Source organism: Mus musculus, chromosome 5 (assembly GCF_000001635.26).
Source record: "Mus musculus strain C57BL/6J chromosome 5, GRCm38.p6 C57BL/6J".
Lineage (NCBI taxonomy): Eukaryota > Metazoa > Chordata > Mammalia > Rodentia > Muridae > Mus > Mus musculus.
Window position 1 is genome coordinate 85,324,791 of NC_000071.6, and position 144,179 is coordinate 85,468,969.

Below are 144,179 nucleotides of genomic sequence, written 5' to 3' on the forward strand. Positions count from 1 at the left end.
GCCCTGCATGTGAAACATCTTACTATCTGTCTACAAATAAAGCACTAATGAAAGAGATTATCATAAAGGTACAAGAAACCATCAGAACATCAAATATATTTGACCAGAAAATAAATTCCTCCAGTCACATAATAATCAAAACTCCAAATGCACACAACAAAGAAAGAATATTAAAATTAGTAAGGGAAAATGGCCAAGTAGCATATAAAGGCAGACCTACCAGAATTATACCAGACTTCTCAACAAAGACTCTAAAATCTAGAAGATCTTAGATAGATGTCATGCAAACTCTAAGAGTACACAAGTTCCAGCTGAGGCTAATATACCAAGCAAAACTCTCAATAACCATAGGTGGAATAAAACCAAGATATTCCATGACAAAGTTAAACATTATCTTTCCATTAATACAGCACTACAGAGAATAGTAGAAGGAAAACTACAACATAAGGAAGCTACACCCAGGGGAAACCAAGAAATTAATCATCTAACAACAAACCCAAAAGAAGAGAACCCCAAAAACAATACTACCTCTAACAACAAAATAACAGGAACCAACAATCCCTAGTCTTTTAATAGCTCTCAACATCAATGGACTTAATTCTGATAGGTCTGCCTTTATATGCTACTTGGCCATTTCCCTTACTAATTTTAATATTCTTTCTTCGTTGTATGTATTTAGAGATTTGATTATAATGTGACTGGAGGAATTTATTCCACATACCTCAAAATTTTTAACCCAGAATTGTTCCTTTCTAAAGGAAACAGAAGCACAAAAAAATGGAGCAGAGTCTGAAGGACAGGCCATTCAGAGTCTGCCCCACCCTGGGATCAACCCCATCCACAGGCACCAAACTTGAAACTATTGTTGATGCCAAGATGTGCTTGCATACAGGAGCCTGGTATGGCTGCCTTCTGAGAGGCTCTGCCAGCATCTAAGACAGAAGCAGATACTCACAGCTAATCATCAAACTGAGCCAAGGGATCCCAATGTAAGAGTTAGGTGAAGGAATGACAGAGCTGACAGGGATTGCAACCCCATAGAAGAACCTAAATATCAAATATCAACTAACCTAAACACGTAGAGCTCCCAGGGTCTAAACCACTAACCAAAGAGTATACATGGGCAGTTCCATGGTTCCTGCTATGTATGTAGCAGAGGATTGCCTCACCTGGCATCAGTGGGAGGGGAGGCTTTTGGTCCTATGGAGGCTTGTTGCCCCAGAATGGGAGGAAGCTAGGAGGGTGAGGCAGGAATGAGTAGGTGGTTGGGGGAGTACCCTCTTAAAGGCAAAAAGGTGAGGGAAATATGATGGGGGATTGTGGAAGGGAGAAAAGGAAGGGGGCAACATTATACAAACAATAACAATGACATTTGAAATGCCAACATTTGTAATTGAGGAAAATATGTAATAAAAATATTAAAAAAAAAAACAAATGCCAACAAATGTGAGAAGGAAATCAAAATGCTGCTGGCTTTCCTCAAATTCAAGAGACTAATAAGGTTAAATGTATCCACACTTCCAATGTTGACTAAAAATAGTTAAAAATGTTTTGCTGTCTCTATTCTTGAACATGCCTGTATATGAAGAAGACTTCTATACTATCAAGGGACTTGTATTAATAAACATCAGCCTTGTAAAAATTGCATTCACATGACCATCTGCCGTCATACTACTGGCTTTCTCTTTCAGTTTCTTAAGCGTTCTCAGAAGAGATGATTCACAGTTTTCCAAAAGAAATAGACCTTAGATTCAAAAAAAGGAATGGGAATATGTCTAATCAAAGAAGCTGAAAGCTTTGGGCAATTTTGACAATTAATTGTTTTTTAATACTATCATTTGAAAATTTTAGGAACAATGGAAATTCTGTACAATAGGCTACATTCTCAGATAAGCTTAAATATTTATTTTCTTTTTTTTTTTTTTTGACGGGAGCAAATGTAAACTTTATTTTTTATATTTTTTTATGTTATATATTTGTTCACAGTAAAGAAAAAGTAACTAAGACAGATAGAAAAATAAAATTTTTCTGTGACAGCAGACTGGATATTTGTGTATATACATATAAATTGACACACTCAAAACACCAACTTAATCTAATAATACCCACTATAAATACAGAATATAAGTGATGATATATACTCAAGAGTCATGAATTATGTTACAATCCTGTGGCTGTTCTCATCAAATCCTTAACATTTTATAAAACTTGGTGAAGAGAAGAAAACTTTAAGGACTCCATCATACAAGTTTTAGAGTTATTCTAACCAGTTCATAATAGAGAATGGATATAATTACAATTTGTTTGGTTTTTTTTTTTTCTTTCCATTTTTTATTAGGTATTTAGCTCATTTACATTTCCAATGCTATACCAAAAGTCCCCCATACCCTCCCACCCCCACTCCCCTACCCGCCCACTCCCCCTTTTTGGCCCTGGCGTTCCCCTGTTCTGGGGCATATAAAGTTTGTGTGTCCAATGGGCCTCTCTTTCCAGTGATGGCCGACTAGGCCATCTTTTGATACATATGCAGCTAGAGTCAAGAGCTCCGGGGTACTGGTTAGTTCATAATGTTGATCCACCTATAGGGTTGCAGATCCCTTTAGCTCCTTGGGTACTTTCTCTACCTCCTCCATTGGGAGCCCTGTGATCCATCCATTAGCTGACTGTGGGCATCCACTTCTGTGTTTGCTAGGCCCCGGCATAGTCTCACAAGAGACAGCTACATCTGGGTCCTTTTGATAAAATCTTGCTAGTGTATGCAATGGTGTCAGCGTTTGGATGCTGGTTATGGGGTGGATCCCTGGATAAGGCAGTCTCTACATGGTCCATCCTTTCATCTCAGCTCCAAACTTTGTCTCTGTAACTCCTTCCAAGGGTGTTTTGTTCCCACTTCTAAGGAGGGGCATAGTGTCCACACTTCAGTCTTCATTTTTCTTGAGTTTCATGAGTTTAGGAAATTGTATCTTATATCTTGGGTATCCTAGGTTTTGGGCTAATATCCACTTATCAGTGAGCACATATTGTGTGAGTTCCTTTGTGAATGTGTTACCTCACTCAGGATGATGCCCTCCAGGTCCATCCATTTGGCTAGGAATTTCATAAATTCATTCTTTTTAATAGCTGAGTAGTACTCCATTGTGTAGATGTACCACATTTTCTGTATCCATTCCTCTGTTGAGGGGCATCTGGGTTCTTTCCAGCTTCTGGCTATTATAAATAAGGCTGCTATGAACATAGTGGAGCATGTGTCCTTCTTACCAGTTGGGGCATCTTCTGGATATATGCCCAGGAGAGGTATTGCTGGATCCTCCGGTAGTACTATGTCCAATTTTCTGAGGAACCGCCAGACGGATTTCCAGAGTGGTTGTACAAGCCTGCAATCCCACCAACAATGGAGGAGTGTTCCTCTTTCTCCACATCCTCGCCAGCATCTGCTGTCACCTGAATTTTTGATCTTAGACATTCTGACTGGTATGAGGTGGAATCTCAGGGTTGTTTTGATTTGCATTTCCCTGATGATTAAGGATGTTGAACATTTTTTCAGGTGCTTCTCTGCCATTCGGTATTCCTCAGGTGAGAATTCTTTGTTCAGTTCTGAGCCCCATTTTTTAATGGGGTTGTTTGATTTTCTGAAGTCCACCTTCTTGAGTTCTTTTTATATGTTGGATATTAGTCCCCTATCTGATTTAGGATAGGTAAAGATCCTTTCCCAATCTGTTGGTGGTCTCTTTGTCTTATTGACGGTGTCTTTTGCCTTGCAGAAACTTTGGAGTTTCATTAGGTCCCATTTGTCAATTCTCGATCTTACAGCACAAGCCATTGCTGTTCTGTTCAGGAATTTTTCCCCTGTGCCCATATCTTCAAGGCTTTTCCCCACTTTCTCCTCTATAAGTTTCAGTGTCTCTGGTTTTATGTGAAGTTCTTTGATCCATTTAGATTTGACCTTAGTACTAGGAGATAAGTATGGATCGATTCGCATTCTTCTACATGATAACAACCAGTTGTGCCAGCACCATTTGTTGAAAATGCTGTCTTTCTTCCACTGGATGGTTTTAGCTCACTTGTCGAAGATCAAGTGACCATAGGTGTGTGGGTTCATTTCTGGGTCTTCAATTCTATTCCATTGGTCTACTTGTCTGTCTCTATACCAGTACCATGCAGTTTTTACCACAATTGCTCTGTAGTAAAGCTTTAGGTCAGGCATGGTGATTCCACCAGAGGTTCTTTTATCCTTGAGAAGAGTTTTTGCTATCCTAGGTTTTTTGTTAAAATATTTATTTTCTAAAGTGAGTTTTACAATCACCATGTAATGTATTAGAAATGCTCAAAAGTAAAAATCATTATTTTTCGTCTAATTTTTGTTTGTTTGTTTTGTTTTTTGTTTTTTGTTTTTTTTAACTCCTGGGATGGTGGCATTCTAACAAGGGAAGACATTTAACACGTGGAAAATATCAAAGTTTAGTATATGACATATTTATATCATTGCCCAAGGGAATTGGGGTAAAAATCTATTCACTAGGCTTCAATTATCCCACAAATTAAAGGGGTAACTTATACAGAAAGATTGAAATTCTTCTGTTCATATGCTTCTAACACCTCTAGAATTTTTTCACATTATTTACAGGATTTTAAAGTAGCTTTTGACTCCTGTCATAAGAAATGACCCCAAAGTTAGTAGATAAAGGTTATATAAGATTACTATCTTAAATTTCATAAGACACCTGCTATGGGATTTGCTGGTATAAAACAAGTTTGTCAACAAGGTGAGTTCATTCATGAAAACTCTCTGAGAACTTCTACTTAATTGTGTTCCCAGGCTGCTGACAGTTCAGTTCTCATTTTCTTTGTTCACTATCATCTATGAGCCATTTGTAGAGTCTGGGGTATGTTTGTTCTTGGCGGGCTCTTTTCTGCATCATCAAAGCTGGAGTGAGGTATTGAAGGTCCTGTTTTGTCTTCCATTTCCACACTTCTCAATAGCTATCTGCTTATCTCTTTTATTTTGAAATTTTTCCTTTTTATTACATTTTATTCATCATGGTAGGGTTGTGCATGCTGTAAAAGGCATGTAGAAGTCAGGAAAGAACTGCAGAAATCAGTACTCTCACTATACTAAGAGGATGCCACACACAAACTTGAGAGAATGTTCCTTTATCCAGGAGGCCATTTCACTTAACTGTCTTTCACTCTTAACAGACATGGAATTACTTCTAGCCAAGCAAATATAGGACAACCCATCCATTACAAAAATCCTCAACTTTAATTGTATTTATAACTCACGATGACAAAGATTGAGCTATTGGACAATATGATGCCAATAAAAATATTTTACCAAATGTTTTTTTTTTGTTGATTAGGTATTTTCTTCATTTACATTTCCAATGCTACAGCATAAGTCCCCCAAACCCTCCCCCCCCCAAATCCTCTCCACCCCCCCCCCCCCCCCACTTCTTGGCCCTGGCATTCCCCTGTACTGAGGCATATAAAGTTTGCAAGACCAATGGGCCTCTCTTTCCACTGATGGCCAACTAGGTCATCTTCTGATACATATGCAGCTAGAGACATGAGCTCCAGGGGATATTGGTTAGTTCATATTGTTGTTCCACCTATAGGGTTGCAGACTGCTTTAGCTCCTTGGGTACTTTCTCTAGCTCCTCCATTGGGGGCCCTGTGATCCATCCAATAGCTGACTGTGGGCATCCACTTATGTGTTTGCTAGGCCCTGGCATAGCCTCGCAAGAGACAGGTATATGAGGGTCCTTTCAGCAAAATCTAGCTAGTGTTTGCAATGGTGTCAGCGTTTGGGGTCTGATTATGGGATGGATTCCCGGGTATGGCAGTCTCTAGATGGTCCATCCTTCCGTCACAGCTCCAAACTTTGTCTCTGTAACTCCTTCCATGGGTGTTTTGTTCCCAATTCTAAGAAGAAGCAAAGTGTCTATACTTTCATCTTCATTCTTCTTGAGTTTCATGTGTTTTGCAAATTGTATCTTGTATCTTGGGTATTCTAAGTTTCTGGGCTAATATCCACTTATCAGTGAGTACATATCATGTGAGTTCTTTTTATGATTGGGTTACCTCACTCAGGATGATGCCCTCCAGGTCCATCCATTTGCCTAAGAATTTCATAAATTCATTCTTTTTAATAGCTGAGTAGTACTCCATTGTGTAAACGTACCACATTATCTGTATTCATTTCTCTCTTGAGGGACATCTGGGTTCTTTCCATCTTCTGGCTATTACAAATAAGGCTGCTATGAACATAGTTGAGCATGTGTCCTTCTTACCTGTTGGAACATCTTCTGCATATATGTCCAGGAGAGGTATTGTGGGATTCTCCAGTAGTATTATGTCCAATTTTCTGAGGAACCACCAGACTGATTTCCAGAGTAGTTGTACAAGCTTGCAATTCCACCACCAATGGAGGAGTGTTCCTCTTTCTCCACAACCTCACCAGCATCTGCTGTCACCTAATTTTTAATCTTAGCCATTCTGGCTGGTGTGATGTGGAATCTCAGGGTTGTTTTGATTTGCATTTCCCTGATGATTAAGGATGCTGAACATTTTTTCAGGTGCTTCTCAGCCATTCTGCATTCCTCAGGTGAGAATTCTTTGTTTAGCTCTGAGCCCCATTTTTAATGGGGTTATTTGATTTTCTGGAGTCCACCTTCTTGAGTTTTTTATATATATATATTGGATATTAGTCCCCTATCTGATTCAGGATAGGTGAAGATACTTTCCCATTCTGTTCGTGGCCTTTTTGTCTTATTGACAGTGTCTTTTGCCTTACAGAAACTTTGCAATTTTATGAGGTCCCATTTGTGGATTCTCAATCTTACAGCACAAGCCATTGCTGTTCTATTCAGGGATTTTTTTTCCCCTGTGCCCATATCTTTGAGGCTTTTCCCCACTTTCTCCTCTATAAGTTTCAGTGTCTCTGCTTTTATGTGGAGTTTCTTGATCCACTTATATTTGACCTTAGTACAAGGAGATAGGGATGGATCAATTCACATTCTTCTACATGTTAACTGCCAGTTGTGCCAGCACAATTTGTTGGAAATGCTCTCTTTTTTCCACTGGATGGTTTTAGCTCCCTTGTCAAAGATCAACTGACCATAGGTGTGTGGGTTCATCTCTGGGTCTTCAATTCTGTTCCATTGGTCTACTTGTCTGTCGCTATACCAGTACCATGCAGTTTTGATCACAATTGCTCTGTAGTACAGCTTTAGGTCAGGCATGGTGATTCCACCAGAGGTTCTTTTATCCTTGAGAAGAGTTTTTGCTATCCTAGGTTTTTTGTTATTCCAGATGAATCTGTCGATTGCCCTTTCTAATTCGTTGAAGAATTGAGTTGGAATTTTGATGGGGATTGCATTGAATCTGTAGATTGCTTTTGGCAAGATAGCCATTTTTACTATATTGATCCTGCCAATCCATGAGCATGGGAGATCTTTCCATGTTCTGAGATCTTCTTTAATTTCTTTCTTCAGAGACTTGAAGTTTTTATCATACAGATCTTTCACTTTCTTAGTTAGAGTCACCCCAAGGTATTTTATATTATTTGTGACTATTGAGAAGGGTGTTGTTTCCCTAATTTCTCTCTTAGCCTGTTTATCCTTTGTGTAGAGAAAGGCCACTGACTTGTTTGAGTTAATTTTATATCCAGCTACTTCACTGAATTTTTTTAATCAGGTTTTGAGTTCTCTGGTGGAATTTTTAGGGTCACTTATAGATTCTATCATATCATCTGCAAAAATTGATATTTTGACTTCTTCCTTTCCAATTTATATCCCCTTAATATCCCTTTATTGTCGAATTGCTCTGGCTAGGACTTCAAGTACAATGTTGAATAGGTAGGGAGAAAGTGGACAGCCTTGTCTAGTCCCTGATTTTAGTGGGATTGCTTCCAGCTTCTCACCATTTACTTTGATGTTGGCAACTGGTTTGCAAATGTTTATTTTAAACTTTAATCTGAGGATCTAAATCAGTTGAGAAAAAAATTTAATAAACAGTTAATAATTTTGTTTTGATAGATAATATATTTTTACTTATTTTGAGCTTTGGGTAAAATTATTAGTATTTCCTGATATATTGAATTTTGATAAAATATTAATGAAGCAAGAATGTTATATGATATTTAATGAATTTTATATTTTCCAATAGTTAAATAAATGTCTATCAAGCATTTTACTTATATAGATAATGTTTGTCTTCATTTATATTTTATGTGCATATATTTTCATTCCACTGGCCTAATTTTATGTATTAAATGAAGCATAGTATTTAAAATCTTAAGCATAATATAATTCTACTTGTAATCTAATTTTATATTGACTAGGTTATATTAAATAAACTATATCAACCCTATGGTAGCATATTTTAGTTGAATGAAAATGTCCACTTCTGCCAGCATGCTGAGCTAATGGCAATTATTGAAATTCTAAATTTAATTGCTGAATACAGCAAAGAGGGTCAAAGTTGCTATGTATTGTCATTAGCCTCAAAGGCTCCTGAGTGTCATAATCCATAAACATACTTGGGACGCATCACACATATTCTTCAGGTTCTATTTGTCTATAATTGTTTCCATGTCAGGTCTTCAATGAAAATTTAGTTACAGGTGCAATGGAGAAATAAACATATTAACAGAAATTATTTCCCTTGCAAAGATTCTTTTAATGAACACAGAAGAAAAAGATCATAAGCTTAACAAATGAGAAAAATTGATTTCACCTGAATGTATTGTTGATATTGAATTTAATGCCTAGGGGCCAGCTCTAAATCTTGCACTGTGCCTAGACTGCTCAGATTTATGCTCTGGGTGTGTGTGGTGCTTGCTCTTACCTTTCTTCTATTATTTTTCCACATGGGCTACTTTATTGATAAATCAAAAGAAAAGGAATCAAATAGCTAAAGCAGGAAAGCAATAAAATGCAAACTCCAGGGTGGTAGGCAATCTAATTAATTTTTCATTTGGTTCTTATGTATTAGCAATGAATCAATTTGAGATTATGTTTACAGAGTTATAAAAGGAGAGGAGTCCAGACCCTCAATTTGTTGTCTATGCTGTCCAAATTAGTCAGTTAAATGATCCCCAAGGATATCATAAAGTATATGAATAGGTATCTGTAGGAACCTTTATGTTTAATTACAGACCAAGTCATCAACACTTCATGCACACATTAACTCAGAGGGAAGTGAGAATGTGTGGGATCAAGCAAATGATTTCCTAATTTAGTCCTTTTTCCTTTCCTTTTCATTGACATATTTTACCTAACATGTCCTTAGAGAACTATTTTAGCAATAGAGGATTTTGATCACAAAAATGACTACCCTTTAATGGAAGAAATTCTTACTCAAATGAAAGGTGATATTAAGATTAATGATCTTTATCCTATAAGAATTCTCAATTATAGGTATATAATGAATCACTCCAGAAAATAGAATTGCCTGAAATAAACAGAAAGCATATTATAGTTCAAAAAATTGAAAAGCATAGTAAACAAATGGTATTTTTTGAAATAGAATTCTCAATATATTAAAGAAAAGCATTATATTGTGTGTAGATAGAAGTTCCGTGGCATACCATCATCACAAGGTTTAAGGTGGGTGCATTGATTCACAAGAAACTAAAGTTCTGGGAGCTTTAAGAAAGTAAGAAGAGTATATAGCAACCTTTAGAATCATCTTTAAATTTTATCTCTTTGTCTTCAGCGTTCTTACAGGTTATCTGACTTAGCTGTGTTTACAAAGCTCACCACTTACCTAACTTTTTATACCCTTTCTAACAACTGAACCTAATTCCAGCTGTGATTAAACCAGAATCAACTATTATATCATATAACCACATATAGTGCTGTTAAAGTTATTTCAGAATCTTTAAAAGTGCATTCTTTTCATCTGTGCCTACAATTGTATAACTTTCCTAAAACGTAAGAAAAGGAGTCTTAGAAGAAGGTCTCAGATGCTCCCACATCCCAGCCTACTTTGAGTTATGAAAATGTGGTGCTCACTTGCCCATGAGCTCCCATCCTCCCTTCCTCACTCTGGCCTCACTCAGTCACTGATTCCCCTTTCCTATCCCAATTGACCATTCTAATCAATTTCACATTTTCTATTATCTTTACTATTATCACAATATTATAAAGAAGGGGAGAACTTCAGAGCTTTGAATTTTGATCATTTAAATTCCAACTCTTGGTCTATGAGGCACTGAGAAAGCTAAAACAAGCAAGTTGTGTGTGTGTGTGTGTGTGTGTGTGTGTGTGTGTGTGTGTGTGTGTGTGTGTGTTATTCAGGCTAACTAAAACATAATTTACACATTTTAAAATTCACTCTTTCTTAGGATAAAGTCCGATAATCTGGACAAACATACCGAGTTACTGAAATGACACTATGACCACAATAATATATAGTTTTCTTAAATTTTCCTGAATGAGGCCTTGACTATCACTATCCTAGGCAAAGATCCTTTACCTCCTAGTATTGGAAATTCTTCATGTAATTTCTATTCTTCCTCCTTTGCCTTTTTCAGAATAAGCTTTCAGTGGAAAAACCCATTATCCTTTGTTTGTTATATCTTTGTCTTACTATGACTATTTTGAGATTTAAGTCATATTTCTCATCATATTTAATCAATAGTTTATAATTTCAATTTTCAGAAAGATTCTATTGTATATCAACCCACTTATATTCAATAGATGATGGATATTAGTGGTGCTTTAAAATGTTAACTTGTTTCTAAAGTTATTATAGTGTGCATTTTCCCATCAGAATATTCAGGAATCTTCAACAAACACCAAAGATAGCAAGTAAAATTTGAAAATCAAGCCTATTTTGCTTGTTCCCACATAATGGTAAGCTACACACCATTCTGGTCAATTTCACATTTTTTAACTACTATTATAATAATATAAACAAGGGGAGAATGTCAGAGCTTTCAATTTTGAATATTTAAATTATAGCTGTTGATCTATGAAGCATTGAGAAAGCTGAAATAAACAAATAAACTCTCTAAGCCTGTCTCCTCAAATGTAAAACATGAGTCATGGTGCCTCTTTCTACACTTGGTTAGTGCACTATGGCCCAAACAAGAGGAGAAGCAAAACATCATTAGTTGTAAAAACTAGAGTCGTTGTATGTGGGAATCAGCCTATCCATCATTATACATAAGCCATTCTCAGAAAAGAGGAATCTGTCAATAAGTAAAAATGTCACCACCGATGAAGGTGTCCCTAGCATTTTAGGTATTACTAGATAATGATACAAAATATATACAGCCAAGCCAAAAATAATAGCAGTGTTGGAGAAATTATTAAATACCTCAGTAGACAAATGGACATTTTGTGCAATTGGGAAAATTTTGGTATAACTTTAATATTCACCAAAATGATGCTGTATGCCTAATTTGTATATTCAAAAGAATATTGTTTATCATCAAAAATAAATTAATGAGAATTGAATAATCTACAGGAAAATATTAAAAATTCATTACTGTGCTTGGAGATATATATATGCCTGGCAAGCCCAGTAGCCATGAGGTCTGCCCTGTCCCCTCTGCACTCCATCTCCTGACCCATACCTCTAAGCATAATCCTAGAGGTCTGTACCCATCAGGGACAACCAGATGAGACCCTTACCCTAATTCACTGCATGTCTGCTCCTTTGGGCAAGCCCAGCAGTGGCAAGCTCCATTCTGCCCCCTCTGTAATCAATTTCCTGGGCTATAAGTTGGCCTACATCCCTGGAGGCCTGCTGCCACCCTGGAAAAAGGAATGACATCCCTAAGCACCAAACCTTTTCAGGCTGGGTACACTAGCAAACCCAACAGCCTTGTGGTCTGCCCTCCATTATTGACTCTTCAGTGTCTGTGAGGACCTATGAGCCCTGTTTAGTTAATTCTGTGGGCCATGTTCTCCAGTTGTCCTCAGCCTCTCTGGCTTTTACTATCCTTCCTCTTCCTCTTCTGGGGTGTTCCCTGAGTTCTACCTAATGTTTGGCAGTAGGTCTCTGCATCTGTTCTCATCACCTGCTGGAGGAAGCCTCTCTGATGGTGATTCAGGTAGACACTGTTCTATAAGTATAGAAGAATATCATTAAGAATATTTCATATTACTATTATTATTACTATTTAGTAGTAGTAGTAGTAGTGGTAGTAGTGAATTTTCTTTCCTTTTGGGCCCATGATTGGTTGTACCATAGGACTCTGTGCCAACCAGCTTCCTACACCAATGACTAGTCTAACTTGAGACCCTTGCCAAGAGAGGGAACCCATGCCTAATATTGCCTGTATCGCCTAGAACCAGAGGGTGGATGCAATTTCTTCATCTATGAGACAAAATTCACAAAGTTAGTTCCCACTTCTTTTCACTTTAGAAGAGCCAATGTGGGAGTGAGAGCTAAAGAGATACATTTGCCTGCCTCTACCCAGATTCAGAAGACAGTGGCTCCTAGTCACAAATGTGCACTAAAATGACTTGGAAATTAAAAGTACATAGATGTCTGGGGACTAATGCAAGTGAGTCTAACTTAAATACCCTGTAGTAAGAAGCAGTCATTAAGTGTCCTTTAGAACTTATGAAGGCCAGGAGACATGGCTCAGTAGAAAAAAAAAAATCACTTCCTTCTGAAGCCTGAGCTTGATTACTGGATCCCAGAGTAGGAGAGAACTAAGTCTTCTGTCTTCTCAGCTCCATGTATGCGCCATGGGACATGCGCACCAATACACACGCATGCAGTTTACATGTACACACTTTAGTAATAAGTACAAATTTTATAGAAAAAAATCTTCTGAAGGTTTAATTAATCTATGGTTTGGACTGAGACATATTGTATTAAAACTTGAGAAGTATACACACTTGGGTTGAATATAATATGAAGAAATATATTTTTGCCCTGTGGATGTAAGAGCTATATGTTTAGAGAACAAAGTAAAAGAATTCTCAAACAAAATTGGCTATATGGCAATGGCTTATGTAAAGTGATGGTAAAACAGGAGTTAGGGACTGCCACCTTCACATTGGCAGTACTGAACAAACTCATTGTACTGAAGTACATGATAAACATATGTGTACATACATCAATACACGTATATACATACATATATGTTAATATATAACATATTTACATATATTACATGTATGCATTTATATTATACATATAAATATATGTATATATGTAGTAAATTCGAACGACAACTCATGAAACACTAAGAAGCAGCAGGAATATCCAACTTCAACACATCAAGGATGAGTTGGCAGTTTTTCAGATGCAAATGCATCTGTGTTTCCTAGCAACCACTGCCTTTACCACAATGAGAGAGATTTAAAGCCGTCACGTTTTATTTCTACTTGAGTAACATGAGCTTTGGTTTATGGCTCTTTTTCCTCCAGCCCCGTAATTAAATGACTAAATCCCATCCACTGCATTATCTACAGAACATGATTGGAGAAAGATTACCCATTAGAGAGAGGGGGTATTGCTATTATAGCTTTTGAGGCCTATAACCACCCACTCTCTTAGGAAGCCTATTATGGTTGAGCATTCGTGCTATTGGTATTGCAACTCAATTCACATATATCACAGTGTAAACTCCATTTACTGTCAATCCATATTTCTCAGTCTCTTCTAATAACTTATTCATTTGTGTGTTTCACTTCATCGGAAGTTATGTTTTGAAATCTCCATCACTGTGGATGCCTATAGAGCTGTTCCGTATAGCACAATAGACTGTTTCACACTTCCAAGAAAGTCCACACATTTGCTGCTGCACCTTAGCTTTCAGCCAGTGGTTCATCAGTCCTCTTCACAATGATTCATGACATTCAGATATTCACTCTCAGTTCAAATGAGCAGCAATAACATAAGCAATCACTTCCCAGTAGACACAGACTAGTAAAGAACAATCATACATCAGGGTAAATGGTCTATGTGATCAGATGACTTACATATTTACTTATTTTAATTAAAAACAATTATGCTAATAGTTTGGGTTCATGCATTTAAGTTCTTCTCTTGAAAAAAACAAAGAGCTGACCAAGCATACCAGGTAAGCATACATAATAGGCAATGGCGATGTGGTCATCAAATATATGTAGTTGACAGAATAGCTTTAAGTGTCCAGTGAGCTTTCATTTTCTTTCCTTCCATCATGCTTGCCTAAGTATAAGATTTCCCCCTTTTCCATGTTTAAATTCATTTCCTTGACAACAAGCATTGCAAAGCCCTCAATGATTTCTCTGTGCCAAATGAATTTCTGTCACAAGGCTCAGATGAAATCTGTCTACTCCTGGTGACCAAATTGATCCAGCTGCAGCACAAGATGAAACAGATCATTCATCTAAGTTTGGCTATGCCAAAGGTTGTTCCCTTCTCCACAGCACAGTCACTGAAAAGTGGGCAACTGACTTTATCTCACAGCCTGAGCTTAAAGGGGGTGAGTGTTTTCATTACCTGTGGACATCAATGGCTTTGGGACACAATTAATCACGGTGGAAAGGCTTCATTATTTTAATGAAGGTTTTCTCTTTCCTTTAGCTAGCATAAAAAAAAAAAGTCCAGGGCAAAGAAATTTTTCTCATTATTTCTGAATATAGGGAGTGAGGGAAATAAATGGAAATATATATATATATATATATAACCCTGCAAAACGGAGCCTGCTGTGCTTTCTGTGACTACTCTCTTGGATCAGCAAAGAAGCCGGAGACACAGACACTCTGTGCAAGGAAGCAGGAAGGCAACATGGCTGCCAAGATTTCATACTGGTCTTCAAACATTATTATTATTATTTTTAATCCTGAATGTCTTAAGAAAAACATTTTTTTGATTTCTGTCAAGAAAAATGGAAAAAATCTAGGTATTATTGCCAAAAAATATATTTAAAAAAAATGACCTTAGTGCTTGGAAAAAAGATCGGATCTCTGCATTCTACTAAGTTGATAATACCTAGTATATTTTGCAAGTATGAAAAAGAAGATAAACATTGAGGGTGTACACAGCCTTCATGTGAGAATTTATTTTTACTTAAACAGTGATCCTCAATCTGTTGTGTACATCCCAATAACTAACACCATGGATTGCTGGGCCCACCCACTGAAATATCTTTAAAAAATCCGTGACAAAATAAAAACCACCATGGAGAATGAATAAAGAAGTAACTCAATTTAAAAGATGATTAGAAAGGCTCACATTTATTCAGTATATATTATAGCATAGAGCATTAACTTATAGCTTACGCCAAATTAATTTAAGTCTTTACGTAGCACTGCAAAAAATGAAATATTGTTTAATATTATATAAATAGAAATAAAAAGAAATGTGTCCAATGCTACTGGACAGAATAAATTTTAAGGATGGTGAGAATAATTCCCAATCCCATGACTTTTCGATACACTCTTCTATGAGGCCTTCTCAATGTGGGTATGAGACCAATTCAACCTTGTGCTTTCCTGTCTGTGGTTCTTGCATGTTCAAAAATAAAATTCTATCTTTTCATTATCTACATATTGTCAGTAAAGAACTACTTTTCTCTAGGTGAGAATCCTAAGCTTCTAAGAAAGTTCTTTCAAGGCAAAAGGTACAAATGTGTAAGTACAAGAATACTAAAGGTGTGACTGGTGGATTTCTTAGTGGATGAGAGCACCCACATCTTACCATTCCTCCAAAGCACCCAGATTCAATTTCCAACACTCACAAGGCTGCCCATAGCCCTATATAACCTCAGTGATAGGCTACTCCATACCTTTAGTGGCTATTCCTGGTTGTAAACTTGACTATAACTGGAATGAACTACAATCCAGAATTGGAAAGCTTGCCTGAGACCCTTATCTTGAGTCTAGGAGATGAAATTTTTGACCTAGATCTTGGCATGGAGATCTTGAGACATAGTGGCTATGAATCCCAGGACACTAAGGCAAGGAGATGTCTGAGTTCAAAGTCATCTGGGACAAAGCAAGTCCCAGATACAGGCTTGGTGTAACACACCTTTAATCTGGGCAACACCTTATGCTGGAGGCCTACATAAGGACTTTGGAAAAAGGAAGATTCTCTAGTCTTCGCCTGTTTGCCTTGTGGGACTGAGCAGCTGCTAGATCCTTGGACTTTCATTCACATATGCTGCTGACCATTTTTGACTCCTTTACTATATAGAGATTACCCATAAGAATCCCAACTAATGCAACACCTTTCCTGGCCTGCCAGAGTGCCAGATATGCATATGGTGCACAAATACATGTGCCATCAAAATAATAATACTCATAAAATAAAAATAAATCTAAAAAGAACAGTCTTAAAGCTTTTATTAACAGACCACCAGTCCTCCAGGGCCTCTCTCTCTCTCTCTCTCTCTCTCACTCTCTCTCTTCCTTAACCATATCATTATGAGCTTTCCTAGTAATGGAGTCAAATAGACACATAGGCAGAACTTGCTATCCTTGGAGGACCACAAACAAAATACTGTTTCAAGAGCATTATTTTGATAAGAAATGTTTCCGTCAGAAGATGAATAGAGTTGATAAGCTCAGAGTCCCTAAAGAGTTTCTCAAAGTTGCACTTTCAAAAAATTAATAACACAAAGGAGAGTGCTTTAGGAAATGAAGAGTACAGTAACTACATTCTGTTTTATTAGAGAAAGATAGGCTTCCTTCCCAGGGTAACAAGATTTTTCACAGCTATCTGCCTTCCAGAATGATTAGATCTATTTAAACCCATCATGGTCACAGTGTGTCTGTTGATTCCATGCATGTCATGGGACTCTGGGGGAAAACAGCCCTGTGCACTAGAAAGGCATTATCCTGGCAGCTGGAGGATGCCTAACTCCAGACTACTTCTGTGTTACTTTGCTGTTCTGACAATGCCACGAGGGATGCTGAGTTTGAAGAACCTCCAGAGAGTAATAATGCAGGCGTTAATCGTTAGCATCTCCCAGAATTCTTGTAGTTCTCATCTCCTCCAGATTTTCAGGCTGCTGTTTGTGTAATTGAAGAAAACGACATAGCCAAAGGGAGGCAATTTATCTTGTGAACCTCTCCATGGCACCGCAACCTAACTGGGTTGAATAACAAAAATCCAGGCAAAAAAATAATAATTGATCATCAGAGGCCAGTGTGTGTGGTTTCTCCTATTTTAAAACCATTAACTTGTAGGTAGAAAAATAAAATAATTTTAAGATGCATTAAAAAGTATAGAATTTAAAACAAACACAAAGAAACGTCTTCTCACCAGAAATAGCAATCTCAGGAAAGAGATGGGGAGGAAAATAGGCATTTATTATTCAATCCCAATAAATCTTGAGACATGACAGCCTGAGCTGTACTGTCTGACTGATACTCAGTGGCTTCGCAATTCCAAGTTGAAAAGAGGTTTAGAAATCATTAGTCTAAAGCAACCAGTTATATTCATGACATAGACTATAGTACAAGTATCAGGACATTTTCTCAGTATTTATTCTTTTAATTCTGTTATATATTTCAAAATAAACTTGCACTAAAGTTCAGGAATAAGAACACATGCAACTGCCAAACAGTAGAACCACTACAAAATTATAAACTGGTATCCTAGAAAACACTATAGTTTCTCTCTCTCTCTCTCTCTCTCTCTCTGTGTGTGTGTGTGTGTGTGTGTGTATTTGTGTGTGTATCTATGTATCACTATCTCTATATCTCTATATCTCTATCTCTTTGCCTCTGTCTCTCTCATCTATATTAATATGTTTTTCTGGGTTATGTATGTTTCTTTTGGTGGGTGGTGTATGTGTGTGGGTAAGTGTTTCTATGGTCTGAGAGGTTTTAAATTTTTCAGTTTAGCTGGTGGCTAAGATCATTATCAAATGCACAGGAACAAGAAAGAAGAGGGGAAATGGTAGATAATTATCTATATATGCCAACAGTTTCTATAAAACCAAACTTTGGCCTTATCAAATCAGAATCTTCGTATTAAAATGAACATACAAATTATCTGAGCCTTTATTCCTTTGTTAGCATTCTAAAGAGTCTAAGAATCTTGTCAGGTCCATCAACATATTTTAACAACTTATAGAAACAGATTTAAAGAAAATATTACAGAAAGTCAAGCAATGAAGAATTAAAAGCAACTGAGGTCTGAAATAATGTGAATGCAATAGAAAACCCCATAGTCCTCTTAAAAGATTGCTCAAACATTTTTCCTCTTGTCTGTGTAGTCCTAGCCATCCTGGATCTAACTCCATAGACTAGGCTAGCCATAACTCAGAGAACTACCTTCCCTTGTCTCCCAAATCCTAAGGTTAAAGGCCTATCCCTAATTCCAATATTTTTTTATATCTTTCACCACTGCTCAATCATTATTCCAAGCTAGGCCTTTTAGTATAGACTGCTGGCTACTTGTCAACTCTAGGCCCAGCTGCTTTGGGATTGTAGGCAGTCTTTGCTGTACTTCTCCATACACCACTCCTTAGGAACTCTCTTTGCTGTTCTTTCATACCACCTTCCTTCTCAGTGGTTGCATTAGGTATTCTAACAGGAGAAGGGGACTACATCAATGTGACTTAATAACCATGCTGACTGAACAAGCAGAAAGGAAACTAAACAAACTGGGCTCTCAATATACTGAACTAATTTTAAATGTTGCCAAAACCACAAAGGAGATAACTGGGATCCTACAACAGTAAGGATGCTCCCAACAAACGCTGTTTCACCTCTGAGTAGCCCCACCACCTGCCAACAACAATGCAGTGAGAACCAAGTTTCTGATGCATAAACTATGAAGGGGCATACAAATCAAAAACAAGCATAGCACAAAACTACTGAGGAATTCTCATGCTGCTCTTCATAGCAGGTTACTTATCATGAAATGACAAGAAAATAAAGAATTAAAATTGGACAGAAAGTAAAATATAAATTTAATTTCAAGAATCCAAATTAAAGTGAAATAGTGCATAAAATAATGATCCTGTATTCAGGCCAATTTTTGGCTGCAAGCATTCGCCTTTGTATTTGTCAGGCTCTGGGAGATATTCTGGAGCAAAACATAGAAAAGTAATGTATTCAACACATTTGAAAAATGAGTAATGAGTGAAAATTAAGACAAAATTCCCTTGAACTCTGAAGGACCACCCCTAGACTTCTGCATCTGCATGGAAACTACTTGGTTTCCACTTTTCACATTTTCTCCAGCAGTATTTTATTTCTATGAAAAAATACCTTGCTATCTACTTTTTAACAACACCTTCAGCTATTGGAACTATCCTTTGAATGTAACACACACACACATGTGCACACACACATACGTAAGCACCATACACACTCACATGGGGGATTAATATCCAACATATATAAAGAACTCAAGAAGTTGGACTCCAGTAAACCAAATAACCATATTAAAAATGGGGTTCAGAGCTAAACATAGAATTCTCAACTGAGGAATACCGAATGGCTGAGAAGCACCTGAAAAAATGTTCAACATCCTTAATCATCAGGGAAATGCAAATCAAAACAACCCTGAGATTCCACCTCACAGCAATCAGAATGGCTAAGATCAAAATCTCAGGTGACAGCAGATGCTGGTGAGGATGTGGAGAAAGAGGAACACTCCTCCATTGCTGGTGAGATTGCAAGTTGGTCCTACCACTCTGGAAATCAGTTTGGCAGTTCCTCAGAAAATTGGACATAGTACTACTGGAAGATCCAACAGTACCACTCCTGGGCATATACCCAGAAGATGTTCTAACTGGTAATAAGAACACATGCTCTACTATGTTCGTAGCAGCCTTATTTATAATAGCCAGAAGCTCGAAAGAACCCACATGTCCCTCAACAGAGGAATGGATACAGAAAATGTGGTACATTTTCACAATGGAGTACTACTCAGCTATTAAAAAGAATGAATTTATGAAATTCATACTCACACACACCACATACACTTCACACACATCATACCCCCACTCCACATACACCCCCACACACAAATACCACACACACTCATCCATACACACCACACACATACACACAAAGGCACACACACATATACCACACATACTCATACATACATACACACACAAACCCTATATATATATACACACGAACACCACACACACATTTATGCTAACACACAAACACAAACACACACACACACACCCCACAAGGTATACATATACACATATAGGCACAAATAGGCACACACACACACACACACACACACACACCATCTGCTGTTGTCATTGACAAAACTAAAGCCTTATTCCTTTGTACTGATAACACATAGTTCCCTGAGACTCTAATCCTCCACTTCTTTGGTCATAATGTTGTACGTACTGTCCAGCTGCATCTAGTGTGGCTCTTTCTATCCAAAGAGGATGGGATTATCTACTCTGAAAAGATTCTGTGGGAATAATCATTCTGGCCATATTCACTCTCTGAAGTGTAAGCACTCAATTTGTATCTGTATCACCTACCTGTCTCTCTTACAAGAGCCCCACATACATGCTTGCCCTTAACTGAATTCCATATATGCCTTTTCTGCAAAAGAATATGTTGTTTAAATTTTACCTTAAAAACCTGAATTCCCTCAGTGTGGTTGAATTCAGAGGCACTAAAGAAAGTGATATAATACCTACAAATTGATAAATCTCTGCAATAATTTAGGTTGTTAGCCAAGATTAACTTTCATATATTGCAAGGTCCCAGAGGATATAGAGAAAGGTGTGTGGGGGGGAACTAAAGGTCAAATGTATAGGTAAATGTTGGTGTCTCAGTTTCTCAGCATCTAATTTGTAAATGGATTAACTAAAGATTAGATTTTTAAAACAAAACTATGAGGAAGATTTGTTTCATGAAACTTCACCCTTATGCTTTTCATGAGAGAATTCCAAACCAAATAGAAACATGTTAATTATTACATACATACATAATGTTATATAAATAAATGTTAATACACAAATTTATATGCATCTTTACACTGAACTCCAATACTAAAAATGTTGAAATAGGCACCATAGCATTAGAAAGAATGGCAGACATGGAAGGCAACGTTCACTACATCCTAGTTATTTCCTTCTTTACAGATTTTATCAGACATATTTATGAAATTCTGAACGAATTTTCAGAGTTTCACTCCTGAAATGATTTTCCTTAGCACATTAAGAATCTCTTTTTATTGTTGATGTTGCTCATGAGGAGAAATGCTAAAACACAAAACTGGAGAAATTCAAAAGTGAAGTGATAGGCAATCTTCAAAAGGGTGTTTTCCCTTCAGACTCTTTCCACTTGATAGCATTAGAAAGCTCTCACATTGTGTGATAACAGTTCCCTCTGACACCTTGCAACACAGGCAAACCACCCTTTTGGGCTTCAACAACATATGAATGGGGATCAGTGCCATTCACTGCTGCTGTTCCTGGAGAGTCACGGGGCACATCTTCGCACGCGCAGATTTTTTTCTTCTTCTCATTCAGCTCCATCCAGCACAGCATGTCTGTCTTAGCTGTGCTCCAGGCAATGGATTGTTCTCAGCATATGTCTCACACAGTTGCTCTTGCTGTTCCAAAACACAGTGATTTGAGTGTTTGTTTCCTTACTCTTCATTCCTAGGACTGCCACGGAATTAGCACTCGTTTAATCTTCCACTCTAGAATTCTGTGAAGATAAGGCAGCATTCATACAACTCACAGACTTTTCTAATCCATCTGTCATCCTTCAGGAAACTGCTAATGACATCTTTCCTCCTTCTGTAGATGTTCTGTGCAGTGTTTTCAGCTCCAGGTGATCTATTAGGCAAATGTATGTCTTTTATGTCTGAATATCAAAGTGTTAGTTTTAAATGAGAATGGCTATGCAAGCCATCCCGATAATGCAGTTTTCCATGTCATAGGCACTGGTCCACCAAACTCAAATTAAGTGTAGGCTTTGACACTGGATTGTGCATGTTAAAGACTCACTTTATTGCAAACATTTCCCCTGCAAGAATCAACTAGTTTTTCTTTATTTAGTGGAATACTGCGATCCTTAGTAGGCTGTGGGATGCTTAAAACATGTTAGGTGCACATATGTTGCCATAACTGCCAGATGATGGCTGTTGCACAGGACACCATGTGTAGGAGTAGGGTGGGAGGGAGGCAGACAAGGACTGATGCAGAGCTGACAGACCTGAGGGGAGCAGATGGTGGTGGAATACTCACAAAGCTTTAAAATACACAGCATTTCTCGTTCCAAGTAATTACACGGGGACTTCTTCAATGCCAGAGTTTTGAAAGCTAATTGCCTTGAGTAGCTGTGACCATGACTGTGTTTGTCCAAAAGGGAATCTGGAAGGGGTGGTACCGAAAGCAAAGTGACATGAGTGTTCTGACTCTACTAACTCATTTATTCAACACTCATTAATTATATAATTTCATAGTTCATAGGTTTCAGAAGAGGCATGCAAGAGTATGTCAGCTGCCCTTTGGTGTTAAATGGTAGGAAAAAAATATAAAAGGTCAGAGGTTAGAAATGATTATGCTTAGTACCATCAAATGGAAAAAAGTCAAACTAGATATTATTTTTACAAAAAAAGCATTAATATCTATAGTTTAGTTTATACAAAGAGAAGGGAATTGAGTGAGGGTTTCTGATGAGTAAGTGTCCAAAATAAATAAATAAATAAATAAATAAATAAATAAATATGTCCATCTCTGTAGGACTCTGTCCATTACTTCACACCCTGTGAACCTGCTTTGGAATGTGTATATAAATATATGTAGGAGTGCATGTATATGTATATATGTGTTAATATGTGTGTATATATATATATATATATATATATATATATATATGTGTGTGTGTGTGTGTGTGTGTGTGTGTGTGTGTGTGTGTGTGTGTGTGTGTGTGAGTGTGTATTTAGGTATGTTCATGTGTGCATTATATGTATATGTATGTATATATGTATATATGTAGGCATTTATATGTGCACATGTATGTGTTTGCATATATGTGTGTATGTGTGTGTGTGTATTTGTATAGAAGATAGATTGATAGATAGATAGACAACAAACAGGCAGATAGACAGACAGACAGATAGATACTTGTGAGGGACCTGTGTGTGTGTGTGTGTGTGTGTGTGTGTGTGTGTGTGTGGTGTAAGTTTGTATGCCCATGAGGGCAAAGGTTAAGAAATTATATTACAGAGTTGTTAAGGCTGCCAATTCCACTCACAGGCTCAGGAACCAGGTTGTTTTTGAAGTTAAAATCACCTGAAAACACACCAAATTCCAACCATTTCAAGTGACCTCAGATTATTTTTGTTGTTTGGTTTGTTTGTTTCTCTTAAGATTTCTGTAACTTATTGGCTGAAGAAAGTCAAAATAAAGGAAAAAAAAAACCACAACATACAAATATTAGATAAGAAAGCAATGCTAGCCAATGCAATAGCATCATCAGGAAAGACCAGTGTCAGCCAATCCCAACAAAGACCAGCAAGGCAAACCAGTTCCAAAGCATCATCCACTGTCTGTTGGGTTACACTCCTTCCAAACATCACAAGTTCTCTCGAGCACGTGCTCCAACAAAGCATCACATGCCCTTCCAGCCACCAGCTTCCAGATCAACCTCATGTCCATTCTCAGCAAAACATCCATTCACATATCTGCCTCAGCAAAACATCGTCTCACATTTCTGCTTCTGCAAAACATTCTCTTATAAGACAGTTTTCAGGAAAAAAAAACCACACACACACACACACTCACACGCACGCACACATGACACAACTGGGTCTCCAACAAAATCGGAAATTTCCACTTCAATTAAATATGCAAACAACAATTTATTTTATGCTTTAGTGTTTGAAGGTAGCCTCTACTTGATTTCTAATTTGGCCTGACTATGCTTTCCACACCCGTACATGACAATGTTGATATTGGATGGAATGAGTTAAAATGATTAAGAAACTTCTTGCCAGGAGGTGAAAATGGAATTTAACCACTAGATACTGAGTTCCAGATGCATACCTCAATCTGTTATATGATATAGAAATCAAAGAATACTTCACAGACGTTTTTTATTAGATATTTTCTTTATTTACATTTCAAATGTTATCCACTTTCCTGGTTTCCCCTCTGAAAACACCCTCCCCCTTATCCCCTCCCTGTTCCCCCTGCTCACCAACCCACCCACTCCTGCTTCCTGGCCCTGGAATTCCCCTAAACTGGGGCATAGAGCCTTCACAAGACCAAGGGCCTCTACTCCCATTGATGACAGACTAGGCCATTTTCGGCTACATAGGCAGCTGGAGCCATGAATCCCACCATGTGTACTCTTTGGTTGGTAATTTAGTCCCTGGAAGCTGTGAGGGTACTGGTTAGTTCATATTGTTGTTCCTCGTATGGGGCTGCAAGGTCCTTCAACTCCTTGGGTCCTTTTGCTAACTCCTTCATTGGGGGCCCTGTGCTTAGTTCAATAGATGACTGTGAGCATCCACTTCTGTATTTGTCAGGCACTGGCAGAGCCTCTCGGGAGACAGCTATATGAGGCTCACAGACTTTCTTGAAGATCATATATAATTGACATGGCAGTGAAGGACAATAGCATAGTGTTAGGCATATGGAAGCCACTGGATTCTTACACACAGTTCTTATCACTATCAAAGAGCTGCACAGCCCTAGATCCTGCAACAAAAGTTGTTTGTTCTGGATGATGGGGCTTCTCAGATGCAAGAGTGACCAACTGAGCACAGTGCCATGTGTTTGTCATGAGACACTATTTCTGCTTAGTACAGCAATACACATGCATGAGGCCTCTCTATTGTCTCCACACAAAATGCTAGCAAAATAAGAATAGCAATTGTGAATCAATGTAACTGAGACAGTGCTGGTCAGTTAGAACAACTCTCATGGGAGTCATGCACAGTGCAGTGGCTTTGGCCAATTCTGCAGCTAGGATGCCAGCATCAAGTCCAGGGTCTTAGTAAATCTAAATTATGTGATGTCTTCCTTATAACTTGTCACTTGGTCTATTAATTCTAAGAATGGAAATTTACTACTAGAGCAAAATAGTTCACCACTGAAACCGATGCTTGGTAGCATAGGAAACTCATATTGCACATCATTTTTCTGACAAACTATTTTATAAAATGTGATCACATATCCCACACTAAAAACTGGAAGGCAAATAGCCTGTCTCCACCTAGCATATAGAGAAACTGAGATATATAAAACTTAATTAAGTTGTATTTAGCTTTATAAATCATTAGAATCTCAAAATGAAATCAAAATGATATTCATATTACTTGTCTGTTCAATGAACAAAAATTCATGATTTATATTTAAGAAAGAATCATAAATCAACCTAAATTTTCTTCATAATCTCTAGGTAATATAACTCTAGTATTTGAAAATAAAAAAATCACCTTAGATTAAAACATCAATAAAAGTGTCTTCAGAGGAATCATATGAAATATTAAATCCAAAAGAAGTTTGTTTATTCTGACAGGCTCAGAGAAAAAATATCAATGTCTCTTGTCTGAACAATAACCTGTAAAAATCAAGATGTCAGATACAAATGACTATAGGTGGCTTTGTCTGCTATGCTGTTCCTGCAAAATGCTGATGGCAACTAGAAAGTACATTTTGGGAATGTGAGATAAGGATTCATCATTCTAATTTTTCCTCCAACTTCTTTTTAAAGTTAATTTGTATATCTCTATGTATATGGGTTTGGGTATCATGATCATAGTCTTGTGCATTTTAGAACAGTAGTCTACAATTAATTCACATCCTCAACCCTAGTTACCCTTCATAATCCTAAAAAATAAAGAAGACAAAGTCCTTGTGTCTATGAGCACTGACATGCCCATAGTATTCAGACACTAGAATTTTTAAATTATTAATTTTTAAGTACTATAAATAAGTGGAAGTGGCTCTTTTTCACCATCCCTCTTATGCCATGGATGGATGGCATTCCTGCAGCAACAAGGCCAGGGTATGGTAAATGCTTGTGCACTGAAATGCAAATTCTCCCTCTGTTGTGAAGAGTTTTAATTTTTAAGACAAATTTGATCAGACATATAATAAACTCCCTTCCAGTGGGTAGGCAATTATTCAAATTTCAAATAGCATTCTAAATGGGAAAAGATCCATTTGTTATTACAGGCAGTTTTAACGCTGGTAAGTAACCTGCATTATGACTTTAGCCTCTCAGAAGTAACAAGGACCACAGAGCAAATATACTTTAGAATATTTCGTGAAACTTCTCAATATAGTTTCCTGTAAGACACCTATAAGAATAAAAAGTGTGTATTTTGATCTCATACAATTGAATCATGGTGGAATTTATTCAAATACAATCATTAGTGAAGTTATCAATTACTACTTTAATACTTGGAACATTGAGTATTACATTAATAGAATGAGTTTGACCTCACAGAGTTTATTACATATGCACAGATACCTGTCATAGACCCATCATGTATCCTCAAGGGTTTCTTAGAGCATCTCACACCCAACCATGATGAACTAGGGGAAAACCAACCTGCATCATTAGTAGTGGAAAAATCGGTGGGCCCACAAGGCTCTAATCGATAGTTCGGATTCCATCCTCGTGCACTGATTAAGCTCAGTGAGTAACAGAAGAAGACAAAAAGGGTTGGAGATGATAACAGGACTTCTAAGGAGACTGGGATGCTTGACAAGGATAGACGAGGGTGGGAAGAGTAACCAAGGTACTGTATACATGTGTCAATTTAGCAAAGAATAAGTCAAGTAAAAGCTATAAACAGTTAAATAGCACTAACACCATTAGGAAACTACATACAATTAATTGTAAACCACAGGTTGAGACAATAAGTGTTAGAAGTTCATAAGAGAGTGACCCTTCCTCTCCCAGAGGCTAATTGTCAATAGTTCTCTAATGAGGGATAGAATTTCGTGTCAAACCTTCCTCTTAATGCTGAGATTTTGTCTGGCAGTGCTTACCAAGGTCTCAGAAAAACTGTCCTGATTTGCAGAGTTCCTATGTGCAGCAGCTTTCCAGCTGTGTGCAGGAGGTACCTTATAGTCTTCCACCACCTCTGGCTATTACACTGCTTCTGACCTCCCGCAATGAAATCTGAACCCTTTCATGCTAGACATGGGAGCCACATCCACAGCTTACACAATTTTAATCCCTCTCCCTCTCCTCTTCCCTCTCCCTTTGTGTGTTTGTGGTATAATGTGTGAATGGTGCAATGTGTGTTTAGAAGTGGTGGTGTAATATTTGTGTGATGTATAAGCACAGTTGTTAGGTAAGGACAAACATGCTGTTGTATGCAATAGCTACAGCATGAATTTGGTTTCCTTCCTTTACCATTCTCTGCCTTCCTGATTGGAGAAAAAGTCTTCCACTAACCTGGAAGATTCTCACTGGAAATAACTCAGCTCTGCCTTCTCCCTCACCCATGCTAGGATTACAAACACTGATAAACACATACATGTATGTAATGAATTTCAACCATCTTCACTACCCAGTAGTCTCCAACATCCCCCCTTTTTCTACTGCTGAAACCCATTGTCTTCTAAATAACTGCTAGTATTTTACTATATTTTGTATGTGTGTGTCACCTACTGAATTTAAACAGACATACATGAGTATGGGTGGGAAGTTATCTTCTCAATCAGGGACAAGTTCCCAGTAGCTCAAAAAAGCACTTTATTTTCTAATGTTAGTAAAGAGAGTAATACCTTCCTTAGCCACTGTCAATATTCTCTCAATAAGGAAGGAAGCTTCATGGAACCTCCCCATTGCATGATAAAATTATGACAGACCAAATGTTTTTCAAGTCTTACATGGGTAACCACAGCTGCATTGAGTTCAGGACTTGAACAGCTATGTCATGTCCACTAGGCTTTCTGCCCCCTAACCCTATCTTCCAGCTTTTAATTCTTTCAATGACCTCTTTTAAGATTTTTCCAGAATAGATGAGGGGGTCAGGCCAAATTGCCTGACGTTTTATGTGGCTTGTAGGAGTATGAACTCAGATCTTAACGATTGTCGAACAAGCATTCATACTAACTGAACCATGTTCATAGTCCAACCTGCTTAACTTTCAAAGTAGTGAAATGGCATCCTCTGAACAACAGTGTGGTACTCAACTTTTTCACAAGTCAGGAATGAGGAAGAGAACTGTAAAAGCTGATGGAATTCAACCTGTGAAGCAAAGAGAAAAATGTCAATGGATATTAAAACACCTATTAGTTTTTATCATGTCTATAAAGTGAAAACAGACAGCATGAATTAGAAAATTAAAGCCAAAGTGCCCTTAATCTTAGAAGCAATTTTCGGATAAATTATCTTACATTGATTTAAAATTTAGTTTTCAAGCTCATCATTCCAATAAATGATCCCCAGAGATAAAAATTGGAGTATCATATTTTATAAGACACATAATTTCCCTATTAAAAATTGTCTGATGTTTTGGCATAGAATTGGAAATCTTATTATAGTACAGAGGTTTCTGAGCTATGCAAGTCATTAAACGTAACAAACAATCACCTTTTATCCCACAGAAGTACCTTATCTTTTAACTTCTTTTGTCTTGCTGAATTTAACCCATATCTACCATCTACACTCTAGACACTATTAATTCAAGGACCTCTCTGAGCTACTTAATCTGATGGTTTTGCTGAATTTACAAAGTGTAAGTGTTTTAGGTTTTCCTCTACGTTTGTATGGTATTGAAGTAAAGACATTAAAGTTTTCTTCAATCAGACATGACATACTTTAGGCATAAACTAAAAAGTGAAGGGTCATTTCAGATATGTTCAGATATCAATTACAATTTGCTCATAAATCAATATACTCTGGATTTTATTAATCATATCTATTTGTACAAAATCTAAAGTCCAGATGCCCCCGATGTTCCATTAGACTGAGTATTCTGCTCTCAGTGTATTCATCTTCACAGACATTGGACTTAATAATGAAGGATTAACCCATTTGTGAACACTATATTTTCTATTTTGCTAAATAAGAAAAACCAAGGCTTCTATTTTGAACCAAATATGTTTGTTTTTCTTTTTTAGATCCACAGAGTTTGAACACATTGCTTGTAGACATTCACGTTGCCCCTTAATAATCAGAAGAAACCTGGCCCCATGACAGAATTTCAATACTCTTCTCTGTTTTATGTCATCTCTTCTTATTTTATAAAACATGTAATGGAGAGAGCTTCCCTTTGCAAGTGCTAGCAGACAGAAATTCTACTAACACGTTTAAACTGTGTGATGAGGAATGAAATATGCTACTGTGATCCTTTGAAATTTCACCTAATCTTCTCATACCAGGATGTAAGGAGATTGCTAGGCTAAGAATTTGTTAGAATAAAAAGAATGATTATCAATAACACTTCTAAGGAATTAGATAAAAATATTTTTTATAAAAAGGAACTTACTTTTTATAAAATAATAATAGCTCACCAACTCTAATTCCAGTTGAAAATTGCTTTCCCCTAAAAGTTACCATTGTTCCAGACTTTCCCCTTCCTTCCTTCCTTCCTTCCTTCCTTCCTTCCTTCCTTCCTTCCTTCCTTCCTACCTTCAATCCTCCCTCCCTCCCTCCCTCCCTCCGTCCCTCCGTCCCTCCCCCCTCTCTCTTTCTTTCTTTCTTTCTTTCTTTCTTTCTTTCTTTCTTTCTTTCTTTCTTTCTTTCTTTCTTTCTTCTTTCTTTCTTCCTCTCTCTCTCTCTCTCTCTCTCTCTCTCTCTCTCTTTCTTTCTTTCTTTCTTTCTTTCTTTGTTCTATTTATGTACACTAAGGACTTAAAAAGGCCTTCACACATTTTAAGCACATGATATACCACCAGCTATATTATTTACTCCTAATTATATTCTAAAATAGATGACTCAGCTGATTATCTCCACATTTAGATTTCTTTCATACACATTTGTACTTGAAGATGTTTCTATAAAAGTAGGTTTCCAGAGTCAGTTGTTCCTCCTGTGCTCCCCTCCTTAACCCTCCCTTCCTTTTTTTCCCAATTTAATCCACCAGCTCCAGTCTCTCCATAACTGTCTATTCTATTTGACCTTCCTTGGGAGATCCTCACCTCCTACTAGTCCCTTACCATATACCTAGCCATTGTGCTAGTTAAATTGTTTCATGCCTATTTGTTTTCTTAGAAGGAGAGGAAAAACTTTAACTTTAACATTTTATTGGTGTTAGGTGGGTAGAGAGGTGGGATATAGCTGGATGGAGCTTGGAGAGAAAAAATGGTGATCAGAATATATTGTATGAAATTTTTAATAAGAAGCAAAACTGAAATGTATATATTAAAAGGTATTTTAAAATGTATTAATCCCCCAATAAAAAGACATAGACTAACAGACTGGCTACACAAACAGGACCCAACATTCTGCTGCTTACAGGAAACCCATCTCAGGGAAAAAGACAGACACCACCTCAGAGTGAAAGGCTGGAAATCAATTTTCCAAGCAAATGGTCTGAAGAAACAAGCTGGAGTAGCCATTCTAATATCGGATAAAATCGACTTCCAACCCAAAGTTATCAAAAAAGACAAGGAGGGACACTTCATACTCATCAAAGGTAAAATCCTCCAAGAGGAAATCTCAATTCTGAATATCTACGCTCCAAATGCAAGGGCAGCCACATTCATGAAAGACACTTTAGTAAAGCTCAAAGCACACATTGCACCTCACACAATACTAGTGGGAGTCTTCAACACAACACTTTCATCAATGGACAGATCGTGGAAACAGAAATTAAACAGGGACACAGTGAAACTAACAGAAGTTATGAAACAAATGGAACTGACAGATATCTACAGAACATTTCATCCTAAAACAAAAGGATATACCTTCTTCTCAGCACCTCATGGGACCTTCTCCAAAATTGACCATATAATTGGTCACAAAACAGGCCTCAACAGATACAAAAATATTGAAATTGTCCCATGTATCCTATCAGACCACCATGGCCTAAGACTGATCTTCAATAACAACATAAATAATGGAAAGCCAACATTCACATGGAAACTGAACAACACTCTTCTCAATGATACCTTGGTCAAGGAAGGAATATAGAAAGAAATTAAAGACTTTTTGGAGTTTAATGAAAATGAAGCCACAACGTACCCAAACCTATGGGACACAATGAAAGCATTTCTAAGAGGGAAACATACAGCTCTGAGTGCCTCCAAGAAGAAAAGGGAGAGAGCACATAGTAGCAGCTTGACAACACATCTAAAAGCTCTAGAAAAAAAGGAAGCAATTTCACCCAAGAGGAGTAGATGGCAGGAAATAATCAAACTCAAGGGTGAAATCAACCAAGTGGAAACAAGAAGAACTATTCAAAGAATTAACCAAACGAGGAGTTGGTTCTTTGAGAAAATCAACAAGATAGATAAACCCTTAGCTAGACTCACTAGAGGGCACAGGGACAAAATCCTAATTAACAAAATCATAAATGAAAAGGGAGACATAACAACAGATCCTGAAGAAATCCAAAACACCATCAGATCCTTCTACAAAAGGCTATACTCAACAAAACTGGAAAACCTGGACGAAATAGACAAATTTCTGGACAGATACCAGGTACCAAAGTTGAATCAGGATCAAGTTGAACATTTAAACAGTCCCATATCCCCTAAAGAAATAGAAGCAGTTATTAATAGTCTCCCAGCCATAAAAAGCCCAGGACCAGACAGGTTTAGTGCAGAGTTCTATCAGACCTTCAAAGAAGATCTAATTCCAGATCTGCACAAACTATTTCACAAAATAGAAGTAGAAGGTACTCTACCCAACTCATTTTATGAAGCCACTATTACTCCGACACCTAAACCACAGAAAGATCCAACAAAGATAGAGAACTTCAGACCAATTTCTCTTATGAATATCGATGCAAAAATCCTCAATAAAATTCTCGCTAACCGAATCCAAGAACACATTAAAGCAATCATCCATCCTGACCAAGTAGGTTTTATTCCAGGGATGCAGGGATGGTTTAATATATGAAAATCCATCAATTTAATCCATTATATAAACAAACTCAAAGACAAAAACCACGTGATCATCTCATTAGATGCAGAAAAAGCATTTGACAAGGTCCAACACCCATTCATGATAAAAGTCTTGGAAAGATCAGGAATTCAAGGCCCATACCGAAACATGATAAAAGCAATCTACAGCAAACCAGTAGCCAACATCAAAGTAAATGGAGAGAAGCTGGAAGCAATCCCACTAAAATCAGGGACTAGACAAGGCTGCCCACTTTCTCCCTACCTTTTCAACATAGTACTTGAATTATTAGCCAGAGCAATTCGACAACAAAAGGAGATCAAGGGGATATAAATTGGAAAAAATGAAGTCAAAATATCACTTTTTGCAGATGATATGATAGTATATATAAGTGACCCTAAAAATTCCACCAGAGAACTCCTAAACCTGATAAACAGCTTCAGTGAAGTAGCTGGATATAAAATAAACTCAAACAAGTCAATGGCCTTTCTCTACACAAAGAATAAACAGGCTGAGAAAGAAATTAGGGAAACAACACCCTTCTCAATAGTCACAGATAATATAAAATATCTCGGCATGACTCTAACTAAGGAAGTGAAAGATCTGTATGATAAAAACTTCAAGTCTCTGAAGAAAGAAATTAAAGAAGATCTCAGAAGATGGAAAGATCTCCCATGGCATGGATTGGCAGGATCAACATTGTAAAAATGGCTATCTTGCCAAAAGCAATCTACAGATTCAATGCAATCCCCATCAAAATTCCAACTCAATTCTTCAATGAATTAGAAGGAGCAATTTGCAAATTCATCTGGAATAACAAAAAACCTAGGATAGCAAAAACTCTTCCAAAGGATAAAAGAACCTCTGATGGAATCACCATGCCTGACCTAAAGCTTTACTACAGAGCAATTGTGATAAAAACGGCATGGTACTGGTATAGAGACAGACAAGTAGACCAATGGAATAGAATTGAAGACTCAGAAGTGAACCCACACACCTATGGTCACTTGGTCTTCGACAAGGGAGCTAAAACCATCCAGTTGAAGAAAGACAGCTTTTCAACAATTGGTGCTGGCACAACTGGTTGTTATCATGTAGAAGAATGAGAATCAATCCATACTTATCTCCTTGTACTAAGGTCAAATCTAAGTGGATCAAGGAACTTCACATAAAACCAGAGACACTGAAACTTATAGAGGAGAAAGTGGGGAAAAGCCTTGAAGATATGGGCACAGGGGAAAAATTCCTGAACAGAACAGCAATGGCTTGTGCTGTAAGATCGAGAATTGACAAATGGGACCTAATGAAACTCCAAAGTTTCTGCAAGGCAAAAGACACCGTGAATAAGACAAAAAGACCACCAACAGATTGGGAAAGGATCTTTACCTATCCTAAATCAGATAGGGGACTAACATCCAACATATATAAAGAACTCAAGAAGGTGGACTTCAGAAAATCAAATAACCCCATTAAAAAATGGGGCTCAGAACTGAACAAAGAATTCTCACCTGAGGAATACTGAATGGCAGAGAAACACCTGAAAAAATGTACAACATCCTTAATCATCAGGGAAATGCAAATCAAAACAACCCTGAGATTCCACCTCACACCAGTCAGAATGGCTAAGATCAAAAATTCAGGTGACAGCAGATGCTGGCGTGGATGTGGAGAAAGAGGAACACTCCTCCATTGTTGGTGGGAGTGCAGGCTTGTACAACCACTCTGGAAATCAGTCTGGCGGTTCCTCAGAAAATTGGACATAGTACTACCGGAGGATCCAGCAATACCTCTCCTGGGCATATATCCAGAAGATGCCCCAACTGGTAAGAAGGACACATGCTCCACTATGTTCATAGCAGCCTTATTCATAATAGCCAGAAGCTGGAAAGAACCTAGATGCCCCTCAACAGAGGAATGGATACAGAAAATGTGGTACATCTACACAATGGAGTACTACTCAGCTATTAAAAAGAATGAATTTATGAAATTCCTAGCCAAATGGATGGACCTGGAGGGCATCATCCTGAGTGAGGTAACACATTCACAAAGAAACTCACACAATATGTACTCACTGATAAGTGGATATTAGCCCCAAACCTAGGATACCCAAGATATAAGATATAATTTGCTAAACACATGAAACTCAAGAAGAATGAAGACTGAAGTGGGGACACTATGCCCCTCCTTAGATTTGGGAACAAAACAACCATGGAAGGAGTTACAGAGACAAAGTTTGGAGCTGAGATGAAAGGATGGACCATGTAGAGACTGCCATATCCAGGGATCCACCCCATAATCAGCATCCAAACGCTGACACCATTGCATACACTAGCAAGATTTTATTGAAAGGACCCAGATGCAGCTGTCTCTTGTGAGACTATGCCGGGGCCTATCAAACACAGAAGTGGATGCTCACAGTCAGCTAATTGATGGATCACAGGGCTCCCAATGGAGGAGCTAGAGAAAGTAACCAAGGAGCTAAAGGGATCTGCAACCCTATAGGTGGAACAACATTATGAACTAACCAGTACCCCGGAGCTCTTGACTCTAGCTGCATATGTATCAAAAGATGGCCTAGTCGGCCATCACTGGAAAGAGAGGCCCTTTGGACAAGCAAACTTTATATGCCCCAGTACAGGGGAATGCCAGGGCCAAAAAAGGGGGAGTGGGTCAGTAGGGGAGTGGGGGTGGGTGGGTATGGGGGACTTTTGGTATAGCATTGGAAATGTAAATGATCTAAATACCTAATAAAAAATGGAAAGAAAAAAAGACTTCATTTGCAAAACACATGAAACTCAAGAAGAACAAAGACCAAAGTGTGGATACTTTGCCCCTTCTTAGAATTGGAAAAAAACACCCATGGAAGGAATTACAAAGTTTGGAGCTGAGACGAAAGGATAGACCATCTAGAGACTGCCTTACCTGGGAATCCATCCCATAATCAGCCTCCAAACGCTGACACCATTGCATACACTAGCAAGATTTTGCTGAAAGGACCCTGATATAGCTGTCTCTTGTGAGACTATGCCAGGGCCTAGCAAATACAGAAGTAAATGCTCACAGTCAACTATTGGATGGATCACAGGGCCCCCAAGTGGAGGAGCTAGAGAAAATACCCAAGGAGCTGGGGGTATCTGCAACTCTATAGGTGGAACAATAATATGAACTAACCAGTACCCCCCAGAGCTCGTGTCTCTAGCTGCATATGTATCAGAAGATGGCCTAGCTGGCCATCAGTAGAAAGAGAGGCCCATTGGTTGTGTAAACTTTATATGCCTCAGTACAGGGGAATGCCAGGGCCAAGAAGTGGGAGTGGGTGGGTGGGGGAGTAGGTGGGTGAGGGTGTGGGGGACTTTTGGGATAGCATTGGAAATGTAAATGAAATAAATACCTAATTTTAAAAAAAGAAAAAAAAAATAAAATGTATTAATCATCTTGCAGTAGTACTCCTGGATCAATACTTTTATCTGCAAAAAAAAATATGTACCATAAATAAATAAAAGATTGTAAAATAAGGATAAAACCACAATAAAGACCTTTTTATTTTTAATTACCAAAATCCTTGTAAATTGTTAATTGTGGAAAATAAGACCAAATTATTTCTAATAAACCCACTCTACTTGAATTTATAAAAGTTTAAAATTCACATAATCTCAAACCCATACATTTCTTAAAATTAATCCTACGTTCATGTCACAATAAATGATCTTTGTAAGGAGTAAAAAAAAAAAAACAATACAAAAGAAAAAGCACTAGCTTGCAGTGAGTGTGAGTAATGAAGTCCCAGAAAGCAATATCAAACAGCAATTATGACTGTGAATTGAGATGCTGTATTATTCACTCTATGCAACCACACATAAATTTCAACTGCTCCTTGTAAGTGGGTGGCTCCATAGTGAGATCACATAAATGCAGTTATTTGAGCAGTGTATCACCAATATTAAGAAGTGTTATTTAACACACAGCAGAATGCTATCAATTGCACATGTTAACACTCTCTTGAATTAGAATATTAATCTGTGCACTAATGGGGCAATGATTTTATAAGAAAAGAAAAGCATTGTGATGAACTCCACTGGTCCTAAGCCCATGTTTAATTTGAATTTCCACAGAGAGCATAATAGTCACTGCCATTAAAATTGTGTGCATACTATTGACAAAGTAGTATGCAAACACAAAAGACAAAGAGAAAATGCTAAACAATGTTTGAAAAACGGAGAGAGAGAGAGAAAGAGAAAGAAAGAGAGAAAGAGCGCTCATATTTTAAAAATTAATCTGTGGGCTTTTCTATATAATTTTGAGAAAAAAGAATTTAACTTAAATCCTTCAGGTTACATGCACCCAGAATATTTATGAATGGAACTCAAACAAAGTTATAACGTTACTTAAAATATTGTCAAAATGTTTGGTAAGTTGTTTTTCTTTTTCTTTCTTTTTATTTATTTATTTTTCTAACGGGACCTCAGAGAGAATGGAGTGAGGTTATGTGCATGCTAACTGGCACAGTAACCTATTCTATAATGTAGACATACTCCAAAATAGCATGTTGTATATGATAGTAAGTAAATATGTACAATCTATCAATTGAAAAGAGATGTAGGATAAATATGTCAGTGAACCAGTACCCATCATCAATAGCTTAGTCCATTCTCTACCTCCTGATCTGCTGCAAAGACAGGATTAGTTTTGATTTGTTAGTCAGAATTACAGCAGCAGTCCATTCTACCTTCTCTTCCACAGTGTTCCCTGAACCCTGAGACATTCCATTTAGCAATGTGTATTCCAAGCCTCCTGGCTCCATACCTGGTTATGGGTCTCTGCATTGGCTCCAATCTGCTGCAGGAGGAAGCTTCTTTGGTGATGGTTAAATAAAGCCATCATGTATGAGTATAACAGAATATAATTGAGTCATTTTCACTACTTTTAAGACAATTGTTATTTTCCCTATTTCCCTATTTCTCTTGGCTCTCTCGTTTCTGGTTCTTAATCATTCAAGCAATGTCAGATGTGGGCTCCATCTCATGGAGTGGGCCTTAAGTCAATTTGGTTGATTATGTCAGTCAGCTTTGTGCCGCAATTGCATATTTTGCAGCCAAAACAAAATTGAAGATCGAAAGGATTTTGGCTGGGTTGATGTTTAAGTTTCTCTTTTGATACTCTGTAGAGTACTGTCAATACAGAAGACAATCTAACGTAGGGGTATATGGTCTATATAAGGAAGCAATTCTATCTCTTCATGTTTGATGAGCTGTCTGGGTTCTATCTTCAGCATGGTGCCTTGTTACCTATCAGTCTGAGGAGAACAAAATACTTTCTTGGAAACAGCTGAGTTGTTTGGGGATTTCCATGAGACCCCTTTGACCAACAACTCAATATAATGTAACCCAGTTCCAGCACTGGAAGCTTCATTTGGTTGTAATGGGTGGACAGCTGTGAATTAGTCTCCACCATTATTTTGGAGACTTTATTAGGATTACCTTTGAGTGTTTTAGGGAGTTTCCACTACACTAAGTTTCCATGCCTCCCCTCAAATGCTCCTCAATTCTTGTTGTCTCTCCCCACATTCCCTTATCTACCTCATCACCACACTCTATCTGATCCTGGTCTATCTATTCCTACACAGCCCCTCCAATGCCCCCACTCCACCCATTAAATCTATTCTATTTAAATACATGTGTCCTCCATAGACCATTTCTGTACACCTAAAGTCTTGAGGTGTATGGATTGTTACTTGGTTATCATATACTTAATGACTAATATTGACATATAGGCAAATATATACCACATTCATTTTTTCTGGCTCTGGGTTACTTCACTGAAAATGAAGCCCATCACATAATGCATACCAAATATTTTGGCAAAGAGACTAATTCCACTACAAATTATTATGAATGATTCTATTACAATTTGTGTGAAGCATTATAGCATACCTATAAATAATCTCATGTGCTATACCAATCCAGTCATTTTGGATTAGGAGAATTTGTTCCATGGTTGTGATGAGAATTTAGTACTTCATGCTTCCTAGACAGGCGCTCTACAGTGAGCAAATTCCTAAACAAGATTTAATAGTATTTTTCAATGAAAAAGATGAAAATAAATTATAAATCATGATGGTATTGTTAGTCATTTCAACTTACTTTAAAATATTACAGCATCAGTATGCATAGCACATGCACAGGTCATGACCAGACAGGCTTGCAGCACTGGGAGGTGAAGTGGACAAAGGCTGCATCCTTAACCAAGAATCTATCTCCAAATGATAACTACAAGCAAATGAAATACCTGTTTTCTGCAACATAGTCTCACTGAGTTAATAACCTCACTGAGAACCACTCTCAAGGCCATGCCTCATGTTCAGCATTAGACGGCTAATACAAAACTCAGCGGCATTTTCAAGGTTCTCAAGGTTTTTTTATGTTTGTTAATTTGTTTGGTTTTGTTTTTAAATAAAATGCTTTGTTAGACCGTTGTTTAAAAAAATTGTCCTATAAACTCTTTGTGTAGATATTATGATTTCCTGTTTTCTGGCTTTCTGAGATTTCAAATGTGTATGCTATTGTGTCTCTTTGTGTTTCCTGAGATTTTTTTCATAGGTTGTATTCTTCTGCTGGTTTGTTTGTTATATCTTATTGTAGTTTTAGTTTATGTTCTTTGTATTCTACTGAGAGAGAAACAGGGAAGTGGGTTATGTTGGTAGGGGGAAGGGGAGTATTGCAAGGAGTTGGGGGGGGGATGAAACAGTAGCCAGAGCATATAAGAAGAAATCTATTTTCATTTGAAAATCATAGAATTAATAACCTTCCCCTGTTTGATCAGAGTCTTCATTTTCTAATGAGGGTTTTGATCTTTTTTCTAATTTACAAGTTTATTACCTCTGACCTCAATGGAAACATCTAAAATTTGAGAACATCAAAAATGGAAAGTAGAAAGCAATGATAAAAACCATATCAGCTTAAATTTAAAGTGTGATCATAGGGATTATTCCATCTTTTAATTAAACTGAGGTTCAGACTAATTTTAATGACAAAACCAAAGTGTATCATATAATCACAGACCCTTCTTTACCAAACATATTAATGAGTAACAAAACCTCTTTTAAAAAGTGTGGGAGTGGGGGGGGGAGTAGGGGAGTGGGGGGTATGGGGGACTTTTGGGATAGCATTGCAAATGTAAATGAAGAAAATACCTAATTTTAAAAAAATAAAATAAAATAAAAATTGTTACAGTAAAAAAAAAAAAAAAGTGTTAAAAAGGAGACTAGGGCTTTCCCGAAATCTTCTGCCTGAAAGAGTAGCTTAGGTGGCTTCCCCCTCAATTTGGCTCAATGAAAATCCTTCAGGAATCATTTTTACAAACTAAAGATTCTGTGTTATAATAAAAAATGAGTCAACAATAATCAAGCCTCTGGGTTTGTGCCCCAGTACAGACAAGGGGGAAAATGAAAATAATAAAATCAAGTAGCCTTGAGTTTCCTAATATAAGATATGATGACAAAATTTTTATTTACTTTAACAGAATAATTACATGGGTATTGGTAAATAATATAGCACTTTCTCTGTTGTGCCTGGATATCCATTTTCCGGTTGGTTACTTTATATATTTAAGTTGTGCCAATATATTATAAAACTGGAAATCTTAACTTTCTTACTAACTCTAGGCCATGATAGAAACACCAAGCTTCCATTTTTAAATTTTCTGCAAATGCATTTACATTTGCCTAACTACAAGTCACACCATTGTTCAAGTGATTTTACTTTCATAAGGTAAATGTGAAATGAAATTGACAAAGCATGTTACATATGCCTGCTTCTGGAGAAATTTCACTCTGTTTTTATGTTTGACCACTGACAACTTTTAAGCTATACTCTTCAGTGCTTTCTGATTTACCTGGCATCTCCAGGAACTTCCCAAAGGTTGAGACTCATTTCTTGGCTTAGCACAATAGGACAAACTCAGCAATTTTTACTCATGAAACACCATCAAAATCTCAAACTAATCTCTAATCTTCTCTCTCTCTCTCTCTCTCTCACTCTCTTTATCTCTCACTCTCTCTGTGTGTATCTCTGTCTCTCTGTCTGTCTCTCTCTTACTCTCTGTCGCTGTCTTACTTTGTGTCTCTCTGTCTCTTTCTGTCTCTATCTTCTCCATTTCATTCTCTCTCTCTCAGTTTATTTCTCATTCTATATATGTGTGTATCTGTATAGGGGTCATGAGTGCAGATATCCTATGGAGGTAAGAAACAAGTCTTCAGTTTCTTTAGAACTAGAGTTGCAGGTAGTTGTGAAGCATTGCATGTAGATACAGGAATCTGAAGTCAGCTCCTCTGGGAAGACTGTCACATACATAAAACATGACTTTGTGAGCAATGTCATAAGTCTTCAGAGCCCCTAATACAGTGAATCTTAACTTCCCTAATGTTGCAAGCCTTTAATACACTTCTTCATGCTATGGTAGCCCCCAACCATAGAAGTAATTTCATTGCTTCTTCATAGAATGTAATTTTGCTAGTTATGAATCTTAAATATCTGACATGCAGGATATATAATGTGGAACACCAGTGAAAGGATCAGTTGACACATAAGGGGGTCAAGACCCACATGTTGAGAAACTCTGCTCTGATATACATGTGGTATTTATTTCAATATGCAAAGAAAATTTAGAATGAAAGTTTTATGCTGAAAATAGAAGTAATGGCCACAGAAGATTCACCCTGTCTATTAATGAAACTATACATTTAAAAAATATTCTATTTGACTCTAACATTTTTATGCTTTATTGTACTGTGCAGTCATCTAAATATTGCTTAACATGGTGCAGTGTAGCAGGGACACTTTACATCTATGTCTCATGTCCTATTTTGGGAAAGAAAGAGGACATATTTACCCTCTTGACTGTAATTATTATAACTGTCAAGCTCATGAATATGTTTTATTCTGTTATGAATATTTTCTCCAGGATGAGGAGATGGGTTAGTTGGTAAATTACTTGATGCACATGTAGGAGGAACCAGTTTGGAATTCCACCTACCAATTAATGCAAGCAAGTAATGGCAGTCTACAGGTATTCTCACTGAAGGTAGAGAATACTGGGGAAAATGGGTACCTAGACTAGTCCTATTACCAAGCGTTGACTTTTTTTATTGCACATTTGAACACAGCAGTAGTGTGTCATTGAATCTATACAGGTCTTGCACTTGCTGCTATAGTCTCTGTGGGTTTGTTGTGTATTAACCCAGTTGTGTATGGAGAAGATAATCCCATTGGCATTGCCCACCAATATTTCTTCTCATGGGTTTTCACCTCTTCTCATGCATAGAGCCCTGAGACTTGGGGAGAAGAATATGTTGACAACATCCCATTAATTCTTGAATGTTTCAGACTCCCTCATTCTCTCTCTGCATATTGTACCTGTGTTAATGACCATCCTCGGCTACAAGCTTCTTACTGAGGCTAGAGCAAAATACTGAGCAAAGAGTGACACAACATGCCATCATATATCTTTTTCTTACTATGTTCATTTAGCAGAATAATAGTAGTATCTTTGTCCATAGAGCCCATGAACTATCTAGTGAGGCAGTCCAGATCCAGAAAGACAAACACTGCACATTTTCCCTTATTGCAGGTGGTAACCCCTTAACTTTAGATATGTATTTCACTTAGGATATCCAAACATTAGGTCTCATTGTATTCTCTACTAAAAGAAGCATATTTTCTCAAATTTCATATTTATTTTTGTAAAAAATATGTGAAGGAAATTAAAGGTGAATTTAGGTGCTAGCACATAGAAAACTTTCCATTAACTATTAATTCAAAATTAGATGTCTAATAGGAGGTGCTTAATTGAAGGTCTGCTCTGAAACTTTAATCAAAACAAATCAAAATAAAAGAAAACAAAAACACTTTTATTTAATTTACCAATTAAATATGTCAAATTTGTGACTCAGAGAATATAATACATTTGAAATGATTTATTTTGATGACAATAAGTACTTAATTTTTTATTAATGAAGATTCAAGAAAAAATTAAACAAAAATAACTGAATAAATATCATTGCCAATAAAAAGAATTTCAACTCTGGAGCAATGGAAAACAATTAGAATTTGTATCTTTAGGATTCTAGAGGATCTATGAAAATCATTAAAAGCTTAAGTTAAGCTTGAAATAAATGAAAACTTTAATGATAAATTTTAAATTATATTTGCAGAAATAATGTAAGTTACCAACATGACATAGAAATATGCATATTGTAATCTGAAAAATGGCAATTGAGGTCTAAGCTTTTACAAACACATTCTATGAAGAAAAGCTAAGATTATCCCCAGACATTTTGATACTATCTTCCTATCCAACAGATAAAGTGGATCTACTGGGTGAGTGATTATCTTTCCCTTCTTTTGTTATTGATTTAAGTTTTTTTTTTTTCTCTCCCAAACACAGCCAACAACAAATAGTTTGGAAACAGTGATATAGGCAGAGCTTATAACACAGTAGCAGAAAACTGGCTTTCTATGCATGAAAATATCATGTGTTTTTTCTTCATTTATAATAAATTCAAACTCAAATATATCCTTGCAGTACTCACCATGTGTAAGATATATCACCATGGGTAAGAAGAGTTCAATCTTAAATTTCACACTAGTATTTCTATAAGGCTTCTCAAAATTAAAATACATTTTCAATGTGCAGCAAATAGCTTGTTATTCCAAAAACAGATCTATTGATTTATCCCAGTAAAACATTGAATGTGTCTCTTTGACGTTTGCTGTCCCCTAGTTTACATCTTCAATCTATAGAATGATTTACTTTTCTGATATCATCAGCAACTCATATATATCCTGCTCTCTTTCTATTGCCATATGAATAAAAGTCATTTATCACTGTGCCTTGGAATGCAGGTATTGTCTTTTCATCCTATATCCATGGTACCCACAACAGTGTCAGCTGCCAAGCAGCTATACTGAAAAATACTCTCCTCTGAAATCTTTACAATGTTTTGCAGATAGAAATAAAATGAATTCCAAAATAATTAAGGATTTACCCTGGCACAATTCCAACTGGAATGACCAAGACCACACCAGATTTTCCCATAGGTCCTTATAATTTTCCATCCTATTTCTAGCACCCATCTTCCAGAAATGATATTTACTTTGAGAAGAGTTTCAATTAACTGTGCCTTCTTCTGCACATTTCTTATGGTATTATACCAGGAAACTGTTTTGTACTGTACTTAAATATGCTTACAATATACTGTCCAGTGTCAGGCCCTGAATCAACACCAGCTAATTAAGGTGCATTGAACATGATTTCCTTCTTGCCTCAAGTGGATTGTAACTCTCTTGATCCTGGCTGTCACAGAGACATTCACAAACACCTAGACATTTTAGTCTATTGTCTTGGTTACTTCAGAACTTGATATTAAAAATCTATTGCTTGAAAACATCGCATGTTTGAATCATAGAACATGGAGAAATCACGGTGGTCTCAGATGGAAATTTCATCCCTTATGGATAACTTTCACAATGTTAGAAAGTTATATCCAAGCTACCAGGAGAAGAGAGTAATCATTAATGTTACATGGATGTGTATTCTACAAGCTACATGACATGTGGACTTTTGTAATAGTAGTAGTACTACTGTTGTAGGAGTAACCAAACTCCTGACTGGATCTAAGACTCACTCCATGATGTAGAAGCTATACATAGCACTATTAACCAGAACAAGTGCCTGTTGCTAGGTAGTTCCTAGTGCCTAGGATACAATCTAATATTATTATTTTGTTAAATGGACATAGAATTAAGCCAAAATCATTTACTACATCTATAGATCAGTGCATCTCTCAACCTCTTCAGAGACGCTTGTTGAAATAGATAGAACTAACAGAGACACTCTCAAGTTGCTAATGTGCTGAGAATAATGAAGCCTCAAGTAGTCAGTACTAAATGGGACATGTCTTAGTTAGGGTTTCCATTGCCATAAAGAAACAGCATTCCCAAGGAAACATTTATAAAGGATAACATTTAATTGGGGCTAGATTACAGATTCTGAGGTTTAGTCCATTATTGTCATAGTGGTAATTGTGCCAGCATCCATGCAGACATGGCACTGGAGGGGCTGAGAGTTCTACAGCTTGTTCCTAAGGAAAACAGAAGACTCAGTTCAGGCAAGGATGAGGGTCTCAAGCCCAGCCCAAAAGTGACACACTCCCTCCAACAAAACCATACCTCCTAATAGTGCCACTCCTTGGGTCAGATATATCCAAACTACCATATTCCATTCCCTGGACTCTATAATCTTGTTCAAACACATGGGGTTTTGTGGAACATACCTAGCTATAGCATAATGCAAAATCCCATAGTCTACAACAGTATTCATAATGTTAAAGGTCTAAAGTTCAAAGTCTCTTTTGATATTCATGCAATCTCTAATCTGTAATCCCTTAAGAAATCAAAATCACAAAGCAGATTACATATATTCAACATCATGCAGAGTATACATCACCATTCCAAAACATCATGGTGAGGAAATACTAGAGCAAAGCAAGTTAGAAAACCAGCCAGGAGAATTCCAAATTCTGTCTCCATATCTGATGTCAAAGCACTCTTCAGACTCCTTTTATTCTTGTTGACTGCTGTTGGCAGATCTGGCATTCAGCAGCAACAAACATTGTTCTCTTGAACTGGTTCCACTTCCAGTTATCAGCATTCCCGAGGAGGTACACCATAGCTCCAGCATCTTTAACATCTTGAGGTGTCTAAGGTAATTTCAATTTGCAGTTTCTTATTCAAATGACAAGAATCTACACATGATCTTCTGGGATCCTCCAAAGTGCTTGAATCACATCTCCAACACTACCATCTTTAGCATTCCAGGGTCTGGTTGACTCCATTCCACTTCTGATGATGTTCCTGGTGGTCATTCCATGGTATTGGCATCTTTAACCTTCTGGTGTTTCTCATTGCAACTAGGCTCCTCCAAAAGCCTCTAATACAACTGCTTTATAGTGCTAAGCCTCAACTTCTATGCATGACCCCTTATACCTTGGTAGTCAGCTTCAATAGATACTACACCTTCACCAATGTCTTTCCCTTACTTCTCACAATGCCAAGCTTCAGCTGTCCTCCATGACACCTTCATGACCTGAAAACCAGTGTTCACCAGGGTAATTCTTACACATTACCATATCCACCTGCAGCACTCGATAAAACTGGCTATCTCTGGAACACAGCTTCTTTGTGGTTTCAGAAAACACTTCACAGAAAATTTCACTGCAATTAAGGTGATCTCTTCTTAATCACTGCTAATTTCTTAGCTCCAGTTAACCAGCATCAAATGTCCTGGTAGTTGCTTCTGTTCTTGTCTCTCAAGCCAGAAATACATTGCCAAAGCTACCAAGTTCTGCTGTTTGCTGAAGCTGAAAGATGGTACCCTTGTTCTATTCCATGATTACCTACTTTACATTTTCCAAGCTCCTTCACTGACTAGGTTTGGCTGTCTTGGAACTTGCTCTGTATATTGGCCTTGAACTCAGAGATCTGCATGGCTCTATTTCTTTAATCCTGGATTAATGTATGTACTACCACACTTAGATTTAAGTTTTTCTTTACTTGGAACTTGCTCTCTCCTAGGCTGGCCTTGAACTTAGAGATCTGCTTGCCTTCATCTCCTGTGATTAGATGTGTGTGCCTCCATGTCTGGATCAGAGATTTTCATGGCCACTATTCCTCAAGACACAATCAGAATTCTGTATCTTCCAGCCTCAACATCTGGATCACGAGTGGGCCCTCTATTTCAGGATTGTATTTCATTCCAGATTAAAAGTCCAAATGTAAAAAAAAAAAAATTCAGGCAATACCACCTAACACGACATAACTACTCCTTGCTCAACTGCAAACACAAATAATAAGCTTAGCTAGGTGGGACCTTGTCCTGAGATCATCACTCTCTGAATCTGTTTTTCACTTTGAACACAGGATTCAGCTCCATTTCATTTCCTGGTGACCCTTTATTACTTGAACTATTGAAACATATGAAAACTATACTTTGTATTTTTCTTTCACAGCTTGTTCCTTTTCATTATAACCCTCTCATAAGAGTGAATTTTAATATACACATAAAATCTCAGGCTACTCTGAGATTTCTTTTGTCAAACCAATTAATCTAAATCTCTTCAATTTAGCTTCAGACAGACTCTTCAGAGAATCACAAAAACCGGCCACATTCTTCACCAAAATATCACAAAACAATCTCTAGGCCACATACTAACGTTTTTCTCCATTGAAAATTCTTGTGCCATGTTCACATAGTTCAAATCATTCTTAGCACCAATATCTTAAATATTCCTAATAGAATGGCCCTTTAATCCACACATAAAGAAATCCACTCCTTTGCAAATCCCAAGTCCCAAAATCCACATTTCTCCAAACAAAAATCATCCAGAGTGAGGTAATCCAACCACAAATGGACACACATGGTATGCATTCACTGATAAGTGGATATTAGCCCAGAAGCTTGGATTACCCAAGATACAATTCATGAACCACATAAAACTCAAGAAGAAGGAAGATCAAAGTGTGGATACTTCAATCCTTCTTAGAAGAGGGAACAAAATACCCATGGAAGGAGTTACAGAGGCAAAGTGTGGAGCAGAGACTGAAAGAATGACCATTCAAAGACTGTCCTACCTGGGGATTCATCCCATAAACAATCACCAAACCCAGACACTCTTTTGGATGCAAACAAGTGCTTGCTGACAGGAGCCTGATATAGCTGTCTCCTGAGAGGCTTTGCCAGTTCCTGACAAATACAGAGGTGGATACTTGCAGTTTACCATTGGACTGAGCACAGGGTGCCCAATGAAGAAGCTAGAGAAAGTACCCAAGGAGCTGAAGGTGTTTGCAACCCCATAGGAGAAACAAAAATATGAACTAACCAGTACTCCCCAGAGCTCCCAGGGACTAAACTGCTAACCAAAGAGAACACATGTTGGCACTCATGGGTCTAGGTGCATATGTAACAGAGGATAGCCTAGTCTGTCATCAATGGGAGGAGAGATCCTTGGTCCTGTGAAGGCTGTATGCCCCAGGATAGGGGAACACCAGGGCCTGAAAGCAGGAGTGTGTGGGTTGGTGAGCAGGGAGAGGGAGGATGGAACAAGGGGAGGAGGTTTTCAGAGGGGAAACCAGGAAAGGGTAAATAAAGAAAATATCTAATTAAAAAAAAAGAATAGTAAAAAAAAAAAAGTAGAAAAGAAAAAACAAAAACAAAAAAACCAAAAAAACAATAAATGGTCAATAGCCCACTCCTGGTAGTAATTTCTGTCTTAGGGTTTTGCTGTAAATAGACACCATGACCAAGGCGACTCTTCTGATGGACAACATTTAATTATTGGTTCTGAGATTTAGTGTATTCTCATCAAGTAAGAAAGCATGGTAGCATCCAGGCAAGCATAGTGCTGGGGAAGCTGTGAGTTCTACATCTTCATCTAAAGTAAGCCAGGAGCAGACTATTTTCAGACAGCTAGGAAGATCTCAAAGCCCATCCCAACAGTGAAATACTTCCATCAACAAGGCCAAATCTCCTAATAGAGCCTCTTCTTGGGCCAATCACATTCAAACCATCACATTAAATATATTAAACCCTTTATTCAAAGATTCAGGGGATGTACTCAAGCATTGTAATAGCTAACAGGGAAGGATTATTTCAAGAAAACAATGTTTTATTTTTTTTAACACAACAAGACAACTGTACTTATATACTCACAGTCATTGTGACAGCATCTACAAGACCTGTGAAAGTTCATTCTTAGAAGAATGAGGATGTTCAAGAATTCTGATCACTATTTGGGAAACGATTGGCATCTGATAACTTTTGGGAGAGAGAGAGTCAGTATCATTTAATTGTGTGACACTTTCAGGTGGCCCATGCTATATGGGAGGCTCCACTCTGTCTGATAATACTTAGGCAGTAGAAATTGGTCTCATTGGATTTTAAAATGAAAAGGGAAACTCCAAGTTAGATGGGTAGGAAGTGAGGATAAAGAGGGTGGATCTGGGAAACTTTTGGAGACAAGTAAATAGATGATCAAAATATAGTGTATGAAAATGTCTAAGACTAAATATTTTATGTGTGGTTTTAACCTAGGTCTATAGAGTATCTAGTCTCTGGTTCTTGGACACCTAAACACTGTCAGGTAAGGGTTGCATCTTGTAGAGTGGACTTTAAGTCAAGTTGGATGTTGGATTACTACTCCTATAGTTTGGTCTATACCAGGTCTTCCAAACAAATATCATAGCTTTCAGTTTAGTATTTTTATTATACACCAAAGTGAATGAACAAATATCCATTCTGATGCTTGTGCCTTCTGTTAGTTCTTTTTTCCTGATGTTTTTCCTGGTCAACTTTGGTGTGATGGTTTTTATTTTAACTTATTATATCTTGTTTTGTTATATTCTGTCATTATCTCTTAGAAGCCTATTCTTTTCTAATGAATGACAGGGGTGGATCTTGATGGGAGGAAAAAGGGGGAGGAAAAGGGAAGAGTAGTGGGATGGGACCTGTATTTGAAATATATCACATGGGAAAAGAATCCATTTCTGATAAAATGGAAAAAGTAAAACAAGTATTTTCAAAGTAAAAAAAAAAAAAAGGCTTAAATACATGAAGTTTTAAGACATCTTTGACATTCACTATCCACTGTTACTTGCATGTCTTGATTGAGAACTAATTAAATGAAGACAGTAGGAGCATGTCCTTCAGCTTTCTTGCCTAAGTTTCATCTATAACCCACTCCTTCTCCCAGGCTTCCCTGTTGGGTATAAAGTGAATAATTTGAACTCCACAGGTTAGCGTTACCTTATAGTCTACCAGCACATCCCCTGAAACCTGGAAACAAAATTAATCTTTCTGTCCTTAAATCATCTGTTTAGATATTGTAGTTAGCATAATGAAAAACAACTGTTTATAACATCTATGTTTTAAACGAATCAGTGCAACTAAAAGCAAATGCAACTGTTCCATTTCCATAGTGTTTGGTTCCAGGAACGCCAAAGAATGCCACAATCTACATATCTTCAAGAGTCTTATAATAATATTGTAGTATTTACATAGAACCTACATATACTCAAATATTTTAAATCATCCCTATACTATTTAATCAAAACTAGTATAATATAAAGGCTACAAAAATAGATATCATGCTATATTATTCAGAGATTTTAAATGAATGTATATGTCAGCAGTACAGTTATAATTTTCTGTGCACATTTCTAATCCACAGTGGTTTGATCCTGCAAAAGCAGAACCATGAATATAGACATTGCTTATATATAGCCAATAAATCCTGAGAGATAGAAATATATAAATAACCATTAACTATGGTCAACTCATTCTCTCATTGCTATTGAAATAAAAAAAAAAACCCAAAGATATTACTCAACTCCACTAATTAATAAACAAAACAAAATACTAGTTGTCTTGTAACCAACAAATTTACAAATATATTAATCATTGATGCCAAAATTCTTCAATCAAACGGTTTAAACCATATGTTGCTGTTTATCCTTATAAACATATTGTCATAACAGAAGGAAATTTTCTTCTGTGCTTCCTCTCTGTATGTAGGTTTTTTTGATACCAGGGATTATTACTCAAATGCATGATGTTAAAGTGGCATATTAGATTCCCTAAATGAACGACTTATAATTTACTTAATTAATGACCTAATTATAGACATAGCATTTGAATCCATTGTTATTGGGCATTCTACTGAGTATTTTCTTTGCCTGGCAGACAAAATAAGAGATTGTGATATTTCTAAGTCTTTCATCTACTTTCTTGAAAAGATATCCATGCTTGACTGGTTTAAATGGGAATAGCCCCCACAGACTCATGTGTTTAAATTCTAGGCCCATAGGGGATGATATTAAGAGGCATAGCTTTGTTGGAGTAGGTATAACCTTATTGTAGAAAGTGAGTTACTGTACAGGCAGGCTTTGAGATCCAATACAGTCAAACTAAGCCTAGGAAGGCAATCTCCTGCTACCTGAGAACCAGGATGTAGAACACTTTAAGCTTCTTATATAGTGCCATGTGTGCCTGCATGCAATCATGCTTCTTATCATGATGATAATGGACTAAGACTCTAAATCAACAAGGCAGCCCCAATGAAATGTTTTCCTATATAAGAGTTGCTGTAGTTATAGTGTCTTTTCAAAGAAATTAAACCCTAAGACAACATTTTATTCATTTAGTTGATTTTATTATTTCTTTTGACTTATGTCCTTCCTCCTATGCTTTCAGTTCACTACATTTATTTTGCATTACTTCACTGTTGTAGAACTGGGAGACCATGGATGAAGTATAGAGGAACCAGAATGCCCTTGATGAGGATGAAGAAAAGTGGTGTTTTCAAAGCATGCTCAAACAGAAGCTCTCCATTTTTTTTATTAATATATCCAGATCATAGTCCCTCTCTCAGCCCCCACTCTCACAGTCATTTTCTCCAGCACAATTCAACTTCTCCTCTGAGAAGAGGGAGCCACCATCACCCCAGTTATTACCCCAACATGGCACATCTAGTCACTACAGGTGCATCCTCTCCTACTGAGAACAAAGTAGCTCAGTAATGGGAACAGGATCAAGAGGAAGGCCACACATTTAGGGATTGCCTCTATTCAGGTTGTTGGGGGACCCCACCAAGTTACACATATGCTACATATATATGGGAGCCTAGATCCAGCTGGGTGGTTCAGTCTCTGGGGGACCCCATGGGTTCAGGTTAGTTGATTCTGTTTGTCTTCATGTGGCATTTATATCTACTTTGATTTATATCTACTTTGGGTCCCTTAACTTCCTTGAACTCTCTTTTTTTACTAAAAAATTTTTAAAAAAAAGAAAAAGAAAAAGAAAAAGAAAAAAAGATATTTTCTTCTTTACTTACATTTCAAATGTTATCCCATTTTCTGGTTTTCCCTCCAAAAACCCCATGTCCCCTTCTCACTCCCCCTCCTCACCAACCTACCCACTCCTGCTTCCTGGCCCTGGCATTCCCCTACATTGAGGCATTGAGCCTTAGAAGGATCAAGGGTTTCTCCTCCCATTGATGACCAACAAGGCCATCCTCTGGTACATATGCAGCTGGAGCCATGAGTCCCACCATGTGTTCTTTTTGGTTAGCAGTTTAGGCCCTGGGAGCTTGGGGGTACTGGTTGGTTCATATTGTTGTTCCTCCTATGAGATTAAAAACCCCTTCAGCTCCTTGAGTCCTTTCTCTTGCTCCTTCATTGGGGACCCTGTGGTCAGTCCAATGGTTGGCTGAGAGCGTCCACCTCTGTATTTGGAAGACACAGGTAGAGCCGCTCAGGAGACAGCTATATCAAACTCCTGTCAGCAAGTTCTTGTTGGCATCCACAGTAGTGTCTGGTTTTGGTGACTGTTTATGGGCAGAATCTCCAGGTGGGGCGCACTATGGAGGGCCTTTTCATCAGTCTCTGCTCCACACTTTGTCTCTCTAACTCCTTCCATGGGTATTTTGTTCCCCCTTCTAAGAAGGTTCAAAGTATCCACACTTTGGCCTTCCTTCTTGAGCTTCATGTGGTCTGTGAATTGTATCTTGGGTATTCAAAGCTTCAGGGATAATATCCACTTAACAGTCAATGCATACCATGTGTTCTCTTTTGTGATTGGGTTACCTCATTCATGATGATAATTTCTAGTTCCATCCATTTGCCTAAGAATTTCATGAATTCATTTTTTAAGAGCTGAATAATACTCTATTTTGTAAATGTACCACATTTTCTGTATTCAATCTTCTATTGAGGGGCATATGGGTTCTTTCCATCTTCTTGATATTATTAATAAGGCTTCTATGTACATAGTGGAGCATGTGCCCTTATTACATGTTGTAGCATTTTCTGGATATATACCCAGGAGTAGTATTGCTGGGTTCTAACGTAGTATTATGTACAGTTTTCTTTTTTAAGATTTATTTATTGATTATATGTAAATACACTGTAGCTGTCTTCAGACACTCCCAAAGAGGGAGTCAGACCTCATTACGAATGGTTGTGAGCCACCATGTGGTTGCTGGGAATTGAACTCCGGACCTTTGGGAAAGCAGTCAGGTGCTCTAACCTACTGAGCCATCTCACCAGCCCTATGTCCAGTTTTCTAAGGAACTGCCAAACACTCTGATTTCCAGAGTGGTTGTACTGGCTTGCAATACCACCAACAATGGTAGAGTGTTCCTCTTTTTCCACATCCCAGCCAGCATTTGCTATACCTGAATTTTTAATCTTAGCCATTCTGGCTAGTGTGAGGTAGAATCTAGAATTGCTCTGTAGTACAGCTCGATGTCAGGGATAGTGATTCCACCAGAAGTTATTTTATTGTTGAGAATACTATTCACTATCCTAGGTTATTTGTTATTCCAGGTGAATTTGCAAATTGCTCTTCCTAACTATATGAAGAATTGAGTTGGAATTTTGATGGGGATTACATTGAATCTGTATACTGCTTTTGGCAAGATGTTCATTTTTACTATATTAATCCTGCCAATCCATGAGCATGGGAGATCTTTCCATCTTCTGAGATCTTCTTTTGTTTTTTTTTCAGAGACTTGAAATTCTTGTCACACAGTTCTTTTACTTACTTAGAAAGTCACACCAAGGTTCCTGGATCCCTCAGAGACTAGACTGCACAGGTGAGAGTGTGGACTACAGAAGCTCCATAGCTTCTGGGTCAAGTGGAAGCGACACAGCTTCTGGGGCAGACCCCTTTTCAGGCTCCAAACATCCGGGCACCTTCTCTGACAGAGGAGAGGTATCTGCCGGGCCTTGGGGGGCTTTGCCGGGGCACCTGGGGGAGCCATCTCTGGTCCTGAATCTCTCAGAGACTAGTCTGCACAGGTGAGAGTGTGGACTACAGAAGCTCCACAGCTTCTGGGTCAGGAGGAAGCTCCACAGCTTCTGGGGCAGGCCTCATTTGGGGCTCCAGACATCTGGGCAACTTCCTTACCAGAGGAGAGGTATCAGCCCTGCCCAGGAGGGCTTTGCCAGAGCACCTGGGGTAGCCATCTAGGTTCCTGGATCCCTCAAGGACTAGTCTGCACAGGTGAGAGTGTGGACTACAGAAGCTACACAGCTTTTGGGACAGGCAGAAGCAACACAGCTTCTGGGGAAGACCTCTTTTCGGGCTCCAGACATCCGGGCACCTTCCCTGACAGAGGAGAGGTGTCTGCCCAGCCTTGGGGGCCTTTGCCGGAGCACCTGGGGGAGACATCTCTGGTCCTGACTCTCTCAGAATCTAGTCTGCACAGGTGAGTGTGGACTACAGAAGCTCCACATATTCTGGGTCAGGAGGAAGTGACACAGCTTCTGGGGCAGACCCCATTTCAGGCTCCAGATATCTAGGCACCTTTCCTCCCAGAGGAGAGCTGTCTGCCCCACCTGGGAAGGCTTTGCCAAAGCACCTGGGGGAGCTATCTTGGTTCCCGGATCCCTCAGAGGCTAGTCTGTGCAGGTGAGAGTGTGGACTACAGAAGCTCCACAGCTTCTAGGACAGGGGGAATTGACACAGCTTCTGGGACAGGCCCTGTTTCAGGCCTTCGTTTTCTGCCAGGAGGCAGGTCTGAAAGCCAGATATCTGTGCACCTTCCCTGCAAGAGAAGAGCTTGCCTGCAGAGAGTACTCTGACCACTGAAATGCAAGAGAGATCTAGTCTCACAGGTCTGCTGATAGAGGCCAACAGAATCACAGGAGGAACAAGCTCCAACCAGAGACAACTATAAGAACTAACTCCAGAGATTACCAGATGGCAAATGACAAACATAAGAATCTTACTAACAGGAACCACTCGCCATCATCAGAACCCAGCACTCCCACCTCAGCCAGTTCTGGATACCCCAACATACCTGAAAAGCTAGATCTGGATTTAAAAGCATATCTCATGATGATGGTAGAAGACATCAAGAAGGACTTTAATAACTCACCTAAGAAATACAGGATAACACTGCTAAAGAGGTAGAAGTCCTTAAAGAAAAACAGGAAAACACAACCAAGCAGGTAGAAGTCCCTAAAGAAAAACAAAAACACGCATTGAAACAGGTGATGGAATTGAACAAAACCATAAAAGACCTAAAAAGAGAAGTAGAGACAATAAAGAAAACCCAAAGTGAGGCAACGCTAGAGACTGAAACCCTAGGAAAGAAATCTGGAACCATAGATGCCAGCATCAGCAACAGAATACAAGAGATGGAAGAGAGAATCTCAGGTGCAGAAGATTCCATAGAGAACATGGGCACAACAATCAAAGAAAATGCAAAATGCAAAAAAGATCCTAACTCAAAACATCCAGGAAATCCAGAACACATTGATAAGACCAAACCTATGGATAATAGGAGTAGATGAGAATGAAGATTTTCAACTAAAAAGGACCAGCAAACATCTTCAACAAAATTAGAGAAGAAAACTTCTTCCCAACCATAAAGAAAGAGATGCCCATGAACATACAAGAAGCCTACAGAACTCCAAATAGACTGGACCAGGAAAGAAATTCCTCCCGACACATAATAATCAGAACAACAAATGCACTAAATAAAGGTAGAATATTAAAAGCAGTAAGGGAAAATGTCAAGTAACATATAAAGGCAGGCCTATTGGAATTACACCAGACTTTTCACCAGAGACTATGAAAGCCAGAAGTCCCTGGACAGATGATATACAGACACTGAGAGAACACAAATGCCAGCCCAGGCTACTATACCCAGCCAAACTTTCAATTACCATAGATGGAGAAACCAAAGTATTCCACGAAAAAACCAAATTCACACATTATCTTTCCATGAGTCCAGCCCTTCAAAGGATAATAACAGGAAAAAAAAAAAAAAAACAATGCAAGGATTGAAATTATGCCCTAGAAAAAGCAAGAAAGAAATCCTTCCACAAACCTAAAAGAAGACAGCCACAAGAAACGAATGCCAACTCTAACAATAAAAATAATATGAAGCAACAATTACTTTAACTTAATATCTCTTAATATCAATGGACTCAATTCTCCAATAAAAAGACATAGACTAACAGACTGGCTACACAAACAGGACCTAACATTTTGCTACTTAGAGGAAACCCATCTCAGGGAAAAAGATAGACACTACCTCAGAGTGAAAGGCTGGAAAACAGTTTTCCAAGCAAACGTTCTGAGGAAAAGAGCTGGAGTAGCCATACTAATATCCAATAAAATCTACTTCCAACCCAAAGTTATCAAAAAAGACAAGTAGGGGCACTTCATACTCATCAAAGGCAAAATCTGACAAGAGGAACTCTCAATTCTGAATATCTATGCTCCAAATGCAAGGGCAGCCACATTCATTAAAGAAACTTTAGTAAAGCTCAAAGCACATATTGCACCTCACATAATAATAGTGGGAGATTTCAACACCCCACTTTCATCAATGTACAGATCCTGGAAACAGAAACTAAACAGGGACACAGTAAGACTAATAGAAATTATGAAACAAATAGATTTAACAGATGTCTACAGAACGTTTTATCCTAAAACAAAAGGATATAACTTCTTCTCAGCACCTAATGGTATCTTCTCCAAAATTGACCATATAATTCATCACAAAACAGGCCTCAACAGATAAAAAGAATATTGAAATTGTACCATGCATCCTATCAGATCACCATGGACTAAGGCTGATATTCAATAACAATATAAATAATAGAAAGCCAAAATTTACGTGGAAACTGAACACTCTCCTCAATGATACCTGGTCAAGGAAGGAATAAAGAAAGAAATTAAAGACTTTTTAGAGTTTAATGAAAATGAAGCCACAACATACCCAAACTTATGGGACACAATGAAAGCATTTCTAAAAAGAAAACTTATAGCTCTGAGTGCCTCCATAAAGAAACAAGAGAGAGCACACACTAGCAGCTTGACAACACACCTAAAAGCTCTAGAACAAACGGAAGCAAATTCACTCAAGAGGAGTAGATGGCAGGAAATAATCAATCTCAGGGGTGAAATCAACCAAGTGGAAACAAGAAGAACTATTCAAAGAATCAAACAAAACAGGAGCTGGTTCTTTGAGAAAATCAACAAGATAGATAAACCCTTAGCCAGACTCACTGGAGGGCACAGGGACAGCATCCTAATTAACAAAATCAGAAATGAAAAGGGAGATATAACAATAGATCTTGAAGAAATCCAAAACACCATCAGATCCTTCTACAAAAGGCTATACTCAACAAGACTGGAAAACCTGGATGAAAGGAACAAATTTCTAGACAGATACCAGGTATCAAATTTCAATCAGGATTAGATAAATGACCTAACCAGTCCTATATCCCCTAAAGAAATAGAAGCAGTCATTAATAGTTTCCCAACCCAAAAAAAAAAAAAAAAAGCCCAGGACTGAATGGGTTTAGTGCAGAGTTCTATCAGACCTTCAACGAAGATCTAATTCCAGTTCTTCTCAATCTATTCCACAAAATAGAAACAGAAGGTACTCTACCCAATTCATTCTATGAAGCCACAATTACTCTGATACCTAAACCACAAAAAGATCCAACAAAGATAGAGAACTTCAGACCAATTTCCCTTATGTATATCGATGCAAAAATACTCAATAAAAATCTTGCTAACTGAATCCAAGAACACATCAAAACAATCATCCATCCTGACCAAGTTGGTTTCATTCCAGGGATGCAGGGATGGTTTAATATATGGAAATCCATCAATGTAATCCAGTATATAAGCAAACTCAAATACAAAACCACATGATCATCTCATTAGATGAGGAGAAAGCATTTGACAAAATCCAACACCCATTCATGATAAAAGTCTTGGAAAGATCAGGAATTCAAGGCCCATACCTATGCATGATAAAAGCAATCTACAGCAAACCAGTAGCCAACATCATAGTAATTGGTGAGAAGCTGAAAGCAATCTCACTAAAATCAAGGACTCAACAAGGCTGGTGCTTTCTCCCTATTAAAGGAAATAAAACTTGAGACCTGTGATTCATATAATGTATGTCAAATAGCCCAAAGAGTTTTTTTGTGAGCTTTGAAACCTGGGGCTGAGAACATAGCAGAACAGGCCAGGACATGCCCTGGCAGGTCCGTGGTTACATGTCCGGACTGGCCCAGAGCCTCCCTATCTCCCACCCTTCGGAGAGTCTGCTAATGTTTAAACGGACCAGTCATGTGAAACCGCACCAATTCCTCCCTGCTGATATTTAAATGAATAAATCATGTGAAACTGTGCCAATTCCTCCCCCAGCCCCATGTCTTTTCTATAAAAACCCCTAGCTTCCAAGCCTTGGGGTCAAATCCACTGTCTCCTGTGTGAGATATGGTTCGACCTGGAGCTCCACCATTATGGCTCCTCCATGTGGTCGGCACCTCCATCTCCTGCAGGAGATACATGTCTGCCTGGAGCTCCGTCATTAAACTACCTCATGCTTTTACATTAAGATTGTAGTCTGTTCGTGATTCTTGGGTGCACACCGAATTGGGAATTGAGTGGCAGTTTCCCCACTAGGTTCCTTCACCTACCACTTCAACATAGTACTTGAAGTCCTAGACAGAGAAATTCAACAACAAAAGGAGATCAAGGGGTTACAAATTGAAAAGAAAGAAGTCAAAATATCACTATTTGCAGATGATATGATAGTGTATATATAAGTGACCCTAAAAATTCCACCAGAGAACTCCTAATCCTGATAAACAGCTTCAGTGAAGTAGCTGGATATAAAATTTACTCAAACAAGTCAATGACCTTTCTAAACACAAGGGATGAACAGGATGAGAAAGAAATTAGGGAAAAAATACCCTTAACAATAGTCACAAATAATATAAAATATCTTGGAGTAACTCTAACTAAGGAAGTGAAAGATCTGTATGATGAGAACTTCAAGTCTCTGAAGAAAGAAATCAAAGAAGGTCTCAGAAGATGGAAAGATCGCCCATGCTCATGGATTGGCAGGATCAATATAGTAAAAATGGTTGTCTTGCCAAAAGCAATCTACAGATTCAATGCAATCCCCATCAAAATTCCAACTCAATTCTTCAAGGAATTAGAAAGGGCAGTCTGCAAATTCATCTGGAATAACAAAAACCTAGGATAGCAAAAACTCTTCTCAAGGATAAAAGAACTCCTGGTGGAATCACCATGCCTGACCTAAAACTGTAGTTCGGCGCACTTCTGATAAAAACTGCATGGAACTGGGATAATGACAGACAAGTAGACTAATGGAATAGAATTAAAGACCCAGAAATGAACCCAAACACCTATGGTCACTTGATCTTTGACAAGGGAGCTAAAACCAAATAGTGGAAAAAAGACAGCATTGTTTACAAATGTGGCTGGCACAACTGGCATTTATCATGTAGAAGAATTTGAATTTATCCATTCTTATCTCCTTGTACTAAGGTCAAGTCTAACTGTATCAAGGAACTCCACATAAAACCACAGACACTGAAACATATAAAGGAGAAAGTGGGGAAAAGCCTCAAAGATATGGGCACAGGGGGAAAATTCCTGAATAGAGCAGCAATGGCTTGTGCTGTAATATTGAGAATCGACAAATGGGGCCGAATAAAATTGCAAAGCTTCTGTAAAGCAAAAGACACTGTTAATAAAACAAAAAGGCCACCAACAGATTGGGAAAGAATCTTTACCTATCCTCAATCAGATAGGGGACTAATATCCAATATATATAAAGAATTCAAGAAGGTGGACTCCAGAAAATCAAATAACCCCATTAAAAAATCAGGCTCAGAGATAAACAAAGAATTCTCACCTGAGAAATACTGAATGGCTGAGAAGCACATGAAAAAATGTTCAACATCCTTAATCATCAGGGAAATGCAAATCAAAACAACCTTGAGATTCTACCTTATACCAGTCAGAATGGCTAAGATCAAAGATTCAGGTGAAAGCACATGCTGGCGAGAATGTGGAGAAACAGGAACACTCCTCCATTGTTGGTGTGATTGCATGCTTGTACAACCACTCTGGAAATCAGTCTGGTGGTTCCTCAGAAAATTGGACATAGTACTACTGGAGTATCCCACAATACCTCTCCTGGGCATATATCCAGAAGATATTCCAACTGGTAAGAAGGACATATGCTCCACTATGTTCATAGCATACACCCAAGAGAAGTAGATTGTACGAAATAAATTTGGGGTTAAAATCAACCAAGTAGAAAAAAAAAAACTATACAAAGAATCAACCAAATCAGGAACTGGTTCTTTGAGAAAATCAACAAGATAGATAAACCTTTAGCCGGACTAACCAGAGGGTATACAGCATCCTAATTAACGAAATCAGAAATGAGACAGTAGACATAGCATCATAAAATGAGGAAATAAAAAAAATCATATCTCACTACAAAAGCCTATATTCATCAAAATTGGGAAATTTGGAAGAAATGGACAATTTTCTAGACAGATACCAAGTGAAGTTAAATCATGATCAGATAAATGATCTAAACAGTCCTACAACTCCTAAGGATTTAGAAATAGTCATTAATATCTTCCAACCAAAAAAATCCCAAGAGCAGATGGGTTTAGTTCAGATTTCTATTAGACCTTCAACAAAGATCTAATACCAGTTATCCTCAAACTATCCCACAAAATAGAAACAGAAGGTATTCTACCCAACATGTTCTATGCTCCCACAATTACACTGATACCTAAACTACACAAAGACCCAACAAAGAAAGAGAACTTCAGACCAATTTGCCTTATGAATATTGATGCAAAAATACTCAATAAAATTCTGTCAAACTGAATCCAAAAACATATTAAAACGATCATCTATTATAAACAAGGAGGCTTCATCCCAGGGATGCAGGGTTTGTTCAATGTATGGAAATCTGTCAACATAATCCACTATATAAAAAAACTCAAAGAAAAAAGATCACATGATCATCTCATTAGATATTGAGAAAACATTTAATAAAATTCAACACCAATTCATGATAAAAGTCTTAGAAGGATCAGGAATTCAAGTCATATACCTAAATATAGTAAAAACAATATACAGCAAACTAGTAGTAAACATGAAAATAAATGGAGAGAAGCTGGAAGCAACCCCACTAAAATAAGGACTATACAAGGCTGCCCACTTTCTCCCTACCTATTCAATATAGTACTTGAAGTTCTAGCCAGAGCAAGTAGACAATAAAAGGAAGTCAAAGGGGTACAAATTGGAAAGGAAGAATTCAAAATATCACTACTTGGAGCTGATATGATAGTATATTTAAGTGACCCCCAAAATTACACCAGAGAACTCCTAAACCTGATAAACAACTTTAGCCAAGTAACTTAATATAAAATTAACTCAAACAAATCAGTGGCCTTCCTCTACTCAAAGGATAAACAGGCTAACAAAGAAATTATGAAAAACATACCCTTCACAATAGTCACAAATAGTATAAAGTACCTTGGTGTGACTTTCTTTTTGTTTTTTTGTTTTGTTTTGTTTTGTTTTCATTTCCAAATTTTTTAATTAAGTATTTATTTCATTTACATTTCAAATGCTATCCCAAAAGTCCCCCATAACCTCCCCCACTCCCATACCCACCCACTCCCACTTCTTGGCCCTGGCGTTGCCCTGTACTGAGGCATAAAATGTTTGCAAGACCAAGGGGTCTCTCTTTCCAATGATGGCCTAATAGACAATTTTCTGCTACATATGCAGCTAGAGACACGAAGGATCTCCAAGGGTACTGGTTAGTTCATATTGTTGTTCCACCTATAGGGATGCAGACCCATTTAGCTCCTTGGGTACTTTCTCTAACTCCCCCATTGGGGACCCTGTGTTCCATCCAATAGCTGACTGTGAGCATCCAATTCTGTGTTTGCCAGGCACAAGCATAGCCTCACAAGAGACAGCTATAGCAAGGTCATTTCAGGAAAATCTTGCTGGCTTATGGAATGGTGTCAGCGTTTGGAGGTTGATTATGGGATGGATCCCCCGGTGTGGCAGTCTCTAGATGGTCCATCCTTTTGTCTCAGGTCCAAACTTTGTCTCTGTAACTTCTTCCATGGTTGTTTTGTTCCCAATTCTAAGAGGGGCAAAGTGTCCATGTTTTGGTCTTCATTCTTCTTCAGTTTCATATGTTTTGCAACTTGTATCTTGGGTATTCTAAGTTTCTAGGCTAATATCCACTTATCAGTGAGTGCATATCATGTGAGTTCTTTTGTGATTGGGTTACCTCACTCAGGATGATACCCTCGAGGTACATCCATTTGGCTAGGAATTTCATAAATTCATTCTTTTTAATAGCTGAATAGTACTCCATTGTGTAAATGTACCACATTTTCTGTATCCATTCCTCTGTTGAGGGAAATCTGGGTTCTTTCCAGCTTCTGGCTATTATAAACAAGACTGCTATGAACATAGTGGAGCATGTGTCCTTCTTACCGGTTGGAATATCTTCTGGATATATGCCCAGGAGAGGTATTGTGGGATCCACTAGCAATACTATGTCTAATTTTCTGAGGAACTGCCAGACTGATTTCCAAAATGGTTGTACAAGCTTGCAATCCCACCAACAATGGAGTACTGTTCCTGTTTCTCCACATTCTCACCAGCATCTGCTGTTACCTAAATTTTTGATCTTAGCCATTCTGACTGGTGTGAGGTGGAATCTCAGGGTTGTTTTGATTTGCATTTCCCTGATGATTAAGGATGCTGAACATTTTTTTTTTTCAGGTGCTTCTCAGCCATTCGGTATTCTTCAGGTGAGAATTCTTTGTTTAGCTCTGAGCCACATATTTAATGGGGTTATTTGATTTTCTGGAGTCCACCTTCTTGTGTTCTTTATATATATTGGATATTAGTCTCCTATCTAATTGAGGATAGGTAAAGATCCTTTCCCAATCTGTTGGTGGTCTTTTTGTCTTACTGACAGTGTCTTTTGCCTTGCAGAAGCTTTCAGTTTTATGAGGCCCCATTTGTTGATTCTCAATCTTACAGCACAAGCTATTGCTGTTCTATTCAGGAATTTTTCCCCTGTACCCATAACTTCGAGGCTTTTCCCAACTATCTCCTCTATAAGTTTCAGTGTCTCTGGTTTCATATGGAGTTGCTTAATCTACTTAGATTTGACCTTAGTACAGGAGATAGGAATGGATCAATTCGCATTCTTCTACATGATAAATGCCAGTTGTGCCAGCACCATTTGTTGAAAATGCTGTCTTTTTTCCACTGGATGGTTTTAGCTCCCTTGTCAAAGATCAAGTGACCATAGGTGTTTGGGTTCATTTCTGGGTCTTCAATTCTATTCCATTGGTCTACTTGTCTGTCACTATACCAGTACCATGCATTTTTTATCACTATAGCTCTGTAGTACAGCTTTAGGTCAGGCATGGTGATTCCACCAGAGGTTCTATTATCCTTGAGAATAGTTTTTGCTATCCTAGGTTTTTGTTATTCCAGATGAATTTGCAGATTGCCCTTTCTAATTCCTTGAAGAATTGAGTTGGAATTTTGATGGGGATTGCATTGAATCTGTAGATTGCTTTTGGCAAGATAGTCATTTTTACTATATTGATCCTGCTAATCCATGAGCATGGGAGATTTTTCCATCTTCCAAGATCTTCTTCAATTTCTTTCTTCAGAGACTTGAAGTTCTTATCATACAGATCTTGTTGAAGATATTTACTGGCCCTTTAAGTTGGGAATCTTTGCTCTCTTCTATACCTATTATCCTTAAGTTTAGTCTTCTCATTGTGTCCTGGATTTCCTAGTCATTTTGGATTGGATCTTTTTGCATTATTCATTTTCTTTGATTGTTGTGTCAATGTTTTCTATGGTATCTTCTGCACCTGAGATTCTCTCTTCTATTTCTTGTATTCTGTGGTAATGTTTGCATCTATGACTCCTGATCTCTTTCCTAGGTTTTCAATCTGCAGAGTTGTCTCTCTTTCCAATTTCTTTATTGTTTTCACTTCCATTTTTATATCCTGGATGGGTTTGTTCAATTCCATCACCTGTTTGGTTGTGTTTTACTGTAATTCTTTAAGTGATTTTTGTGTTTCCTCTTTATGTGCTTCTAGCTGTTTACCCGTGTTCTTCTGTATTTCTTTATGGGAGTTGTTTATATCCTTCTTAAAATCCTCTGTCAGCATCATAACTATGTGATTTTTAAATCCACATTTTGCTTTTCCTGTGTGTTGGGGTCTCTAGGACTTGCTGTGGTAGGAGAACTTGGTTCTGATGATGCTAAGTAAACTTGGTTTCTGTTGGTAAGATTCTTGTGTTTGCCTTTTGCCATCTAGTTATCTCTAATGTTAGATGGTCTTGTCTCTGGCTGGAGCTTGTCCCTTCTGTATGTCTGTAAGCCTGTGTTAGCACTCCTGGGAGACAAGCTCTCTCCTGTAGGAAATTTGATATAAAAGTCTGTGGAACAACCCAAACTCTGGATGCAGTTGGCAACTGAAAGGATCCTATCCCAGCTGCTCTACTGTTCCTGTACTCTGTATGCTCCTCACATGCACTGCTCTAGACAGTTATTGGAGAGGAAGTTCCTACCTCACCTCTGAGCCTGGGAGTGAAAGCCTTCTACCAACTCTCAACAAGACTTCCTCAACTCACTCTAATGTCTGCCTGTGTGCCTCTGCATTTGTGTCCATTGGTTGCTGGGTGAAGTTTTCAAAGGACAGTTATGCTATGCTCCTGTCTGCAAGAATAACAGAGTACTAGTAATTGTTTTAGGAATTGTTTCTTGCCCATGGGATGGGTCTGAATTTGAGATAGTCATTTGCCATTCCCTTCATATCTGTGCTAATTTTGTTCCTGCACATCTTGTAAACAGGACACATTTGGTATCAAATGTTTTATTAGTAGGTTGGTGCCTTATCCCTTCACTGGGAGTCTTGACTGGCTACAGGAGGTGGCAACTTCAGGTTCCATATCCCATATTACTAGAAGTCTATGATAGAGTTAGCCCCTTAGACTTCCTATAGCAGCTTTACTAATAATAGCAAGAAATGAGAAATAAACCAGATACCACTCAACTAAAGAATTGATAAAGAAAATGTGGTTTATTTACACAATGAAATACTAATTAGTCATTAAAAACAAAGACATCATGAATCTTGTAGGCAAATAGATGGAACTAGAAAATATCCTGAGTAGATAATCTAGACCCAAATGGAAATCCATTGTAGGTATTCACTGATAAGCCATAAATTTTAGGATACCCATAATATACTCCACATACCCAAAGAAGTAAAATAACACAGAGAACCTAAGGGAGGATGTTTGAATCTTACTCAGACGGGGGAATAAAAGAGACATCAGAAGTAGATGGAGGGAGGAATAGGGAGATGAGTGGGGTAGGGAGAGTGTGTGAGAGAAAATAGAAATCACAGGCAGCCAAGGAGGGTATTTCTGCATCATGCCAGAGACCAGGAAAACTCTGTTTATCAGAATAAAGGAATGAAAAAAGGAGGAGAGATTTTAAGGTTTTGCTGTCTAAGGTAGAATGAATAACTTTCTAAAGTTGTTATATAAGTAAACTACATTGTCTTTGAAATTAATTTTTGATTGTGTCTTTGATGCTGATTGGGTCAGGACATTATTCTAAAAGTAGAAATTGTATAGCATACAAGGCATCAGAAGAAAACACCTTGAAATACCAATAATTATGGTTTTTCTTCTGATACATTGTATGCTGTATATTTTCTGCAATTCTGAAGGCAATCCCATTTTATTTCTACACTCTTTCCAAAAGTGAATTATAAAGGGAAGCTATTGTTTATAAGGTGTGATGTTGTCTCTATCTCCATAATTATGTTGAAATGAAGGTGAACAATTGACAGTCTTTATGAGTTGCTTAGATGTTAAAACAATAAATTCCTGGACACTTTGCTCCTTCTTAGAATTGGCAACAAAACACCAATGGAAGGAGTTACAGAGACAAAGATTGGAGCTGAGATGAAAAAATGGACCATCTAGAAACTGCCATACCCAGGGATCCATCCCATAATCAGCCTCCAAACGTTGACACCATTGCACACACTAGCAAGATTTTGCTGAAAGGACCCTGATATAGTTGTCTCTTGAGAGGCTATGCCATGGCCTAGCAAACACAGAAGTAGATGCTCACAGTCAGCTATTGGATGGATCACAGGGCCCCAATGGAGGAGCTAGTGATAAAAGAGGCTTAATCATGAATCTAAGCTTGAGATGTGAACTGACAAGACATTGGTAAAGGGAAACTCATTTTACCTAGATGAGGCTAAGGAGAGACCACAGAACCAATTTATCTTCTGATGAAGTCCCAGTTCTAATGAGGGGAGAGACACAGTGCATTAGTCTATGTCTCTCACATCACAGCCCCAATTTAACACATTACTGAGAAGATAAATCTTTGCATATACCCTTCGTAAGTGACATATTGTTATGGCTGTTAATAAGGCATGAACACCTAGCCGTGAAATTGCTAATACCCTTTTAAAAAATGTTATTCTTACTATATACTGAGATGGTGCAATTGTTTAGAGACTGCATTTAAGGACAAAGGAACAATCCATGAGAATTATCAGACATCTCTCAGTTCTCTTTGAAATTACCTATGACTGCTGTGATATTTCCTTAAACTTTGTATTTATTATAAGCTTCTTTCATGTTTCTGACCTTTCTCCAGTTAAGTCTTATAATTATCCTCCCATAACTCTTTTCAATTAGACTTTATATTCTATAGAAATATTTATATACTTGTACTACAAAAAAAAAAAGATTGTCCTAAGACAAATATGGTAACACACACCTTCAATTCCAGCACTTGAGAGTCAGAGACAGGCAGATTTCTGAGTCTGAGGACAGCCTGGTCTACAAAATGAGTTCTAGTACATCCAGGGATACACAGAGAAAAAATGTTTAGAAAAAAAAAATGTTGTCCTTTTTATCAGGTAGTATTTCCTTTCAAGAATATAGCTTGTCTATCCAGCTAGTCACTGATCTGAGTATAAGAGGATAATCATTACATTGACATTTTTTTCTTTCCTATTAGTCTTGTCGATTGTGCCCTATGTCTCTGGGCCATCTGGCAATACAGGCAGTGTCCAGCAGGTGATTGGGACAGATATAGAGACCTATAGGCCAACATTAGGAGGAGCTCAGTGAACCCTGCAGATGATGAGGGAAGAAGGAATCAGAAAGATCAAAGATATCAAGAAAAGACAACCCACAGAATCACCTAAGCAGGGCTCATAGGGGGCTCACAAAGTCTGAACCTGCACCAACAGTCTGCATGGGTCTGCACTAGATCCTCTGCATATATGCTATTTTACCTTGGAGTTTGTGTTGGTCTCCTAATAGTGGGAGTTGGGTTGCCTCTGACACTTTTGGCTGTTCATGTGACTCTTTCCCTCCTACTAAGTTGCCTTGTTCTTGATATGAAGATTTATGCCTAGCCTTATTGCACCAGTTATACTGAGTTCACTTGATACCACTGAGAGACCTGCTCTTTTGTTTGTTTGTTTGTTTGTTTGTTTGTTTGTTTGTTTGTTTGTTTTTTGAGAGTGAGGGACAATGGGTATAGAGGAAAGGAAGGTGGGAACTGAGAAAAGAGGAAGGAGGGGGAATTGTGGTTGGGATGTATGATAGGAAAGAATAAAGAAAAAGAAAAAATAAAGGAATACAGTATGCATATATCTTATAATACCTTTCCTATAATTGAGAGTTTTGATTTCAGATCCAAATCGTCCTTATTCTTCAACAATGCTATTTTATATCTCCCACATGTTCATAGGGCATTCTAAAAAAACAGACTCAGCATGTTCATCCCCTAGTGACACTGTCTGCTTCAGTATCATTTTCAAGGCCTGTGTGTCCTTGACAGCGTGTTTTGCAATTATTGTTTCATGTTCTAATTTCCTCACTGCATTGTTCAAATCCATGCCATTAAAACTTCCCATGGGTCAATATTTATAATAAATAATGTGAAGCTATATTATTAGGTGGGTAAATTTCATAATGTTAATTTCTTTACTCTTAATTAGATATTTCATCTAAATTCTAATTTATCTGATATATCTTTACATCAGATTTCTTTCATTTAAAGTTGACATTATCAAACATTTTTACAATTTTTTTTCCATGTATTGACTGGCTTTAATTTAGATCAAGATCCATTTAAACAAACTGTAAATCTTTATCTAATCAGTCATAGTTTTATATGAACACTGATGTTCTGGTTTTGTTCCTGACTGTAGTTTGTCATTTCATTTTTTTTTTACTTTTATATACTTTTTAGTCCTTCATGTGAGTTGTTCTTTTACTGCCATTTACTAGATTGACTGTCCTACAAAGTTTTTCACTTTTACAGGTTAACTCAGACTTTAATGTGAACTAATTCTAAAGTTCCAGTTATATATAGAACAATGAATCAACAATGCTAAAACAATAATAGATTTATCTAAATAAACAATAATTATGTAAAATAAACATGATTATATATATATACGTATATATATATATATATATATATATATATATATATATATATATATATACACATCTACACATGCATTAAACATAAGCACAAAAGTGCAATAGTATACAACTGGAAAAAGGAAAATTATATAAAGGCAATTATTGTTTGTAATGCATTTTTTTAAGATCATACATGTACATATAAAATGTATAAGAGAAAAGATTATAGGTGAAGATAACATTATGTGAAGTATAATACCATATATGGAGCAAACTTCAAACTGAATTTCTCTGAAGAAGCCTTATCTATACTGGAGAAGTGCAAGATAACCTTACTGAGGTGGACTAGTACAGATTGAGAGTCACAGTTTTCTGGAACATCCTTTAGTGTCTTTTAATGGATATTTGATATCAACATGTATTTGAATTATCCTCATGACCTGAGTAAAACTTTGAAATACAAAATTTAGCACACCCTTAGCCTCCAACAGCCCTAGTGGTAAGAATGCAGAAACACAATATCCAAATATTCCATAAGAAGACATTTCCCTGTTCTGTGGTAGCCCACCTGATTTATGTCTTTTCTTTATTCTGTGTCTGTTTAAGTTGATGCAATGTCTTCAGTAGTGGAACTTGTCTTACAAGCTAATGAATTTGTGTTTTTGAGACAGTTATTCATATTTGGCTCACAATAAATTCTTTTAAATTATTTTACAGCACTGTTACTTTATAACAAAACTACCTACTAAGGAGGCACACCAGGACATTGGTGTCATAATTTCCATTTGGAACCTGAATGACACTATCTTTTGTTATCTACAGACCATTTAAGTATCTATATAAGAAGTCTATAGGGATGTTTTATTTATGTTTTCGAATAATAACATGACTACTATGTGCCAGTATAATATTCAAACATGAAAGCATGTAATTTAGAATCTGTGTAAGAATTTTAATATCTACTTCAATATGTGCTTGCCCAAGACTTTAACAATATGATTGAATCAGAATTCTCTGATTTTATTCCTCTAATGGAAATCTAACGAACTAGAACCAGGATTCATATCTTAGGATTAAGTCCACACTTCTCTTATAATAAGTACCAAACAAAAGAAACTATCCCACAGCATTTTACCTCAACAAGACTTTTTTTTTTTTTTTTTTTTTTTTGATTTTTGATTTTTTTTGAGACAGGGTTTCTCTGTGTAGCCCTGGCTGTCCTGGAACTGGCTGTCCTGGAACTCACTTTGTAGTCCAGGCTGGCCTCGAACTTAGAAATCTGCCTGCCTATGCCTCCCAAGTGCTGGGATTAAAGGTGTGTGCCACCACCACCCAGCTCAACAAGTCTTTCTAACTCTAGTCTTTAGTCAGTTTTCCACATACCTGGGAAACCTTGACACCTTTTGTAGTTAATGGGCTACAGGAAGCCACCCAATTCTGAGAAGGGAACATTTGAAACAGGCTAATGCTTGGACTCAACAAATGAAGTCTGGGGCTGTAAAGATAGCTTAATAGGTGAAAAATCATACTTCTTTTTCAGAGAAGCCAGATTCAATTGCCAGTGTTGGTAGGCTCACAGTAGCCTATAACTGCAGAAGATCTATCAATCACTTCTGGGTTCCACAGACAACTGCACTCAGATTCACATACTCCCACATACAAACACACAATTAGAAGTTAGGTAAATGTTTTTCACTTTTACAGGTTAACTCAGACTTTAATGTGAACTAATTCTAAAGTTCCAGTTATATATAGAACAATGAATCAACAATGCTAAAACAATAATAGATTTATCTAAATAAACAATAATTATGTAAAATAAACATGATTATATATATATACGTATATATATATATATATATATATATATATATATATATATACACATCTACACATGCATTAAACATAAGCACAAAAGTGCAATAGTATACAACTGGAAAAAGGAAAATTATATAAAGGCAATTATTGTTTGTAATGCATTTTTTTAAGATCATACATGTACATATAAAATGTATAAGAGAAAAGATTATAGGTGAAGATAACATTATGTGAAGTATAATACCATATATGGAGCAAACTTCAAACTGAATTTCTCTGAAGAAGCCTTATCTATACTGGAGAAGTGCAAGATAACCTTACTGAGGTGGACTAGTACAGATTGAGAGTCACAGTTTTCTGGAACATCCTTTAGTGTCTTTTAATGGATATTTGATATCAACATGTATTTGAATTATCCTCATGACCTGGGTAAAACTTTGAAATACAAAATTTAGCACACCCTTAGCCTCCAACAGCCCTAGTGGTAAGAATGCAGAAACACAATATCCAAATATTCCATAAGAAGACATTTCCCTGTTCTGTGGTAGCCCACCTGATTTATGTCTTTTCTTTATTCTGTGTCTGTTTAAGTTGATGCAATGTCTTCAGTAGTGGAACTTGTCTTACAAGCTAATGAATTTGTGTTTTTGAGACAGTTATTCATATTTGGCTCACAATAAATTCTTTTAAATTATTTTACAGCACTGTTACTTTATAACAAAACTACCTACTAAGGAGGCACACCAGGACATTGGTGTCATAATTTCCATTTGGAACCTGAATGACACTATCTTTTGTTATCTACAGACCATTTAAGTATCTATATAAGAAGTCTATAGGGATGTTTTATTTATGTTTTCGAATAATAACATGACTACTATGTGCCAGTATAATATTCAAACATGAAAGCATGTAATTTAGAATCTGTGTAAGAATTTTAATATCTACTTCAATATGTGCTTGCCCAAGACTTTAACAATATGATTGAATCAGAATTCTCTGATTTTATTCCTCTAATGGAAATCTAACGAACTAGAACCAGGATTCATATCTTAGGATTAAGTCCACACTTCTCTTATAATAAGTACCAAACAAAAGAAACTATCCCACAGCATTTTACCTCAACAAGACTTTTTTTTTTTTTTTTTTTTTTTTGATTTTTGATTTTTTTTGAGACAGGGTTTCTCTGTGTAGCCCTGGCTGTCCTGGAACTGGCTGTCCTGGAACTCACTTTGTAGTCCAGGCTGGCCTCGAACTTAGAAATCTGCCTGCCTATGCCTCCCAAGTGCTGGGATTAAAGGTGTGTGCCACCACCACCCAGCTCAACAAGTCTTTCTAACTCTAGTCTTTAGTCAGTTTTCCACATACCTGGGAAACCTTGACACCTTTTGTAGTTAATGGGCTACAGGAAGCCACCCAATTCTGAGAAGGGAACATTTGAAACAGGCTAATGCTTGGACTCAACAAATGAAGTCTGGGGCTGTAAAGATAGCTTAATAGGTGAAAAATCATACTTCTTTTTCAGAGAAGCCAGATTCAATTGCCAGTGTTGGTAGGCTCACAGTAGCCTATAACTGCAGAAGATCTATCAATCACTTCTGGGTTCCACAGACAACTGCACTCAGATTCACATACTCCCACATACAAACACACAATTAGAAGTTAGGTAAATGTTTAAAATAAATAAATAAATAAATAAATAAATAAAGTCATTAAAAAGACCCAAGGTAAAAATATCAGTTGTGGTTGTGACAAAATGAGAATTTTAAAAATATTATTCTATTTTCATTCCAAAACACAATATAAAACCATCAGGTTTGGGAGAATAAAAGCTTTCTAATTATATTTGTAGGTGTACCTGAAATGTGCTCTTAAGTACATCATGTTTGGCCTTGTTTATATATAAAATATAACCAATTCATGGTGATTTTTTAATACAAATTATAAATATGTTTAGTTTAAAAATCCTACTTACAAATAACAGCAGATTGCTGGAAATATAAAAATGTGTCTATTAGAGATATTTCCATATTTCCATACATTTTATGAAATAAATATGATAATCTTCCTATTTCCTCTGAAAATCCTGAGAAATGATATGTGGTAAGAAATTCAGAAGGCCTAAAACATTCTTTGCTGGTTTTAATAACACTTAGAACAGATCTATATTTCACACACTGAAATGAAATTATCATTGTAAGAAGCTGGTGCTTACACTTAATATGCTTCTAAGTACTTCACAATTATTTTTATTCTGGTAATTTATATAAATAATGGGAAAACTTAATAAGGATTATCAAACACTATATTATAAATTAATGAGAGGGCAAAGAAATAACTAAAATTCTGAGTCGTGAGTATGTCTTGTATTCTGGGTACTAGATTTAACAAATGAGCTTCTTTTTAAAAGTGTAATTAAGAAGAGAGTAGAAATGTGTCTGTGGAGCATGGATGATAGAATCAGATAGATTACTCATGCTTCATAAAGTAATTGTGAACTTGTATTAAGGAAAACCATTTAGAATGGGGCAGCTGAAACTATATCTGCATGAAAATATTCATTTGGTAGTGTTGATCATTTAAATGAATCAACTTTGCTATATGCTATTGTATTATCTTCGTGTGTACATTAATTGTGTGTGTGTAATCATCAACTTTACTGTGAGCCTAAAATCAATGTTCTCTGTACTTTCACGTTATTTCCAAACTCCTCTTCCCAGAACAATACGATCTATTATCATTGTTCTTTTTTTGCCCTATAGAAAGTGTTGCTAAAATTCTATTGTTAATATATCACATATACTTTTCATAAGACAGAGAAATCAAATTGCTACTCACCAAAAAGTTCTATGCTTTACTGACTAGCTTTCACTGTACTAGAAGATACTTGAGGGGAGATGGTATTGATAGTTTTACCGTGGCCTACATTGATGACTGGCATGGTACAAGTAGATATACCAAGTACTTTATCATTGGACTTAAACCCTGTACTACAGAAAGAAACTCGTGTCTGTAATCTGCAATATGTATATCTGGGCAAAAACACATGACTAGGAGGAGGCTCACACAATATAGATGAGAACCTACTACTATTGCATTACAAATGGACACAGTATCATATTGTTGTTGCCTACATAAGATGTTAGCCATTCAAACCTCCAGCATGGATCTAGAGGGGCATATGAGCCTCCAGCTCCAGCTGAAGAGCTATTGACAATTGATGGCTATTAGTATGGAGAAAGCTTTCTTTAATAGTACGGGGTCTAGTAAATTAGCCACCCTCTAGTGAATAGTTGCTCATACATTGATATATAGGCACCACAAATTTGACTCCACTAATTAATTTTTTAAAGAGCAAATATATTGGGGTATCTAAGAAGAGATAAGGATAGGAAGTTAGGGATAGAGAGTAGGAATATGACTAAAATACATTATATGCATGTAAGAAATTCCTAAAGAAAAAAAATGAAACTATCATATTTTTAAAACTTCGACACTGGCTATCAGCAGGATCTTACACATAAAGCAAGCTATCGGCTTGTCTTCTCTCTATACAAATTAATTTATACATAAAGCAAGTTATTCACATGCTATAAAGATTCATGCTTATTGATACAGTTGCCAGTGATTTGAGGCCAAAAAATCCCAGCTTTGGGAATCCTAGCAAACTGGGAATGTTTGATTGTCACAGTATTCTAAATAAACAGAAGAGTAATGTTGAAAAGTAGAGAAAGCAGATTTAATTCACATGGCCACACAGATAAAAGAGAGGATTAATGAATATTGTGATATTGGAAAGAAAAAAAATGAAGGGGTACAGTAACCTTGTCCACCTTTGGAGTATTTTCATAGGCTTTAAATATAAACAGAGGAAGAATTCATGCAAGAGGTAAGAATTTTGCAAAATCAACACTCCTGGTAAAGGAATGCTGTTGTTGAACATTGTCTCTGCTGATGTTCTTTAAGCTGGTCTAAGAAAGTCAAACTGTTGACATCAGTTAAGGGAGTTCAGTCCAGTTCCATGGCACAGCATTGACTTGTTGAGCACTTTCTCTCATCTAGGTTATGGTCCAATCTGAAATTTTTTTACCTTGTTGAAATCCATGGTAAATTCAGGATGACAAATTTCCTGAACCTTCATCCTTTCAGCACTTGAATGACTAACATGCTTATATATATCAAAGCAGGAGTCTAACCCATATTATATAGGATAGACAACAAGATGAAAGAAATTATGAAATATAGATGAAGGTGAGGTGCTGTATAGATAGATGGTGATGATGGTAGATGGATAGATATATAGATGATAGATAGATAGATAGATAGATAGATAATAGATAGATGGTTGATAGATGATTGATAGATGATAGATAGATAATTGATAGGTAGATGATTGATAGATGATAGGTAGATGAGTGATAGATGATAGATTTTATATAGAGAGATGATAGACAATATATAGATAGATAGAAGATAGAAGATGAGAGATAGATGATAGGCACACAGAAAGACATATAGATGATAAATGTAAACACCCACCTAACTTACATTGTCCATTTTGTACTGATCTTAGCTACATATTTAGATGTGCTTTGGGTGATTGGATTACTTAACATGGGGTTCGTGGCTGGACAAAATAATTCTCTATCTCTCAGCATGCAGGGCCTTATGGAATTATCCCCCCGACACTGGCATGTTAACTAGAATGGGCATTATGCAGTTCTTGTTTAGATAAATATACTGTTGAGCTTTCATGGCTACAGCTTTCCTGTCAGGTCCTGAAGAAACTGCCCCACAGCAGGAGTCTTGGTCTTCTTCATTCTACAATCTTCTGGGTCCTTTCAATTTCAGCTCCTCTTTGGAAATTTTCCCTAAACAGTGTGGTAAATGTATCAATTTGGGTTACTTAGAAAATCAAGTCTATGCCAACTTTTATGAATCGATTTCTTTGCTTCCAATTTCATTTTGAGTTTCTAGTAACCAGACTCAAATTCAGAAATTTTCATCTCTTTCAGCTGTGTTTCTTTTCCACCAATACTGGCTAAGTTCTGCATGCTTAATTAAAGAAACAGTTATAGGTATGTTAAATTGTTGACAAGCTGCAAGCATATTTATTGTGGGAATAAAATGTTTACCCAACTCAAAATGAGGATATCAAAAATTGGGAGATAAATGGCTACCATGTGTGCTAACTGCCTGAAAATGAGTCCTTTGGAAATGAAGTTTGAAGTGTTCATTTTTTATAGAAATTATGTATGGTTTGGTTTGTTTTTAGTCCTTTCTGGCCCAGAACCCTCTATATCAACAATGTAGGCCCTGGATTTACAAAGGTTTCCCTGTTTCTGCCTACCTAGAAACCCTTGCTTAAATCCTGACACCCTACATGGTGTTTTGAGTTGTTTCTTTTGAGGAAACATTTGCTTTTGTTGCCTAAGCTGACTTCCCACTCCCCTTCACTCTGCCATTTTTCTTCCAAGCCCTGGGATTGCAAGCATTCCCTAGCACATTATGGTGTAGATTTTAAAAATAAAAGTTATGAAGGACTGAGAGGTTTCTTGGTGGCTAAGCGCTCTTGCTTTCTTGTAGAGGACCCATAATCAGTTCCCAACACTAACGTGGTGGGCCTACAACTGCCTGTAACTCTGGTTCCAGGAGATGATTATCTTCTCCTGGTCTCTGTGGGTGCCTCCTGATAGCCTTATAAAAGTTGGGAGGCAGTCTGAAGCATAAAGTAGAATATAAAAGTTGGGAGATAGTCTGAAGCATAAAGTAGAATAACAATTAAAGGAAGAAGAAGAAGAAGACTTTACAACCACTTAGTCCTTCAATGGTTAAAACAGCATAGCTTGTCAACAGACCACACAGTACACAGGTTTGCAGGTACTTATTCTGGTAAGAATTAAAATCAGTAGGAAAAGGTGTTTATTATCTAGATTGGGCATGTTGCAGAAGCCTACATGCAACATCAGAACTGTTTCAGAGTCCACAATCTCGTGGCCCAGGTTTTTCTTGTTAAAGAATTTGTCTTCTCTTTTTTTCTGGCATGAATTTTTTTAAACTTCAAATGTCTCTGGTGTCATTTTGTTTTTCCAAATGGGGTTGTGGTATTCTCAGACTGCCTGTACCTGTGCTCTTTTGGTTATAACTGCTAAAGAAATACTGAAGACCCACTAGACAGTGGGGAGTCTAAGAAAGAACAAGCTCTATCTGTAATCTCTAAGTTGAAACACCTTTGAATAGTTCTGTCATGGAAGCATTTCACATCCCCATGTGCTTCTCTTTGTCTTCCATAAATGAGGCTTCTTCTTTCTTTCCATCCCCTCAAACCTTTCATGGACTATCCCTAGTCTGTTTGTAACTAAAAGTCTATGTATGTGTCTTCTGTCTCCTTTAGGATTGCTGAGGCTAAAGGAAAACAAAGAAAAAAAATAGTTTAGATTTGCCCTATTGGAAGCCTTTCTCCCTTAAGTGTTAATCTTTGTTTTGTAGATTTGGAGTAATTGTAGTAGACTCCCCTACTCTCACAAAAGTTAAAGTACACTTTTGACATCTTCCCCACGAGAGACTCACTGTTCCAGAATTCTTTTATAAAGGAAGTCAATGAAAGAATGAGATTCCTGTGGCCTCATCCTTTAGGCTCTGCTCCCTGTTATCCTTGCGCATGTTCTATGACACACAATCCACTCATGCTGTTTCTGAAGTTGTAGGACCACTGTAGTTGCACCATATAACAGCAGCATGTATCTCAAGAGGAAACAGAATCAATTTTTCAAGTGGATTGGAAACAGATGAGGATAGGAACAGGATGCATCAGGTAAGGATTGGAGGAAGAGTACTAGGAGGGACAACTGGAACTGAGAAACATTTCAGGAGGAAGGTAGAAAGAGTGCAGTAGAAAACCCCTGGATTCAACAAGAATGGTCCTAGCAAAGACTTCTACTAATGAGAAATATGGAGCCTGAGCTGGCCATCTTCTGTAACCAGGCAAAGTTTCCAGTGGAGAGACTAGAACACCAAGCTAGCCATAGAAACTTCCACAATTTGTCTTACCTGTAAGATGTGCTTTGATAAAGGTGGGATAGAATTCATGAGAGTGGGCATCTAATGACTGGTCCAATGTGAGACCTATGCCAGGAGATGGAGCCCATGCCTGACACAGCCTGGAGGACAGATCTATGGAATTCGATGGAAGAGAAGGAAGAAGGATTGTAGGAACGAAAGGTCAAGAATACCATAAGAATACAGTCCACAGAATCACCTCATAGACTCATAGGAGCTCACAGAGACTTATCCAACTATCAGGGAGCCTGTATGTATGGGTCTGACCTAGGCAGTCTGCATATATATATATATATATATATATATATATATATATATATATATATATATATATATACATATATATGATTGCGTAGTGGGACTCCTAACAATGGGAGCAGGTGCTATCTCTGACTCTTTTGGACCCTTGACCTCCTACTGGGTTGCCTCCTCCAGTCTTGAGATGAGGATGTGTGTCTAGTCTTATTGTAACTTGATATGCCTTATTTGTTAGATATCACTGGAAATCTTGCTCTTTTCTTAAGGGAAATCGAGGAGCAGTGGATCTAGAGGAGAGAGGAAGTGCTGAGGACTTTATGGAAGGTGTGGCCTTGCTTGAGGAAGTGTGTCACAGGGAGTGTGTTTTCAGGTTTCAGAAGCTCAAACAAGGTCCAATGTCTCTCTCTTACTGCTGACTGCTGATCCAGATGTAGAACTCTCAGCAAGTTCTCCTTCACCACGTCTGCCTGCATGCCACTATGCTTCCTAACATGACAATAATGGACTAAATCTCTGAGATTGTAATCATCCCCAAATAAATGTTTTGTTTTTTTATAAGAGTTGCTGTGGTTAAAGCATCTATTCAGAGCAATAAAAGCCTACCTAAAACATATGACATACAATTTCCCATTGGTGGCCGAAAAATTATTATACATGATATCATAGCTGCACATTGTATCATACAAGGGAGAGTCTGACAACTATTTGGTAAATTATTGCTTCAGAAACAATGCGTGCAAGATGAAAGTCCCCCAAAATGGGAGGGACCCTCACTCAAGCCCTGGGATGATGAGACACCCAAGAACTCACGAGAGACTGGTCTTGATGCAAACAGCAAGAGGTTTAATCAGGAAAGACCAGTGCACTGGTAGAGGAGTCGACCCCGAGCTCAAAGGGTAAGGGGTTTATAAAGGCAGAAACTGCAAACACCTGGCATGGGAACCATTTTTGGCTTACTAAAATTAAGTAAAAGCCGCACTTCTCAGATCTCCAACACCATTCAGGAGACCAAGCCAGGGGTTCAACTCTTATCACATGTGTCTTTGCAAGACAATTCACATTTAAGCTGTAACAATCCTTGGATTTCAGAAAATACATCTAGCAAAACTTTTATTTATAGAGCTATATATTTATTTTAATAAGCTTTTACTATTTACCCCCTCTAAATTAATTGTCTCCCCTCCAACACTCCAAGTTGCCAATGATTTATTTTCAGAACAAGTTTGGAAATAATAAAAAACCTTTTAAGTGTTTCAATTTTAAGTGATTAATGATTTACCACTCATGAGGTTATTAAGAAAGAGAATGATAAACACTTGAGTCACTAGAACCAGGTTGACACCAGCATGCAAGTTCTCTAGATTTGAAATTGGGCCGTTCTGTCCTGTAATGACACCCTATAAGCCTTTTTTGGCAAGCCTATCCCAGATAGGATATGAGAAACCAGAAGCCAAAAAGGAAACAGAAAGATTTCAAATGCTCAGTAACTCTATTGTTCATGCCAGATCTTCTGCCCATAGCAGGAGTTATAAATTTCAGCATTGATATATAATCATCAATGCATTTCTAGGTACTGCAAAAATAGTTTGTCTTGCCTTGTGTACTGGCTGGATTAGTGTCAACTTGACACAAGCTGGAATTGTTACAGAGAAAGGAGTTTCAGGTAATGAAATGCCTCCATGAGATTCAGCTGTAAGGTATTTTCTCAATTACTGATAAAGGGTGGATTGTACAAGCTCTGGGCTGGTAGTCTTGGGTTCTATAAGAAAGCAAGGTGAGCAAGCCAGGGGAAGCAAGCCAATAAGGAACATCCCTCCATGGTTTCTGCATTAACTCCTGCTTCCTGACCTGCTTGAGTTCCAGTCCTGACTTTCTTTAGTGATGAACAGCAATGTGGAAGTATAAGCTGAATAAACCCTTGCCTCCCCCAGTTGCTTCTTGGTCATGATGTTTTGTACAGGAATAGAAACCCTGACTAAGACACCTTGTTAGGAAGAAATGTATTGTTCTTTTTAAAATGTGCAGACTGAACCCGATTAAAATATAATGTATAAGCTATTTTTTCAATCAAAACAAAACAGAGCAAACCACCCAGATTTTACTGAGTGAGCTTTCTATGATAACCCTTTGATCCTTGAAAATCCTCTGTAAGATGATTCTCTAAATTTCATGCATTGGAAGAAATGTCCTATGTGAGTAACACACTTCTCTCATTACAAAATGTATGAGATCAAGGACTCATTTTCACTTGGAGATTTAATGCAAGCACATAGATAGCATTAAGATATGAATAAACATGAGTGATAGATTGAGTTGTCTAACAGCCAGCCTCGAGCAAGGAAACCAACTGACTTGAACACAGGGACTCAGCACAGGGAGATTTATGTTCTTCAGCTGAATTACATTCCTTTATAGACTGCTGCAGATGGGCTTCAGGAAAAGCAGTCATCTATCCGATTTAAATAGACTTTGTGCTAGTACTATAGACATACCATTAATTCATGGCTGTGAGTTGCTGTGGGCATAGATTTGGCTTTGTTCTCTGACAGTCTCCGCCATTTGAAATAGAAATGCCATTTACCAGAGTGTCAAATAAGTAGGACCCATATAACACTATAATCAAGTTGAGGTGGCATTACATATTTTAGCCTCGATACTGAAAATGGTTAAGTCAGCAGAGATTTCCAATCTGCTGAACTCTGCTGACCACTGAAAGCCACTTGTAATTTATCAGGTGGTAACTGTCTTCAGTGTTAAATAATAACTTGGTGTCTTTGATTTGTTCAGTGTATCATAGTTACATTGTGGTGCATTTTTTACTGATTCTTTACATTTTTACAAGGATGTATTATATATGTTATTACCTTACCTTTAGAGAAAGAATATTGCACAGGAGTAGTTTAATTGAACCTCCCGATATTATATAAGTAGGAAGTGAAAACCTGGCAGTTCTAGCATTCTTTCCTTGGTACTCTGATGGCTATTTTAGAGTTGGTTAAAGTAAGGAATGTAGGCTGTGGATCACTTTATAGTAAAGTATACATATGGTGCTTAATAGGGAAATGTAGACAACAAATAAAACTAATTTCTTGAAGAATGTCTAGGGTCTTAATAATGCAAATGATAACAGAAAGGCATAGTACTGCCCTAATATAACCCATAGGTAAAGTTATATACCTTGATAGCTTGTGATATTTGCAGACAAAGATTTAACCTTATATATTAATAAACTCATGATTAATCTACAAAACACATACAGCATCCCTTGCACACAGCCCTGCATACATGTTCTACTTTACATATATTTATTCTGAGAAGATTGGGAACATATTTAGTGAATGCATTTAAACACATAAGTTAATAAATTTGAAATGCTTCTGATGTTTAGACAAAAATATTGATTTTTCTGCTGGATGAGACATATTGTTTGCTGAAATGATCTCAAGGAGCAGAATGAGGGTCTGACAGTCATAAAAGAATCTCCTAAATTTAGACAGATAAAACACTTCTCATTGTTAGGCATTTAATGATTCAGTATCTGCATTTCCAATTCAATTGGTAACACTGCCATTCCCCCATTTTCCCATTATAGAGAGACCATCCATCAGGATTTAATTCCACATGCACACACCTCTCCACCTGCGATTTCAACCTCAAATGACTCTGTACTAATGAGCGAGGATCAACACAGTTGAGTGCAAAGCACTGTTTGGGAGGCACAGTACCAGAATGATGAAATAATTCTTTTTTAGCTAATCAGTGAATTAGAAAAGGAAAAAAATAGTTGTTCTGCCCAGTTAACTGAGAATTCCTACATCACCAGATGCTTTGCTGTTAACAGACTTGATGGTGCCTAATAAGAACATATAGTCTGTTTTGAATTTCATCTGAATGACAAAATTTTAAAACAGGCTTTTCCTGAAATCAGAAAGAGCATAGATTTATTCCTCTCACAGAATTATTGTGCATAAGCCATGCCTAACAAAGTACATATGTTTGGCATTCTATTTGGTATTAACAAAATTCATTAAATAAAGTCTATTAAAGGAAAAATACTTTAAAATAAACATACCTGGACAAATTTGAAACTGCAAAATGTTTATTGGGGGGGAAAGGGTCCAACAAACTTTCCATGTCACCTTCCTTATAACTGAAATTACTTTGAAAATTTTAACTGCAACTCATGACTAAAGCAAGACCCAAACAAATTTGCTTGAGTTTTCTTTTTTTTTTTTTAATTTTCATTTCAGCAAGTATTCAAGAAGTATAATGCTTTGTGTTTTCCCAGACATTTGTGTTATGACAGTCATATATATATATATATATATATATATATATATATATATATATATCCCTGTTTCCTACAAAAGTGCACAGTAATTTTGCAGACCATAGGTATATCATACAACACAAGTCAGTTGCACTTGTGACAGAAACAGATATCAAAATGAAAATTGTTCAAGAGAAAGGTAAAATAGTATAGACCAATGTTATTCCTAAATTAAATTGTCTTACTGTTTTCTATTCACTATGGGCTCTTTCTTTACTACTCACACTAGGTACACATCCAAGGAAATCAATGGTTTAAAGACCTCTTTAAGTTCTAAAAGAGTAACACATTGCTTTATCAATACACAGACACAGATAATGCACAGAAACACAACATTCTATAATAGATATATGTGGTTGTGTTGGAAAGACTGCAGAGTTTGCAATCCACAAATACCAGCTCACCTAGTTACCAACCAGAAACATGGCTTACCTCTCAAATAGGTAAAGACAGATGATGTTTTAGCAAAATGAGTTTAGTCTTAAAATAACTTATTTCCTGGAATTTCTTAAGAGATGCTTACCCTCATTAAGTTTATATATCCTATACAATGTATTTTATTAAATTGAGTATACATACAAATATTGATTTATATATTGACGTGTTTTCACTAAATATTAACATGTATTGTTTTATTGTGGTATGCTAATTCTCAACTTTTCCCTAGAAAAATTGGTTACACTTAAAACCAAAAAAAACCATTTCTAAATATTAGCAAATTATAATGCCATGTCATGGGACAGCTTTCATGACTAGTACTTTTTCAGTACAAGAATTGTAGCAATTACCACCATCTCTGATACAATCTTCAGTTGCAATGAACTTCAGAAGGGAAAGATAAAACCCTCTTTATTTTGTTGTTCTCTGGTATAAGCAAGTCTTTAGAAGTGAATTAAGTAAACATGAGCCTTGTGCATTTGATAAATATGTATGTCTTATTTCCTCTTTTCTGTTGCTTTTCACCCAGTTGAAGCTAGATTCCAAGCAATAAATACTATTTATTTATTTTAATAGCATGCTTAGTGGAAGTATTACCAATATTTTCTAAGCTTAAAAACACCCCCAAATGCATTTTCCTGTTAGTCTCAGCATTTTCACAGTAATTTACAACTTAAAAAGGATAAACCCTATTACTCTATGTCAAACCAACAACTGTGTAAGTGCAGAACATTGCCCTATGAAGTATGACTAAATTTATTGCTGTAGTCATTAGTAAGCATTGATTCTGTTTATAGCAATCCAAAGGGAATAGTAAGCCTATTATGCTGGTGCTTGTCCTCTCTGTGAGACAGACACCAGGCTTGCCATAGCCAAGTTCTAAGCAGCACCCAATTAGTTCAGCATCTACTGCTCCTGTTCTTCTGTGCATTATTAATATGACTTCTCAGCACCATGAACTTCAAGACTTTGGTTGTGTATACAACCAGATATAAACAAAATTAATGGTTTCCCCTCTCAAAGAAACTTCATTTTACAACGTATTGAAGTCTGGCTTATTTATGTTTATTTCTGTCTTGTATTTTGGAAGTGAGGACATTCAAATTTATGATTCTTTTATACAGTTAGTAATTTCCTCTAACCTGTTTTATCAGTATGCTGTAGACTTTAACACAGTACACTCATGTTCATTTCATAGATTCCCACTGAACCTGATGACGATATTTGGAAGTTCATGTTGGAAAACTTAATTACAATCCTTTGAAGAATAGACAATTGCTGTTACCACTCTCTCTACTTCCCCCATAAAAGCCTCACAGCTTTTGGTCTGCACCCATAATTAGCCTCCAAACGATGACACCATTGCATATACTAGCAAGCATTTGCTGAAAGGACCCTGATATAGCTGTCTCTTCTGAGACTAGGCCAGGGCCTAGCAAACACATAAATAGATGCTCACAGTCAGCTATTGGATGGATCACAGGGCCCCTAATGGAGGAGCTAGAGAAAATACCCAAGGAGCTAAAAGGGTCTGCAACCCTGTAGGTGCAACAACATTAAGAACTAACCAGTACCCTGGAGCTCTTGACTTTAGCTGTATATGTATCAAAAGATAGCCTAGTCGGCCATCTCTGGAAAGAGAGGCCCATTGGACAGGCAAACTTTATATGCCCCAGTACAGGGGAACACCAGGGCCAAAAAGTGGGAATGGGGGGGTAGGGCAGTAGGGGGGAGGGAATGGGGGACTTTTGGGATAGCATTGGAAATGTAATTGAGGAAAATATGTAATAAAAATATTTTAAAAAAAGAGTAAAGGTAAAGAAGGAGAGTCACTTGACTGCTGTCACTTGAGGTTTGGAGCTTAGCCATTCTGATCTGTGTGAGGTGGAATCTCAGGGTCATTTTGATTTGCATTTCTTGAGGAATAAGGTCTCTGAACATTTCTTTAAGTGCTCCTCAGCCCTTCAAGATGCTTTTGTTGTCAATTCTTTGTTTAGCTCTCTACACATTTTTTAATTGGATTGTTTTTTGGGGGGTTATCTTCTTGAGTTCTTTATATATTTTGGATATTAGCCCTCTGTCAGATATGGGGTTAATAAATTTTTTTCCCAATCTGTAAGTTTCTGATTTGTCCTACTGACAGTGTCCTTTGCCTTATAGAAGTTTTACAGTTTCATGATGTCCTGTTTATCAATTATTGATCTTAGTGTCTGGGCCATTGGTGTTCTGTTCAGAAAATTTCCCCCTGTGTCAGTGAGTTTGAGGCTCTTTCCCATTTTCTCTTCTATTAGATTCAGTGTACCTAGTTTTATATTGAGTTATTTGATCAACTTGGACTTGAGCTTTGTGCATGGCGATAAATATGGATCCATTTTCATTCTGCTATATATAGACCATCAGTTAGCCCAGCACCATTTGTTGAACATACTTTCTTTTTAACACTATATGTCTTTGGATTCTTTGTCAAAGATTAAGTGATCATAGGTGTGTAAGTTTACTTCATCATCTTAGATTCTATTCCATTGATCTTCCAGTCTGTTTCTGTACCAATACCATGTCCTTTTTATCAATATTGCTTTGTGGTGAGGTTAGAGATGGTGATTTCCCTGGACGTTCTTTTATTGTTAAGAATTGTTTTGGATATCCTGGGTTTTTTGATTTTGAAATGAAGTTGAGAAATGTGCTTTCCATGTCTGTGAAGAATTTTTTTGGAATTTTGATGGGGATTGCATTGAATCTGTAAATTGCTTTTGGTAAGGTGACTATTTTCACTATGTTAATCCTACCAATCCATGAGCATGGGAGATCTTTCATCTTCTGGAGTCTTCTTCCATTTCTTTTGTCAAGGATTTGAACTTGTTGTTATACAGATCTTTCACTTCTTTGGCAAAAGTTCCACCAAGATTATTTTGTGTTTTATGTGGCTCTTGTGAAGGGGGTTGTTTCCCTAATTTCTTTCTCAGATTGTTTATCAGTTATATGATACTGATTTGTTTAATTTTATATTCTGGTACTAGGCTGAACTGCAAGCCGGTACAACTACTCTGGAAATCAATCTGGTGGTTCCTCAGAAAATTAGAAATAGTTAAATTTCTATGAATGATCTAGTAATTTAATAGGTACCCATATATGAATAATATACTATAATCTTTTTAGTGAACATTTTAAAATTTGAGAGACGAAAACTCTGCTGCAAATTGACATATTTCTTTTCTTTTTCTCTTCAGTCTTTATTTTTTCTTCATTGTTCTTCTTTATCCACTACTCTCCATTCTTTCCTTCCTTTTTGTTCCTCCTCACTTGTCAGGCTTCCTTTATTCCATTTGCTGATAAAGCAGAAAAGATATAACAGCAAATAGCTTCCTTGCAATTGAGCAAGTGAATGTGTATCATACCAGCAGGCTCACCTTTTTCAAACATACTAACAGATGATCCTCATAAGGTAAGCCTCTGAGAGCTGTTCCAGACTGTTGACAAAAATCTTCCTATGCAGTCCCAAAAATGTTATTATGCATACTTCTTTACCATCCTAGTTACTGGATGATTTGTGCCTCAGTCTAAAGAAAGCTTCTTTAAGTGTGAATCCTTCATATTGATATTATCATGAACTCAGATGTATTTAGTTTGCAAAAGTAAGTATTGCATAGATGATCATACTAAATCAAAACTTTGGCTCACATTCAATTTAACATTTCACATTAGGAAGCCATGGCAGTATTTTTTCATATGAAGCTTAATAAGGGTTAAATAGAACTAGAATAATATAGAAATATAACAGGAAGGAGACTATAATTAAGACTAATAACAATGTAAGACTAAGGTATGCTATAGATATGCTTGTTTTGCCTATCTTAAAAAAATAAGATATTACTTCATATAATATACCAAAATATGTCATTTTTAGCATTTAAGTTAACTCATAACTAAGTTTTCTCTGCTTATAAATATCATTTGGATATTTATTCCCAAAGTTTTTAAGTCATTTAATTTTGAATAAACCTATTGTGTCAGCTTTCATTAATGAAGTACCTATGCATATCAAAAATAACTAAAATTAAACCAAGAGTAACAAAACAGGCAAATCAAAATGCAATGCTAAGTAAAGTCTCATCCACAGCTGATTTGAAGTTGGACCACAAACATCTCAAACATGAAAGATCACCCCTGGTATAAACACTAAAACCATAAATTCACAGTCAGAGTTTATTTAACTGTACCCTTCCTGAACTCCTTCTGATATTTTTTATAACACTAGCTAACACATTTTCAATGTAAAAATGTCCCAAGTGGCTGATGGTGGTGGCACATGCCTTTGATCCTAGACTGGAGAGGCAGAGCCAGGCAGATCTCTATGACATTGAGGCAAGGCTGGTCTATAGAGCAAGTTCCAAGACAGCCAGAGTGACAAAAAGAAACACTCTCTTGAAAAACAAAAACAAAAAAGAAAGGAAGAAAGAAAGAAAGAGAGAGAGAGAGAGAGAGAGAGAGAGGAGAGGAGAGGAGAGGAGAGGAGAGGAGAGGAGAGGAGAGGAGAGGAGAGGAGAGGAGAAGGGAGGGGAGGGGAGGGGAGGGGAGGGGAGGGAAAAGAGAAGAGAAGAGAAGAGAAGAGAAGAGAAGAGAAAAGAAGAGAAAAGAAAAGAAAAGAAAAGAAAAGAAAAGAAAAGAAAAGAAAAGAAAAGAAAAGAAAAGAAAAGAAAAGAAAAGGTCCCAGCAGTACTCATTGTTAGGTCTCAGATGCTCCATGTGTCTAGAAATGAGCTCAAGATGGATACAGGATTTCTCCTGGTTAGATATTCCTGCTGTACCTGCTAGATATTTCCTTTCCCAACACTTTCCCTCCCCCAGCTACTCCTCCACCTTAATCCAAATGATTTGTCCATCCCATGTCCCCTACTACTAGGTCACTACTTTTTATTTTCTGATATTGTGTTCTCTTCTCCCTCGCAGAGAGCCTTAGCTACATCCAGGCATCTTCCCTTTTTCTCTGCTCTGGACTCTTTCAAATGCCTCTGGATATTTTCTCTGTCTTACCCCAAATAAAACCTTTTCCCCAGCAGAGCAGTCCTGTTGGAAGTTTCTTTTCTGTTCCCCTCACATCAAATGTGTCATAACCAGTTTTAAGTGTACAGTAATTGAATCAATGACTTCTTAATGGGTAAAAAAACCCATGTTTTTTAAGTTATTAAGGTCTTGAAGAAAATATGAAAATGGCATCTTTAGCAGTATTTTGAAAGCTGATGCATGAATATTCTAACATAAAATTTTCTCTATAGCATACTCAAATGCTGCCTTCATGATTATAATAATCATTGAAACCATGGGACTCGTGTAACAATTGTGTTGCTTTGAATTTGGTTGTGGACTTCCAAAGCCCTTAAAGTGGGAAAGGAAGAAGGAGCAAAATTATCATTTAATTTCTTATGAGTACCTTTCATTATTATGTACAAAAAGAGAATTCTAAGTCAACTTATTTCTGCCATGAAATTGAACATAATCATGATTTGGGCATACATATTATCAAAGAAAAGAGAAGATGTGTACATTCAAATGAACAAAATTATATACTGTATTATTCATTCAAACTTTCTATACAATATACTATGAAAAAGGAAGTAATATATATGCATACTTGTTGGGAACGAAAAAGGGGGCCCTGGGGGAGAGGGGGAAGGGAAGACCCACACCCCACCAGAGTTCCACCTATTTTCTGGTCAGTCAGGTATGCAATGGCTGATGTCTACTTTCCACTCATCCCTGGGTAGGCATCTAAGCCTCTGACCCACTGTTCAGGAGGTGGCAAGGGGCAGCCCTACCTGGGAGGCCTAGAGCTATTTTGCTAAAGCCACCAGGTTATGGGAGAGAGAGATGAGGGAAGAGGTTCCCAACACTGATGAGAGTGAGTGCAGCCTTGATTAACAGAGACTGTCTATGGTTTTAGAGTTTTATTATAGCAATGCAGGGAGAAAGAGAGAAAGGAGGGGGAGAGAGGGAGAGAGAGAGCAAGAAGAGGAAAGGAGAGGAGAGGAGAGGAGACAGGAGTAGACAAAGAGAGAGGAGAGAGGGGAGAAGACAGAGAGAGGAGAGAGGGGTGAGAGTGAGGGGTAAGAAGTAAGAGAGAGACAAGTAAGAGAGCAAGGTGGGGCTGAACAGCCCTTTTTATGGTCTTTCCTGTTGCTAGGTAACTGGGGAGGAGTTTAGCCTGAATGTCAGAAGCTTGGGCCATTGCCTATGTGACTTCTAGCCATGCTTCTCTTGTGGGGGCTGTAGGGTGCTGTAACTTAGGCAGGAGCCAGAGTTCCAGGAGCATGAGGGAAGGCCTACCTTGTCAAGAAGGTGAATTATCCCCCTTTCTGGGGTTCAGACCTCAGCTCAACTGGAGACCAGCCTGTCTATGCATAGCCCAATTCCCCATACATACTCACAAATATATGTGTGTGTGTGTGTGTATACACACACATATGTATCTGTGAATGTCTGTGTGAATATAGATACAGATATAGATAAATGTTGGTATCATTAGTATCTTAGCACCTTTAAGTTTGGTTTGAAATTTAAGCTATTTCAATTCCCATTCTGTAAACATTGATTGAACCCTTAAAAGGACAACATTATGCAGAATAACAAACATGGCATATGGAGGATACAGATGACTCCCCTATGATTCTCACTTCTAAGCAGTCCACTTATCTTTCAGCTTATAGTTAACAGTTATATCAATTAGTTGTGTTGTTATGATAAAAGCATTGCACCTAAGGCAGCTTATAGAAAAGTTTCTCTTGATTTATAGCTCCAGAGGGTTTAGAGTCCATAATGGCAGGGCAGAAGCAGCAGACAGCAGGGAGGGGGTATGAGAGCAGTGATGATGACATGCATGATGCTCAATGTGGAATCATAAGTACATGAAAGAGAGACAGACAAACAGACAGGCATACAAACAGAGACAGAGAGTGCAATGGGAAAGGCACATGGTTTTGAACCTCAAAGTTACCTCTAGCAAACTTGCACCAGAGAGACCTTCACAAACATTGCTTCAAACATAGGCTCAAGTAAGTGTTCAAGTACATAAGCCTATGGAGAAAATTCTTATTCAAACCACCATAATATCTCCTTGAAGGTTGGCAGGTCCTGTACATCTGAAAGGATCTGTGCTCTTAAGGGGTCAATTTATCATTTTATTTCTGTGACATATATCTGTTCTAACCTTAAATATATGAATGTATAAGTGTAAATTACTTTTTCTCACCATATGTGAATTAAATCATACATGAACAAAGCTACCATAGGTTTTTTTTTCTTTTTTTTCTTTGGAGTTGAACTGTTTCTGCTCAATTGCACAATCATTTTAGAGAACAATTGCCTGTAATTATTTTTCTCTCTTCTCTCATGAATAACTGAGATGTGACAATAACAGTGCAAATGGCACGAGGTATAAATTTTGCAGTGATTAGCTAATATGGTTGCCAGACCACCAGTATTAATTTAATGCTTATGAGGATACAAGGTGAAAGAGGAGGAGTTGTTTATTGGTTGATAGACAATGTATAAAATTATCTGCCCAGTTAACTGAGAAAAACAAGCACATGAACAATGAAAATCAACTATTAAATCAAGGCCCTAAACACCCTGATGTGCCTGAGAAAAACAGAGATATGCAGAGTCTATCTTAAATATCTCAGAACTAATTTTGATGAATGCTTTGGCTGATATTGTACCCTAATCCACAAAGAAGACAAAATGCTATGAGGACACAGTATAATTCTTCCTAATATTTTCCCAGTAGTTGTCATATAAGTAAATACTTATTCTGTGAAATATGCCTAATGATCATGAAAAATGAGGTTATACCCACTGAGGCCCAGCAAAGTAACTGAAGAGACTATTATGAGTGATGAAATACTAAATCCCTTTTTTATTTGAAAATGTATTTTTCATTTTCCTGTGTGCTCTGTATTAACATGTGCACAAATTTTAATATATTACCATCACTAAATTACTGAATACATTAATGGTTTGAAAGTCTTATCAAATATTTCTGACATTTCAAATATAGCCATCTACACTGTTACATATCTGTAAAAGTTCAAATACAATAGTTAAAACACATATCTACATGATATTATATCATTTGGTAGAATTGTCTTCATTCACCGGCTTTCATGCTACATTCATAATGAATTTTGTATCTCTGGGGGAATATGTGATGACTGATTACAAAAATCCATTATGATTTGTTATATTTGTTTGTTCCTACATTCTCAAAGTGAACATTTATGGAGGGTCCACTACATTCTAACCACTACTGTAGACTTAAGTTTAGAAGTCAGGAGAGAGATGTATTACAGTATTGCACAAATCCTGGGTGTAATGAATGATTCATAAAAATAATATGGTAACAATATAAAGAAGACAGAGATGTTCATCCAACCTCTCTACCAAGTCAAATCGTGCATATTGCTCAAAAGATCTGCATGGTCTTTGCATGTTCCACAAACCCCAAGGTTCTACATCTAGTATCTAAGCACCATCTAGCCACTCTTGCCTGCACTGAAACCACAGGCTTCCACCAAGACTCATCCCCTTTGCCTCCAACACACAGGATATTCCCACACCTCATTTCAACCTCTTCCCTGAGTCAAACCTTTTATATCCTTTACCACAGTCTAGCTGGGTGAGTCCATATGATCCTATTTACTCTAACTCCCAGATCTACCACCATACCCCAAACTTGTACCAGGACATAGTTTCTGAGAACAATACTGGTCCCCTATAGCCATACCTGACTTCGTTTCACCTAAGTCATGTTAGACATCTGGGCCACATATCCTCTTTTCTGAACAAAACTTTTGTGTCCTTATCAGACACAGATCTCAGAAAAAGTCCACATGTCTAGATCTCATTAAAAATGTAGAATAATATGAAAGATAAAAGTAGCATCACTTCACCAAAATCCACCTGTCCTATAGAAATCTCTACTAAAGAAAATCACCTTGAAGTACCCACAAAACTACTACCATCAGTCTTGAAAAATTAACTAAGACAAATTAGGATTTTCAATTTAGGATTGAAATGAAAAATCAATATAGAGATATAAACATTAAAGAGGGCAGTAATAAAGACAGAATAGAAAATCCCAATAACTCATATAGAAAATTCAAAATTCTCAAGATGAGAGTCAAATGTATCAAATAGAACATAGAACACCAAGATATGGTGGTGAAGTAGATGCTTGCTCTCACAATGAGCTGAGAGAAAACTAGATATCTAGGCTAAATCTAACAAAGGAGGTTGAGGACATATACAATGCAAACTTTAAACTTAAAGTAAAAGATAAAGCAACTAAAACATGAAATACCTAAACCTGAATATATACAACCATAGCCATTTAATATTTGAATTGATTTAAAAATCATACACTGGTTAAAAAGAATCTTTAACAAAAACTATATGTCCATGTACAGAAGACAGGAAACGGATCTGTATGTATTACCTTGAAAAAGAATTCTCCAAATGGATCAAAGTTCTAAATGTAAAACCTAAAACTATATTATATAAGTGGTGGAAGAGATTGTCAGGATAGTACCCCATTTATTCAGGAAATGAGTCAACAATGCCCCTCCCACACAGGGCCAAAATTATCTAATAAAATTCCCAACATCAGCCCTCTTTTGAACTGCAGGTCAGGGTTGTCCTGAAGGCTTTCAAATCTCTCAGGCAAGACCTGGGTATGAAGAGTTGTGACACAAGGTCAGCTGCAGCACAGATGGAAACCACCAGAAGGATCCTGTCCTAGGCTGCTTCTCGATTCTGTGCCCCTAGTGCTCTGGTTGGGTTCCTCAGAGCAGAAGTGGCGGTCCTAGCTGTGCTCACAGGAAGGACCAGCTTTCTCCTGTTGGTACCCGGGTATGGAGAGCTGTGGCACAGGGTCAGCTCAGGGTACAGAAGGGAACCGGAAGTTTAAGGAGTGTTTTTGACTTAAAATTAGGCACAATCTATCAGACATAGAAAAGTCATTTAAAGAGCATTTATTTTAATTTCATCAATTTTGTATAACACAGTGAATTTATATGTAGCTTTATAATCTTTACCTATTCAGATAGCTGTTAATGTGAACCACTGCTGGAAGCCTTTGTCTGTCATAATGTGTAGTTGTAAATAGATGGAAGCAAAAATATTGTCACAAGCAGTAGAACACAATTGTTGACTGTCTTTTCCTTTGCAGTAAATGAAGTAAAGCATTATTTTTAGGGGAAGATGAAAGTACCTGCAAAGGCCATTTAGAACTGAACTCCTCTGCATGAAGGCCATTCACCCCAAGTCTATCAATCATATATGGCTATCAGCCAATCTTTGTAGGCTGTAATTTCTCTAGCAAAGGGTAAGGCAGTGCAGCTATCTCCTACTTTGATGAAACTTTTATGAAGAAAAATTTATACTAGTTGTATCTGATGCTCAGTCGGGAGCTGATTAAATGATTTATATTTTGCCTGATCAGAAAACCAGTCAGATTAAAAACTCTGCCGATTCCCTTTCAGAGTGTGAATCCTTGTCTTCAGGTCATTGCTGAGCAAAATTCTCAATGTGGTTCAAGGAAAGCTCAGTGGATCTTTTTTTTTTTTGTTTTTTTTGTTTTTTTTTTGTTTTTTTTTTTTTGACGTTCTTTTTTTTTTTTTTTTCTCTTTTTTTATTAGGTATTTCGCTCATTTACATTTGCAATGCTATACCAAAAGTCCCCCATAGCCACCCACCCCCTCTCCCCTACCCACCCACTCCCCTTTTATGGCCCTGGCGTTCCCCTGTACTGGGGCATATAAAGTTTGCGTGTCCAATGGGCCTCTCTTTCCAGTGATGGCCGACTAGGCCATCTTTTGATGCATATGCAGCTAGAGTCAAGAGCTCCGGGGTACTGGTTAGTTCATAATGTTGTTCCACCTATAGGGTTGCAGATCCCTTTAGCTTCTTTGGTACTTTCTCTAGCTCCTTCATTGGGGGCCATGTGATCCATCCAATAGCCGACTGTGAGCATCCACTTCTATGTTTGCTAGGCCCAGGCATACTCTGACAAGAGACAGCTATATCAGGGTCCTTTCAGCATAATCTTGCTAGTGTATGCAATGGTGTCAGCATTTGGAAGCTGATTATGGGATGGATCCCCGGATATGCTAGTGTCTACATGGTCCATCCTTTTATCTCAGCTCCAAACTTTGTCTCTGTAACTCCTTCCAAGGGTGTTTTGTTCCCACTTCTAAGGAGGGGCATAGTGTTCACACTTCAGTCTTCATTTTTCTTGAGTTTCATGTGTTTAGGAAATTGTATCTTATATCTTGGGTATCTTAGGTTTTGGGCTAATATCCACTTATCAGTGAGTACATATTGTGTGAGTTCCTTTGTGAATGTGTTACCTCACTCAGGATGATGCCCTCCAGGTCCATCCATTTGGCTAGGAATTTCATAAATTCATTCTTTTTAATAGCTGAGTAGTACTCCATTGTGTAAAAAAAAAAAAAAAAAAAAAAAGACAAGGAGGGACACTTCATACTCATCAAAGGTAAAATCCTCCAAGAGGAACTCTCAATTCTGAATATCTACGCTCCAAATGCAAGGGCAGCCACATTCATTAAAGACACTTTAGTAAAGCTCAAAGCACACATTGCACCTCACACAATAATAGTGGGAGACCTCAACACACCACTTTCATCAATGGACAGATCGTGGAAACAGAAACTAAACAGGGACACAGTGAAACTAACAGAAGTTATGAAACAAATGGACCTGACAGATATCTACAGAATATTTAATCCTAAAACAAAAGGATATACCTTCTTCTCAGCACCTCACGGGACCTTTTCCAAAATTGACCATATAATTGGTCACAAAATAGGCCTCAACAGATACAAAAATATTGAAATTGTCCCATGTATCCTATCAGACCACCATGGCCTAAGACTGATCTTCAATAACAACATTAAGAATGGAAAGCCAACATTCACGTGGAAACTGAACAACACTCTTCTCAATGATACCTTGGTCAAGGAAGGAATAAAGAAAGAAATTAAAGACTTTTTAGAGTTTAATGAAAATGAAGCCACAACGTACCCAAACCTTTGGGACACAATGAAAGCATTTCTAAGAGGGAAACTCATAGCTCTGAGTACCTCCAAGAAGAAACGGGAGAGAGCACATACTAGCAGCTTGACAACACATCTAAAAGCTCTAGAAAAAAAGGAAGCAAATTCACCCAAGAGGAGTAGACGGCAGGAAATAATCAAACTCAGGGGTGAAATTAACCAAGTGGAAACAAGAAGAACTATTCAAAGAATTAACCAAACGAGGAGTTGGTTCTTTGAGAAAATCAACAAGATAGATAAGCCCTTAGCTAGACTCACTAGAGGGCAAAGGGACAAAATCCTAATCAACAAAATCAGAAATGAAAAGGGAGACATAACAACAGATCCTGAAGAAATCCAAAACACCATCAGTGGATCTTAACATTTTCCACAAATGGCATTAGTTATGTGGCTGGATGAGTATTTTTAGTTGCAATGACTCTGAAAACCACCATTTTCCTTCATATACATCCTTGCCAAATAAGACATCAATTTAGAGTTGTTTTGGAGTTGCAAGAGACAGGACACATACTGATTTTTCTTAAATATCTTCCAGAAGCCTTATTTGTCAATTGCAAGGTACACATGACTTCAGATTAGGATCAAGGACCTCCACATAAAACCAGATACACTGAAACTAATAGAGGAGAAAGTGGGGAAGGAACAGGGCAGGCGGGATTTCCTGAACAGAACACCAATAGATTATGTTCTAAGATCAACAATATGACAAATGGGACCTGTAAGTCGGAGGACACTGTCAATAGAACAAAACGGCAACCAACAGATTAGGAAAAGATCTTTATCAATTCCAGATACAATAGAGGGTTAATATACAATATATACAAAGAACTCAAGAAGTTAGATTCCAGAGAACCAAATAACCCTATTAAAACAGGGCACAGAGCTACACAAAGAATTCTCAACTGAGAAACATTAAATGGCCATGAAGCACCTAAAGAAATGTTCAACATCCTTAATGAGCAGGTAAGTAAAATCAAAACAACCCTGAGATTCCTCCTCATACTAGTAAGAATGGCTAAGATGAAAAGCTCAGGTGACAGCAGATTTGGGTGAGGATGTGGAAAAGAACATTCCTCCATTGCTGGTTGGATTGCAAGCTGGTCCTACCACTCTACAAAGCAGTCTGGTGGTTCCTCAGAAAATTGGACATAGTACTACCGGAGGACCCAGCTATACCACTTCTGGGCATATATCCAGAAGATGCTCCAACATGTAATAAGGACACATGCTCCACTATGTTCATAGCAGCCTTATGTATAATAGCCAGAAGCTGGAAACAACACAGATGTCCTTCAACAGAGGAATGGATACAGAAAATGTGGTATATTTACACAATGGAATACTCTTCATTGTTTATTAAAAATAACTGAGTGAGGTAACTCATTCACAAAAGACCACACATGGTATGTACTCACTGATAAGTGCATATTAGGCAAAGAGCATGATACAACTCACAGACCACACGAAGCTTAAGAGAAAGGAAGACCAGAGGGTGTATGCTTCAGTCCTACTTAGAAGGGGAAACAAAATAGTCAGGGGAAGTAGAGGGTGGGAGTTACTCCGGAGGAAGAGAAGAGGGAGAAGGAAAAAGAGGGGATGACTCAGGTATGGGAGGAGATAGAGGAGATGTAGAGAGGGTCAGGAAATTGAACAGAGGTGTGTAGCAATGAGGGATGGAGAACTATGGGTAGCTACCAGAAAGTCCCAGATGCCAGGAAAGCAAGAACCTCACAGGACCCCATGGGGATTACATTAGCTGAAATAACCCACAAAGGGGATGGAGAACCTGTTGATCCATATCCAGAGGTTAGGCATGCCCCTCATCTCCCAGTTTAGGGATGGGGCCAACCACCCAGTTCCAAAATTTTAACCCAGAATTTTTCCTGTCTAAAGGAAATATGGGGACAAAGAGTAGAGCAGATGCAATACTGTCTGGGTTTGGTGGTTGTATATGGGATGGATTCCTGGGTGGGGCAGTCTCTGGATGGTCCTTCCTTCTGTCTCAGCCCTGAACTTTGTCTCTGCATACCAGAAAGATTTTACTGACATGACCCTGATATAGCTGTCTCTTGTGAGACTAGGCCGGGGCCTAGCAAACACATAAGTGGATGCTCATAGTCATCTATTGGATGGAACACAGGGCCCCTAATGAAGGAGCTAGAGAACATACCCAAGGAGCTAAAAGGGTCTGCAACTCTATAGGAGCTATAGGGTCTCCAAGTCCTATAGGAGGAACAACAATATGAACTAACCAGTACCAGTTGCTTATGTATCAGAGGACAGCCTAGTCAGCCATCAATGGGAGGAGAGGCCCTTGGTCTTGTGAAGATCATATGCCCCAGTATATGCCAGGGCCAGGAAGCAGGGGTTGGGGAGCAGGGTGGGGGAAGGGTATAGGGGGATTTCGTCATAGCATTTGAAATGTAAATGAAGAAAATATCTAATAAAAAAAGAAGAAAAGAAAAAATAGTAGAGCAGAAACTGAAGGAAAGGCCATCCAGAGACTGGGGATCCATCCCACATGCAGACACCAAATCCAGATACTATTGGGGATGCCAAAAAGTGCTTTCTGACAGGAGCCTGATACAGCTGTATATTGAGAGGCTCTGCCAAATCCTGACCAATACAGATGTGGAGGCTCACATCCAACTATCTGACTGAGCACAGGGCCTACAATGGAGGAGTTAGCAGATAGACTGAAGGAGCTGAAGGGGCCTTCTCTGGCATCAATAGAGGGGAGGCCCTTGGTCCTGTGAAGGCTTGATACCCTAGTGTAGAGGAATGCTAGGGCAGTGAGGTGAGAATGGGTGGGTGGGTGGGATAGCACCCTCATAGAAGCAGGAGAGGGGGGATGGCATAGGGGCTTTGCAGAGGAAAAACTGGGAAAGGGCATAACATTTGAAATGTAAATAAAATATCCAATTAAAAATAATAATAAAGGAAAGCTAGTAAAAAACTAAAAATAATAATAATAAAAACAATTCCTTAAAGCAAATAAATAGCATATAATCAGAAATATTCTTGCTCTTTACCTCATAGGAAAATATAACTTTCAATAGATAGCATGGCTAAAATATTTTAAAGTAAGTATTCAGTAAGAAGTGAGAATTGCTCAGTGAGTACAGACTTATAACCATGAACCATAGAAAAACAGATGTACCATCTGCATCGTATCATATTACATAATGGTCATATCAAGAACAAAATCATAATGTAACACTAATATGTAAACATATAAACTAACCTGTGGAGTCTACTCTTCTTATATATTATAATTGAAAAAACCATATTTTAAACAAAATATTCTGATCAGTTTCTCCTTTCTCAAATGTTTTCAGAGTCTCCCCTGCTCCCCAACTTAATTCACTTAGCCAGAAAAGAAAAGAACAAGGAAAAATAGGCTCTTTGAAGAGCTCTGTAACCTTCTCCCTCAAACTAAGTCCTACTGTCTAACAACCCTCTTAGAAGAAAATTCATTTCCTAATTTTTTACATATTCCTTTGCTGCATGAATGGTACATATGCTTTTAGTACATATTTACACGTTATCTGTCAACAATGTACAGTCATTCTGTCCTTACATTTTCCTATTTCTTGAAAGCTGTCATTGTAATTAAATGGCATCATTGCACAGCTGAGCTCACTTATGTGCATACAAATTAAATCATAACATTATTCCAAGGAGTCCTGCTTATTCTTTTCCTCCGTGATACATCTACAATACATCATACCACTCCTGAAAACAAGGCAAGATACTTTACCATGTGTATCTAGCCTTCTATAGCTTGGTCATTGCTTATATTTTTACTTGTGCCTCTTGTACTTATTTGAATCACCTGTTATAACTGCTGTCATTCATCCAGCACGCCCACTCCCCCTGCTTCATGCATTCTTCTTTCAAAGGAACTTCCCATATGCCATCATCCCAATCTATAATATTCTTTCCATTCACCCTAACATGAACATTGATGCATACTTCACATTTCATTTCCAATATAATTTCCCAGGAGACAATTCCATTCTTTTCTCTCAGATCAAATCAAAATATCACAGTAAGAAAGAAAATGTATCATTTTCCTCAGTCACTTGCTATAGTTGAATTTTACAATATCACTGATTTTTATTAAAACTATTTTCCCTAAAAAAGGATAAAATTATTTTTATTTACAATTATGAGTTTTGAGAAAACAGCTAGTATTTTTGTATTTCTGGAATATGCAGATTACTAAGAGGCAGTCTTTTTTTTTAATTAGATATTTTCCTCATTTACATTTCCAATGCTATCCCAAAAGTCCCCCATACCCTCCTCCCCCCACTCCCCTACCCACCTACTCCCATCTTTTGGCCCAGGTGTTCCCCTGTACTGGGGCATTTAAAGTTTGCAAGTCCAATGGGCCTCTCTTTCCAGTGATGGCCAACTAGGCCATCTTTTGATACATATGAAGCTAGAGTCAAGAGCTCCGGGGTACTGGTTAGTTCATAATGTTATTCCACCTATAGGGTTGCAGATCCCTTTAGCTCCTTGGGTACTTTCTCTAGCTCCTCCACTCGGGGCCCTGTGATCCATCCAATAGCTGATTGTGAGCATCCACTTCTGTGTTTGCTAGGCCCTGGCATTGTCTCACAGGAGACAGCTCTATCTGGGTCCTTTCAGCAAAATCTTGCTAGTGTATGCAATGGTGTCAGCGTTTGGAAGCTGATTATGGGATGGATCCCTGCATATGGCAATCACTAGATGGCCCATCCTTTCGTCACAGCTCCAAACTTTGTCTCTGTAACTCCTTCCATGAGTGTTTTGTTCCCAATTCTAAGAAGGGGCAAAGTGTCCACACTTTGGTCTTCATTCTTCTTGAGTTTCATGCATTTAGCAAATTGTATCTTATATGTTGGGTATCCTAAGTTTCTGGACTAATATCCACTTATCAGTGAGTACATATTGTGTGAGTTCCTTTGTGATTGGGTTACCTCACTCAGGATGTCTTTTAAAACATCGAAAATATTAAGTAACTCCAAAAAGAGAAAGTGAAGAAAACTCAAACTGGCACTTTAAGTAAAAAAGGAAAGAAAAATAAGTCTAAGAAGGTGACATAAAATTCCAGTCTAAGAAGCCCTATGTACTTAGTTACTGAAGGTTCAAAGGGGCATAGATTTGCCTGTATTTACTTTGTCCTTCTTGAAAGCTGTATATGAATAGATATATTTATTTAGAAAGCCATATAATAATCATAAACAAATGAATCCAATATGTATTACTGTTTATGAATATTTAGCCAGCTAACTATTAAAACTGTATATTAAATGAAATATTTATTTAGAAACCCATAAAAATAATATAAATAAAACAAATTCAATATGTGTTTGTATAAATAACATACTTTAATGAAACAAAACTGTGTATTTCTTCCAAAGCAAACAGAAATTAGTAAGAGAAGTGATTTTATGTTCATAGAGTTTCTTTAGTATTTGGCTTAATAGAAGACAGCTGGATTCTCAGATTTGCTTCTGCATTCAATCTGTTGCAATATCACACATCACATAGCCTTTGAAAAACTCACTCATAAGAAAATGAGAGTGTAAAGGAAAAGGAAACTCAGAATAGATTACAAAGATTACTTTGAGCTTTCTGACATTATAAAAAATATTTCAGATACTGTCAGGGATCCAAGGCCTCAAACTTAAATACACAAATGATTCCTTATTCACACAAGGAAAATTTAGACAAGAAAGTGATCATAATACTTATCCTAGAACTAAAAAGCATAAGTGGGAAAATTGTGTTTATGAACAATTAAAAAAATACTTTAACTAAGCCATCTTAATATTCCAAGCGAAATTTTTCAGTACTAATAAAAGAATGAATTGACATGTGTAGAAAAAAACTAAATACAAATGGACTACACCTTCCTTGTGATTTACAATCCTTTTTGAAGTAGAAAAGTGAGTCTAGATTTATATGTTGCTTGTTTCTACCATAATATTACCTAGCTTCTTCAAATTTTTCGAATGTGTCTTATGTCTTACCTGTAGCAGATGACTCTATGATGAAGACTATGGACCAGCAAGGATTCCTTAAACTTAACATGTATCCTTAATTATAGTCATGCTTGAATTATATCGACCAATTTGATTAATGGATATGTATCAAGAATTGTCTAAGTCAATTTTTAAATAGGATTTTGCAAAGAAGAAACCCTTTGCCCTTAATTTAAATATATCCTCAATCTCAGCAATGTTCCAGTGGCCATGGTTTCTCCTAGCCGCTGTCTAACCATGTGCATTTGTATTTTTCCGTACCACATATAAAACTATGAAAATGATATTAAACCAATACTCCATTGCGATCAGAGAACTTCCTGAGCATAAGATGGCCTTAGCGGTCATCTACAGAAATAACCTTACACATCAGAGAATTATTTAATAAAACTCAAATGCAGACTTATAAGACCTGTTGTGGTTAGAAGTACAGGATTCAGGTAGTACATAAAGCTAGGTGGACACTCACAGTCATCCATTGGACAGAGCACAGTGTCCCCAATGAAGGAGCTAGAGAAAGTATCTAAGGAACTGAAGGAGTTTGCAGCCCTATACGAGGAACAACAATATTAATTAACCAGTACCCCCAGAGCTCCCTGGGACTAAACCGCCAATCAAAGAAAACACATGGTGTCCCTCGTGACGCTAGCTGCATATGTGGCAGAGGATGGCCTAGTTGGTCATCAATGGGAGGAGAGGCCCTTGGTCTTGTGAAGGTTCTATGCCCCAGTATAGGGGAATGCAAGGGCCAGGAAGCAGGAGTGGGTGAGCTGGTGAGCAGGGGGAGGGAGGAGGGGATAGGCGATTTTTGGAGGGGAAACTAGGAAAGGGAATAACATTTGAAATGTAAATAAAGAAAATATCTAATAAAAAATAATGCACCCACAAAAAAAACTCAAGATTAATAATAGAATTTTTAAAATTATATAAAATGTTTACAACTACTTTTAAAAAGCACTATCATAATTTCCAGGTCTTGGTGGGGATAAAATGGCATGGATCCTGACCCTGGGACAGGGCCAGCAGATGTGGGCCTCCACTAGTGTCAGTGGTTGATATGGGCATAAGGCTTGTTTATATAATAATGTACCTATTCTCACATTCCATCAAAGAATGTCCTCCCTGTTAATGTTCATGACTCGATGACAATCAGAAATAGCATTAGTCTAAGAGGCAAGGTGTAGCTAATATCTTAACAAAAATGGTAAAGATTGAAACATACAGGACAACCCTTAAGGTTGTGGAAAAGAACTCTAAAAACATGAGTTTGAAAATATATAAATTTTCAACTATGTAAGAAGTAAAGATGCCATATGAACTGTATAAAGGGCTGCACAGATGTAAAGTAAAAAGAATGGAGGCAGCTACACTATAAGCCAGCTTGTCAGAAAGATACAAAGGCAGGCAGATTCCTGAGTTCGAGTTCAGCCTGAAAATCAGCAAGTCTAGGCCCAGATGTGGTAGAAATGGTAATTTCAGGCTAGAGTCCCACTAGGCTACCTTAACATCTGTGTGTAAAAGAGGCAGGCAGTTCTCTGAATTCTTCTTCAGTAATAAAGAAAATGTGGATATGTAAAATAAAAGACTGAACTTATGATGTGCAAGAGATGAGCTAGCAGAAAGCAATAGCATTTCATTTTTAGAATTTTTCTCTAGCAAAAGCTGAGCTGTCTGAAGACCTCTTTAGAGTGAAAACAGCTCAAGAAATTTTTCTAACAGGTTTGCTGAAATCCCAAGAATTACTTAAAGAGTAGATACAGCTTTTTTTGAATGTTTTTAGTAGCTATCCAGAGAAGGCTGTCTAAAGAGTGAACACAGCTCTTTTAGAATTTTTTCTATCTTTCTGATTTTGGTCAAAAAGCCCAAGAATTACTTTTAGAATTTTTCTAACAGGGTTTCTGATTTGGTTGGCATATCTAATAATTTTTTATAAGATCCAATAATTAATTTCCCAACTTTGATCAGGAAACCCATCAGCTATCCACATAGCTTTGTGAATTTTTCCTAACAGAGAGAGTTCTCTCAACCAGAGAGGTTTTAAAATATCAAGTAAAAGCTGTCTATATCAGAGCAGAACACACACACACACACACACACACACAGACACACACACACACACACACACACACACACACACGTACACACGCACGCACGCTCGCGCGCGCGCGCACACACACACACACACACACAGAGTGGGGGGGGGGGGGAGAGAAGGAACAATCTCAACAGAACCTAGACCACCAGCTTGGAACCTGAACTTGGCTTCAAGGCCTTTGTTTTTGCTGCTCCCAAATATCCGTCTCTCTGGAACCTGGACCTAGCCAAAACTGGTCCTTGGCATATAATCTTTCTGGAGGTAAATTAACAGATAGAAAATATAGCTGTCCTTCTTAATTGTTAATTAAACAAGTTTAACTATTACTAAACATTTTTATATCACATCCGTTGATTAGAATTGGTATTTTGTTGCTGCTTGTTTTTGACTCAGTGTCTTAATATATATCTAGGACTGACCTGGAACTTATGATGTAGACTAAGCTGACCTAAACTTACAGAGATCTTCCTGCCTTTACCCTCCAGGTGTTGAGAATAAAGGCATAAATTACCATTTTCAACTTAGGATGGCTAATACAGATAAAGAAAATTGAAATGAAACACTAAAAGTTAAAAGAAAAAATGATGAATGCACTTTAAAGTGTTTATATCCTGTGACTTGAAATGATATATTTATCTACTTTACAAATATCGACAAGATCTAATAATATCTCTTTTGCTATCAAATATATATTGAAGATGCACCAATGTTGATGTTATTATATATATTCAAAACATTTAAAATATCAAAATGTTCAAAAATGATCAAAAGTGTTAATAGTTTCAAGAAAAATGTAGTATTATCTATTTTGGTTATTTCAGGCACATAGAGGTAATTTAAGTCTTTATTAGTAGCCTAGGATATAAAAGGAGTCCAATACCTATAACGGGTAGCTTTAATTACTACCTTGACACAACATAGAATCGTATGACAAAATATCTCAGTGAAAGATTGTTTACACTGGGTTGACCTGTAGTTATGCCTCTGAGGAGTGGTTTGTTTGGTTTGTTGTTGTTGTTGTTGTTTTCAGTTTTATTTTTTGTTTTGTTTTTTTTATTTTGTTTTTTGTTTTTTTTTTATGTAATTCAGTTGTCGGTGCTTTTTATTTTTTTTATTTATTTTTTATTAGATATTTTCTTTATATACATTTCAAATGCTATCCCAAAAGTTCTCTATACCGCTCCCCCGTCCTGCTCCCCTACCCACCCACTCCTGCTTCTTGGCCCTGGCATTCCCCTGTACTGGGGCATATAAAGTTTGCAATACCAAGGGGCTTCTCTTCCCAATGATGGCTGACGAGGCCATCTTCTGCTACATACGCAGCTAAAGACACTAGCTCTGGGGGTACTGGTGAGTTCATATTGTTGTTCCACCTATAGGGTTGCAGACCCCTTCAGCTCTTTGGGTTCTTTCTCTAGCTCCTCCATTGGGGGCCCTGTGTTCCATCTTATAGATGACTTAGAGCATCCACTTCTGTATTTACCAGGAACTGGCATAGCCTCATACGAGACAGCTATAACAGGATTCCTTCAGCAAAATCTTTCTAGCAATATTCAATAGTGTCTGGGTTTCATGGCTGATTAGGAGTGGTCTTAATTAAGCTAATTGATGTAGAAAGGTGGCACCCACTATAGGTGGCATCTATGCAGAACATCACGTACTATGAGAGAAGATAAATCCTGAGCTGAACACAAACAAACAAGTGTAAGATATGGATGGAAAGCATAGTAGGTTGAGATGCTAACTGAAGATTCAATTAAAAGAGGAGAGAAGCCAGGCGGTGGTGGTACATGCCTTTAATCCCAGCACTTGGGAGGCAGAGGCAGGTGGATTTCTGAGTTTGAGGCCAGCCTGGTCTACAAAGCGAGTTCCAGGACAGCCAGGGCTATACAGAGAAACCCTGTATAAAAAAAAAAAAAAAAAAAAACAGAGGAGAAAGCCAGTAGTACAGGGGAATGTAATTTTCAGGATAGCATTTGAAATGTAAATAAAGAAAATATCTAATAAAACAAAATTTTAAAAAAGAGGAGAGAGGACTCATTTATTCTAGGGGAAAAATTAATTTTATTCTTATCCATACCTTTTGGAACCTAGAGTCCTTTGAGAACACAAACAAATATTTATTAATTATATATAAAATATATAGAATTTAGTTCCATATTCACAATGGGTCCAATGGGCACAAGACTGAAAATAATGACTTGTAGATAGACCATAGCCTGGAAAAATCTAAACAGAGTACACTTTAACACATTCAGTAAAGCACATATTAAACTTTACACATGTATAAAGCCTGGAGAGGTGAAGGAAAGATGTTAGATGACAGACAAGTAGACAGATAGAGAGAGGTGGCATATATACATACATATAAACATACATACTTAAGTGAGATATGGATGCTAGAGACTTAGTCTGAATACCCAATAACCAGTGAGGCTGAACTACTGACACAAGCCTTGCAATACAATAGCCAGAAAAGCAGAAGTGCTGATGACTAAGAGCCAAGAAGGTTGTCCAAGCTCTGTGAGAGACCAATTGAAACACTTCTATGCTTTTTTGTTCTATTTATGCCCTGGGTCCATTGCATGGTCCTCACCCACATTCAGGATAGCTCTTCTTTAAACTACCAATTTGTTTTATTACTTGTTTTACTTTTTGAAATTATAATTTTATTATTTCTTTTTTGCCTTTCCTGTCTATAAACCCTACCAAATATTAATCTTGCTCCTCTTCAAATGGATGGCCTCTATTTTCATAGTTACATGCATATATGTATATATATAAAATATATTATATTATTTATTATATTATATATAACCATTATATATAATATATATAGCATATATATATATATATATATATATATATATATATAAAACCATTATATGTGTGTGTGTGTATATATGTGTGTGTGTGTATACACATTAATACAAGCTGATCACTCTTTTATAATGTTAGTTATATGTATGTTTTAAAGGCTGATGATTTTGTATTGTATTACCAATTGGTATGCTGTTCCATTGGCAAGACTATTTCTCCCACTCTCACCTCCCAGTTCATTGTCTGTAGTTCTTTATTATAGGTTGCGATCTCTTGGTCTTTTACCCATCCATTTAGCATGTCAATTGTCATTGTCCATGTTCATATTTATGCAGTCATATTGATGATACTTTATGGGTGCCTATCTCTATCATAAAACCGTCTCAAGTGTACACCAAGTGTTGAGGTAGATGATTAATCCCATTCAAAACATCCCAGCGGCAGTAGTGTAGTTCCTTGCTACCTGCCACAATGTTCTGGATTCCTGAATGAAAGACACACACACATAGCCTTATATTTAATATTTCTTAATGATCTCAATGGCTGGGGCACTCCCAAACATTCATGTGGCTAACAACTCCCCTCTGATATTCTTGAATTATTACTTACTAAAATCTATAGTCTATAATTGTTGCCCTAGACCCAGTAGAAGAAAAGAGCTGGAACCACTCTTCCATGACTCTATGGAATCATGATTTACATGATTGCTACGCTCATTCTTCTACACTCTTCAGTCCTGGTCCTTCTCCTTTCCTAGCAAGGTAATTCTAAATCCTCCTTCCTCTCTCAGCCCCCTTGCCCATGAAACCTAAAATCCCACCTCTGTTTGTCTGCCCAGCCATTGTCCAATGGCAACTTTATTTACCAATCAAAACCAACTGGGGGCAGGGGCCTTCAGTATCTTACATGCAGATTCTCATGCAATTTTGGGAACTCAAATAACATAATACAAGAGTTAAACCAATCCACCACAACCAAGAAACATTCTTTTACCAGCTATGTGGGTATCTCTCAATTCAGTCAAGCTAAGATAAAAAATGGGTCAAAAACATTCATCTATTTGTTTATTTACTTACTTTTATTTATTCACTTTACATCTTGCTCACTGCCCTCTCCCAGTCATCTTCTTCCACAATTCTTTCTCATATCACCATTCCCCTCCCCTTCTCCTCTGGGCAGCCAGAGGTTGTGTGGATATTCCCTTGCCCTAGCATATCAAGTCTCTGTGAGGCTAGGAGCATCCTCTCCCACTGATGATAGACAAGACAGCCCAGCTAGAAGAACCTATCTCATGAACATACAACTGCTTTAAGGATAGACCCTATTCCTGTTATTCAGGACCCAGATGAAGACCAGCTGCACATCTGCTACATACGTGTGGGAAGTCCTAGGGCCAGCTCCTGTATGTTACTTGGTTGATGGTTCAGTCTCTGAAGACTCCATGTGTCCAAGTTAATGAGTAATATTTTAAATACATTCCATAGACAAGAGTTTTTAAGTTAAAGTGTCATTTATTACAGAAAATGGGATTTGGGGATGTGGAGAGGGGAAAAAAAAAGCAAATAGAATGTTAAAATTTCCCACATTTATTTTCTGGTGAGAGAAGTAATTGTGTGTGTGATTTCTGGTTTTCCCTTCTTCAATAATATTAATAAATTGGATCTCATGAACCTGCAAATTTCTGTATGGCAAAGAGCACCATCATTTGAGTAAAACAGAAGTCTACAAAAGCGAAAAATGTATATGAATTATAAATTTGATAGAGCATTAGTACCTGGGATATATAAAGAACTAACGAAATTGAACATCAAGGAAATAACCCACCTAAAAATGGGGAGCAGAACTAAGCAAAGAATTCTCAAAAGATGAAACATGAATGAAATGTTTAACATCTTTTGCCTTCAGGGAAACATAAATTAAAACTATTTTGATATTTCATCTTACCTCAGTCAGAATAGCTTCAATCAATAAAACAAATGATAGTGCAAGCATGTCAGGACGTTAGAAATAGAAGCATATATTAACTACTATTGGGAGTACTAGTTTTGGCAAGGCCAATGTGGTAGTTCATGGGGAAGCAGGGAATATATCTACCTCAAGATGCAGTGATGCCCACTTTTGAACATATACCCAAAGGACTCTATCTCATTAAAGATATATTTGTTCATCCATGTTCATTGATGCTGTAGTCATAACAACCAGAAATTGGAAACTGCCTAGATGTCTGTAACCTGATGAGTGAATAATATTACTATGACACATGTTTGTAGCCCTGTTTTACTAAAGACTTTGGAATTTTAAATATTTTAAGTATGGAAAGATCTATAGAGAAACAATAATACAAAATTCAGCCAATGTGACTCCATAGAAGAAGTTACATATTTAAAAATGTCCCTTCAAGGAAACTAGGAGATTTTCAAGAAGAGCAAGGGTTGGAGCATCAGGGTTGCAGATTAAGTTTGCTGTGAACTCTTGGCTATCCTACCTATTAATATATGAAGTTTCTTGCTTTTATCTAGAGCATAGGCTGCACTGGAGCCTTCTTTAATTGATAGGATGTTATGGAAGTGACACTGTGTACCATCTGAAACTGGACCATGCATTTTATAGTATTTATAGTTTCCAAAAATACTTACTCTGGATGATCCAATCCCCATGGAGAAAGTCTGACTGTTCAGATGATGGTACTATAAGAATCCTTAGCCAAAGGCAGCAATGAAGAGAATGCAACATCAGAAAAAAATGGCCTCTCAATATAGAGACAGGACACAAGGTGTGCTTAGATAAGAGAGAGAGAAAATATTTTCATGAGTCCCAAACACCCAGATGATGCTGTTAGGAAGAGAAATGAAGTTTCAGATATACTCCTTCACAATTCGTGACTTTCAAAATTATTTTGTGACCAAGTGTATTCTGAAGTAAACTATTGACCAATGATATTTAATGGCGACAGCTAGAACTAAGAAACAATACAATGCTACTATTGTTGCTTTTTCACAATGGTTTAAAGAAATGAGGCTGAATTTCCTTATAAATGTTGGAGGATAATCTGAGGATTGAGTGAACTATTATCCCATATGTGTCTGAACACAAAAAACACACAGATATATACTGATGTGAGTTAAAGGGGTTTGAGGGGAGCAGATGGTGATTAAATATGAGAATAGAGGAAAACTCTAGAAGTCAGCAATGACTGTCAAATATCAAGGTGTCAAATAGGACACGCTGATATTGCAGTGTTTTTTCCTGGCAGGGGATAATTTTCTTTTAATCCTCCCTTCCTCCATGGGAATCCTGTAACCCCCCAGGAACCCACTTTTAGTGGCCTAACTCTACAACAAGGTCAGCCAAAATCAATTTTCTGTTTAAAAAAATTATCTAACAAGAAAAGACTTATAAGAAAAAAGAGAAGAGTTAACAAAGACTTTTATTGAAGTCTTTCTGCACCTTACACATTTTAGGTCTAGAAATAGAATAATTGTTTGCTATTTTCTCTTCTCTCAGCTAAAGAAAAAAGATGCGAGCAAAATGCGTTCTCTAAAATCTCCTTTATCAAAGACACTGATATTATAGTATAAATTAAGAAAGGTGCTGTGCTTTCAAAAAAAATTCCACCAAACTCATTGATTGTTTCCTGCCCATAGATAATCCTTAGTAAGTACGTTCATTGATTTATGTCACTTCTAAAAGCCCCAATTCTCCTGAATTATGCTGTTGCATTTCAAGCCAAGCAATACTAATTCATCTCTTTAGCCTGTGAACTGCATAAGAAATTTTCAGTTGTTCTAATAGGATTTTTAAGGATAATTTGGGTGTACTGTGTGTATGTTCATATGTGTGTGTGTGTGTTCCCTTAAAAATAATAAATCCTAATATGATAGGTTACAGGAATTTGATATTGGTTTGAGTTCCAAAAATTATTTCTATATCTTTTTGAACTTCGGGGTGCTAATGATTATAGAATTTATAGAATTTTAATTGTCTACAGGATTTTTAGTTATCTTACAGAGTAAAAGGTTTTATTGAGGCATTTTCACATGTATTTTGTTTTTCTTTGTTCTCCTCCTTTGTATTCCTCCTCTGTCTCTTTCTGCATCTTGCTGATAGGCATTTTAAATGTCCATATCTCCTCTAACTATTTCATACTTTAAACTAATCTTGTGGCAGGACTCTCAGCTTGTTAAGTGGAGGTAAATATATGTGAGCTTGGCTCATATACCAATATGTGTGAAAGATCTTTAGTGTATCTGACAGCACTTAAAGGTTTGATGTGGACATTTGTCTCTATGTTGTCTCCAGTGGTAATGCTCAATCAGCATAATATTCTAGAAGTCATTTGACTTTAGATAATAATAGGTGTAAATCTTATGTGGCATAGGGAAGTGTAAGCTCTTCTTTACATTGGCAGGATGCTTCTTTAAAGTTGATCATAAATATCAGCAATTGACAGATCTTGTTTTTCTATAGATTCCCTACAGCAAATTTTTGAGAAATGATAGCCCAAAGTACATTTCTAGTGGAGATATACCACATTAATACAAATAGAAAAATGTTTACAATGGTCTGCATTTGCCTGCTTCTCTATATCATGAGTAAATAAATTTATCATGTTAAAAGATTTCAAATATATAATCTCAAGATAAATAGTTTTTAAAAATGCCCTGTATTTCACCTGTCTATTTGCTTTCTCATCCCCAGAAAACAGCACATCAGTAGATTATCCAATACCAAACTGCCACCTCTGAAAATAAAACTGGAGTTAACATTATACAAACTAAACAAGTTATAATGATGTATTTAGGAGTCTCTCTCTCTCTCTCTCTCTCTCTCTCTCTCTCTGTGTGTGTGTGTGTGTGTGTGTGTGTGTGTGTGTGTAATTAATAAAAAATGGCCACATGACCTTGAAGAGATATATAGGTCGGTTTGCTTTAGAGGGAGAAGAAAGAAAGAGGGGGAAATTATGTAATTATACTATAAATTGAAAGTTTAGGGAACATATATAATTTTAAAATAAGTGTCCTCTAATGTCAAATTGAAGAAAACTAGATGAAGAGGTTCAGTACTGACTTGTTCCCATCATGCCCTGCAAGTTTCTTCTCCATAGAGAAGGTGACCATAGGAGCCATTGAATCAATCAATGATTAGGTGGACATTTTACTTTTCTACAAATGATTATCACAGGGAAACTATATGACCACAAAAATGTACCTTCTGCTTCTCACAGAACAAATATAAATGTGTAACTCTTTGAGAAAAAGAAAGATAACTCTTGAAGAGAGAGAGGAAGAGGGAGAGGGAGAGGGAGAGGGAGAGGGAGAGGGAGAGGGAGAGGGAGAGGGAGAGAGAGAGAGAGAGAGAGAGAGAGAGAGAGAGAGAGAGAGAATTATATGGGGACACAGTGTGTTTGGTCATAAATGGAAATTTGACATTGTCAATAGTACATGTATTTAACATATTTGTAATTATAGCTTTGCAGAGTTAAGAAGTTCTTTTAGGAATAGTATGTATCTAATTTCAATAGTTAGGAAAATTCTGTAACACTGATAGCTAGGTTTAGAAACTATGCCCCTAGCATTCAGACCCAGTGTCCAAAACACCCAGCCTGCTCTCCCCGTTTCATCTATCTCTGTCTCTGTTCCTACAGGTCTGGGTTCCTCATTCACTTTCATTACTAATACACATCCTTTGGTTGTGTTCACTGAGATTGGAAAGTAGAGCAGAGCAAGAACCTATCTTCACTCATTTTCCATGTGAAACTCATTTTCTCTCATCTGTACAGTCTTTTGATATAGCTAGGTGGTGCTGGTAGATTTTTAAGAGGTTGCCAGAGTTAAGACTACTCAGAGAAAATGTAGCCTTTTACCAGTTGGCTTTGAGGTTTACCAAGAATGAATGGGGCTCTGACAAACAATATTTGTATTGGTCTATTTACTCTAAAATAATTCAGATGTGCAATTATACTCCGTGCAATTTAAATTATTCAAGACAATCTGACCATATTCCACAGGAAGGGCTAGCAGAACTGTAAAAGTTTCTAAAGTTTTTGTTAATATTAAGACCTCATATCTCTTTAAAATTTTGTCTTTTGCTTACCAAAGTCTCTTTGATTTTAAGTGATAACTAAACAATCCCTCTATGGTGCTAATTAATGATAAAAGAACGGATTGATCTTCTCAGGCCCTTTCCTACTTGAATATGAAACTCAGAGAGTGCAGAGCCAACATGAATGCCTGAAATAACATCCTGGGCATGCTGGAAGCCTCAGCAAGGCTTCAAGACAGCCCAGGGAGCACTTCCTCATCCTTCTCTCCATTTGACTTTCCTGCCCTTCTGATTCCCAGAACTGAGTCTCAGAACCCAGAATAAACCCAAATGTATATCACGGATTCTTGAACCTGTATTGCTAAGATCCATGTATTGTAGTGATCCTGCCCCACACTTGAGAATAATAAAAAAATATTCATATAGTCCAGGAACAACTTTTCAAACTTCCTAATACTGAAATGCTTTAATACAGGTCCCCTGTTTGGTGACCTCCAATCATAACACCATTTCGTTAATACTTCCTAACTGCCAAATTTACTACTGTTATGATACATAAAGGTTTTGTTTTGTTTTGTTTTTGTTTGTTCATTTGTTTGGTTTTTGTTTTCTGTTTTTTTGTTTTGTTTTGTTTTTCAAGACAGGATCTGATATCTGACACAGAAAAGAATTGCAACTCATAGGTAAAGAACCACACAAACCATTGGGCATATACCATCAGCAAAAGTATAAATTTTAAACTTTATCCAGCCATTTTTGCTACACAACTGTCCATTATTCATTGAACTTGTTTTGTGTTGTTTTTTGTTTGTTTGTTTGTTTGTTTTTGGTTGGTTGATTTGGTTTGTTTGTTTGAGACAGGGTTTCTCTGTGTAGCTCTGGCTGTACTAGATCTTGCTCTGTAGACCATACTGACCTAGAACTCAGAGCTATCCCTGACTCTGCCTCCTAAGTTCCAGAAGCTGTGCACCATCACCCAGCTTGAATGTAATCATAAAACAAGCAAGATTCCCTGATTCTATTGGTCATTTTAGAAAGCCATGTTATTTGAAACTTTTAATACAAAATAATTGATGTAATTTTTTTCTTAGCTATCTTCCTCTTAGAAATGTCAGCTATGATGCTTAAAATGAATAAGTGATATAATAGGGAACAAAATACCCATGAAAGGATTTACAGAGACAAAGTTTGGAACTAAGATGAAAGGATGGACTATCCAGAGACTATGCCACCTGGTGATCCATCCCATAATCAGCCACCAAACCCAGACACTATTTTACAATGCCAGAAAGATTTTGCTGAAGGAACCCTGTAATAGCTGTCTCGTATGAGGTTATGCCAGTGCCTGGCAAATACAGAAGGGGAATGCCAGGGCCAAGAAGCAGGAGTGGGTGGGAAGGGGAGCAGGGCAGAGGGAGGGTATAGAGAACTTTCGGGATAGCATTTGAAATGTATATAAATAAAATATCTAATAATTTTTTTTTTAAAAAGAGATGTCACATTTGTATTTGTTCCTATAAAAGCCAAATAAAAGTGTACTCTGAGAATTCTTAGGAAGGGTGACCAAACCTCCCAACTTGACTTATTCTCATTTTCTTTATTCTAGCTATGGTACATATTTTATATCATGTTTGCATTTTACCATTTTTGCTTTACTATGTGAATAGAGCATAAAATGAAAGCAAGGCTCTCTGGTTGAATCGTGTGTCTCAAAAGGGGAAAATAATACATCTCAGTGTAACACATACAGTACGTACATGCTTAAAATACTTTGCAAGCATATCTATAGATGTAATTACATACATGTCTGTGAATATTCATTTTATATTTCTTGCCATGTATGTTGAGACACTTTAAAGATGAATTGCTACTGGCCAGATAATACGTACACAGTAATACCATAAAGATATGTCAAATTTTAAAGAATATAAAAAATAAGCACTTTTCTTGTTTTTTATTAATCATTTTATTTGTTTATATTTCAAATGATATCCACCTTCCTGGCTATCCCTCCACCAATTCTCTATCCCTCTCCTCTTTCCCTCCCATTTGCCTCTATGAGGGTGCTCTTCCACTCAGTCACCTATTCCTGCCTCATCCCTCTAGTATCCCCCTATACTGGGGCATCAGGCCTCTAGAGGACCAAAGGCCTCTCCTCCTACTGATGTCAGATAAGGCCATCCTCTGATTCATCTATGGCTGGAACCATGGATTCCTCCATGTGTACTCTTTGGTTTGTGGTTTAGTCTCTAGGAACTCTGGGTGGTCCAGTTATTTGATATTGTTCTTCCTATAGGGTTGCAATCCCCTTCAGCTCCTTCAGTCCTTCCCCTAGCTCTTCCATTGGATACCCAGCTCAGTCCAATGGTTGGCTGTATCTACATCTGTATTGGTCCAGTTCTGATAAATAAGTGTTCTTTTATCCACTGTCAACATAAGGTACAGTCTTAGAAAAACATAAAGTTCTACATTACTCCCACAGTCACCACATTTCCCCAATGTTTTAAGGAAGACAAATGCAAATGATACTAAATCTAGTTATGAGCATAGTTCACTGGTACCCCACTTGCTTAGGAAATAGCCAATCCTACGATAGACCAAATGGCCCTGATGGACATAATCAAAATCTTAAGTACAATACCATCGGAATACATATTATTTCCAAGGCTATATAAGCAATGTGTAGGATAAATGTTAAATCACAAAACAATGGATAACCCACTAAACAATACTGAAATAATAAGAAATATATGTTCTAACAACAGTCATATAGCTGGAATACTATAATAAAATAAATATAGAAAACTTGCATAACATAAAATAAAAACAGGATGCTCATGGACAATCACAGAAGATAGCACATTAAAATTAAAAACAAAAAAGAAAATTGAGACACAGCTATGTCAACAGTGAGAATAATGGAAGATATCAATTATATAGACATCAAATAATATAATGCTATACTCAAAGAAATCAAAAATGGCCCAAATATAAAAGCAATAAAAGATAATAACAGACTCACAGGCAATTGAAGGCAGACATCCAATAAAAAGGTTGACTTTTTTTTAAAGAGTATTTTGAAAATAAAATCAAACTCAACAAATCTTTATGCCTAACTAAAAAAAAAGTATAAGATTCAAATATAGAGAGATAAAATTGGAAGGAGTTATATCATAACTCGTGGCCAGGTGCAGCCGTTCATAACTGGTCCATAAAGCTCTTCTTACGTGCCACTTTCTAACTGTATGCCTGATAATCCACACTACTTCAATTTGAAATAAAGACCTGTATGGCAAGAACTTCAAGTCATTGAAGAAAGAAAATGAAGAAGATATAACAAGTTAGAAAGGCCTTCTACTGGGTATAAACTAAATATATCTATAACATTTTGTTAGACATGACTTCCTCAACCAATTTTCCTTAGATATTCTCATGTAATACCTACAGAAACTAAACTATGTATTGGAATCCCACCATGCTGACAAGAAGAAACATAGAATGCTGCATAAATTCCTTTGTTCTCAGAGTCTGAATGTTTCCATATTATAATACTTTTTTTTAGAAGCTAAGCAACTTTAAAGGCAAAATCTGTAGCAGGGTTTAAAATATTTGCCAATTCTTATAAAAGATAATGTCACTAAATGATAAAGAATTCTAAGAAGTCCAGTATTCAGCAGAGAAGATTTGGAAACAGAAATGGGTAAGAGAAAATTGACTAGGTGAGATGTGTGGTGGACAGAGAGATGGAGGGTAGAGTGGATACACTAGATGATTGTGTGAGTAAAATGCATGTATATTATAAAAATGGCTTTGTTTCTTAAAGTCTTCAGATGATATGTACAAAGAATTCTATGATCACTATAATACCACCAATATTCAGCTAAATGTTAAATACAAATACTATGAAATTAGATTAATCTTGAACTTAATAATTCATAACACATTCCAACTCTTAGAAAAATGATATGCTTTGTATGTGTGATTTAAAAGAAAAGAATGTTTTCTAATGGTATGAATTTTTACTGCAAGTTATTTAAAATATCCACCAAATGAAGAAAATAATTAAAAAGAATAAACAATAGTTGGTTAGATTTGTTTATTTATTTTGGACAGAGGACATAGCCATTGATGATTCAGACTTCATCAGAAGAAAAAAACTGGCCAGTTTACATAAAATTTCAGTTACTCCATGTAATTCTTGAAAATTAAAACAACATAATGGTGTTTTATTCAGAGGATTCTGTATTTTCATAATTAGTATTTTTAGATAAATTCATCTACATTAGCCAGAGACTAAAAAGACCTGCAAACCAACTGCAAATTTCTCTTTTTAAATATATTCATTTCCCTAGAATAATCAATCGACATTTGGCACAAACTTGTTTACAATAATTCAGCTCAGCAGCAATATAATTTAGATTCTGGCCATTAGGCATGTGCTACTAATGAATCAAATCCATGTCTAATTCAAACTCATAGGCAAAGTCATTATATAAAATAAGACCAAGAAAGATAAGAGAATATAACATTAAAGATATTATTCTACTCATACTACAGACATTAATTAAAATTAGTAAAAGTAAAGGAACTAGAAAAGCATTTTGGATTAATATAGATTTTATAACTAAAAAAGTCGCTTGTATTATAGATTTTTTTCTGATGATGTTTTTGTTGCATATGTATGTGGAAGGTTAGAATTTCCCGTTTAGCCACAGTGTTAGCATAGCTTCATTGACTAGTAGATCAGGAGCCTCGCATCTTTCCCAGCAGTCAAATCTTCTCACTATTTATGAGATAAATGAATGTGTTTTGAAGCTCAATTTTCACTAAATATTTTAAACATTTGTTTTCATGGTTAGAAATTCAAATCAAAGTAACAAGTCAAAATGTTACATTTCCTGTATGTACAGATTATTAAAGAGAGCATCAACCTGACTATGATAAATGTTTGAGTGTAAAAGTATTCAAAATAAGCAAAACATGCTTACTTGTATGGGACTATTAAAAATATTAAAGATAAAAACAAAAGTATGCACAATATATGTGGATTCTGGTTCTAACTTCACCATTGATCTTATGATGAATAATGGCCAATGACCTCCATTATTGTTTTGTGTTGTTCTATTTTAATATTTGTATTTTATTTTTGAGATTATAATATAATTACAACCTTTGCCCCTTTCCTTTCCTCCCAACAAACTTTCTCACATACCTGTCTCTGGTATCTTTCAACTTTGTGGCCTCTCTTATCATTAATTGTTATTGAATGTATATATATATATATATATATATATATATATAATACTTACATATATAATCCTAAGTATAACCTATTCAGTCTGTATAATGTTATTTGTATGTATGGTTTTTGGGCTGACATTTTGGCACTGGATAACCAATTAGTGTGCTCTTCCCTGGGAAAGACGACCATGCCCAATGTCAGCTTTCCTCAGTTGTCTATATTTCTATGGACAATGTTAAGACCACTTGGTTTTTCTCTGTCCACTTTGCTCTGCCACTGATCTTCAAAAACCCCACTGTTCCTTTCTGAGTGGTGCCTAATTCTTTAAGTTCTAAAATTCTATGCATTTAAAATTTTAAAGTATATATCAAAGGAGGCTGCTTCTCTGTCTAGATTCTTCTTGCTCATGCATTTCACGGATAAATGTATGTGAAGAATAAAATCAAACTACCAAGTCACCCTTCAAAAGAACCCTAATTTCACTGATTAACCATATAGCCAAATGTAATTGTGTCTGTTCAGTCTCATATCTCATAGCACTTTCTCATTTTCCTCATTCTATCAATCTTAGGGAAAAAATTAAGGCATAGTAGAGGACAGCGTATCATCGAGCTCATGAGAACAAACCCCATGGTCTTCACTGAATTGGCTGAATAAGTCTTTCTTGGGTATCCCTCTAGTAATGGTGCAATGTATATTTGTGCTCAAATTCTGTAGCATTAAATTAAGTGGCAGGTAGATTTACACATTTAGAAAATAGCTGAGCACTCTGATGAAAAGCCCAGAGATGAAATTTCACAAATATCTGTAACTAGGCAGCAGGTACCAACCAAATACAACCAGTAGTTAGTCTGTTTTAGAGTAGACATTTTGAAATTGATTAAAACAAGGTGACTGGAATTCAAACTGGCTTTCACAACCAGAGTATTCCAATATATGGTAAATGTAATATAATAAACAGAATTCATCTCCTTGGTACACCTTTATATGTAGTTATTACTTGCAGAGATAGAGGAATCAGAAAATTGTCTAAGCAAATAACTCAGACAATAAAGTCTATCTGTATTAGTCACTGATCGATTGCTTTATACCAACAGCATGACTAAGGCAATCTTAAAAAATAAATAATTTACTCATGAGCTTGATTGTAATTCAGATGCTTAGTTCATTATCATCATGGCAGGGGGTATGTCACATGCATGGGACTGGAGCAACAGCAGAGAGCTCCAATCTGATCTACCAAGAGACAGAGTAAGACACTCAGCCTATGTAGGCTTTTAAACCTCAAAGCCCACTCCTGGTGGCATACATTCTTCAATAATGCCACATTTACTCCAACAAGGCCATGTTTCCTAATTCTTATCAAATAGTGTCACTCTTTGACAACTGTACATTCAAATATATAAGCCTATATGGAACATTGTTATTCATACACCACACTTGTCATAACATATAAGCCTGAGAACCTACATTTTATCACTTACTCCCAGGTTAATAAAAAAATTCCAGGAGCAGTGGTGTCACCTTGTAAGCACAGGGGGATCCCTAATTCTCACTGGCTATATAAGCAAGCATATTCACCAAGCCCCAGATGCCAGTAGGAACCCTTTATTCAAAACTAAGGAAGCTAGATCCTGAGGGAAAATACATGATGTTGACCTCTACTGTTCACAAGTGTCCATACTGTGTGTATATTTACACATGAACTCACAAACACAGAGAATTAAAAAGTAACTGATGTTACCATGTTATCAAGCAGAAAAAACAATAGAGTTCTAATTTTTCCTCCAATTTTTATTAGGTATTTACTTCATTTACATTTCAAATGCTATCCCTAAAGTACCCTATACCCTCCCTACCCACCCCCACTCCCCTACCCACCCACTCCTGCTTCTTGGCCCTGGAGTTTCCCTGTACTGGGGCTTATAAAGTTTGCAAGACCAAGGGGCCTCTCTTCACAATGATGGTTAACTAGGCCATCTTCTACTAAAAATGCAGCCAGAGACACAAGCTCTGGGGGTACTGGTTAGTTCATATTGTTGTTCCACCTATAGAGTTGCAGACCCCTTCAGCTCCTGTGTACTTTCTCTAGCTCCTCCTTTGGGGGACTCTGGTTCCATCCAATAGCTGACTGCGATCATCCACTTCTGTGTTTGCCAGGTACTGGCTTAGCCTCATAAGAGACAGCTATATCAGGGTCCCTTCAGCAAAATCTTGCTGGCATATGCAATAGTGTCTTTGTTTGGTGGCTGATTATGGGATGAACCCCTGGGTGGGGCAGTGTCTGGATGGTCAATCCTTTCGTCTCAGCTCCAAACTTTGTCTCTGTAACTCCTTCGTTGGGTGTTTTGTTCCCATTTCTAAGGGGCAAAGTGTCCACACTTTGCTCTTCCTTCTTCTTGAGTTTCATGTGTTTTGCAAGTTGTATCTTGGGTATTCTAAGTTTATGGGCTAAAATCCACTTATCAGTGAGTGCATATCATGTGAGTTCTTTTGTGATTGGGTTACCTCACTCAGTAACTCCCAGTTTATACACATAATTTTTTTCTACAAAACTCAGGAAAAGTAAATCTTATAAAAAAATCTTTTAAAAATTATTTTATTTTGGACCTTATGTTTATGTGTGCATCTATTCAGGGGTGTATGCACATGAATTCAAGTGTCTGCAGATGCCATAAAGTTATCAAATGCCCTGGAACTGGAACTAAAGGCAGTTCTGAGTCGCACAATGCAGGCACTGAGAACTGAACACCTGTTCTCAACAAAACACTCTTCAAAGTTGAGCTACCTCTTTAACTGTGTTCCTAAAATCATTTTGACAGTAAAAGCAGAAATTTATATTTGAGTTATTTGTTAAATAAATCCCTTATTATCTGAAATATCAAGCACCATTTGTCTAATGAGGGATACACCAGAACATCATGAAGTGATACTTACTGTTTATAGACACACCACCGAGATTGGATATTAGAATGGTTACTATTCAAGACTATCTATTTCCCTTCAGTCTATTAACTCAAATTGTTTCTCTATTTTCAAGAAACAGGAACATTTTGCTTGTATTATCAAATCATCAACACTTATATCTTATTATGTATCTAACATCTAGCACTTATAAATACTATTTGTCCTTCTGAGAGTGAATTCATTTCATATGAATATCTCCAATTACACCCATTTTCCTACAAATGACAATGCTCCGGGTATTTTCATAGCTGAGAAAAGTCCATTGTATATATAAACCATTGTTTCCATAGCTATTTTTCTGTTGTTGGATGCCTAGACTGGTCCCATAAAAGCTTTTGTAAATACTGTCCTGATAAACCTTGATATACAATTGATTCATTAACTTTGACTCTCTGGGGCAAATACTGAGAAGAGGAACAACTAGGTCATATAGTCTGTCTTTTCTTTTTTTTTTTTTTTTTCCTTTAGGAACTTCCATACTGATTTCCATAGAAACTGTCCCTGTTGACATTCTAACTAACAGTGACTAAATGTCCCATTTGATGTGTATTCTTAGTGGTATTTGTTATTATTTTTTTATTACTGTTATTATGATTTGGAATGAGGTTGGATCTCAGAGAAGTTGTCATGTGAACTTCTCTGATGGCTACTGAGGTTGAATATTCTTCACATATTTATTGGCCATTTGTACTACCTCTTTTCAGAATTATCTTATCTGTTCATTTAATTAATCCATTAATTAAATAACATAATCCAAATAACATAATCCATTGATTATGTTATTTGATTTCTTGTTTAGTTTTTTGTTGTTTTTTTTCTTTTTTAAAGATTTATTTATTCATTTTAGATGCATGAGAACACTGTAGATATCTTCAGACACAACAGAAAAGGGCATCGGATCCCATTACAAATGGTTGTGAGCCACCATGTAGTTGCTGGGAATTGAACTCAGAACCCCTGGAAGAGCAGTCAGTGTTCTAAACTGCTGAGCCATCTCTCCAGCACCTAGTTTCTTATTGTTTTATAGTCTAAATATTGACCTCCTGTTAGATGTGTAACTAGCAGAGATTTTTTTTCTCCCATCTTGTAGTTATTGTCTTCAGTTAACTTATTTCTTTGTTGGACATAAAGTTTTAATGGCACCAAGTCTTGTTAGTGAGTTGTTTGTTGCTATTTCCTGAACAATGAGAGTATTGTTCTGAAAATGTTTGTCTATGTCTGTGAGAACAAAGGGAACTAATACAATCAGGACTGGGTGAGTAAAGGAAGAATACTGGAATGTGAAAAGAATATACTTAAATTATATATATATATGAATTAAAATAGCCCAGTATAGCTGATACAAAAAAAAAATCAAAATACCACAAAAATATCAAAAGTAACATAAAAACAATACTAAGGCATTGAAGGAGATAAGATATTATTCACATTTACAAATTAATAGTAAACTTTGTCATCCCTGCTACTAAAAAAAAAAAAAAAAAGAAAGCACTAACAGGGCACCACATAATCACAGAGATCAACAGGCAACGTTCTTAATTGAATCTCTCTCATATAGGGTGAAGGAACAAGATTAGAGTTCAACATGAATAATTATTTTTCATAATTGAACAATAAGCCTTGATTTTAGAATTATTTTTAGAATTGTGTGAAGTGGCAGGCATACAATAACTCAAGCATTTCCAAATAAATTTACTTGCAGCAGGTTTTTTTGGTTTTGTTTTAAACATCTCTTTCCAATCAGGAATTAAGATACACACAGGTAATTCAAGGACTGCAACAGCTATATTAAAATATTAGAAAATAAATATATAGCATATTTATGGTAAAACATCTATTTGTAAATGAGAAATATAAATCAAAGTAATTACCTTTGCAAATACATCTTCATGTATTATTCAATACATTTCTGATTTATCTATGATGCATCAATCACCATGAGAGTTGATTACCTAATCAAGCAAAACCCAAAATTGATCCTTTTGGTTAGTGGGCATCTCTATTCATGGAGCTAATGCTAGGGTGTGGACTCATTTTATCCTATTTATCAACCAAGTTTAACATTTACCAAAAGGTTGGGATATTCTCTGCGGTAGTCACATAGAGCTTTTACAAAATTTACTATCAACTGGATGGCTTAAATAATACCCCAACATTCTACCTGAAACATACCCTAGTTGGAGGGTCATCACCCTCGACAGGGGCATTAGGCTCATTTCCTATACCAGCCTCAAGGATTTGCACTTCTTTAGTAAATACAGACTAGAAAGTAGCTACTGCAGTACAGAAATCAAGAAATACTTTTGCTACAATGAGCCACAGACCACCTTTCCTTAGTAAGGAGAGCAGTCTCTCTGAATCTCTCCTCTCTCTATCCTTCCCTCTCTCCCCCCCCCCTGCATCTTGTCTTCTCTCTATTTCATGCCCCCCCCCAACACACACACGCATTTATATTCGCAGGACTGTTTTGCTGTATATGTTTGATAACACAGATGGCTTTCTTCACTTCACTCAGTCATCTCACCCACATGCTTTTGAACAGCAAACATTTGGTGAAAAGCTGTTTTAGACTTCTCTGTGGGGATTTAACAACTGCAGAAATAATGCATACAGTGTTGGACTTGCTTTTATTAAAGTCTACCAAAACCTTTATTTTACCAAACCTTCATTATTCACTTATAGGGTACAGTGAAGAAACATAGCTTCAAATTATATTTCTCTTGATTGAAAAAATGAATAACAATAAAAATATATTCTGATGAATTGTAATGACGCCCATGAAACAACTGAAATAACACCATGGATTTCCTTAACAATACAACAGAATAATTCATTTTTTAGCTTTGCATTTTTAGGAAAATATTGCAACATTGAGCAAGTATTTCCTAAATTATACATTGTTTTAGATACAGATGCATGTAAATCCAATAATATAACAGATAAATTGATTATTAGGGATTACTTTATTTAATGCCTTGTTTACATAATTAATCTTTAGTATCACTTTTAATCAAACTATAGGAACACTCAGTGGTTTCCCAAGTATCAGATGGATGGAGACAATCTCTATATTAAATTTGGAGAGTGGTGGTAAAGATTATTACATTTTTTACTTATTTTCTATGAATGTATTTGTGTTCTTTCTTGGGATTCCTTATTAGCTTTTGTTATGACAATAAATAGGTGATGCTCAAAGAGTTATGGAAAAGCTATTGTTAAGTAGGAAAACGTCATTACTACTAAGAAATCTGTTTAAAAGTCTGATGTCATTACTGTCACTATTCCAAATCCTGGAACTTTTGAAGCAATCCCCTTAATATGACCTGAAAGATAATCATACCATCACATCATCTTATTCAGATGTCTGACTTTACATTTCAGCCTTTGCCACAAACTGCATTTTGGAAAATTTCCCAACTCCTTCATGATCCATTCTATCCATTGAAGTAAAATACTTAGTGATTTCTATCTTTGCAGTGACATATGAGGAATTACCTTCTCTTTAAAGAACTTTTACTTATTGTGATGGTTAGTTTATGCTTGGCACTATAAGGAGGTGTGGCCTTGTTTGAGTAGGTGTGTCATTGTGGGGTACACTTAAGACCCTCATCCTAGCTGCCTGGAAATCAGTATTCTGCTAGTAGTCTTCAGTTGAAGTTGTAGACCTCTCAGCTCATTCTGTACTATATCTGCCTGGATGCTGCCATGTTCCAGCCTTGATGATAATGGACTGAACCTATGAACCTATAAGCCAGCCCCAATTAAATGTTGTCCTTATAGGAGTTGCCTTGGTTGCAGTGTCTGTTCTCAGTTGTAAAACACTAGCTAGGACACTTATGAACACATATATAAAACAAATCTTATTATATAATCACAAAAGCTAAACATGTTGAAATAGAATTTAAATAACTCAAGTATATTGCAAAAAAGGGAAAACATTTTCAGACCTCTAATCATCAGAATCATAACGAGAGTAAATTATTTGTTTTGACATTTTATTTCCCTTCACACTTTCATTCCAATTGTGTGTGTGTGAGTGTGTGTGCATATGTGAATATGTGTGTGTTTGTGTATGTGTGTGTCTTTGTGTGTGTGTCTTTGTGCGTGTGTATGTGTGTGTGTTTGTGAGAGAGAGAAAGAGAGAGGGGGGGAGACTTGGATGAGTGCCATAAAGATTGAAGGGAATCCTCGCTTCTTCATGGAAGTTTGGGAAGAAAAGTAGTTAATAATAGCATAGTGTTAGCTAAGAAACATTAAAATGGTGTCCTAAAACAGAAGTCAATATAGCCCACCCACACAGGGCTTGATGCCCAGCTTTCATTCCAACCCTATTTTATGCCACTTTCATAGGTCTAAGCAGTCTACTGGAAGCTTCTAGAGAAATGCTAGAGAGATTTCTGTGTCCAGAGACACCACGACCTGTGAGCTTTTTATTCTAATACCAACTCTTGTGGAGTTTTCACCACAGAATTAATTACTATACAATATTATCTTACAGGTTTTGTTGTTGTTCCTTGCACCTATTGACTTTTGGTCAGCAGAGAACATAAATTCTTTAAAGCAAGGTTTTGATTCTGAGACCTTCCTATAGGAGCATGCTCCACAAATAAAGTCTGACCCCAAGTTTGGAACAGAAAAATGCAAAAATATTAGTAAGTGTTTGCATTACTGTATAAGATTTTGGGTTGACAATCTCATTTAAGGAGATTGTCTTCACTCTCTTATTTTCTTCTCAAAGCTGAAAATAAGTGCCTGATGCTGCATGCAGAGGGCAGAGGACAACTTAAGGGAGTTGATTCTCTTCCTGCATAGCATAGGTTCTGAAGACCAAACTCAGATTCTTAGTGATGGTAGCAGGTGCTTGTTCCCACTAAGCTCTCCTGGCAGCCAGAAGTGTGGATTTTGGTTACCGCACAAATCCATTTAAATGAGAAAATTACAAAAATCCATTTAAACAAAAATCAGTGTTTTCTTCTTGGAAAAATATGGGTGAGAAAGTTCAGTAGTTATTCAAGATTTCTGTTCAGATACCACTGTATTGCCTTCTGAGTATATTTGAATTTCTATTAGGCAGATAACTGATAGACAACTGAAGATTCCTAGGACTTAGATATTTTTGGTCCCTGAACCATGCACCTTAAAACACTCACACGGTCAAGCATGAGCATAGTTAAAGTCTGGAGGAATTCATTGAATATAAAACTTTTGAAGACAGGAGGATCACTATATGTTCCTTGTTATAAGAAATAGTGTACCCTTCCGCTCCACTCGAGCCCCGGGCTACCTTGCCAGCGGAGTCGCCTGACACCCGCAAGGGCCCACACAGGATTCCACACGGGATCCTAAGACCTTTAGTGAGTGGAACACAACTTCTGCCAGGAGTCTGGTTCGAACACCAGATATCTGGGTACCTTCCCTGCAAGAAGAGAGCTTGCCTGCAGAGAATACTCTGCCCACTGAAACTAAGGAGAGTGCTACCATCCAGGTCTGCTTATAGAGGCTAACAGAGTCACCTGAAGAACAAGCTCTTAACAGTGACAACTAAAACAGCTAGCTTCAGAGATTACCAGATGGCGAAAGGCAAACATAAGAATCCTACTAACAGAAATCAAGACCACTCACCATCATCAGAACACAGCACTCCCACCCCACCTAGTCCTGGGCACACCAACACAACCAAAAATCTAGACACAGATTTAAAAACATTTCTCATGATGATGATAGAGGACATCAAGAAGGACTTTCATAAGTCACTTAAAGAATTACAGGAGAGCACTGCTAAAGAGTTACAGGCCCTTAAAGAAAAGCAGGAAAACACAGCCAAACAGGTAGATGTCATTAAAGAAAAACAGGAAAACACATCCAAACAGGTAATGGAAGTGAACAAAACCATACTAGAACAAAAAAGGGAAGTAGACACAATAAAGAAAACCCAAAGCGAGGCAACGCTGGAGATAGAAACCCTAGGAAAGAGATCTGGAACCATAGATGCGAGCATCAGCAACAGAATACAAGAAATGGAAGAGAGAATCTCAGGTGCAGAAAACATCGACACAACATTCAAAGAAAATACAAAATGCAAAAGGATCCTAACTCAAAACATCCAGGAAATCCAGGACACAATGAGAAGACCAAACCTACGGATAATAGGAATTGATGAGAATGAAGATTTTCAACTTAAAGGGCCAGCTAATATCTTCAACAAAATAATAGAAGAAAACTTCCCAAACATAAAAAAAGAGATGCCCATGATCATACAAGAAGCCTACAGAACTCCAAATAGACTGGACCAGAAAAGAAATTCCTCCGGACACATAATAATCAGAACAACAAATGCACTAAATAAAGATAGAATATTAAAAGCAGTAAGGGAGAAAGGTCAAGTAGCATATAAAAGAAGGCCTATCAGAATTACACCAGACTTTTCACCAGAGACTATGAAAGCCAGAAGAGCCTGGACAGATGTTATACAGACACTAAGAGAACACAAATGCCAGCCCAGGCTACTATACCCGGCCAAACTCACAATTACCATAGATGGAGAAACCAAAGTATTCCATGACAAAACCAAATTCACACAATATCTTTCCACGAATCCAACCCTTCAAAGGATAATAACAGAAAAGAAGCAATACAAGGATGGAAATCATGCCCTAGAACAAGCAAGAAAGTAATCACTCAACAAACCAAAAAGAAGACAGCCACAAGAACAGAATGCCAAATCTAACAACAAAAATAAAAGGAAGCAACAATTACTTTTCCTTAATATCTCTTAATATCAATGGACTCAATTCCCCAATAAAAAGACATAGACTAACAGACTGGCTACACAAACAGGACCCAACATTCTGCTGCTTACAGGAAACCCATCTCAGGGAAAAAGACAGACACTACCTCAGAGTGAAAGGCTGGAAAACAATTTCCAAGCAAATGGACTGAAGAAACAAGCTGGAGTAGCCATTTTAATATCGGATAAAATCGACTTCCAAACCAAAGTTATCAAAAAAGACAAGGAGGGACACTTCATACTCATCAAAGGTAAAATCCTCCAAGAGGAACTCTCAATTCTGAATATCTACACACCAAATGCAAGGGCAGCCACATTCATTAAAGATACTTTAGTAAAGCTCAAAGCACATATTTCACCTCACACAATAATAGTGGGAGACTTCAACACACCACTTTCATCAATGGACAGATCGTGGAAACAGAAACTAAACAGGGACACAGTGAAACTAACAGAAGTTATGAAACAAATGGACCTGACAGACATCTACAGAACATTTTATCCTAAAACAAAAGGATATACCTTCTTCTCAGCACCTCACGGGACCTTCTCCAAAATTGACCATATAATTGGTCACAAAACAGGCCTCAACAGATACAAAAATATTGAAATTGTCCCATGTATCCTATCAGACCACCATGGCCTAAGACTGATCTTCAATAACAACATAAATAATGGAAAGCCAACATTCATGTGGAAACTGAATAACACTCTTCTCAATGATACCTTGGTCAAGGAAGGAATAAAGAAAGAAATTAAAGACTTTTTAGAGTTTAATGCAAATGAAGCCACAACGTACCCAAACCTATGGGACACAATGAAAGCATTTCTAAGAGGGAAACTCATAGCTCTGAGTGCCTCCAAGAAGAGACGGGAGAGAACACATACTAGCAGCTTGTGAACACATCTAAAAGCTCTAGAAAAAAAAGGAAGCAAATTCACCCAAGAGGAGTAGATGGCAGGAAATAATCAAACTCAGGGGTGAAATCTACCAAGTGGAAACAAGAAGAACTATTCAAAGAATTAACCAAACGAGGAGTTGGTTCTTTGAGAAAATCAACAAGATAGATAAACCCTTAGCTAGACTCACTAAAGGGCACAGGGACAAAATCCTAATTAACAAAATCAGAAATGAAAAGGGAGACATAACAACAGATCCTGAAGAAATCCAAAACGCCATCAGATCCTTCTACAAAAGGCTATACTCAACAAAACTGGAAAACCTGGACGAAATGGACAAATTTCTGGACAGATACCAGGTACCAAAGTTGAGTCAGGATCAAGTTGACCATCTAAACAGTCCCATATCACCTAAAGAAATAGAAGCAGTTATTAATAGTCTCCCAGCCAAAAAATGCCCAGGACCAGACGGGTTTAGTGCACAGTTCTATCAGACCTTCAAAGAAGATCTAATTCCAGTTCTGCACAAACTATTTCACAAAATAGAAGTAGAAGGTACTCTACCCAACTCATTTTATGAAGCCACTATTACTCTGATACCTAAACCACAGAAAGACCCAACATAGATAAAGAACTTCAGACCAATTTCTCTTATGAATATCGATGCAAAAATCCTCAATAAAATTCTCGCTAACCGAATCCAAGAACACATTAAAGCAATCATCCATCCTGACCAAGTAGGTTTTATTCCAGGGATGCAGGGATGGTTTAATATACGAAAATCCATCAATGTAATCCATTATATAAACAAACTCAAAGACAAAAACCACATGATCATCTCATTAGATGCAGAAAAAGCATTTGACAAGATCCAACACCCATTCATGATATAAGTTTTGGAAAGATCAGGAATTCAAGGCCCTTACCTAAACATGATAAAAAGCAATCTACAGCAAACCAGTAGCCAACATCAAAGTAAATGGAGAGAAGCTGGAAGCAATCCCACTAAAATCAGGGACTAGACAAGGCTGCCCACTTTCTCCCTACCTTTTCAACATAGTACTTGAAGTATTACCCAGAGCAATTCGACAACAAAAGGAAATCAAGGGGTTACAAATTGGAAAAGAGGAAGTCAAAATATCACTTTTTGCAGATGATATGATAGTATATATAAGTGACCCTAAAAATTCTACCAGAGAACTCCTAAACCTGATAAACAGCTTCGGTGAAGTAGCTGGATATAAAATAAACTCAAACAAGTCAATGGCCTTTCTCTATACAAAGAATAAACAGGCTGAGAAAGAAATTAGGGAAACAAAACACTTCTCAATAGTCACAAATAATATAAAATATCTTGGCGTGACTCTAACTAAGGAAGTGAAAGATCTGTATGATAAAAACTTCAAATCTCTGAAGAAAAAAATTAAAGGAGATCTCAGAAAATGGAAAGATCTCCCATGCTCATGGATTGGCAGGATCAACATTGTAAAAATGGCTATCTTGCCAAAAGCAATCTACAGATTCAATGCAATCCCCATCAAAATTCCAACTCAATTCTTCAACGAATTAGAAGGAGCAATTTGCAAATTAATCTGGAATAACAAAAAACATAGGATAGCAAAAACTCTTCTCAAGGATAAAAGAACTTCTGGTGGAATCACCATGCCTGACCTAAAGCTTTACTACAGAGCAATTGTGATAAAAACTGCATAGTACTGGTATAGAGACAGACAAGTAGACCAATGGCATAGAATTGAAGATCCAGAAATGAACCCACACACCTATGGTCACTTGATCTTCGACAAGGGAGCTAAAACCATCCAGTGGAAGAAAGACAGCATTTTCAACAATTGGTGCTGGCACAACTGGTTGTTATCGTGTAGAAGAATGCGAATCGATCCATACTTATCTCCTTGTACTAAGGTCAAATCTAAGTGGATCAAGGAACTTCACATAAAACCAGAGACACTGAAACTTATAGAGGAGAAAGTGGGGAAAAGCCTTGAAGATATGGGCACAGGGGAAAAATTCCTGAACAGAACAGCAATGGCTTGTGCTGTAAGATCGAGAATTGACAAATGGGACCTAATGAAACTCCAAAGTTTCTGCAAGGCAAAAGACACCGTCAATAAGACAAAAAGACCACCAACAGATTGGGAAAGGATCTTTACCTATCCTAAATCAGATAGGGGACTAATATCCAACATATATAAAGAACTCAAGAAGGTGGACTTCAGAAAATCAAATAACCCCATTAAAAAATGGGGCTCAGAACTGAACAAAGAATTCTCACCTGAGGAATACCGAATGGCACGGAAGCACCTGAAAAAATGTTCAACATCCTTAGTCATCAGGGAAATGCAAATCAAAACAACCCTGAGATTCCACCTCACACCAGTCAGAATGGCTAAGATCAAAAATTCAGGTGACAGCAGATGCTGGCGTGGATGTGGAGAAAGAGGAACACTCCTCCATTGTTGGTGGGATTGCAGGCTTGTACAACCACTCTGGAAATCAGTCTGGCGGTTACTCAGAAAATTGGACATAGTACTACCGGAGGATCCAGCAATACCTCTCCTGGGCATATATCCAGAAGATGCCCCAACTGGTAAGAAGGACACATGTTCCACTATGTTCATAGCAGCCTTATTTATAATAGCCAGAAGCTGGAAAGAACCCAGATGCCCCTCAACAGAGGAATGGATACAGAAAATGTGGTACATCTACACAATGGAGTACTACTCAGCTATTAAAAAGAATGAATTTATGAAATTCCTAGGCAAATGGATGGACCTGGAGGGCATCATTCTGAGTGAGGTAACACATTCACAAAGGAACTCACACAATATGTATTCACTGATAAGTGGATATTAGCTCCAAACCTAGGATACCCAAGATATAAGATACAATTTGCTAAACATATGAAACTCAAGAAGAATGAAGACTGAAGTGTGGACACTATGCCCCTCCTTAGAATTGGGAACAAAACACCCATGGAAGGAGTTACAGAGACAAAGTTTGGAGCTGAGATGAAAGGATGGACCATGTAGAGACTGCCATATCCAGGGATCCACCCCATAATCAGCATCCAAACGCTGACACCATTGCATATACTAGCAAGATTTTATCGAAAGGACCCAGATGTAGCTGTCTCTTGTGAGACTATACCGGGGCCTAGCAAACACAGAAGTGGATGCTCACAGTCAGCTAATGGATGGATCACAGGGCTCCCAATGGAGGAGCTAGAGAAAGTACCCAAGGAGCTAAAGGAATCTGCAACCCTATAGGTGGAACAACATTATGAACTAACCAGTACCCCGGAGCTCTTGACTCTAGCTGCATATGTATCAAAAGATGGCCTAGTTGGCCATCACTGTAAAGAGAGGCCCATTGGACAGGCAAACTTTTTATGCCCCAGTACAGGGGAACGCCAGGGCCAAAAAGAGGGAGTGGGTGGGTAGAGGAGTGGGGGTGGGTGGGTATGGGGGACTTTTGGTATAGCATTGGAAATGTAAATGAGCTAAATACCTAATAAAAAATGGAAAAAAAAATAAGAAATAGTGTTAGTTTTCTATCACTGACATAGCCACAATGAAGGTTTTTTTTCCTCTTGTGCATTTCATTTGCGAGAAAATCTTGCTTTTTAGACTAAGCTGGCCTTGAATTCATGATTTTTTTGTCTCGATTTCCCTACTAAGATTATAGGTGCATGTATCTAAACATTTAGCATGTTTAAACGTGTAAGTTTGTTGTCTAGCGTGGAATTCATTAGACTAAATGGGTGCTAGGAAAGCTGTGACCCCATTCTTAGTCTCCAGGGGTGAAGTCATTGCTGACTTTTCTACATTCTAAATGTCACTCTCTTTCCTGAGCTCTGGTCTTTTAGTACAGATGTAATGACTCTGCCCAGGATTTTTGATTGGTTCTTATTTAATTGGAGAATGGAAAAGTGTAACACTGGGAGTCACTAAGATTTTTCTCCATAATCAATTCTAAAACATTTCCAGTGATTGATAATACTTTTTCCATCACTTCTCCTGGTCTTTCTGATTATAACTTGGAACCGTGGGTTTTTCCACCATGCCGCAGATCCTGAATAATGACTTGGAGGCTTTCTAGTTATTAAAAAATGCCTGGGCTACATGCTACACTTGTTTACACTACCTTGTAATTTATTTAACAAATTTAGACTATTCTATATCTACAACATGGCTAGAAAACTCTTTTCACTGTCATATATCTAACTTCCTACAACTCAAGCTGGTGAATCCTCCTGCTTTGTCTCTATGACCCTCTCTGCCACATGCCACACCTACTAATCCTGACTCAGCTTATTGGGCATCAGATTTTTATTGACAGGTGACCCTTCCACCTGGTACATAAGAGATCATCCTTACAATAACTAAAAAGGTTTTATTTAAAGATGATTATTAAGTTGAGCTCATCTTATTAATCAAGGTATTTTCATTTAAAGTTTATTAGTTCATTAGGGAACTATTTTTAAAAATTCCCTTTTTGTAATAAAGAGGTGTACATTAATATGTGCATAGTGCTGTGAATTACGATGAAGGAAAATAAAGGACTTCATTCTGCTCACAAAAATGGTGTTGGCACAAATGAGGGAGGATTCAAATGCTGGTGGGTATAAATGAAATCAAAATCAAATGATACTTATTACCCAACTCTTCAATTTGTTATTACCAACAAAAAATGCTCATTCTTTTAAGACTTTAATGGTGCTAATAGCTCTTGCAACTAACTAAACTAATTAGGTTGTTCATATTTTAAGTTCAGTGCCTTATGTATCCATATGTTTCCACCAAAGACTGATTCAGTTTACCTTTTAGACTCTGATACTCAAGAATTACTCTCCTCACTCTAGTTTATTTCAATCACAGCCATATTCTCAGATTTGGATTTGTCATTCAAGATGTTCCTAAGTTTCTTCGAGAATACCTTTTACGTTGTTCATATAACTGTGAGGATTTCCTTTTCATTGTCTGAGTAGTACATTCAAGAATCAAGCAGTGATTTTACAGAATGCATGCTGGGAACCAGAATTATTTTTGATACTTAAACTTTACAGATTTCTTCACAAACCCTTCTATCATGCTACCATCCAGTATAAAGAGCCCACCAGCACTCAAAAGTAATATAAAGCACTGGGCTCACCATAGTCTCCTGTAACAGAAATCCAAATATTAACGTCAGCTAAATATCACCTAGGTATCACCATACTTCTAACTGAACATCTAAATTGCAAGGCAGGGCATGCTTTCTCCCTTGCACATTTCCTAACTCCTGCCATTCTTACTCTTTGTTCTTTTCCTTTAGTGACTGAATATTAACTACACCTGACTGATGTGACATTGTGGTATTCCCTGTGATAATGTATGAGCTGTCTCTCATCTCATGGAGAGTTACTTTGAGGACTCAATACCTACAGATAACAAAATCTATGGATGCTCAAGTTCCTTGTGTAAAATAACATATATTTCTCTCTTAGTCTATATGAATAGTCTAAAACACATTAGATGTCAATTGTGCTGCCTAGTTTTATGTCAATTTGACAGAAGCTACAGTTATCTGAAAGAAGGGACCTTCAATTGAGAATACCCCCCCCAAGACCCATCTGTAGGGTACTTTCTTATTGTGGTTGATAGGAGAAGGGACATCCCATTGTAGGTGGTGCCATCCTTGGGATGGTGGTTCTGGGTTCTATAAGGATAAAATATTGAGCAAGCAATGAGGAGCAAACTAGTAAGCAGTGCCCCTCTATGACCTCTGCATCACCTCCTGTCTCCAGGTTCCTGCCTTATTTCAGTTTCTTGTTCTCACTTCCTTCAATGCTGAACTAACGCTGTGGAAGTGTAATGCAAATAGACCCTTTCCTCCCTCCACCCCGCCAAAAAAAAAAAAAAAAAAAAAAAAAACACTTTAAAGATTATTTATGATGCCTACTATAATGCGGATGGCTGTATATATAAGAATTGTGATATATTGTTTAGAGAGTAGTAACAAGAAAAGGGATTCTCCACATACTTAGTAAAAATAAAGTATGCTCACCCTGTATTTTTGACCTGTAGTTCTTAGGATCAAGGGGATATGAAGGCCCTAGGGTCACTGTCTTTGACTCCTCCTCTATAAAATAGATCCTGGGCCCACTATTCTCCTCTCTCACGATGCCACGGCATTTAATTTCAATTTGTAATTTGTCGCTTTCAGTGAATACTTCATGGTATTTTGACTAATTAATTAAAAACCTATGCATAGGAACGCTACTGATTATTAATGTGATTTTTAACTATGAAAATTCTGATTGGTAATTAGGCTGAATTTCCTGATGTCAGAATTAGAGACTTAATAGAATCACTGAGAAATTTATATTAACTCTTGCCAGTTTTGAATATGTAATGTATTTTTAGCCTATAGATGCTGTTAGCCTTCACAAAGGATGATTTTGTAAGAAAGAAGTTTAAAGGAATTAGTATTTGCTGCTTTCATTAAATAAAAGACTGATAATCAGGCTTAAAAATGATGAGTAGTTTTGCTCATTAGCAGAATGAATGTGGGAAATGACTCAGTTCACAAATGTGTCATGATGCTGTCTTTGGTGTTAGCCAGCAGTGAGATGTAGCTTAGTGGAATCATAGCGGGAGGTTCAAAAGATTATAGAAAATTGATGCCTAAAAATGACTTGACAACATTTTAAGTTTGTTATTCTTTGGCAAAAACATTGTAGTCAGCCAATTGCTGGATTCTCAGCATGCTGTTTGCCTCTTTGAATTATATTCCGTTTGTAGAAACATGATGAGTTTTTGTTCTACAAGGAAAGGACAGAAGGTTTACCAGCTTGAACTGGTTTTTCTCTGAAAAACTGTCTGGCACCCCACTGATGCTAGATGTGTCATTAACCTTCTACCTGGGGTGTTTATTACCTTAACTTAGACAATATTCAGAAATGCCCTTATCAACATAATGAGGTCAAGGCAACAATCAATGTCTGCTGTGTTCTCTCATTTATTAAAAGTGCAACTTCTCTTTAAAATCAAATCCTATTGGAACTGGGAGCTTCATACCTAAAGATCAGTGCCTATCTTTCTCAAAAAATAATAAGGTGCAAAAAGATGAATTGTCCTATAATTTATTGTTACAAGGACACTCTACTATAACAAAAGGGGTACTACGCATGTCATTGGATTATCTGTACATAAAACAGTGTCTTCCTTGAGAAAGCAGAGTATATGGTTTTACTAAGTGAAAAGAACGTCAAAGGCCAAATATTCCTTTGATTATTTAAGACTGGATAATCGTTACAAATTCCAAATGGGGCTTTGATTTATAACTTTGAGCCCAATGGGCTTCTCAAAATATATTTAACAACATACACTAGGATATATTGTTCTTTAAGATTATAGATGTATCAAAGTAAAAATAAAAGAAATAACTTGGAAGGATTACCCTAATTTTATGAGTTCTTTAATATTAATTGAGCTTCTTTTGCTGTTAGCTTGTTTGTTTTCACATGTCTTGAATCTATGTAGTTGTAATTATCCTCTTTGTTTGTATTTGCCAGAGGTATTCCAAGGAGGAAGAATGTTTCAGTGTCATAATTATATGTCAATGAAATGGTTTAGATATCCTCAGTTCCACTTAAACTTACCAATCATTTCATTTTGAAAGCAAATTATTTGTTCTACAGGTACCATTAGAAGAAAATAGGCCCTATTTTACTTAAAAAGTTCTCACTCTAAATATTGGTTTTGGTGACAGTCATATAGAAAGCATACATATTCTATTTTATTGTTAAAAATAGATTTTTTTCATAATATATATTATTACAAGTTTTATAACATTAATATTTTTCTTTGAATGCAACATACTCATGCTCTATTCCAAAGCTCTTATAGCCCCATAAAGACTTATGTACAAATATTTTTGAATCTTTGTGTGTTATAACCTCTGTATTAAAGTGTATTTGAGGCACTGAGATAATGGAAGGCCTAGGAGTCAAAAGCCTTGCTTTAAGGAACCTATATCCTCAGATGACAAAAGACAATAAACTCAATGGGGAAAAAAAACTAAGTTAATATTGTATAGTAATTAATTCTGTGATGAAAAGCCCAGAAGAGTTGACATTTGAATGGAGAGCTTAATGAAGTAGAGAAAAGCATTGCAAATATTAAGATAGTGGAGCCTTTGGATATAGTCCTGTATCCAGCATTTCTTGGAACTGCCAGAAGACTGCTTGAGCCAAAGGATGTAGAAGAAATTAAGGTTAGAAAGAAAGGTCAGGCTCAAGCCTTGTGCAGATGGACTGGATTAATTTCTGTTTCATGGTCCCCTTCTTAAACATTTCTTTTTCAAGGATGAACAACATAACCTCATAAACTAATCTTCACAATAACCAAGGGATCCACAGTTTATGGAATACACACAGACTAGCAAAACCACCTCATCTTCCAGACTTTCCATGATAATGAAAAATGCATCCTGAAGAATAAAGAAATGCACTTGTCCCTGAAATGACATGACACTCCACAAAAATCTCTGTCTTTTTTTATAAAGATTTATTCATTTCATTTATATGAGCATACCATCAATGTCTTCAGATGCACTATAAGAGGGCACTGGATACCATTACAGATGATTGTAAGCCACCATGTGGTTGCTGAGAACTGAACTCAGGACCTTTGGAAGAGAAGTCAGTACTCTTAACCACTGAGTCAACTCTCCAGCCCCAAATCTGTGTTTTCTTCATGATTATCTGAGATAGTAAATTTAGCTAAAACTAAACATTCGTCCTTTTACATCAGCATTGTATTGGGCACTTATATAATTTTTCATTATTTATTTATTGGCACACTTAAAAATGAAAAATTAATTGCCTATAGTTCTTTGTCTAAGGATATAACCCTAACAAAAACAAAGTAAAAATGATAACAACCTCCACATTGTTGTTTATTATTTTGTTTTATGTCAGTTAGGACTTACCTGTCTAATATTAAAACAAATACTCACAATTGATATTTTTATTTACATTTCAAACAGTATCCCCTTTCCCTTTTCCCCCAGGTAACCCCTTGTCCCATTCCCCTTCCCCTGCTTCTATATGGGTGTTCCCCCACCCACCCACCCATTCCCACCTACTTGGTCTTGCATTCCTCTTCACTGGGGCATCAACCCTTCACAGGACCAAGGGCCTCTTCTCCCATGGATGCCCAACAAGGTAAGGATCCCTCCATGTGTATTCCTTGGTTGTTGGTTTAGTCCCTGAGAGCTCTGGGGGTTTCTGGTTGGTTGATATCATTGCTCTTACTATGAGGTTGGAAATCCCTTCAACTCCTTCTGTCCTTTCTTTAGAAAAAGTAAATGTAACCATTTGTTTATTCTAAAAATATGAATGATTTATGTCTGTGCTTCTTACAGATGTTCAACTAGAATAATCAACATGCTAATAACATGCTAATATCATCTATATAGATTTAAAAGGGTGGTATTTGCTAAATGGCTAAATGAATAGACAGAAAGCCAAATATTTGTGTATCTTGAAGAGTTTATATGTTGGGTGGGCTTGTTTACTATTGTAGCAGGAATAGATGTCTGCATGTAAAGGTACAGCTACTTGCTTGTTGGATTAATCTCCTCACAGTGATAATAAATATTTTCCACTGCAAATGTTCTACAAAGGAGGCTAATGTCATTTTGATTGCTGTTTGGATTTCACCATTTTGGGTTGCCAAAATCACTTACACTTTTACAGTCTCCTATTTGTGCTAGGCCAGTACAAATTTGATGATCCATCCAAATATACAGACATGTCGCTTTAATGTCACCATCATTATTGGAGCTGTCCTTTACATGGAAATTCCTAGCCACCACTAGCAAATGACAGATGTGTTAATTAAGAGACTGAGGCAAAGCCAAGGTTGATGTCCTAATAAACAGGTCATTAACTTTGGTAATGGCCAATTTGAGAAGATGATTGTTATTGCAAACTGAATTTCATGAGTTATGAAAGTAACAGTGTAAGTTTGAAGTGCATCCAGTATCCAGATCATAACACAAGCATTGCAAAGGACTGGATACGTCTACTGTGTCACCTTGCCTATGTGCAAATCTATGCCTTTACAAGATGGTTTTATACAAATCATGGTTTATTAAATTCTTAATTGATTAAATTAGTAAATGTTACAATCTTTTTCTTTACTAGTCAAATAAAAAGGCCTGCCAATAGTCATGTTGAAGTTTGCCTACTGTAAACTTAACAGATTAAAATTATTTCCAGAGCCTACAAGTGACATTGAAATAAGTAAGGAAAACTAGGGTATGTTAGAATCATGTTCTAAGGATGTTGAAAAGACAATTAGGTATAAAGTATTTTTTTCCTAGAACTAATATAAGAATTCCTTCTATACTGTCTCTAACAGACACATTTCAAGTTTTTATGCCTCAAGTTCAGTCATCATAATTCTCTTCTATAAGTGTATACAGAGACAGGAAGATATCGGTGAGATTGGGGTTAGCTCGGTCTACATCATGAGTTTTAGGATAGCCAGGGCTATGTACCTTGTCTCAGAAAGAAAGAAAAAAAATTATGAGAAAGCCTATTACATCTGCAAGAACTATTGGATTTTATTATTATTATTTTCTTTAGTTATTTATTTTCCATCCCAATCACTGCTCTCCTCCAGGTCACCCCCTCCAACAATTGTTCCCTCTTCACCCCGCCCCTTCTCCTCTGAGCAGGTGGGAAGTCCCATGTATATCCCCATACCCTGACATTTTAAGTCTCTACAAGGCTAGTCACTTTCTCTACCACTGAGGCCAAACAACACAGCTAGAAAAACATATTTCACATACAGCTAACAGCTTTTCAGATAGCCCTTACTGCAGTTGTTTGGGACCCATATGAAGACCAAGCTGTTACATATGTGCGAGGACACCTAGGTCCATGATGTATGTGTTGCTTGGTTGGTGGTTAAGTCTCTGAGAGTGCCAAGGGTCCAGGTTAGTTGATTCTGCAATCCTTTCTTCTATTCTTCTGTAAGATTTCTCAAGCTCCACCCATGTTGGGCTGTGGGTATATGCCTCTGTCTGAGTCTGTTGGTGGGTGTGGCCTCTCAGAGCCATGCTAGAGTCATGTCTGCAAGCATAATGGAGGTTCATTAACAATGTCAGCGATTGATATTTGAACATGGGATGGATTGCAAGTTGGGCTGGTTATTGATTGGCGAATGCCTCCATTTCTGCTATATCCCCAACCCCTTCATTTCTTCATTTCTAGACAAGATAAATTTTGTGTCAAAGTTTTGTGAGTGAGTTGGTGTCTCTATCATACCACCAGAGTTCCTGCCAAGTCACAGGAGGTAGCCTACCCAGGCTCCATATCCCCAATGCTGTGAGTCACAGCTAAGGTCACCTGTATTGATTCTTGGGCACCTTGCCTACCTCTGGTCTCTGTCTCTTCCTGGAGATGTCCCCACCTTTTCACCATCCTGCTCATGGTAGCAGGTTCCTATTCATTCTTTGGCCATCTTGACATCCCCTCTGGCCCTCCCTACACCTAACCCCCAAAACCCCAACTCCTCTCCCGAACCCATCTCCTACTCTGTTCCCTCCCTCCTTCTGCCTTCTACTACCATGCTATTCCCCATTCCAAGTGAGTATTAAGCATCTTTCCTTGTGTCCACCTGCCTGTCCACCCTTTTTGGGTCAGTGGAGTATTGCGTGGGCATCTTGTATTTTCTAGCTAATATCCACCTAGAAGTTAATACACACCATGTGTGTCCTTTGGGGACTGGGTTACATCACTCTGGATGATATTCTCGATAGATGTCTTTGTTTTTCATAGCTAAATCGTATTCTACTGTGTAGATGCACAACATTTTCTTTATTCATTATTCAACTGAGGTACATCTAAGTTGTTTCAGATTTCTGGGTATTTTAAATAAAGCTGAAATGAACATAGTTGAGCAAGTAAGTGTCTTTGTAGGATGGTAGAACATCTTTTGGGTATATGCCAGGAGTGTTATAGCTGGGTCATGAGATAGAACTATTCTTGCTATAAATTTATTCCTAATGGAGAACTAAGACCTATAAAATATTTACTGTGAAATGATAATTTCAAACTGTGAAAATACTTCCTGCATGCCTTTTATAAATCTCCCCTTATTTAGTCAAATACACTAGACCTTCATCTTGAAATTTTGACTTCTTTCCTAAGTGTCTTTGTTTGCACATCAATCACTATGTCAATTCCTTGTTTGTTTCCTAGAAAGAAAAACAAGGAATTCTTTTTTTTCCAATATTTTTAATTAGATATTTTCCTCATTTACATTTCCAATGCTATCCCAAAAGTCCCCCATACCCTCCCCCCCCACTCCCCCACTCCCCCACTCCCCCACTCCCACTTCTTGGCCCTGGCATTCCCCTGTACTGAGGCATATAAAGTTTGCACGACCAATGAGCCTCTCTTTCCACTGATGGCCTACTAGGCCATCTTCTGATTCATATGCAGCTAGAGACAAGAGCTCCAGTGGGGTACTGGTTAGTTCATAATGTTGTTGTACCTACAGGGTTGCAGATCCCTTCAGCTCCTTGGGTACTTTCTCTAGCTCCTCCATTGGGGGTCCTATGATCCATCCAATAGCTGACTGTGAGCATCCACTTCTGTGTTTGCCAGTCCCCAGCATAGTCTCACAAGAGACAGCTTTATCTGGGTCCTTTCAGCAAAATCTTGCTAATGTATGAAATGGTGTCAGCGTTTGGAAGCTGATAATGGGATGGATCCCTGGATGTGGCAGTCTCTAGATGGTCCACCCTTTAAAACCTATTTTAAACCTATAAGCTTCTATTTTGGAAAGTAGAAGAGTTAAATATCCATTTCTGCACCTATCTTTGCAACTGAAAATAGCATCTCTCAGTCATATTAGACAATGAGAGGAAAACAAGAAAAGCATTAACAAACCCAATCTCCTCCAGAAAGCTTAGTAGTCCTCACATCTGAGTGAGTAAAGATAGCTCTTCTTATATGTGAGCCACACATCTACACCTTCAGGTACTGTGTTTCTCACATAGAGACAAACATTCTTGCATTGCATGCTGGAGGGAAAGAAAGGAATGTGTGCTCAAAGACATCATGAGAGAGATGACAAGAGAGATATGGAAAGGAGTGAGTATGGGCATGACACAATGAAATATAAACATGAGAATATTATAATTTAATTCATAATGTTGAGTTTAATAATTTACAAATCAATAATTAAAAATATCATGAGGTAGAAAATCCCATGAAACAACCTTGAATTATCATAAGTGAAGGAAAATCACAAAAACTGAAGATACTATGTTAAATTTTAAGTTTATTTTCCAAAAACTAAGAGATATGTTTTGTTTTGTTTTGTTTTGTTTTGTTTTTTTTTAACATATGTTCTTGTAAATTGCTCAGAGCTATTGTGAGGCAAAAATCCCAAGTGCCACTAGTGAAAACCAGAGTGCAAATTTGCAGGTCTTTATTAAGATGATCAGCAATTGCCTAGAAAGAAACAGTTCTCAAAGAGAAGCCCTAAGTTCTTCTTTCAAGGAGATTCTTGGGGTTGTTGTTGTTGTTGTTGTTTTTTTTGTTTTTTATTACTTTTTTTTTTACAGTCCAGTTGTTGCCTGCTTCCCAGTCCACCCTGCCACAGTTCCTCATCCCATTCCTCCTATCCCAGGTTTCTATGACCATATTCCCAGCCACCCCCCACTGCCAGGCCTCCCACTCCCTGGGGCCTCATGTCTTGTAAGAGTTAGGAATGTGAGTTAGGTGCATCTTCTTCCACAGAGACCAGACCAGGCAGTGCTCTGCTCTATATGTGTACGGGGCCTCAGACTAACTTGTGTATGCTGCCTGGTTGGTGATCTAGTGTCTTCGAGGTCTCAGGGGTCTGGGATAGTTGAGACTCCTATCATCTTATGGAGTCACACCCCTCCTCCTCAGCTTCTTCCATTCCTTCCCTAATTCAACCACAGAGGTCCCTGACTTCAGTCCAATGGTTGAGTGTCAGAATCTACATCTGTCTCAGTTAGCTGCATGTTGGGCCTCTCAGAGGACAGCCATGCTAGACTCCTTGATGCCCTGTCTTTCTACTGGAGGTGGACTCTACAAGTTCCCTCTCCCCATTTTGGGGCATTTTTAAAAATATTTTTATTAGGTATTTTCCTCATTTACATTTCCAATGCTATCCCAAAAATCCTCCATACCTCCCCCCACCACTCCCCTACCCACCCACTCCCACTTTTTGGCCCTGGCGTTCCCCTGTACTGGGGCATATAAAGTTTGCATGTCCAGTGGGCCTCTCTTTCCAGTGATGGCCGACTAGGCCATCTTTTGGGCATTTCTATTGCTGGTGGGATTGCAAACTGGTACAACCACTTTGGAAATCAATCTGGACATCTCTCAAAAAGTTGAAACTAGATCTACTTGAAGACCCAGCAATGCCACTCTTGGGCATATACTCAAAAGATGCTTCACCATCCCACAGAGGCATATACCATAGTGGCCTTATCTGTGATAGCCAGAAGCTGGAAACAACCCAGATGTCCCAAAGCAAAAAAAAAAAAAAAAAAAAAAAAAAAAAAAAAGATACAGAATATGTGGTTCATTTACACAATGGAATACCACTCAGCTATTAAGAACAAAGACATCGTGAGTTTTGCAGGCAAATGGGTGGAACTAGAAAATATCATCCTGAGTGAGGTAACTCAGACCCAAAAGCACATGTATGGTATGTACTCACTAATAAGTGGATATTAGCCAAAAAAAAAAAAAAAATACAGAATACCTAGGATACAATCCACAGAACTCAAGAAGGTTAACAAGCAGAAAGATACAAGTGCAGGATGATTCAATCCCACTTGAGATGGAGAAGAAAACAATCACAGGAGGCAGAGGGAGGGAGGGATATGGATGGGAGAGGGGAGACGAGGTAGAAAGGGGAACATCATCAGGTATGGGGGTAGGAGAAAAAGAAAAGTTCTGAGGGCCAACAGAATGAATGGAAATATGGAAACTTGGCTGGTAGGATGTGGGAAGACCCTCTAGAAAGTACCAGAGACCTGGGAAGTGAGAGACTCTCAGGACTCAGAGGGAGGGATCATTAGGGAATTTTTAAAGGCAAAACCTGTAAGCCATCAACAAAAGAGTACACATGGCTCCAGCTGCATATGTAGCAGAGGATGTTCTTGCCATCCATCGATGGAAGAGTGGTCCTTGATCCTATTAAGGCTCAAAAGATGTCCCAGTATTGGGGGAATCAAGGGCAGGGAAGAGGGAGTGGGTGGTTTGAGTGGAGGAACTCCCTCATAGAAGCAGGGGGAGGGAGGATGGGGTAGGGGGTTTCCAGGAGGGAGGCAAACCAGGAAAGGGGATAGTATCTGAAATGTAAATAAAGAAATTATCCAATAAAAAAAAAGCATAATCTGGTTGGCATTTGCAGTTAGCTGGGACCTTGGTAGGTGGGAGGTGGGAGGACCCTCTAGAATGTACCAGAGACCTGGGAGGTGAGAGGCTCTCATGATTCAAAGGGAGCAACCTTAGATGAAATGCCCTACAGTGATGAGAGGGAACTTGTAGAGGCCACCTCCAGTAGAAAGACAGGGCATCAAGTGGATGGATGGAGTTGCTATCCCGGAGTCAAATACTCTGACCCAGGATTGTTCCTGTCTGAAAGAACTGTAGGGTCAAAAACAGAGAAGAGCCTGAGGGAATGGAGGTTAAATGACAGTCCCAAATTGGGATCTATCTCAAGGGGAGGACCCAAGGCCTGACGCTATTACTGAAGCTATGGTGTGCTTAAAAAGAGGAGGCTATCATGACTGCCTTCCAAAAGAACAAACAACCATCTGAAAGACTCAGATGCAAATATTTCACCCAACCAATGGGCAGAAGCTGGTGACCCTGTGGTTGATTTAGGGAAAAGCTGGAAGAAGCTGAGGAAGAGAGTGACCCCATAGGAAGAGCAGTAGTCTCAACTAAACTGAACCCCCCAGGATCTCTTAGACACTGAGCCACTAACAAGGCAGCATACACCAACTGATATGAGGCCCCTAACACATATACAGCAGAGAACTGCCGGGTCTGGTCTCAGTCAGAGAAGATGCACCTAACCCTCCAGAGACTCGGGGCCCGAGGGAGTGGGGAGGTCTGGTGGGGTGCAAGTGGGCTAGGGATATCTTCTTGGAGATGGGGTGGAAGGTGGGTAGGAGTGGAATGTGGAACAGTCAGAGGGTGGACCAGAGGGTAGATAAAATCTGGACTATAAAAAAAGATTAAAGAATAAATAAATAAATAAATAAATAAATAAATAAATAAATAAAATTATAACAATAAAAATTAATATTAGTATCATGAATAAAAATAAAAATAAATGTTTATTTTAAGTACTGAAAGTATCAGTGTGGCATAAACAAAAATGAGAGCTATTATTAAATATAATTCTATTTATTGATATCTATTAAGTTATGCTATTTTGAGAACACTGATAAGGTTTACGTACACAAAAACTAAACAAGCCAAGTTAAAATTATGTTCTTTATTTTATACATGGAGAAAAGCTTAAGAAAGTGACCAGCTGAACCAGAGTCATACAAATAATAATTGGTGGAAACGAAAGTAATTTAAAATGGTTTTATTGAAAAAATAGAAAAAAATAATAGTGGACTCCCCAAATACCTACCACACAAAATGCCACTGTAGATACATAAAAATATCTGCATTTTAGTAAAAATGATTTCTAATTAGTCAATTTCAATGCTGTCATCAGTGCTGTATCCTGATCCATCTCAAATATATTAACAAGATAGACAAGAATAGATGCTGATAACAAATGGGATAGCAGAATGTTGGCAGCAAAATTCAAAGCATGCTTCCAAGATGCTTTTAGAATGTGGGCTTTGGTGTATTTTCAAACAGTATTAGATATGATTCAATAAAAGTGGCCTGTTTTCTTGAAGCCACCATGGTACATATAAACATCATAGCATCACAAACCACTAATATGACAGATAATACCCTTAAGTATTCTCACCTTTTCTGTGTCAGTGGCATGTGAACCCCATGTTAAGAATGAAACCAGTCCAGTAATTACTCAGTTTTCTTTTTGACATACTTCCAAAATATTAGTGTCCAACTTTTAAACCAAACTGTCCATTTTAATTAAATTGGCTGGATATTTTGTTTTATGAAATTTGTGTGCCCATGCAAAACTTGTCAGTGTAAATGGAAAATAGTTGTTAATTTATTCCAAATTTGAAAGATGCTCTTTTGGGTGATATGGAAAACATGAAAAATCAATGAGAAATAAACTCACCAACCTCAGATTAATGTTATATGAGGGAAAATGAACATTTCCAGTCATATAAAAATGGTTATTTCTTTAACAGTAGTGCTACATACCAAAGAAATTCACATAAGTCAAATATCAGTTTGGATTGGCATAAAAGATTAGATTTTTTTTGTAAAAAGATATTTAAAAATAGTTCAGTTTGACTTAAAATAATAGGGTGATATAGACAAATGATATTGGAAAGTGTACACTGAGAAGAAATGAGATGTCTGCATACTTGCATACTTAGGTATAATAGAATAATGAAATAGGTCCTAAAAGTATATATATATACTGCAAGAGGATGGGTTTGAGATACCGTGTTCCTTGTCACATAAAATCTGAGTAGAAAATAGAAAGACATAAGCAATATATGAGGATGCAGCTCCATGACATTTTCTAATAGAGAACAAACAAAAGATTCTTTATTATCTCTTGTGGTTGTATTATGTATTTATTTAACTCTATTATTTCTTAATATAACCCAGGCTAAC